This window comes from Polyodon spathula, chromosome 23 (genome assembly GCF_017654505.1).
Source record: "Polyodon spathula isolate WHYD16114869_AA chromosome 23, ASM1765450v1, whole genome shotgun sequence".
Lineage (NCBI taxonomy): Eukaryota > Metazoa > Chordata > Actinopteri > Acipenseriformes > Polyodontidae > Polyodon > Polyodon spathula.
Window position 1 is genome coordinate 14,515,931 of NC_054556.1, and position 144,179 is coordinate 14,660,109.

A 144,179-nucleotide genomic window follows, 5' to 3' on the forward strand; every position below is an offset into this window, starting at 1 on the left:
AACTGAGATGGCTTTACCAGTGAGCAGGAGGATGAGGGGAAATGTAGTTCTGAGAGGTCCATGCAGGTACATGGGAAGCCATCTTGAAGCAGGGAATGCAATTTAAAAGATTAAAAAAGTGGTCAAAATGTAAAAAAAAAAAAAAATTAATTAAACAATACACACACCTTATGTAAACAGTTGTAGCAACACATGGGAACATGTAGCACAATAAAATAAAAAGGTCCTTATGCGCCCTTTAAACATGTCCTGTACAACATAGAATACAATGCAGTGCCGGGCGCAGTCCTATTACCTGCAACTCAGGACATTTTTAGGGTTTTCATAGAAATAGTGGGGTCTTTATCAGTCAAAGCAAAAATATAGTCAGCATAATAAAGCGATCAACATCAAACCAATAATTCAACATAGTAAAATAAACATTGTGAATTCAATGAATGTCTCTTACCTTTCCAATTTCCATGTTTTACCTTAATTGTTTTTCCCATTCCCTCCTAAGTGGCACAGTTTATATTTTACAGAGATATTTTTTGAAGTTCCTGCTATTGACCCCACTCGTTCCCTCCTCGGCCATCGTTTTTTAGCAAGATGATATTAAAAGCGCATGTGTTTGACTTGTAAGGTTTGACTTGCACTGCTTTCTGTGCTTTCTGATTTCAATGTTATGCATTAGCTGAAGTACTTTTTAAATGCAACTAATAGTAACTACGCAATTTTTTCCATATAAAATGTAATACATTACCAAGTTTCATTACCGCTCTGTAAAAGGAAGCACTGCAGTTACAAGTTACTGAAAAATGTAATTAGAGTAATGTGAAATGTAATATGTTGCTTCTCAATGCTGGGCCAATTCAATGTGTTTTTCCAATACTTACACTTAGAGACTTTGTTTTCAACAGGCCAGTAGCAGAAGCCTCGTTTGGCTCTGTCGTGGAACTCGTTGTGGTATTGAGGTTGTAGACTTACTGAAATACCTGGTGGATGATTCAAATTATCAAGGGAAACATGGTTTCAAGTCTGAATATGGGACAAGCTTATTAGTATATTAATTGAGAACTGTACTAGAATATAATTGTAAAGAGAAAAAATAGCGCCCCTCAAAAAAAATTTAATGAATGTATTTATCATCAAGCTGATTGTAAGGCCTGGTTGGGTGAACAGGTTGGAAGAGGCTGTATATCAAGGAAGGTTATGCTAAGATTATACAATGCCCATCACCTTGCTACAACAAAGACAGTATTGCACTGGAGAAGTGCAGAGAAGGGCAAATAGGCTGATCCCAGGAGTCAGTGGCATGAGATATGAGGAAAGGTTAAAATAATTTAAAATTTGCAGATTAGAAAAACAGATGGGAAAGTGGGGATGTGATTGAAAATGCTAAATGGTATAGATGAACTCAGGTCACTACAAGCTGAGTAAGAGTTGTGGTAGCTTCATTCTGCTTGGTTATATCTGTGTGTTTTGTATTTAAAACCATGATGTATTTGTATTGTTATATAGTGTATGGTTTGAAACCTGAAATTTGCTGTAAATTAGTTTAAAGTATGGTATAAAATCCACTGTACTCTACCATATTATTAAATTAATTTTAAAACTGAAATGGTTCAGATATTTCTTACAATATTTTCTTTACTGAGTGGGAAGGAAGCACTATTTGTCGTATTTTTATGTTAGATGTATTTGATGGCAACCCATTAAAACCTCTCAAAGAGAATAAAAAAAGTAAGCATTTTATTCTTGCTGGTGTTTTACCTGGTATTCGTCTGCCAGGTTTGTTTAACAGGACGTCTGACATCTCTGAAATCTGAACAGGATGCAGTCTTCCAGTGGAGTCATAACTGCAACGTGCTACAGTTTCCATGCAACCACTAGCACAGCCTACAAATGGATTGGAATTCAGGAAAGCTATACAATATTAAACACTGGTTGCTGTCTACAATCACATGGGCAAAACATTTCTGGTTCTCTTAACAATACCTTTTGGGGTATTATACACATTTTATAGATTGATTTGATATGAATATATATATATATATATATATATATATATATATAATATATATATATATATATATATATATATATATATAATATAATATATATACACACACGGTGTGAAACCCTGGGAAATCAGATGAAAAATGTAAACTTCTACCAATCATGTGCAAAAAAACACATAAGATAACATAAGCAGTGGGTTTGGGTTGGGAAAGACTGTGACACTGGCTATTGACAGCTGTCGAACTCAATAATTTAATTTACAGTAAACAGTGTAAAATGTATAGCTCAGGTAAGTCGAATGCTTCCATATGCAATTCTGTTGGGAGTGTTTTGTTTTAAAAAAAAAGCAGACGATATGTTCTGAATTCAAATTTGTTTAAAAAAAACCTCAAAAAACTATTTCTTCTTATGTTTTGCCACTACACTCCTGAACACTAGCCTATGGGATGAAAAAAAAAAAAAAACACCATGTAATTATACATATCGCAAACACAATGGGCTATAATTACCTTTTCCCAGAACAGCAGCTGCAGGCATAGAGACTGTAAAGGTGGGTACCTGAAAAGATCAAACCACAAGAAGAATAAAACAGAATTAGTGGTACCTAGCTGTGCTTATTATTAGATAATAGATAATACAAAATAACAATGTATTACTTTGTTTTTCATTTTACTCCAATGGTCGGTTTTGACGTGAGGAAAAAGGACTGGATCGCTCCTGGACCAAAATGTCATGCTGAAAAAGAGGATAATATATTAAAAAAAAAAAAAAAACATGCAAAATAAGCCATTTCTAATAAGAGAGGTATACCAATTGAAAGTCATTACCTTGGTTGTCTGTAAGGATTAGAACTCTCCATAATCCGGTTCATGATCCTCGCTTGCATTGGTCTCTGAGTCTGTATCTGAAATGAGCTCATGTTTCAAGGTCTCCTAGTAACAAGCATTCTTCCACTTTGTTGGCCCGTCCTGGCTGTGCGTAATATGTAAATCAATCATAATGATAAAAGGCATAGTTTATTTATGAAGCATGAGTAATTTGCAACCCTCTGTTTTCATTGCAGTGCCCTTTGTATATTTGTTGTGCCCTTGTAGAATGTTTGTTCCCATCACATTCATGACGAAAACCTCAAACTAAAGTGTTTTCCTTGTTTGGAGTATTTGAGTCAATCGATTTTACTTATTTGGGAGTACCATTACTGGAATACAAACCCCAGTAAGATTTTATTGGTTCTTGTTTGGTAATATCTGATGCTACACTTGTGTACATACTGGTTCGTAACTTTTTGGTGTTTGTGCACAATATTTGAAAACAGCTTGGATGTTTTCAATTGAAGCGTGTGATTAGTCAGCTACAAGTTTCTGAGGTCGACTGTCCCTTTGTTATGATCTAGATTAGAAAATGAACACAGCGTTGTCAGCACTCATACTGTGCACATTTATACATTTATATATTTAACAACATAACCTTGCACAATGTGTCAGATATCATTGCAATGCAATGGTCCACTGCATAGTACATGTATATCATTAATATGCATTACATAGCTAGGAAACTCTGCATTCATCACAGTCAGAGTAGTTCAAATGCTGTAACAGGGTGAATGTGTAAAACTACTGTAATTGGCTAGCTGAGGGCTATGCTTAACCCTATTTTGGTTTAGTCTACTGAATATAAGCTACAGTATCCAGGAGAAAATAGTGACATATATAGTGGTGGTATGAAGTATGTCCTGTCTATGAATCTTTTCAAATAAAATAATGTAGCGTTTATTTGAATGTTAGAATGTAACCCAGTGGAACTCAACTCTGGCCCTTGAGATCCAATCCAGTCCAGCTTTTTACTCTAAACAGGTTCTAATGTAATTAATTGAAGCTGCTAAGAGGCAATTAACTAATTTAGGACTTCATTGGAATAAAGACCAGTACTGGAATTGATCTCGAGGGCTAGAGTTGAATACCACTGACTAACCTATCCGTGAGATACAGCAGTAGGGGATATGTGAAGTGCAGGGTGATCAAGACACAAAGACTTCACTTAACACAAGGGGTGGTGGCGGTGGTACTGTCACAATGGTAAGGCTCTTGCATTACCACAACACCAAGCAGGGTTTTCACTGTCAGCCTGGGTGCATCAAGGCAGTCAAAGCACCACACACAAGACTCTCATTGAACAAAACCATGTTCCCCAAGCATTTATAAAAGGCAATAAATGCCCTGACGCTGACACTGCCCCAGTTTCTGCTCACTGGTCAGGCCACTCCTTATTTCACTTCAGTCCTTAACTCTTGTTTGTGGTAAGGAGGAAATTAAGTTACAACTTAATAATATAGTAATCTCATATATATATATATATATATATATATATATATATATATACATTAAATCTATATATATATATATATATATATATATATATATATATATATATATATGTTTACATTTTAGATGGCATTTCTGCCATTATACATTTCTCACATACTGTATTCACTGAAACAAGAATACCTAAATAAATACAATACAAATAAAACATACAACAAATATTTAAACACCTCCCTGTTGGATTAATCAGACTGGAATTTCTTAAAATGAGCTTTATGTTTTCAACAGCAAACAGAAGAGATAAAACAAGCTCAGGAGCAGGTAACAACCATCAAACTGTATGCATGGTCATTCATGACAGATTGCAAATGAAGAATGTGCTGGGGCTTCAGTTTACTATCAAGCAGGGCCTCTTTACAACACAATGAACACAACTCATGGCTAGTTCCCATGTGATAAAAAATCTTGATCTATGACTTCTAAACAATCACTGTATTTGTACTAATTTGCCCTGTTTTATTGCTATGACTGAAGCGAGGCTCTTCCAAAACCTGATAGGTCGTTTCCTCTTATGGGAACTACACTTTTGAATTCTGCAGAAATGAAATAAACTAAACAGCTCATCAAAACTTCCTAATTCAAACTATTGAAATAGTACACTATGTGGTATTTTACCCACTTTGGTTCTTTTTTTAAATAAACAGATAGAATACAAGCTATACAGAAAAAGGTATGCTTCTTTCATGTGCGTTGACATCAGCAACACCACTGAAAGGAAGGTCCTACAGGAAAGGTAAAGTTTAGATAGCACTGTATTTGAATAAACCTATAAATAAAGTACAGAGAGCAAGTTTAAAAGACCTTTAATGATGGACGATGAAACATTTTTAAAGTCTTCATCTATACAGTGTGTGTGTGTATATATATATATATATATATATATATATATATATATATATATATATATATATATATATATATATATATATATATATATACACACACACACTGAGTGTACAAAACATTAGGAACAGCTGCTCTTTCCATGAAATAGACTGACAAGGTGAATCCAGGTGAAAGCTATGATCCCTTATCGATGTAACCTGTTAAATCCAATTCAATCAGTGTAGATGAAGCGGAGACAGGCTAAAGAAGGATTTTTAAGCCTTGACACAATTGAGACATGGATTGTGTCTATGTGCCATTCAGAGGGTAAATGGGCAAGACAAAAGATTTAAGTGCCTTTGAACGGGGTATGGTAGTAGGTGTCAGGCGCGCCGGTTGGAGTGTGTCAAGAACTGCAGCGCTGCAGGTTTTTCACCCTCAACAGTTTCCTGTGTGTATCAAGGATGGTCCACCACCCAAAGGACATCCAGCCAATGGCAGGCCAGTGGTCAAAAATGGCTCATTGATGAAAGAGGCCAAAGGAGGCTGACACGAATTGTGCAGAGCAACAGATGGGCCACAGTTAGTCAACTGACAGTCCAGTACAACGTTGGTGCTGAAAGACCCATAAAAGAATGCACAACTCATCATACCTTGACACAAATAGGGTATGGCAGCCGACGACCTAACAGAGTTCCACTTCTTTCAGCAAAACACAAGAAACTACGGTTGCAGTGGGCTAAGGAACGAAAACACTGGACACTGGAGGATTGGAAAAACTTTGCCTGGTTTGATGAATCCTGGTTCCTGCTGTTTCACACTGATGGTAGGACTAGGGTATGGAGAAAACCACATGAGAACATGCATCCATCATGCCGTGTGTCAACATTGCAGGCTGGTGGTGGTGGTGTGATGGTGTGGGGTGTGTTTTCATAGCACACATTGGGCCCCTTGATAAAAGTGGAGCAACATTTGAATGCCACAGGATACCTGAACATCATTGCCAATCAGGTGCATCCCTTCATGGCAGCAGCGTACCCATCTGCTAATGGATTTTTTCAGTAGGATAATGCCTCATGCCACAAGGCTAGGATTGTCCAGGAATGGTTCCACAAACATGGCAGTGAATTCAGCTTACTGCAGTGGCCTGCCCAGTCACCAGATCTCAATCCAATTGAGCACCTGTGGGATGAGATGGAACGAGCTATTCAGAGTAGAGATCCACTACCAGCCAACTTGACACAACTGTGGGAAACATTGGAGTCAACATAGGCCAGCATCCCTGTGGAACGCTTTCGACACCTTGTAGAGTCCATGCCCCGACGAATTGATGCTGTTCTGAGGGCAAAAGGAGGTGCAACTCAATATTAGGAAGGAAACTACTACTGTATTTGTAAACTGGTAAATAACTTTCTACAAACCCTTGGTGTTATTTATTTTTTTTCTTAAGTATTTAGTAAAGTTTTTACTATGCCTCTGTGGAATGTAACTGAGTACTGTGGAATGTAACTGAGTAATACTAAAGCACAGAGGGAGGGATCACAGCTCACACAATATCTGTGCTTTCCATATTGACAGGAGCCATTCCCATTTTACAATCAGCGTTCTCCTTACCTGTCCTTTCGCTAACAATAAAACTGGGCACATGGTGCGGGGCAGTAATCTCGTATCTTGCAAAGCGCTTTGTGATGGTAGGTCACTATGAAAGGCACTATATAGAAATATATATATATATATATATATATATATATATATATATATATATATATATTATTATTGTTATTATTAATTTGCAGGTATATTCATTTACAACATATTTATTTATTTCGTGAGTGCACAAAGCCAATGGGTTTTAAGTTAGAAAACATAACTGAAGGTATACTGTGTTCCTTCTCCCTTCAGACCGTACTCCCTGCACTGACTTCAGTCAGAACAGTGTCTAATAATAACACAGCTTCACTATGTATTTACTGCAACAGAGGCACTGCAGTTGCAAAAAGGGTAAAACAAAAACCTGTATCTATCTCTTTAATAAGTCCCTCACTCACTGCAGTTTTACATATCTTCAGAGATACAGCTAAACTGGTCTCCACATAAAGAAGTGGAAACTGCTGGAAATACATACATTTAAATATAATATTTCACTGGGCAGACCTGGTCAAAATCAGTTTACTAACGCTACACTGCTACATTCATATACAACGCCGATTTATAAATTACGACAGATTTTTTTTTTTTTTTTTTTTTTTTTTAACTTAACTGGGTATAGTAAACGTGTTTTCCCACAAGGTTTTAATATCGGTCCTTTTGATTAAATTCGATAATTTAAAAAAGTCGTTTAATGAAAGAAGGAAAAAAAAAAGGTTCATGCTGAGTTTGTCGTGCGTTATCGTATGAGCATCTCTAGCTCTGAAGAAGAAACTCTGATGAAAAACCCACCAGAGCCTCCGACAATAATATAACAGTACAGTTACAAACAGCTAAATCCTCATATCCATGTCAATACATATTTATTTAGCCAAAAAGCCTATATTTTAGACGGTCTGGTTTTTTCTGTAACAGGTGATTTGGCTTTAGTTTTAAGAATTTTTTTCTCCTTCAGTTGTGGTATTTTGGTAGAGATTACAATTTCCTGAAGACGCAGCACGGAAGGGCCATCCCCTAACCAATCTCCTCGCGTTATTGGATGATCACGTGTCAGTTACTGTAACCGTGACATCGCCGTTTAAAACGAAGGACTACAACTCCCAGAATACCTTGCAAGACACCCGTCTTATGTCACAGGAAGCTAGAATTAAGTCGTGTTGCAAACAAGGGACGTTTAAAAACCTTTTAATTTGATAGTTCGGTGCAGGTTGGTATGTAATGTTAATCTCATTTTATTTAAAATATAAACTATAGATATATTAACGGAAAAGAGTATATTAACTTGTCCAACAGTAAAAATGCAAGTGCTAGATGTTCTGCAAGGTGACAGTGCCATGTGTTATATACTAATTTTGTTCCACTCAGTGACATTGCTATATATATTAAATATAAATATTTAATATATAAAATTAATTTATATAATATTTATATATATATATATATTATATATTATAATATCCTTATATATATTATATATATTTGCCGGTAATATATACAAACATGTTTTATAGATTGTATGTTTTATGTGAGTTTTTATCATTATATTTTCAGCATACACCTTGTCGTATTTATATATTCCGGTAAAACTAGTAATAGTTTTCGTGGTCAGCAGTTAATGAAGATTGTTGCTAGGCAAAACAAAATATTCTGATGTTACCAAACTGGACTCGAAAATAGTATTCAGAACAAAAGAGCTTGCAGACATCTTCTAAGAAAATACATAAAACACGATGGTTGGGTAGTAGGCATTTACCTTACGTATCAGTAATTTAATAAAGAAAGGTACTAACTGCAAGAGTTTAACTTTGACATCAGTGCTTAAACAATTCAATGAGAGTAACAGGCACACACTTTGCAAACTGTTTAAATTAAGGAAACAACAAAAAGACCTGCCTGAAGCAACTAGTTGTTATTCCCGTACACTGCAGTTCTATACTGTTTTGTGGCTGTTTGGTGAATGCAGAGGATTAGTAGCATATTATATGGCAAGCAAAATGCTGCATGGCCCCTTGTTCTAATAGAACCCTGTTTATAATATGGAACCTGTGTGACAGCCTCTGTTTCTAACTTGGGGTGGGTTTGTCCTTTTCCTCAGATGTGGAGGAGTGTGTTTCTGAGACCAGATGTGGTTAGTGGAATTCACCTCTTGTGGAAAACCAGAAGCTTGTTCACAATGCAGCTGAAGACCAAGGAGTTCCAGTCCCTCTTTACTGATGGGCTGAAGGGTATAGCAGGTACAGTCACCCTGATACATCTGTATGTTATGATTCCATTGAGACAAAAGTCTTAATCTTTGGTGGACCATTTTAGTACCTTTGTGTAGTACTTTCTGATCAGATGAATGGCTCTGTATCTTCCAGAGCTATTTGAGAAGCACAGATTTGAGCTGAGGATCGCTGGAGGTGCTGTGAGAGATCTCTTGAATGGAAAGCAGCCTCAGGATGTGGACTTTGCCACCACAGCTACCCCTGAGGAGATGAAAACCATGTTCCAGGCAGCTGGTATTCGAATGATCAACAACAAAGGAGAGCAACATGGGACCATAACAGCAAGGGTCAGTGTTTAATGTTCAGAAGCTTTTGTAATTGGTCAAATAGTTTGAGAGTACACCATTGAGTACATAGTAAATAGTACATCAAGACAATCATTGCAAAATCCCTCCAGTACAGTTTAAACAGTTCATCATGTTGCATGTGTTATAGAAAATATATTCAGATTTGTCAAACCCCTGAAATGTCACACTAACTAGGATAGGTTGTGTAAATTTGGTCTGAGCAAGGTCAGATTTGATCTGGGTCATAAATCAACTGAGGAATACTTTTCCAAGATTTACTCTGGAGCGTTCACTAGGAGAAAGAGAATTTCTCTTTTAAACACTGTAGTGTATCCAGATCATGCTCCCTCCTGCAAAAATTCTGGTTTTGTGTTCCACAATACACCTTTCATTTCATTCAGAGCACAGGCACTGTGGGAGACTGATGCGTTACTTCTGTTTTTACATATATATATATATATATATATATATATATATATATATATATATATATATATATATATATATATGAAAGGTCAAAGCTTGTAAAGTCACCTAGTAAGCAGGTGAGGCAGGGATGAACCAATCTCTGAATCTTCCAGATCTACCCAAGCTGGGGAAGTGCCATCTTGGGGATCCAGCCACTTGGCTAAATTTTGAAGTTGGAGAACAGTAATCTATTTAAAGTCAAGAGTTGCTAAACCACCTTTGTATTTGGAACTTTGAAGTGTAGATATCTGAATCCTGGGTTTCTTATGTTTCCATTTTTCTGAAGTAATGAGATCCGTTTTTCAACTTAAATTCATGCTCTGCTTTGCTTATTTAACTAATGCTAAAGTAAATGTGCCCTGAACTTTTCAAAGCAGAGAGAATTACACAACACAAGCTTCTAAGCTTTGCAGATAAGCAGTCCTTCCATGCACAGGACATTACATCTTGTTGTGTGTTGTAGCTTCATGAGCAGAACTTTGAGGTGACGACACTGCGAGTGGACGTTGTGACTGATGGAAGGCATGCTGAAGTGGAGTTCACCACAGACTGGGAGAAGGATGCAGAGCGACGGGATCTTACCATCAACTCAATGTTTCTAGGTAAACCGTGCATTAGCCATAAAGCTTTTCATTGAAAGAGTCTCTTCTGTGTAATTTATAAAGAGGTGCACTGCAGCTGCACTGCTCTGAGTTTCTCGTATGACTGGCTCTCTTAAAGACCCATTTCCTCAATCACGGTACCGGTCACAATTATAATTATTAAATATAAAAAAAAGACCTCCAGAAATACAGTCTCAGTTTCTCAGAAGCTTCAATTGAGCAGCAAGATTTGACAACCTTCACAATGACAAACTTTTCTTGAGTTTCACAACCACTCATACGTACATCAGCCACCAGGGGGAACCCGTCACACTGTTGTAGATTTCCAGTACATCTACATACCCTCATTCATATTCCTTGCACGCATTCATTCGTTATTTTCATTCATGTATTTACTGTGTTTTTGTCTCTAACAAGGAAAACAATAGCAACCAGCTGAACTTTTTTATTTTAAGTAACTTCTCATGTGGAATGTCCTTAGTTGGGTGATTCAGTAGTTTGCATTAATAATACATTTGGGATCTTTTGTTTGTGTTCAGCATGCTTGAAACTACTACAAATGACATCACATTTCTACTACATATAAAATGCATACCTAGAAAACTTGGCGAGGAAAACTGCTGTATTGTAGGAAGAGTTGAGGTCACGTGTGTGGGGGTTTGTGATGTGGACAAAGGTCTAACGGGGGTTATTTTGAGATCTACGTATTTTTGTACACCTTTGTCTGGCTTAATCAAGTCAAGTTTTTTTTTTTGTAGCTCTGTAGTTATCCCCCACTGAGAATAAAATAATATAGTGGAGACAGTCTGTACATACACACACACACACACACACACACACACATATGTCCACTAATCTGTATGTCACACTTCCATTTGTTCATATATGTGCTTATCCAATTGCCACAAGAATTAAAATGCACATTATTTAGCATACTTTACTGGGAGTATCAGATTCCTGGGATATATAGAGGTGTCTGTCTATCCCTAAACCCACCTGTCTGGATCTCATACCTAAATATTTACATTTATCCTGAAAACAGCTTATCACATTGGCATTAAACATTTCATTGCCCATTCATATTCTGTAATGCTCTTGACATATGTCATGGTCAGGAAGGTATGTCCCAAGTCCAAATCGTTTCCAGTACTGTAATGTGACTGTGCAGTACTGCTGTTCACACTGGTCCTGCTGGTCTCTGATAGGGTTGGATGGCACTCTGTATGATTACTTCAATGGCTTTGAAGACCTGCAGAACAGAAAGATAAGATTTGTCGGAAGTGCAGCCGAGAGGATCCAGGAAGATTATTTAAGGATCCTGCGATATTTCAGGTATTGAAAAATCATAATGGTCTTTGCACGTATCATGAGATGTACAAAAACGACAAAAATATGCATGAATGTGGTAATTCAATAAATGATGGCTTTTGGAGTTCATTAATGCTGTGCAGTTGGTGATTCATGTGAGCTGAATGGTTAACAATAGTAGTACAAGGATGGGTAAGGCAGGGTTAGGTAACTATTATAATAAACCAATGTAGGGGCAACAGAACTCGGGAGGATTGCAAACACTCAAAACTGTAAGGCGAGTGTTAAAAAAACAAAATTACAATTGCATTTGAAGTTTCGTGCTTTTTAGTAACAGTAAAGCTAGTGCAAACAGCTTTTCAAAGGGTCACAGGTAACAAAGCAGCCAGGTACAGGGAACCTGAGCTCCTGGGATAATTGTGAGACAATGGAACAGCCAGAAGCAAAAATAAGATAATATTGCGATTTATATAATAAGATTTTTTAGCTTTTCATTCTTATTATTCCTCACCGGGGATGCATATCATTAATGGCGATATAGTGGAGCCATACATACAATAAAAACAAACACACAAAACTTATCTAGAGAATTGGTTCTCAAAAAAGGCTTTAAGGAAAGAACACGACAGAGCAATATGTATGTATTCATTACATGTATGTATGTATTATGGTTATAAACCCTTTTTACAAATTTAAAACTTTTGGACCTTTTCCAAGAGAATGTCACATATTTAATAATTCTTTTGCATTATTTAAATTCAGGTTTTACGGCAGGATAGCAGAAGAGCCAGGTGATCACGAGTCTGAGACTTTAGAAGCAATAAAGGAACACTCCAAGGGACTGGCTGCGATCTCCGGAGAGAGAATCTGGATGGAACTGAAGAAGACTCTGACTGGAAACCATGCAGCTCACCTAGTCAACCTCATGTACGACCTGGACGTTGCTCAGTATATCGGTAAGTCATCATCAGTTCCCATGTGTGCTAATGCACTAACCCTTTAGACCAGGCCTTCTCAAACTCGGTCCTGGGGACCCCTTGTGGCTGCTGGTTTTCATTCCAACCAAGCTCTCAATTACTTAATTAGACCATTAATTGAACAGATAATTTGCTTAATTAGACCTTTTTACTTGTTTTCAGCTCTGAACAGTTGCAGATTTCAAGTTAGCTGTAACATTTTATAAGTAACTTGAACTGCAACTGTTTAAGAGCTGCAAGCAAGTAAAAAGGTCTAATTAAACAAATTATCAATTCAATTAAGGGTCTAATTAAGTAATTGAGAGCTTGGTTGGAATGAAAACCAGCAGCCACAAGGGGTCCCCAGGACTGAGTTTGAGAAACCTTTCTTTAGACCCTTATTACAGTTTATTGTGGTCACTAGTGCTGTCTAAAAATTTTAATGACACTAACCTGTGAAACATATCTCCATTGAAAGCATCCTGGTTTCCATCCCCTTAAGCCTTTTAATGGACACTGCTGAAAACAAGTAGTTACAACTCCAGATGTTATTCTGACTAAAAATAATAAAAAATTTAACTGAATAAACCATTAACATAATAATCTACTACATGGCTGTTTGGGCAAATAGCAAAAATAACAACTGTCAAAATTACATGATTTTTTTTATATTGTGTCTTTGGTATACACTAGATTTGAAACACATTTGGCCATATTCACAAAGCATTTACCACTGTGCTAATAAAGAACCAGTCGTTTTCCATAAAGAAGGCAAAACACTGACGTTAAAAAGCTTAAGGGATGTAATAGTTTAATCATTTAAACTATAACTTTTTCTTAAATGTTTAATATATTTAATTAGTTTAAACTAGAGGGAAAAAAAACGACATAAATACGTCTTTCATACATCCATAAAATGTGACGTAAATACTAGTTTACGTGCTGAGTAGTGACAGGGAAAAGAGCTCTGGTTGATTGCATCAGCGGGGGCGAGAAGGAGAGTCCAGCTACTAGCTAACATTTGACATGTCTGAAAAGGAGCAAAGGCTGAGAAATGAACTGAGCTTTTGTGTACCATGGTAGCTGAAGACACGCTGCCAATAAGTTCTGTTAAAGGTGCAGGATTTCTCATGTTTATGGCTTTTGTGGAGCCGGAATACTGTGTGCCTTTGAGGCAAACTATAACCACGTGCATGGAGAAACACTATGAAGCGTGTAAGCACGTTTCATCTGTGCCCTCGGAACATCTTTTTTACTGCTGCTGGACTTGCAGTTAATTGTTTACTCACAAGACGGACGGAGCGTGTCGAGATGATATATTTTTTTTAAAACCAAAAACAACTGAAAGCATGTAACTAAAGTAGAGTGGCGCAGTTAAACTAACATTAAAATGTAACTTTATTATTAGTATTATTATTTTTGTTTTTTTTAAATACGGGTTTCTGAATAAAGCAGAACCTTTTTGGCAACTTCTGAAAAACCGCCAAATGTTTTGCATATTTCTGGGTTTGTGTTTTGGAGCTTTTTGTTCAACTGAATCTTCTTAAACTAAACAACTGAGGTTGGATGACAATTAAAATGATTCAAGGAAGTTACTGTAAACTAAGATTAAAATTGAACTTTTTTTTTTTTTTTTTAACTTGAAATTAATGTTTTCAATATTCCTGGTTTGTGATCTTCAAATTGATTTTTGTTCTGGAGCTCTGGTTCCACTGCTGCTGTTTACTGTTCTGACTAACTTCAGCAATGGATAAATGATTCTTGATAAGTACAATAACATAAGCAACATATTGATTGTGTACGGAATAGATGTATATGCTAGTGTCACTTTTTGTAATCGTTTAAACTACCAAAATAAGAGGAGCATAATCAAATACCTTATTAAATGATATTTACATCCCAACATCCTTGGCATTAACAGTTAACACGGTGGTAAATGCTTTATGAATGTGGGCCTTTGTCCTTCATGGACGAGTGTTCTTGTTGTCAGGGTTACCTGTAAACGGGAGTCTGGAGGAACTAAATCGTGTGTGGAAGAACGCACAGCACCGGAACCCTAAGCCCATGACCGTCCTGTCCGCTCTGTTCCGAGGGCAGGACGATGTGAACAAGCTGGATTTGAGGCTGAAAATCTCCAGAGAAGAGAAGAACCTCGGCCTGTTCTTGGTGAAGCACAGAAGAGATCTACGCAAGGCAGACTATGAGACAGACAGCTTGAAGCCCTTCAGAGACTATATCATAGACGTCAGTAATATCTCTGTTTTTTTCTAATGTTAAAGAATTGTGTCAAATATAAAATTTTGGTATTTATTTGGGGATATGCATTTGTGATAAAACTTGCAAAGGATATTCTTTAGCACAAGTTAGTCTGGTCTGTCTTTCAGGCTTTCTGTCTGCAAGACACACATATATAAATCATTTTGTCTAATTGTGACGAAACATGTCTCGCCCATAAGTTATTGAATATATAAGTATCAGAAAAGATATGGAGGCATTTGACTTTTTTAAATTGGCGGATGTCGGTTGCGATTTCCTTTAATAGTGATATTGATAGCTCTAATTCTGTATTGAAAGGAAGTTAGTATCCCTAACTTTTTTTTTTGTTTGTTTTGTTACTTCAGTCAAGGGAGCCAGATGTCCAAAGCAGAATCTGTGAATTGCTGAAATACCAGGGGGAGGAACAGCTGTTAGCAGAAATGGAGAAGTGGTCCATCCCACGTTTCCCAGTCAGCGGGCATGACCTGAGAAAAATGGGGATCACCTCTGGGAAAGAGATCGGCGCAATACTGCAGACTCTGAGGGACCTCTGGAAAAAGAGTGGATATCAAATGGACAAAGATGAACTTCTGAAGGATGTCAAAAATCTATAGGAAAAGAGAATCCTTTTCCGCTATGAAATATTGGCCTCAACTGATGGAAATAAGACTCCCATGGCATAGCAGTGTAAGCCAATTCAGATTTGACTGTGGTAGGAGATACACCTCCACTTGTTACATTGTTACATGGCGGGTAATTAAAGGGTTTATAGTTTGTGATAAAATTCCATGAATCATACCAGTCGAGAACTTTCATTCACTCTGTCGCTGTCATATGCAGTACTGGAATGTTTTTATTTTTTTAAGTTAAGCAATGTTCTTTAATATTGAATTACAGTAGAACATGTCATGTCCAATATCATTGGTTCCAGGGGTCCTTTTGGATATGTATGAATTCCGCATCTTAGTTGGAGTCATTATACCACTTTGTAGTTGCTTTAATAACATCAGGGCATTATAAATTAACAATGCCATGAACATCAGTGTCTCTGAAACAACAAAGTACAGTGCTGCACGAATACTGTCCAAATGTAATCGGTGAATATTATTGCAAAACAAAGGGCTGCAATACAATAATTGACAGCATTTCAAAAACAGTTCTTACCATGCTTTCTCAGTAAATGCCAAAGTAATCCGACAAACGTGCACACAAACTGGTCAAAAATCTTAATCCCTTGTTTTCTTTTAGTGAACATTACTGGGAGTTTAGCAATGCTAGTTTTTGCTTTGTTGTTCCTTAATGTAAAATTTAGTACATAGTGTATTGCATTAGGTGTATTTTTCATGTACAGTTTGACTCAAAACTCCATCTCTGAGTGTGTTCTGCCAAACTAAAAAAAAAAAGACAGTAATGAGCAGTCACATAGTGTTCCCTCATTAGGCTCCTGTATTACTGGTGGGAGTTTATGGACAGATAAATAACCTAGGATTTCAAAGGAGTCATGACAGAACATGTGTTCTGTAGTCGGAGCACTTTTAGGTTCAGTGCAGAACCATGGAGGGTGGTCAATTATCTGTAATTTACAGTTAGTCAATCCCAGCTACAAATAGCATCATGGAACTGGATAGCATAGAGGCGGTCAGGAGACAAACAACTGACTGAACAAAAGAGCAGAAAAACTGGACAAAGATTTAATACAAAGAGAATGAAAAAAGGCTGAATGCTTTCCAGAACCAGAGAATCAAGACTTTCCTTCAATTGCTCTCAGCAGGGACATAAGACACACAACTGCACACCTACAAACATCAAGAAAACAAAACATAATAAAAATAATAATCAATATGGGGAAGGAAACTGGCATGGATATGAAAATACACAGCTTTCAGCAAAACAAAATAGTTTGGTTAAAGAGGAAAGCCTTTAAAATTTAAAGGACTAATACTAAAAAGTTATAATTCACATAGATGGTGGTGCCACTAATATTTATATCGGGAAGTTTGTTGGACTTTCAAATCTACAATTGCATCTGTTAGAAAGCAAATAAGAAATTAAATAAAAACAGGTCTTCACTGCACTGATGCCACTTCTGTGTTAATGCAATGCGTATTTGTCTTGCCACCATCCCTAACTTTTTTTTTTAACGTTACATGAACAACGTGCTGTATTTATTTATTTATTTATTTATTTATTTATTATAACATTGCCATCCAAGAAGGCTGTATTTGGGCCTAGTCTGTCCCAAAAACACAGTGGTTGAGGTTGAGCACCAGATTTGGTGCTCAGATGATTAAACTAGCTGATGGTCTTCCAGAGAATGTATACATATGATGAATGATTTACTAATTAGAGAGTACCAGGAGCAAATGAGTTTATTTGTTGTGCCACTAGGGACTTTGGACGTACTTGTCATGACTGGCTGGCCATGATGTAGAGTTAATTGGAGAACCAATGTGATATCGTTTACAGTTTAGCAATGAACTGTTTCCATTTTTTTTTTATTTCTCAGATACAGTAACAATAAAGAACTCAGCTCTAACAGAAGTTTTTCACAGTTTGATGGAACTCTTGGAGGTTAGAGATATGTTTCTTCCAGAACTCCCTTCCGCGCAGCCTGCACAAAGGACAGTTGAGCATGTAGTGGTACAGAAAAGACAGTTGATCATGCAGTTGGAACCTGCAGTAACTCCTGTGTCTTGGCTGCTGTATCGCCTTTCAATCAACCAATCAATCAATCAAATTTTAATTTTCAACGAGGACCTGAAAAGAGTTCCACAATGCCATTGCAAACAACATAAAACACAACAAATAATTAGACTATGGCTATAAGCAGCCTCAGGTATGAACCATTCTAATTTTAACTTTTGTTGAAACTCATTCCAGTCATTGAAATGAATGACAACAAGACCTGTTGCTATCTCTTCCATGAGCTGGAAGAGTGGAAGGGACGCAAATCCTCATTTGCAGCCCCAATCTTTTTTGTCAATGAGAATGTACACGGACCACAGGTCTTGAAATACAGTTACCAAAAATAAATATCTTCTGCCTCGTATTGATTAATGTATTGATGATTTGAAGGGGGTGAAGATATTTTCTAAACTAGATTTAAAGTCAGGGTACCATCAAATCAGTATTAAAGATATTGACAGAACAGCTTTTCGAACACTGCATGGTCTATATAAATTTCCTGTTCCTCCATTTGGATTGACAAATTCCCCTGTAACATGACTTTAATGACTGAAGTATTTAGGATTTACTGGATGCCTGTGCTATTGTGTATCTGGACAATATTTTAGTGTACAGACTATGAAGGAACATGGATGTTTCTATGTTCCTTCATAGTCTGTACACTAAAAAAATCAACTATATGCAAAGCTTGAAAATTTGTATTCAGAGTTCGGAGTTTACAGTTTCTGGGATTTATTTTATTGAATAAAGAACCGTCTATGGATCCCCCAAAAGAGGTGCTGAAGAACTGGCTCTGGCAGTCAACATTTTTATGAGCTTGGCCAATTACTATCGGAAGTGTGTTTTGTATTTGTCCATACTGCAGCCCCTCTGGCAAAGAAGAAGATGCATTTGGTCTCCTTTAAAATATGTTAAATAAAGTACCAACCTTAAAATTACCCAGACCTTGCATAAAGTATCAAACACTGCAATGGCTGCACTGAATCAATCAGACCATGCATTGCCTTGGTAGTATAAAATAAAGCAGCTGACACAGCTTCCAGATCACTTGAAATAAACGCTATTTTGGTTATCCAACAGCATGATGAGATTGGTAAATAACTGTGATGAATACTTGAGACATTTGGAATGCTCTTCACAAATTAGCCATGTCTACTACATGCCGAAACAGCAGACAGAACGAATCAATAGAACTTGTGGAGAGCATTTGTTAATTATCAGCAAGGGGACTGTTGCATACCAAGTGCTGAAATAGCAACAATGCTGATCAAGCACCAGTTGGCTGCACACCTCTTTACTGCTACCTGTTTATTTCTGTTACTTGTGATTTCATATTTTGATATATGTGCATCACATCAATAAAACATGTATTTTTAAGAGATGTAACTTGTAATAACACATTTCGTTACCTGACTGAAAAAGGAATCATTACAGTTACAAGTTAATGAACAATGTAATCAGATTACGCTACTAGGTACTGAAAATTGAATACTGCAGGCTGCTATTCCAATTGTTTTTGGTTTCAAACGAAAATTGGAACCTAAAAATGATGCAAGAAATTGTACTTTTTAACCGTTTGTATAAAGCTATAACACAAATAAATAAATACAAATCATATGGCCATCTAATGATTTCTACTTACTCTGTACTAAGCTGCTTTCTACCTGTACAACCATGCTGTCATCTTTGAATCAAACGTTGACATAAGTCTGTGCGCTTTTAGATACAGTAAGTCATCTCGTAGGCAGGACTTTACCGGTTAACATTTGTTCAGACAATGTGTGTGTCCATATTAAACCTATATGGGCAGTTGATACTGAAAAAACAAAATAGGACTTCATATATTTATAGTCTGTACACCGAAAGATCAATATACCTTGCATTTTGAGCAAGACGCAAAGAGGCAGAACGCTGGCATGTTTCACCTCAAAGAGACGGCACGCTGCTTACCGTGGTGCTAAAGGATAGCTCCTCCCTTCTGGAAGGTTTCTCAGATATAAACCAGCAGGTTACACGCGCTGTGCTTAAAGTAATCCGGTGCTCAAGCGCACTCTCGCCAGTGATACATTACAGTTTAAATCGGAACAATTTCTGTTGGATTCTACAGCTCTCAAAAAAGAAGAGAATCGTACATGTAAGTGTTTACAATCAGCTCAGCTACACTTTCTATAATGGCATTATCTTTTCAAAACATCAGCAACTTTAGCCTTGAAATGGAGAAGCAGCAAGACCTGGAGAGAAACGAGAGCCTTGCCAACATTGAAGTCGCCCTTCTGTGCGTAATATTCCTGTGCGCTTTGGGCTTAAATTCGGGGATCCTCGTTATCCTCTGGAAGAGACGAAAGCAGGTTTCCAGAATGCGCGTTTTTGTGCTCCACCTTTGCTTGGCAGATCTCGTGGTGGCTTTTTTTCAAGTTTTCCCACAACTTTTTTGGGACATAACGGACAGATTCGTTGGCCCCGACGTGGTTTGCAGGCTGGTAAAGTATTTGCAGATTGTAGGCATGTTTGCTTCGACATACATGATTGTGGTGATGACCCTGGACCGCTACCAGGCGATATGTAAACCCATGGTGACTTTCCAAAGAAAGAGAGCTCGCTGGAACGTCCCGGTTTGCGTGGCTTGGGGCATCTCTTTGGTCGGAAGCCTCCCTCAGATGTTCATATTTTCCAAGGTTGAAGTTTCACCGGGAGTGTTTGACTGTTGGGCTCAGTTTATAGAGCCGTGGGGACTGAAAGCGTATGTGACGTGGATAACACTGGTGATTTTCATTTGTCCGATCCTTACCGTGATAGTCTGCCAGGTGCGAATCTGTCGAGCTATCCAGATAAACCTGTACACCAAGACGCATCAGCACAAAGAGAACGCTGCTAAGATACCCCTTCCTTCAAGGGCTAGCAGCATCACAGGAGTGTCTAAAGCTAGAACCAAGACTGTGAAAATGACAGTGGTGATTGTAATGGCATACATCTTCTGCTGGGCGCCGTTCTTCATCGTACAGCTGTGGTCTGTCTGGGATGAGAATGCCCCCACAGAAAGTAAGAACCGTGTTCAGTGCTCTTTTCAGAATTCGTTCTGTTTGGACAGTATTTGGTATAGATTAATTTTAGCCATTCATTATGTATACCACAACATCAGAATTTCGAAAAATACATAGAAAGTTACAAAAATATAGACAGGAACAGAATTTCTATTTAAGATTTAAAAAAAATAGTTATCCCCCAGAGTTTATTCTTTAAATACATATAAAATGCTAACATTAATGCACTTTCGTTTCCAGCTGCTACATTTACTATCTTAATGCTGCTGGCAAACCTGAACAGCTGCGCAAACCCCTGCGTCTACCTGCTCTTCAGCGGCTCGCTGCCGAAGAGACTAGCCACTCTGCTCTGCACAGGACGTCCCAGTCTGAAGGAGTCGGTACCGGAAGAAACCACAGTCATCAGCACCGTCTACCTGAGTCTAAGGAGCCTCTCCGACTGAAGATAGATGACCTTTTCTTTAAGGGCAGCTGTATATAGTATCATTGTTTGAGTTGCAAACGACTTAATTCAAATATAAATATAGTTGTTGTTTCTGAAATACAACACGCATATAAGAGATATGGCTGCTGCAGGTTGTTTTAAGTGTTATGTTTTAAGTGATGTATATGTTTACAGTGTGGAGATTAGTGCATGCCTGTTAGACTGAACATACAAGATACCGTCACACGTTGAGTGTAACAATTTGTAAAGGATCTGCAAAACTAGTCAATGTGCCTTCTTAATTGACGAGGAATAATCATCCAATTGATAAATGCTGACATGGTCCCTTGCTGTGAATACAGAAACGGACCGGCACTGCATAGTGACTGTTCTTCACTCAACATTGACAATTAGCCTCAAGCAAGGTCAACGAAATAACGTTTAGTTGTATAAATTTAGTGAGTGGCGTCTCGTTTATGAGCTTTGAAAATACAAAATTGTTTAGCCTAAGTGCTTAGCCGCCATTATTGAGGAAATGTTACCCTTGAGAAAACTTGGATTGTAAAATAAACACAGTGTTACATTTAATTTGTAGCCCGTTTCAGCTGTGTCGCTTTACTTTGCAGATTAAGAATAGATAAATTTGACAAAATAGCACTGCTGTCCCTACCAGTCAAACAGAAACGTTTAAGAATTAAACATAACTCTTATGTAACAGATTTTAAACACACCTTTGTGTTAATTTTAACTATTTGAGAATATACTTTAGAAGCACAAAGACACAAGTGTAACCAAACTAAAAGTATATAAAGGTATTTTACAATGCGGTTTTACCGCCATGCACTGGTCAGACAATACCTTAACCTTCCAGAAATAACAAAGCGGCTTTGTAATAATAATTTAGACGTTACGCGCTGAGCTAAATATCAAACATATTTATTTCTGAGTAGACACCTATAGCAGTAGACAGACTTTTTTTCTTAAATCAATCTATCTATCTATCTATCTATCTATCTATCTATCTATATATATATATATATATATATATATATATATATATATATATATATATATATATATATATATATATATATATAGTGAATGTTTTAGCTACAAAAACTGAAGAAACGAGTGGAATAGTGGTAGCTACGTGTTCATGCTTGTTAAACGTACTTTAATGTATGCCGTTTTCTATTTTTTCATTGTGTTTTGTGAATTTACTGAACTAAAATGTCGAGTCAATATAAATATATGTTAACAATGTTTATGTAGGCCTGTTATCACATTGTTAACATTACAGCTAAAACTGTAACGATTCCATACTTTACAACGTGGGTTTTGCAACAGAAAAAAACCCTAAAAAACACACACTCACACTCAAATCAAACCAGACCAGATGGAAATTACGTTCTTTTTTAATTTTTTTTTTTTATTATTATTATTTTTTTTTAAAGTGTTCAATACAACACAAACGTAATCCTCTTTTGTAGGCTATCCTTAGGAGAAAATGATTCAGTGTACAGCAGTTGTAACTTCTACAGCAGCTGAGCCCAGTCCAGACATGATATTGAAGGGTGTGTGGTATTTCCTGAAATGTTTAATGTAAAACAAATTAAAATATAATAGATTATTTGTTGTTTGGAGTGATTCCTGGTTAGTAATATAACATTAAAATGTTTTATTACTTTCAGAAAGAGAGTAATTCAAGTGTATGTGTCTCTCATTACAGCTTGTGCCATTCTTACAATTGTATTTAAAGTCTTTGATGTTGAAACACAGTGGGTGGTGCACAGCTGGACTGAATGAAGTAATGTGGAGGCGACAGCACCTTTCACCGCCCATGTCTCTTACAAGAACAATACGGAAAGCTAGAGAAATGAATGAGCAGTGACTGTATCAAAGATACAAGTTAATACAGCTAACGGACAAATTGGACGAAAACTAGATTGGACCACCCATGCAATTGGAGGGAAGTCGGAACACTGTTGTATGGCAGACGATTGCCGTAATGAATAATAATAATAATAATAATAATAATAATAATAATAATAATAATAATAATAATAATAATCAAAATAAATGTTGAACAAACGTTTGCAAAGGATTTGATTATTAATACACAATGTGCATTTTGTCAAGTCAGTTCAGTCAAGGGATAAATCCCTATTATATATATATATATATATATATCCATATATAATATATGTATATATATATATATATATATATATATATATATATTACACCAAACTGTTTGATACTGTAGTACACTATTTAGATTATTTTAAATGGGTAAAATAAACAAGGTGTTCTCAATAAACAAACAAAAAGCAATTAAAGCAAAAAAAAAAAAAAAAAAAAAAATAATAATTCCTCATCCTAGATACACTCCAGTAGAGAAGGAGGCAGGGTGGTGCTGTACAGCTCAATGGTAAAATAATAACATCTGTTGAAACACAGAACCAATGTGAGTCAATCTGGGTCAAACTGACACTAGAAGTGTGTTTACACTTAAAACTCCATCCTGAGCTGGAGTAAATTGGATGAAAAGATTCTTGGAGTCATGCGTTTACACTTGAGCAGCGCTGTAAGCCAGGTCTGAGCCTATACACTCACGCATAGCCTCTGAACTAGTGTGTGACCTCTGACCCCAGATCTCGCTATACACAAGACAAGAAGTTAATACAGTCATGCATTGACATTTTTATTGAATGACTGTAGATGTTATTTACTTCATACTTATATTGGACTCAGCATTCCCCAAGATATGAAGCGATAGTAGTGGTGGAGACCCAACAAGATGTTCATTGCAAGATCTGCACACATTGAAGATATGAGCCTTTCCTACATTCCTACCATCCTTACCTCCATAGCAGCTCAAATCATGGGCTCCATCCTAATGAGTAACCTTGAGAATACTCTATATATAATAACAACACTATAAAGGATAGCCAACATGGAGTCTGAAAAGGATAGTGCAGTATGACTAATTTTTCTTTGAAGAAAGTACTATGAGGATGCATAGTAGGATATACTGCCTTCCTTAAAAATGCAGACCAATAAGTAGAGGCAGTCCAAATCTGCAGGTAACAGATTTCCTCTGAATTTGCAGTCTTTCACAGATTCACCATTTTCTGCAGCTGAACTGTTCTCAGCTGACCACAGAGACAGTATGAATCAATAAATAAATATTTATTACTTGTCCTATCATGTTGTTCTATATTAACAATCCTCTAGTTTAACCTGATGATTATCGTGGTCTCTGTATAAAGTTCCCATCTGTAGAAAGTATTTTTTCCAAAGTAAAGAAATCATCTGTATAGCAAGCAAACATCTGCATGATATAGTTTTAGTAAACAAAATAATTCAACAACATTTTAAAGAAAGCAACATTTCTTCAAAGTTTGACAAGTGATTTTGAAAATACGGTGTTCAATTACAGACAAGGCATTGGATATATTTTAATGAATGTAAAATTAAAACCATTCTGTACCACTGTGATTAAATGGATTATACTTTGTAAAGTCTTCATTAGATTATGTATCTCTATGAATGGCTCTGGTTTTGGGGCAATTTAAGGTAGAATCTTTTCAATTGCACTTTGTTAGCTGTTTAAGATGAATTTCCCTGCCCCGCTCCCATGGTTACCGTTAGCTTTTTATCATTTGGGAAAACTATTCTTCCAACTTTTACTAGCAAGGGCTAACACTTTCAGATATAAACCCAGTGACATTGTTAAAATCAATGTCATACGCCTTTTCAATATTTTACAATTCTTTACCATGTGTAAGGTAACACTAATTTGCAAAATGTACACCAAACATGTATTCATTTCTATTATAACAAATCCCAATGGAGTCTTTGAAGTTAAAATTTAAATGATAAAATGTTCATTTAGCATACAAAATCTCCATGTTTAACAAAAGTTGTCACACTTCTTTATAGTTAGATGAATACTTTTATGGACATACTATCTCTGGCTTGTTTATAAAAAGCCTTGGTTATGTAAATGGTAGCCATGCAAACAGTCATGACAATTAAGATTGTGACAGGACTCTTACAAATATTCAAACAGCAGCATGTTCTTTAACATCATGTAATAAGTGACACAAATTATCCCAAAACCATTCCTCCCTTGTGCATGGTACTCTCTTGTGCAAGTGGCAGGTTATATGCTGCAGAGATGTAGGGGCCTTTGATCAAGCCAGCTTTATTTCTTGGGGGGTTCCTCACTGGTGATGGAAATGCGAATGTGAAGATAAGAGCCTGGCTACCAAGGTTCAAGTGTTCTGCTGTTAGTGTCACCCACATCTGCGATGTAAGAAAATGGACCCCCGGGCCTGTGATTGCTTTTACCGATCCAATGAGAGCGGAAACCTGGAGCAGATTTCCAGACGTGCTGGGAGCAAGCTGATATTTGGAGAATGTCACTGTAAAATTTGTAACAATGAATATTGTAATCTGTACAGTGTTTTAAAGGTTAAGGCTAGCAGAAGTAGTATTTCAGAAATTCATGTTGAGCATACCCTGAGAAAGAAACTGAACAAAACTGACCTAATGTGAACGCTGTGGGATGAACCTTAGTAATCAGAAGGTGCTTAAAACCTAGACATGGGCCTCTCCTTATCTGACGGTTACTGGTGCAATAGTTTACCTTGGAGAAAGTCTATATAGCAAAATTATCATCTAGTTCAGTTAACTTCAAAATGTCTGGCAGCCTAGTCTCTTATCAGTAAAAAGTAACTCTAGGGACTGCTAGGAAAAGGATTTTAGCCTGAAAGGTCAAATTCATTGAGAAGGGTAGCTACTTTAAATTAAAAGACAAGTTTGCTGTTTTTTTATTTAAAGAGAAGGGAATATATTTTAATCCAAAGAAGTACTAATAGACAGAGCAGGTGGTGTATATCAAAAAACACCTGTCTTTATAAACTCTGAAACAAGTAATAAGAGTGACAAATTCGTAATACAAGGAAATATAGTTTTAGCAATAACCCACATACTTAGGGATTAGAGAAATGGGGATCATGAGTATGAGTATCATGATAATTTTATAGGCGTAAACGGACAAGTATAAAATATATTATTAATTTTAACGATGAGGACTGTCTAAAAAGCCAGATGTTTTAAGTTTAATTAAGCCTTATGATGCACATAGCAGGGTAAAATTACTACAAATGTAAGAGCAGAGTTACAGTTTAGTTAAGCTGCAAACCGGTCCATCCTTGGTAGAGCTCCTCTGAGAAACTGACTGAGGCAACTGAAACTTGGAAACCTGAAGTTAATCTGGGGGTAAGCAAGGTATTTGCTTTTGCGTGTCATGTACTGAAGAGTGTGATAAGGATAGGATTTTGTTATTATATTTAGTTATAGAGAGTTGGCATATTGGCTGCTATTGGACCTATGAACTCAAACCATATTTGTAACTGTTTTGCTATATGAAATTGATGCTGTTAGTTTGTAAAGACACTAGTGCCCACTATCTATGAGCTAGGATCTGACATTGTCTGTAGCCACCCGATCCATTATGGTTTAATAAACCGAAGGAGTGTGTGTGTGTGTATGTGTAAGTATATATATATATATATATATATATATATATATATATATATATATATATATATATATATATATATATATATATATATATATATATATATATATATTAGTACACATATATATACAGGAGGATGTGTGGTCCAGTGGTTAAAGAAACAGGCTTGTAACCAAGAGGTCCCAAATCCCAGCTCAGCCACTGACTCACTGTGCAACCTTGAGCAAGTCACCTTGTGCTCTGTCTTTCAGGTGAGATGTTGTTATATGTGACTCTGCAGCTGATGCATAGTTCACACACCTTAGTCTTGTATCTTTTAAAGCGATTTGTGATGGTGGTCCACTATGAAAGGTGCTATATAAGGATTATTATTATTGTTATATACACACATACAATCTGATTTGTTAAGCATTGAGTAAACAGAGTCTGTGTGATTATTCTTGATTGATTAACACTATGTTAATATTTGTGAGCCAGTACACAAACTATCCACTTATAGGAGCTTAAAACACCTTTATGTCCCTCCTAAACGTCTCCCCTGAGTTCAGGAGTGTGTTAGAGAACAAAAAAGAAGTCTCCCTTTTGAGAGAGGATATATTCACATGTTTGAATGACCCCTAGAGCCAATCAATCAATCAATCAATCAATCAGTCTTTATAGTTCATAGTGGACCACCATCATAAAAGCACTTTATAAGATGCAATAACAACAAGAAAATCCATAATACTTTAAATACAAAGAAATGCATAATACATGACTGTGACAGGGTGGCTTTTTTATTTAATTTGGTACCAAGGTATTTTTGTTGACTCCAAGAACCTTTCCTACTTCCCTTCATTTATGAATGTGTGTATGCCTATGATATGGATGAGGAATGAATTCTTACATCTCACTTTCCAAAATCACTTCAGTGTATCCTCATTCTTGGAGGACAACATAAGCAAAGAGAAAATACAATTAAAAAAACAAAGCTTGTACTGTTTATACCTGTGTGCAAAAATCCTTGTTGCTGATAGTAGCCGGTCAGCATTGTATAAAAGATGGCCACCCGTGATACCTCATCATATAAAGATGACTGATAGTGCCACATCAGCAGAAACAAAATGGTTTCTGACCTTGGAGGTTAAAGGTCGAAAAGTGCACTTTTCTTTAATGTTGTTATATTATATATGTGTATGGTTAACCTTATGTGTGTGAGTCTGGCCAAAATATTTTTTTGATGATGCTAATGAAGCATTTTTGTATCTGTATTTATTTAAAAAAAAAAAAAAAGAGAGAGCTGTGTCTTTAAATGAGAGTTGCTTTATGGGAAATTTATGCTATGTATATAAGGTCCTGAGAATGCTCAGATGGGGGGTGGAGCACTAACCTTGAAGGCGGATGCTGGAGAGACACATGGCATATTTCTTTTCTAGTTTTTTTTTTAGTTTCCTATAAATTGTTTTTTTTGCAATTTAATTCAGGTGTATTTATCATCCTTTTTTGACAAGCCAAACCCAGTCACTCAGCCCGGTGACAATAACATACAACAAATTAAAAAAAAGTGCATAATACATTAAATACAGTGGAAAGTGCAGAATACATGATGGCAGCATAATACATGAAATAGCAGCAGCAACAAAATAGCTAATAGCAGATCTCAGGCTTAAAGAGCATGGAAAGCAAGAGAGAACAGTTGGGTCTTGAGAGTTGATGTAAAGCGAGCGATGGTGGGAGCATCACACACCAAAGCTGGGAGAGTTCCAAAGAGTTGGAGCCATGAAGCTACACATATTTAACTGCATTTCAAATATGATTTGAATTCATTATGTAGAGTAGTTGGCTGTTTATTTGGAATAGACTGCTAATACGAATATATTGTCCTGTTTGCACATACTATTATTTGTAAATCAACTTTCCTCTAAGAGTCTGAGACATTGATAAAAGCACAAAAACTGCTTTACACACATACAGATGTAGATGTTTCAAACTGAAATTACTGTACTGTTTTTTTTTTTTTTTCTTTGTATCACGTTTAGTCTCAAATGTAATAACTCTTTAATACCACTACAGCTGCTCACAGACGTTCACGATTCATTAAATCTTTGTCAGTAATGGTCATTCAGAACAATGATATGTGTTACTGGTACTCACTGCTGTTAAAAATGACTTTTTTACACCTTAGTCTTTTATTTTTTTACATTTAAGCAGTCTCCTCAGTCACAAGCCAACACCAGCAAGCAAACTTACTTTGTTTTCTGTAGCTACAGTGAAGAGCATCCACAGAGGATCCCAATCCATCAACAACCCCACCCCAGAGCCATGGGAAACACTGTGCTACATTATGCAGTGTATAATAGCTTAAATCAGATTTATTTTCTTTGTCTGCCATTAAGAGAAACAAAAATACATGATTTATTTTCATAATTTTTTTGCACAAAAAAAAAAAAATTGCAATCTTTGATAGTAATTGAAACTGCTTGTAACTCTAGCCAGTTCAAAACTGTTTGTATTGGCGTTGGAGGTAAACCTAGTACTGACACCATAGCAACTGTTAAACCTTAGTACTTCTAGTGTTTACAATGATTTAATTTGTATCTGAGGGTGTTTTTATTGTTTAAAACCGAAAATCAGAAGCCCTAATAATATACCCCACCAGGAACTTCCCAGTAAATAGACTGTGAATAACAAAAACAATTTCACTTTCAAAATTGCTTTTATTTTTAAGTGTTTCTTTCTCCAACCTCCTGATTGATATAGCTTTGTTGAAAACTACCTAAAGGCTTTACTTTTTCTGCTGTTTTCTGATTGCTTAAGCCTGCTGGCATTTCCCAGGCTTTATTGCCAGATTTAATATTTCCTGTGCGGGCAGAACAATGCCAGTTCAGCCTGTTCATTTCTCATTTTGTAATTACAGCTTTAAGTGCTGAGTGATTGAGTGAACTTTTATTTTTTCAGATAAATTGGGCCTTTCCCATAACTTTATTTTTTGCCTAGACATATCTAATAACCTGTCCCTTAGAGTTAGCTTTAAATATCAAAACAATAAAATAATAAAGGTTAAGTGAATAGCCAAAGGGACATCAGGGGAATCATTAGAAGTTTTAACCACTGAGGTATCTGATTATAAATAATCAACATACTATGCTACTGCAGCTAGTGTAAATAAAACTGTTTCTAGGCTGCTATCAGATATTCAAGACAAATAATTAAACACAGTAGTGTCCCACCTGACTGACAGTCTGCAAATCTGGTTCCGATATTTCATTCAGAACAGTGACGGCACAGCAATATTTCTGAATCTTTATAGCTTGCACTCTGTAATAACACCGTAAACTTAATCACAAGGAACAATTTTCGGAAAGGAAGTCACTGGCCTGTGTCCCATGAAGTGTAGTCATTTTGGATATGGCACACACCTATGGTTCTTGATTTTGCTCTCATTTTATATTCCACGTGTAATGACCATGGCACACGTTGAAGGCGTTTCTGCACCTTTTCAATTTATTTCATCTGTAGTGTGTGGTTGGTTAGCCCTACAAGCATTGATGGGCCTAATGGTGCCTTCTTTCTTATGAGAATAGCATTTTGTTGCCTGTGAGTTTCTGATGGTGGATAACAGTAATCCAAGCTTTTCAGAGAGGAGATCATGTTAGTCGCTTTCAGACACTTCCCCAGAGCACAGTTCTCTTCAAAACGAACTCAAGTCTGTTGAACTTTTCATTGTTGTCAGAAGTTTAAAGCAGGGTCTCCTCTTTGAAGTCTCCTGCAATGGCCAAATCTAAAATTGGACATTCAAAATTGGGGAAAAAAATTGGGCACACTAAATAAAAAAATAAAAAAGCAAATCATAAATACTTCTGCTATAGATTGTCCTGCCCAGTACAAAGGGAAATTTCACATGTCTGTTATTTTTTTACATTTATTTGTTTTTCTTTTGTTTGATGTTCACTGATGGTTAAACTAGAATGTGTTTAAAAGGTGGCCATAAAAAAAAAAAAACAATGTTAAATAAAAGATCTAAATTATGTTCATGTAGTTGTTTAATCAATTAATTCTAGGTGATGCAAAACTACGATGTACAGCGATGGTCAAAATTTTATATTACATAATTTCTTAAAAATGTCTTCAATTAAAAATACATCAGCTATAAAGATATATATATATATATATATATATATATATATATATATATATATATATATATATATGGTATTTCATGGGTTAGAGAGGCAAAACTGTCACGGACTGTTGCTCCTCATCCTGCTACAGCACACCCTGCTGGCAATTTGCCCAGTGAGCTGAAAGAGCAGCCACCTACAAGGCTGTATGAACATTTTAGATATTTTATTTATCATGTAATCAAGAAACTACAAAATAATATCACGTAAGTCTACCAGGAAGCCATAATAGTAGTACAGTTAGATTTCAAATTTCAATTTGTTGTCAGTTTTTTGTTAGATGTCATTTCATTCAATATGTTAACGTAACATTATTCAACAGTTTCAGGCAACTTTATGAAGCAAAATGTGTTAATTCTATATGTATAGATATGCATCCCCTCAATCCTCTCTAGACAAATACAACAGAGCTAGTTTTATGGTGGTCCTGGTTCTCGTGGGCATATCTGCATTGATCACCCACTCAGAGATAAGACCAAACAGCTGAAGTATCACACCATATCTGGTTCTAACTGAAACAAGCAAGTCAGTAACATGACAGCAAGGACTGGGGCTGCTGGGTAAGATTATAGAAGGGGTTTTATAGCCTTGTCTTCTCAAGACTTTTTTTTAAAGGGATTGATTTTTGTTACCCAGACAAGATATTGCAGTGTGTGATGACAGTTACGCAGTTTGAACAATCTGCCTGGTTGAAGCCAAATCCTCACTTATTTCAAAACAAAACCCTTTATTTTAAAAAGTCATGTAGCATATGACGACCTCAGATCAACACATAAGAACTGATGTGAATGCATGATGCATCTTGCCAATAAATGAACCTCTGCAGAGACAGGAACAACATGTAACAGATACTGAAACAAATTGAAAAAAATACGGGCAGATACAACAAACGCTCTAGAAATGATTGAAATAGGAGCCTCCCTGTCATTTTCCTTTTCTGTACACTAATTGACTGACACACATTCCTGGTATTTCACATTCATAATGGTACACAAAGAGCAGTATTTTAACCATCAAACAGCGACAGTATTTAAATCTGGCATTGCCTAAAATCAACTAAATCACTCAGAACGTAATACCTGTACCGGGAACATGAATTAGAATACCTGTTCTGCATTGGATCATTTTTTACTATTACCTATTTAGGTATACCACTATATTTAGTAAGCAACAGTCTGGATTTGGTTGTATTTATTCATCTATATCCAAACTGTGTATGCATTGATGTATATTACAACAACTATTCTTCAGTTTAAGTGCTTGAAGATGCTTTCAATTAAGTTAAAATGTCTTTCACTTATTCACTTAAGTCAAATAAAACATTGATTTTACTCTAAATGCCATTTGTTCTCTTCAGTGGACCAATTAAATTCAATGGGTATGTTAAAAATGTCTCTGCAGAGAAGAGGCTATTGACACCAGGATTTGCAATGTTCGTCAGTGACAATTTTAATCTTTATTCCTAAATTTGTCCAAACAAACCCTCAACAGCCAAGCTGCTAAATGTTATAATTGCTAACCAGTATGGCTGCGGATACATGGCATTTTACAGTGTGCTTTTTGTGTATATTTGCAAATTACAGAGGATGAAGAAAGTGAAGATAAGAGCGGCTGGAAAGAAACTCGGAGGAAAAGAAGCTGCAGTTTAAGCGTTAACGAGCACTTAAATAAACACAAATAACACCAAACAAACATTCGCTGTCTCTGAACAAAAACAAAATAACAACACAGATCTACAAAATTCATCAACTGCTCTCCCTAAATGGAGCCCTGGGCTCTGCTTTTATGTGACGTGGATGCTCTCAATTAGCACCAGTTCTTCTATCAAGGAGCAGCCACATTCTCACATGCTTTTGGCAGGGACAGGAATTAACCCCATCCCTGCCAACCACCACCAAAACACAAACAAAACACCACAATATTTACAGGCAGAGCTCTTGCTCTACCCGCCTTTCGCCTCAAAACAATACATTAATATATTCAACTACAACTGATTAACCAGGTTACATTTTGTGCAAAATTTCCACAAAGAGATCACAGTGGGCTACAGATCAGCCTTTCTCATAGGTGGTCCCACAGTTTTCCGCTAATTATAACTGCAGTGTATTTTGCTAGCAAGACACCCACAGCTTTGAATAATACCTGTAATACAAATATTATGACCCCTGGTTAGATTCAGAATCAGATAAAAGCAATTTTAATTAGCAGCCAAATCAATGCATTTATTCGGAGGTCATTTTATCTTGACACCTGTCCCCTATATTTGTTATTTTTATATTCTGATAGGCTTAGGCATTAATGATCGATGCTGAGGTCATAACCTACTCGATAATTGATCACAGCAATACTTCGGTGTCCTGAGCCTTAACAAAAGTCAAGGAGGATATTTCCTGTTACAAATAGAAAAACACGTTTTTGCATTGTAGACATTTTAAAAATGTGTTTTAGGTTATATTGTGGACTGGCTCACTTCGGCTACTCAAAGTTTTTTGCCGCTTTTAATTTTTTAAAGTTTGGGCTTTCATTTTTTCTTTAGTTTTTAGCAGTTTTCTCCTTCTTTGGTAAATACATTAAAAGCAAAATGCTTTAAGATGCAGTAATGTGAATATTGCTTTGCAGAGGACACATGTGAAAGATGAATGATGGTTCAGAACAGCCTCCTACCCCTTTTTCACATAGAAAGTGGAGGGTGTTTGGAATGGGTTGCCAAGCAATGTTGTTGCTGCAGATTCATTGGGATCCTGCTGTAAAACTGTGCAATATTCTTGGAAAGCACCGTAGAGGGTAGATTAATTTACATTGTAATATACGTCTCACATTCTTCACACCATTGGCTAATAACGTATAATATGCTTTGCTCACAGCAAGCCTCAATATTTTCCAGAGTGGGTATAGTGTTACCCATCTTTTATGGTTGATTCTCTGAATTGTCTTAGGGTCTGACTTGACTTGGACTGTAACTGTATGGTTTTTCTGATATGTACTCATAGAAGGTATTGGTTCATAAAAATGATGGTCAGAACCCCCATGGAACGAGACCTTGATCTCAGTGAGAAATTATACCAGGCTGACTTCCTAAAAAAGTTTACACATTACTAAAAAAAACTCCAATAGTGTTCCTATAATAATGTATGACAAATGAGAAGCTAAATGAAAAAAAAACAGCCTCAGGCTTTCAATTTATATTCATTAGCACATCATTTTTTTCCAACATTTTTAATCAAACAACTGTAAAGCAGAAGTAATGACTTGCATCCAATTCTTTAAATCAGAGTACATTAAGAAAAAAAAAGAACATATTTTGTTAGTATTGAGCTACTCTCTAGCTTGTCTGAAAATGAAAGTTAATTATTTGTAAAACATGCTTTTGTTGTTGTCAAAGGCAGCTTCAAAACAACTTCTGAAAAGAGCAATTATAAAAGGTAAATTAGCTTTGAAAACACCCGGTCTCTGAACAGCACGGTAAACTATAATGTGGAACCAAACAGCATCAGTTGGTGGAGTGCTAGCTAGTGGAAATTAACCACACAACTCTGTCTCTGGCTCAGGAAATGACGAATTCTGGAACTCTGCTTTGCAAGTTTGCGTTTAATGGAAAGCTCTTTGTCTTGTTTGGTTTTTAAAATGCTTTGTTCAAATAGTAATATGTTGTGGCAAAGTGGCTGGTGAAGGGGAACAGGTGCAGCAGTGATGCGGTGCAGGAGTGACAGGCAGACAACTGTAAACCAGTGAAGAAGTGCTTTATTTGTATTCCAGGTTTGGTGACCATCAAATAATAAATCCCCGGCAATACACAACAATGTTTAAGGCACGGGGATATCAAACAGGGCACAGTCCTGAACAAAAACGAACACACAGTCACCAGTCCTGGGTGAGTGCATTCGTGCTGGTGCTGAGTACAAACCAGAACTCTTTCTATCACATATGTACACAAAATAACAATCTTCAATACAGAAATCCAAAGGATCCCTGGGTCTGACTCCAGGCACTGAGCTCAGTACAACTTTTCATTCACATTACCCAGGGTTAAATAGCACTAGCTCCCTCCTAGTCCCTGTAGCAAGTAACCTACAGAAAGTAAGGCATCAAAACTCTTAGATTGGTCAAAATCCTACAGAGCTTGGCTCCCCTCAGTCTGCGCTCATGATGTGACTAGATGGTTGTCAAAAGTAGTGTGTGTGACTAATGGTTTTGCGTTCTTACATTCAATCTTATTGTACATAATTAGAACAAACTACCATTCAATAGTATCTGATTACAACATCATACAGTACATAAAAACTAGCATTCAAATGTGTTAAAGGATTACAGATAATACAGCATGTATTTGCATTTTAATGCAGTGTTTTACTGATTATTATCAAGTGTGTAATTCCTGCAATGTAGTAATAATAAAACGTGGCTACTTTGCTTACAAATGGTGACCCAAAATATTTTCTTTTTTCTAGGAAAGCACTAAAACTGGGGATGAGGATTTTGTTGTTGGATAACCTCTATCGGACTACTTGCTGACTAGATGCAGTATCTTGGTGTTCCTCAAAGGAGTATTGTCTCCGCTTTAAAAATATGCTAAGAATTTTAATGAGCAATCCGTCTCACAATTCCAGTTGTACCCTAAATAGAATCCATTCAATACCAATGCTGAATGACTAAGTGGATCATTTGTTCTCTATTTCCCTAAAACATTTTTTTTTTTTGTGCTAAGTCATGACTGCAAAGACTGCATTCTACTTGCGAGGTGGCTTGCACTTTAAAATATTATGCCTATTTTATCTATACAGAGGTACAGAGAAGTAAGTGGTCGAGTGAGGAAATCATTTGTTCTTTCTATTGTTTGTCAGAGTTACGGGTCAAGTGAACAAAGTGAAGCCTAAGTTGTTTTTTCAAGCTCAGCCCAGAGGCCAGCACTAGTGGACACAGTTGAAAATGGAGTGAGAGAAACCATTACTGTGTCACTGAGATCATTTAAAGGTCACCAATTATGCAACATTTCACTCATCACAAACTGAATGTTAATGTTGCATTATGACTCACAGATGGCTCTCCACTGGGACTGCAGAGACAGACAAAGGCAGGAGCTAAGAATAGCAGTATTCTGCTACTAATCTTCTCTGAGTGGCGTTATGACCTACACATTTGTGATAGGTGGTGTGGGTAATCTGGTGAAAGACATCAAGTTTTCATTAGGCAACACATACTCAGGGTCCATAAGATGTTACCAGCAATGGTAGGGCACAGGCAGATTATACAAACAAAATACAAAAAGTGCAAAAACAGAGCAGAGCATATGTCATTTGTTTGTATTTTGCAACAGTGTTAGTCAATACATTTTTTAAAAGTCAGTACATGTCGGGGGTGTGCAGAAACTCATTACCTTCAAGATGTATTTAAAATTGACAGGTATTCAATAAATGCATTCATTTAATGTGTTTATTTCAAAACAAGAAAAACCGTCCTTCCCTCACCTTTACAATTCACGACCAATCCATTTAATATATTCCATGAAGCTGAATTATCAGGAAATTTAAAGTGCATAACATGAAAAACAAAACCGAATAAAGTAACTGTAATTTTTATTTTCATTGTTAGCATCCTGACAACTTTTTACACTTACAAATTTAAAGTTTGTTTAAAAATGAAAAGATAAATTACAGGTGCATTATTTAAACAGTTGTAGTAACACATAGGGATGTATAACGCTATATTTTTTAATAGCTCGCTGCTTACTCTTTAAGGCTGCATGTTGCCGTTCATATTGACTAAGCGAAATCCATTATGTTAGGTTATATTTATTTTAGGGTTTAAAGTCAGGTATAATGATGTTTAACTGTGAATTTTTGATGTTTCAGAAATGCGATTAAAAGAGAAAGAAACATAGCTCATTTGTTTATTTGAGTAAATGTGTTTATTATTGCTCTGTAAACTGAAAAGGACAACATAACCACCATGATTAGTTCTAATTGACTACAAAAATACTTCCTACAGCAGCACTTAATGTTCTTTCAAACAAATTAGACCCAATTCAAAAACTGGAGCAGTAAAGGAGAAACAAATAATAATTACACAATTCTACTTTATTAAATATGGCTTTGACCTGCTTTATGATATTTTGATATTACATAATATATTTGAAGATGTTCATATCAGCAAAATAATAAACTGTTCTGCAGCTTTTCATCTCAAAGTGCTTGATCTGCAGGTCAAATTGATTTCCTTTTTACTGCTGAAGTTCCTGAAATACCCCTTGTTTGAAAGCTATCTCATTTCTGTCTTATTTCGATTCTCCAACAGTGGTTTTAAGAGAATGTGGCAAAGTGGTTTGCTGTGCGCAGGTGTAGAGGTGATGAAATGTTCAATACAACAACAAACAACAAAGTACTGGTGAAATTATGATTTCCATTTCATGAGAGTAGATGTTGAACTTCATGCTGATTTGAACTCGGCTCTCGCCTAGATAAACACCAACTAAGACGTAGCTATGCAGTAAACTAATGTGATCCATCTGCATCTCCATCCATTTGCGTTGCTTTCCATCTGATGATGTAGATATCCTTCTGTCTGGTGTTGATTGCTGAAGTGTAATGCTGGCTCCAGGGTTCAGCTCATTTTGCCTCCCCAGCGCATCAGCGCACACAACGGCTGCGATGCTGGTTCTGGGAATCAACCCATTGCGGTCTCCCCAGGGCATCAGCATGACAACCGTCTGGATTGAGCTAAGTAGGGTACATCTTCGGGGGGTTTTCAAGTGGGAACCTTCCATCCTCTGTGTTTCGTTGACTAGCCCACAACACCTCAAGAGGGCTCAACAGTGATTCTGACATCCCAGCATCACCCCACTCCATCCCCTACTCAGCTCAGCCCAGCTTACTTACCTGTACATCAGCGTTGCTTTGTTTCTATTGTGCTTGAGATCCCCATCCAGAATCTTTCAGTCTCAACCACAGCCAGTTGCTGCTCCTTTCTGCTGCTTCAGATAAGTTCTTCACTGCGACACAACTTTTGGCCACTGAACCAGACGTCTCTGAGAAACCGGGTTGTAGAGTGTTCCACAAATATTTGACAACCAACCTCCACTGGGTAAACTCGAACTCTCCAACCTCGCCGTTCGGCTTCAGCAGATAGTTGAGCATACCAAAGTTTTTTCATCTAACACGCCTCATCCACAGCATCTTCCCATGGCACTGTTAACTCTACCAGATGAACAAGGCATGCTGATCCAAACCGCAAGACAATGCCTGGTTGAAGGTTAGTGGTGGCAATTTCAGGTGGAAAAATAAGCCGTTAACTAACATCTGCCAGCATCTTCCAGTCTCTAGCAGCTTCCAGTTGTCCTGTGCGAGGCTTGGTTTTAACTCCTTTTCTTGGTGGTTGCCCCATCTGAATGGAGGAATATTGTCTTTTGTGTGTAATGCTTTGATGGAACTGGTGGCAACTTATTGGTCAGGTTACGCTTGTCTTCCAATGCTAAGGCCAAACATCTCAGCACCTGGTCATGGCACCAAGTAAACCGTCCTTGGCTAAGACCCACCTTACATCCTGTCAAAATGTGTTTTAATGTTGCAGGTGATGAACACAAAGGACATAAGGGAGCCTCACCCACCCAGAAGTTTAGGTTCTGTGGTGATGGGAGAACATTATATGCTGATCTGATGAGGAAACTGATCCTGCTCTGTTCCATTGTCCACAGGTCTTGCCAGCCGATCTGGCTTTGTTCCACACTTTCCCATCTCATCCATTCTCCCTGCTTGGCCTGAGAAATGGCCTTTACAGACTTGATCCTCTCCTCCTGCTTTTGCACCTCATTGACTACCACTTCCTCCGTTGAGCCGGGGTTGCCTTGTGCCATGTAGAAAGGAGCTGAACTGAGACCAAAACCTCCTTTTCCATGTTGAACTTGCCCCAGTATCTTCCACAGCTTCCTTTGCCATCCATTTTCTTCCAGTTTTCAACACAGGTGTTGCCTCCCTTACGCATTTTATTTATAATCCAAAAGTCACTTGACAACCTCAAGAATAAAATAGTACTGCTCAGTGAAATAACTGCAGGGTTCGGTCCCGAAATAATAAACACGGTATAAACACACGTAGAACACAAACACGATCAGAATCACAATTCCAGAGTGAGTGCTGAAGTACAAGTGGTGCAATGCAATTTATTAGTGAACACGAGTGCAGTGAAGTCCAGGTTGGGTGCTGGCCTTAAACGACAGCTTCCGGAATGTGTTAGCCGTCTATCAAGAACAAATAGAAACAGTTAAACTGACAAACAAACATAACAGGATAACACTCATGATACAATAACAATTTTGTTTCCATTATGGGTCCATTCAGTAACCAAAACCAAGGAACAGATCACTGGGCCACTTCCCCTCAATACTCTGTCACGCCCTCTTTCGGTGGCACGGCCAATCATGTAGCCTTCAATCTGTGACTGAAACATAGCCTACCACATTAAGACAATGACTGCTGGTATTGTGGCCCCGCCCCTTAATATATTTGCTTTGCTCCACCTTAGTTTATCCCCCCCCCCCCGTACATTAAATTGTACAACAACATCAGGACTTCTCCCAAGTTTCGAGGGTTCAAAGCAGTGTAGTGGAGCATATGTCATTTGTTTTTATTTTGGATACTTTTTTTTTTTTTTTTTTTTTTTTCATGTCAGTACATGTGTGCAGAAACTCGTACTTTTACTCTAAATTACCTTTAAGATGTATTTAAAATTGGCAGGTATTCAATAAATCCATTCCTTAATGTGTTGATTTCAAAACAAGAAAAATGGTCCTTCCCTCACCTTTACAATTCACTACCAATCAATGTCAATTAACTTCCACACAGATAAATGCATCCGCTAATAATAATAATAATAATAATAATAATAATAATAATAATAATAATAATGATGATGATGTCTTACTTCAGTACAGAGACTGTAAACCAACATTTCATTTTTTTATAATAACTAAGATATAGAAACCGAGGCAGATGCATCTTTCCAGCAGGCAGGAATACCCTGTGTTCCAGGTGATGTTTGAGTTTGTTTTTGTGTTTAGAGAGATTAAATACAGGTCTGATTGCATCCTTGCAGTTATATTGACAATCTGAATCTTTTTGCTTTTTTCTGTTGTAGATTTGGGGGTTGAAGCACTCAAACATTCAATGCTGGATTTATTAAATGAATTTGAATGGACAAATAACCTTGAGGGAAGATATGTTTTGTACAGTTAATATGATTTAAAAGGTGTTGCACTCTTTATCCTGCATTCTACAGTGGAAGAACAGCCAACAATGTCTGAGACAAGCCCACTGGCAGCAAAATTGATCAAATAAAACATGTTGGGCAAGCTTATGCATGGAGTCGAGGTCAGGTGAAGTGGCTATAATCATCATCATGGATTTGTCAATATTCCAGTTGATATTATCCCGTGCGGAGAGCAAATCCAAAGTTAAAAAACAACGACACTTTGTTTAATTAAGCAATAGAACCCAATGAAGGCTTTATTATCTGGTAAGGCCTGCCTTGTGCCATTAAATTCAAGACAATTTAATGTCCTTACATGAGAGATGTATTGGTTTTCAATACATTTTTTATTTTTTTGGTTTCTGAAGCTGAGGGAACACAAAGTCATTTTTTTCAGGAACAGTGGCTTGAAACCTGGTTCCAGGAGACCCAGTTTGAGGCAACTTTCTAGTATCAAATCCAAAGTCTCCTCTGATGTTCTGCAGTGGACTAAAACCAAGGTCTAAGCCACAAAGTGGCTTTGTGTTCCCTCAGCTTAATAGTTTAATTTAAACTAAAGTTGACCTTTAGTTTTCTTACCACACTAGTACACTGGCCTCTATAATGCCAGCCATTTAAAAGATTAGGATGAAGACAAAATTGGAACGCACTGGAAAAACTCCAAGGCACTCCAAGGGCTGTGGCTTGGTGCGTTGATGCAGATTGGTTAGCGCTGGTCAATCCATGAAGCAGATAGAAAGGGGGAGTAAACCAAGAACAACCACACATGCAGATGTAGATATATATGTATTATTTCTTTGAATAAATACAATTCATGCTTTATAATTACTAGATGTAATTTATTCTGAAGTGTTTAAATTCTGAATTAGCAATTATTTTTCTGAGATCCTTTTGAACGTCTCTGGATATAAGTGTCAAGAGATCTTTCAATGCCATTAAAACACACAAGATTCAAAATTCTGTTTTTATGTCCTATAAAAAAACCTTACCACAGGTATAGAGACAATATAGCTGTGTCTCTAACCAGCGCACACGCTTAAATAAACACAATATAACACCTCAAAGCACTGGCATGGAATTAGTAAGCAGTAGCGTAATGTTTCCCAATGTTTGAGTATGTTTAACATACCTTTGTTGAGGGAAAGTGTGATTGAAAACAAACAGTGGAGGTACTTATGGGCTTCTGATGCCATGGCAACTACAGTTACTTATTTATATTCCAATCCTTTGAAATGCTAGTGTAGTACTGTGCACAAATCCATGCACTGCTTGAAAATCAATTCTTGGCCCATGCAGGCTCTTAATTAATGTGCAACATATTCATAACACAATTCTTGTATTCTCTCAACAACAAAAAGTAATTATGAAGCACTTCCGTTCACTTCATGTACAGCACTTACAAAGATAATTGCAGAAAAAAATACACTAGAACCTTAATTAACCAGTCAACAAAAGGACTGAGCATTTGTGACTGTGCAGGTGGTTGATTGTTCTTCTGCTTGTATTGTTAAGACTGCATGCATATTACAGATGGCTGTCAGTCCAGTTTTTACAGTCCAAGTGGAGCCAGCACAGGTATAACTGAGGATAAGTCTCAACTCATTAATTGTCTTTCCATGGTCTTTGCGTTTGATGAGATTTCTGAAACAAAATCAATAACAATAACAAAGAGACTTTCAAAGACATAAATAAGTCTCTTCTCATATATTCAGTTGCTGGTATGACTTGACTTGTAACTGATTTGCAGACAGTGTTGGAGATTAATGCATTACATATAACCACTGTAATCTGATAACATTTTTCTATAATTTCAGACAGGTAACTAAATGTGGTTACACATTACATTTTATAGCAGTTACTTTTAGTTACATAAAAGGACAACGGCTAGTTTATAACATAGGAATCCGAAAGCACTTCAACAGTGCAAGTCGTTAATGAATATTCCCAGCTGCAGCCTGACCAAACCAAAAACAAAATAATTTCTGCAAAACTTGGACCTTTGTAACTGTAAGTAATAAGTTTCTGTACATAGTTACAATGCAACTGCAATTGATTACTTTTTAAAAGTAACTTCCCCAGCACTGATGGTATGTATAGTTGAGAATTAGATAGCTGTAATGCCAGTTTAACAAGCTTACTAAAATAAATAAATCTCTTAAGTCTGGAATGGACTATCTTTCCTGAGCACAGAGCTATGATTGACCTCTTCAGATACTACTGCCACTCAAACAAAATGCAGGCAAATTAAGAGGGACATCTTCCTGCAGTGAGAAGAAACTCTGAAACACTCCCTTTCTACAATAACTGGCAGGACTCTATAGCACAACACAGGCAAAAAAAAAGGGCACCGCCCTGTTCATCATCCTCGGCTGTGAATTGGTTGCAAGCAACAACCATCAAATAGAAGTCATGTCATTGAATCCCAGACTAATCTGATAAAGCAGGGTTGACCTGGGTGACAGACGCATGTACACAATGCGCGTATCGATGCCCCGGAAGCAGCTTGTTACTGGCGCTTCCATCCAAGCTTCTCTGGATTGAACCATAGGCCCAAATGTTTCTTAATCCATGCTGCAATCTGGCTCATGGTGTATCTCAAGCAACAAAAATATGTCTAAACAGAATAAACAGTAACATTCCTTGTGGAAGTGAAACCTTCATGCAGGCGTGGCTGTTTGTTATTTCATCGGCTGTCATGCATTTTGTCTCGCTCAACCCGGGTCAAAGCACGTCGTCCGACATCCTGAGGTGGGTCGCTGAGATCAGGGTCAACACAAGTATGACCCAGGTACAAGTACAAGTATGGCTCAGGTACACTACATGGGATTGTGACCCCGGGGGGAGTGCCAGTGTGAAAGGAACTTACAATGGCTGCAATTGTGATAAGCCCTCCTTGTCCGGTAAAAATAATAATATACATATTGAGGCTAATTTCAAGCTTCTTGGAACACAACATATTGTCACGGAATCCTAAGCGATCTTGGAAAACTACGCAGGACTGATTTTAACGGCAGGACGCGGGAAGAATGATGTTTGTGGTAAGCAGAAGTGATCACTTTGCAGCACCACTGGTACTGCAGTATAGTTAGTATTGAAAAGTAAAACATGCAATACAAGGCAATATCAGCAAATTGAATATAGTAATTGCTTATTTTTACAGCCAACAAAAAAATAATATATATATTTTTTTAAATGACATTACTTACCTAATGGGCGGGGAGAGCTTGCATAAATGAAAGGAAATCCTTTAATTAGGGACATAAGAAGTTTACCGAAACAATCATTGCTGGTACATTTGTTGTCGTATGATTTATTAAAATATATAGGAAATAAGCACAGAAAATAAACTGATTTTTAAGTTTCTATCTGCAAAAAAAACAATTAAATCTGAAATGGAGCCCCTGTTAATACCCTAGTCACATTGCAAGATCATCATGTTGTGGTGTCATTGTGAATATAGCTATAGTTCAGATAGTGTTGTTAGTAGAGATATAACTAATTTGACAGTCAAACAGGGGTATACATAGTCAAATAGGTTAGTTGCCACTTTAAAACAAACAAACATTGAAAGCTGTGTTAGATTGGTCTGAATTTATGGAGGTTTTATGACACTTTAAGGTTTGCGCACCGTCTTTTTAAAACTCTTTTAACTATTTATTCATATTTTGAAATATCATTTTTGTGTTAATGGATTGCAACAGCACTTTACAATCACTGGCAAAAAGCTGACTACCATTTTCTGAGGTCGACTGTCACTGCTCTGTTCCAGTCGTCCAGTATTTAGTGCTGCCCCTAGTGGAGTACTCGGATACAGCAGTGTGCAAATGTATTAGAACACCTCAAAATTTTTAATTTATATCCTTTATATACCTACCTGCATGTAAACCTCTGGGTGGAGAATTTCAATTTTCACCTAGTAATCATCAATATAGAAAAAATAGGCACTTGTGTGAAAACGTCAGACCACTTTGTGCTTTAATTACGTCTTAAACAACTTCTGCGTTTGATCATTTCCGGCTATGCGTTTCTTTACTCTGGCCTATTAAAGTAATTAATTAAATTAGACAATCACACGGTTTTCAGTTACAGCGGTCTGATTTCTTATGCACAACAAATCAAAACAGAATCAATGGGGTCTTCTAATACATTTGCACACTACTGTATTAACTAACCACTAAGGGATGAATGTCACTATTCCCATCGGACTACAAATGCTAATGTGCTATTTTCTGATCTTTTGTAGCTCACCAAGAGAAGCACTGCTAACTGTTTTAATGTCAGTTCCTTTATTAAGGTAAAGGTTAATTCACATTTTGCCCTTTCTTCATCCGCTGAGCTTTTCGGTACATATCTGGGAGTGACTCATCTTTATTACAGGCATCAATAATGCACTTAAAACTTGATAGCAGACATTGTCATTGTTTTATGTGCTATGGGTGTAACCTGAGATGTTAAAATTTGCCTCGTTTGCAGTCATTAGTCTATATCCTTGTCAATTATCTCTTCATTATATTGTCAAGTTGAGAGCTCTGGCAATTGTCAGTTGTACTTTGATAGTCACTATATTTGACAATTATAACTGTCAATATTAGTAGTGCTTCATTTAAGAAAGCTCTTAGTATATTTTATGCTTTATGTTGCTTTGTGGCGTGGAAGACGAGATGTCTTTTAAAAAACACACAAAAGGAACACGCTTTATAGTTCAATAGTTTAGATAAAAAGGGATTGTTTGACGAACCATACTGAAAATTAAGTATATCTTTTAGTATCAAATGTTTGCTGTCTTGCAAAAAGAAAATAGTGCTATGTTTTGCATGTTAAAGTACACACAATAATTCCAGTAAATCATATCTAACATGACTTATCATCACGTTGCAGAGCTTGCATTTTCCTGCTTTTCCTGTGAATGTCAACTTACCTCCTCTATGTGAGCTCTTGAATTTGACGGGAAATGTAACATTGAACTATTTCCATAGCATTCCATACATTTTCTTCACTAACAGATTTATAACTTCCCAATAAAAAAAAAATGGAATTCACCTTTACCGTAATATGTGTAGTTTTAATAAAGGAGACTTACAAAACGTTGACATTATATATTAGGTAAGAGGTACTGTATGCACTTTGAATAGTACGTTTTAAACATGGAACAAACACACATGAAGTTAAAAAGAAGTCACACATGCCAACATGTGATTCCTTTAATTTCTTAGAATACGATAGAGTAGTTATTGGAACACAAACATATCTGTGTAATAAAGTACTATTCTGACTAAATTAGCTGAATTAAAGGAAAAACTGACACTTCCAGGAAGAGTATTATGGATTCAGGAATAAACACTGTTTAAACCATTCTTAAATGCACAGCAGGTTTTGAATGTTAAAATTCCTAGCAGGTGCCATTTCGCTTTTCTCTGCATTAGCAAGTCAAAGTACCATGCCTGCTGTTATGACTCACAAAGCAACGAAAGAAGGAAGACATGCTAATTTCCATTAAAAAATGTGTTTAAAAGACTTAAGTGTTTTAATGTATGCTTGTTTGGTCTCCCATATGTCATTTGGAGTAGTTGGAGTCAGACATAGGTAAAGCAGTTTCATAAGACCTTAACATTATTAGGTATTAAAAGCCATTTATGTCCAAATTACAAAGTGCACTTTTAATGAGAACTTGTTACTATAATGCACTGTCTGGGTTCTCTTTACTGCCAATGGCAACAGCTAAGGGTTTTACTTTTTTTTCAGGGCTAAATAGATTCAGTTCTTTCAGTCTATCTTCACACCTCATCCATTTAAGTCTGGTTGCTCTTTTTTGGACTCTCTCTGGGGCCATGGTGTCCTTTTTGGTGCCGTGGCGACCTGAACTGGGCACAGTACTCGATGTGCCATCTCACCAGTTCATTTTACAACCTTATCAGAACTTTCTTTCATGACTCAACCAATACCTTTTGACAAGATGGCTGCTGTGTATAGATGTACAGATTTACTCTGTGTTAAGGTGCCTTTGAATGTATCTCTAGTCTATCGTATCTAAATCCTGGCTGATTGCCAACCAAAAGGTCTTCATATTAGTAAGGAACAGCACAGCTATGTATTGCCAGCAATAGAAAAGGAAACTTGATCCAAAGTAGGTGATCACTAGATGGCGCTGACTTTTACTTATATTAAGATATATGCCTATGGGAGGCAACAAGAACCACAGAGCAGTTTTTGAACTCGGGTGAAAGCACTGCCCTAAAAGACTAAAAGGTCTCTAATAGAAATAGTACCAGGGAAGATAATAGCCGTGCACAGCTATTTTACATTTTAGCTGCATTAAAAAAGAAAAAAAAAAAAAAAAAAACGCCAAATACAATTCTAAAACAAATTGAATTATTTAATAGTTTTTTCCTTACTGAAATAATTATAACAATGTTGATTTGTAGAAAAGGGCTTTGAGAACCTTGCCCTTATCCACTGTCTTATTGTCACTTTGCAAATTCAGCTGCTGTTCTCACATTGGGGCTTTCAGCTTTTGCCTGCCCCAGGCACATGATGTACACACACTCATTGCAGTTGAAAGCTTTTACTTTCAGCCTTTTTTCCAGTAAATATAGATTTTCTTCTTATTACTTTTAGAGTGCACAACTATTTTACAACTGTTTTTCTTCCCAATTTAAAATGTCCAATTCCATTCCATCACTGCAGCCATTCCCTCCAGCAGCTCAGCAGAACTGAAAGTCAGTTCTCTGATCCCATGACCTAGCCAATTGCATGTTTTACACCCTGAATGTCAACAGGATATATTGGTGAGTTGCTGGGTACTATGCATGCAACCAACAATACATCAAGGGAGTACAAAATATGCTGAAATAAATTATGTTCCTTGGTCACAATACTGAACGCAATAGTTAAAAACACTGACAGGAACAAAGATATATATATATATATATATATATATATATATATATATATATATATATATATATATATATATATATATATATAAAATTCCAGTTAGTGTTAGTCCAATAGAGTAATAGTGTATTAATTAATTATGTTTAAAAGGGTGTGAGTGTGTGTGTTTCAGTGTGGGCGATAGTAGGAGTTGGATGTTATTGCGAATAGTGTGAAACGGGAAATCAAACTATTGGAAAAGGTATTTGGATTACTATTTGGTTTTGGTGACGAGGTAACAGGCTTAGCCTGCCTTGTTATTACTTAGAGAAACATTTGTGTAGATAGGGTCCGTGATCGGGTTAGGTTTTGTTTTGTTTATTTTCTTTGTGTTGTACATAATAAACAGCGCTTCCTGGCATTCTGTGTCAAAGTGTTTACTTGGAGAAGAAAAAAACATGTTACCAGAGGGCAATCCGTCACTATTTATATATACACACTACATCTTTCAACAGCAATAAAATACATACATTCTAATATTTTTACACATACAAATAATTTATTTATTGATGGTCTTTGTAAACCAAACCACAACACTAGCCTGGCTATTGGCAGAACCATTGCTGCTGAAATGTCTGTGCCGGGATAAGGTAGAATCAGTCCTAGAACTAGAGACATGTGTTACGGGTCTGTGGCTCATAAGAGAATCCATTTTTGATGGTACTGTATGTGAAATCGAAAATGGGAGGACACCACTTTCCCCAGAGCACTGACATGTTCATTCAGAAAAGCTTGTTTCTCTACATCGCTCCCCGGGAATTGACCACAAGGATACATTGCTTGGATTCTATCGCTGCATAAGATACAGTAAATCGCTAATGGTTATTTATTTAAAAATAACTTTTTACCCTGGTTTTCTCCCCAATCTTAAGTTCCCAATTATTACACTGTGTAACAATTTTTTTTTTGTTGTTCCTGGGTAGTAAGTGTTATTTCCTAATTGCTTATGCCTCAAAAGTATAGAAAATGGCTATTATTCCCCACAAACTTTGCTTTTGTGACCAGGACAGTGATATTTCAAAATATCACTATTTCCAATGGGAAAACGGGCAAATGTGTGTCTTTTCGTTCACATAAAGTCAGAAAAAAACAACATATGAATCCAAATTAACATGTATTTATACTAAAGTAATACAAAGATGACTGCAAAAGATTTAGAAGTGAGTAGTTTTTCGAGATTTATGATTATACTGTATTCACCCTGAATGACTCAGGAAACGGCGGCTGGAACATGCGTCCTCCGTAACGTGCTCCTGCCAATCTGTCATTTTTTGCACTGTGGATCCACAGAGAGGCCAGACTTATGGTGCCAGAAGACAACACAGAACTGCAGGTGCCCTATCAACCACAGGGATCACTGGTGCGGTGAACCGTGGATTCATCTGCCGACCTAAGCTCTTTCTACCCAGACAGAGCTCAACCAATTGTGCCCCCTAGGAATCCCCGCTCATGGTTGGCAGTGACATAGCCTGGATTTGACCTTCGTTCCCCAGCCTGTAGGGAGAATCCTACACTCCACATGGAGCACCTTTACTAGATGTGCCACTCGGGATGCCCATTCCAAATTTCTAATAAAATCAATGATCCAAGTTCTGAATTCCCGATACCTGAATCTAATTTCCATGTGCTGGTTCGGTTGCAGCTTATGCTTTTGGATCTGATCACAGTGTGTAAAAATATAGTAAAGCAACAGGAAGGGAGTGGCCTTTTTACTTCAGCTTTGATGGTTTCTTATGCACATTCTTTACATTTAATTCAAATAAGATAAAGTACACAGACAAGGCTGACGGCCAATTACTATTTAAAAGAAAACACAAAGAACATAAACATAAGAGGACACTCTCAACAATTAATTACAGTATTTATTTTGTAAAAGAACTGAAAACAATGAAGACATGCAGAATAATTCTAATTACACATTAACCATCATTTCGGATCCATCTGGATCAGGGTTTTGTTTCATACCCAGAAGGATTTCTTTCTTTTTTTTTTTTTTTTTTAGCAACACAGCCGTGTCTGAAGAAGCTGCTTCAACTTGAAATCTCAATTCCTTGAATTGTTAAATTATGAACACATTCACTATAGTCTTTCCAGAACACTTTTTGCCTCACAAAAACTGCAATACATTTCATTAACTTCACTATCCTCCAGATTGGAATCTAATATAAATATGTAGTGACAAGGAAATCCGCCATCCACTTTCAATGGAATCCAAACCCTGTTATCTTGTGACAGACACAGTACAGTTTGGATAAACAAACAGGTCAATAGAGACACCCGAGCTGAAAGGCTGACTAAGCTGAAGATAACTGCATTTTTTTATTCAAAACCAGAAAATTGAAAAAGAAAAGATGAAAACACTTCTTGCAATATAATGCACTGGTGAGACCGCACTTAGAGTATGGTGCCCAGTACTGGGCACCACAGTACCAAAAGGACATTGTAGCCCTGGAAAAAGTTAAACAAAAAGCAGCAAGACTAATCTCAGGAATAAACCATGAAGTTAAAGAGGGTGAACAAAGATGAATTAAGCAAGCTACATCCAAAAAAAGAGTAATGCAGTGGGAACTCAACATAAATAACAACCCTATTCCCCAGATCATTTCAATCATTTCAGTACAGAGAACACAAGCAACAAGATTCATCCCACTTTGTGACTGCTTATCTCTCCTGTTATATCCACAGATATTAACATACTGTTTTGTATGGGTTGTATAGCAATAGACAACTGTCAGCAACAATCAAACATGTGTTTAAATGTACATAAGACTGTACATCTGTTAATCTTTAAACACTGGATAAACTGTACCAAACAGAAAACAAAACCAACCTCTTCCTTAAAAAACCTGAATTGCGATCACTGCACCCATTAAATACAGCTGTGGAGATGCTCAATTGCCTAATCAAGTTCCATTTATAAACCAATGAGGGAAAAACAAAACAATCCCCTTCCCAGTTTATTGTAACCTTAAACACCTACAGAACAATGACACACACACCGTGAATAGTACTGATGTCTTTCAAAGTTCATAAACCAAACAGTCAATTAAGGCACTACCTGGCCAGGAAGTTATTTAAATTTTACTACATATGTATCAATGATAAAGGGTTCTCTTAAAATGCAACTTTTGGTTTACTTCAAAAAACAGAATATTTAATGTTCTCTAAAAACATCAGAATTTTACTTCAAGCTGATTTTTTTTTTTAATGGATGCGAAAGCATTGGAATATGATAAGATAACTTCAATTGTCTTGTTAAGCTTGGCTGGGTATAGAGTGAAAAGGAGTCAACTCAGCAGATAGGTTTCTTAATTAACAAGTCATACTGCCTGGGGAGTGAAAGGTTCTTATAACGTCCGCTGTGTTAGAAGAGTGTGCCATTCGATTATTGGAGGCAGGACTTTGCAGTTTAAGCACATCTATGTGCACTTTTATTATTAACAATTCAATTAAAAATAAATAAATGAATAAATAAAATCACCCAAGTTATTTTGTTGAGTGGGATCCAGTGCACCTTTAATGAATGAAACCTTTTCCATGGAAGTGAAGATTGGGCGGGTACTTGACAGCCACCTACTGCACCTAGCACTTTCCGTTGGACACATAATTCATAAAAGTCATTTCACGCCGTCCTCCTTTCACTTTCTGTAGGAAATGTTATGTATTGTGCAATGCGGTCACACAAAGCACTAGACACTTTCAAGATGTATCATGACATGGTGGCTTTACTTATGCCATGACAGTTGCCCAGCACTTCCTGAAAACTGCCACTAGCATGAAACCTTAATGTAGTTAGCACTTGTAATGAAGCAGTGAGTGACACATGTCGTGCCTTCTTTTTTGCTGAAGTAAATCACATACATTTGTAATTTTCAATCTAAACTTTGCTATTAATTTGGAAATCAATATAAAGATCAGGAGTGTTTGATCAATCCCTAAGCACCCTTTCCCTTCTACTATGTACCGTACTGACAACGAACAAGTAAAATCAATGCCATTGCACATATCTCGGGTTCCTCTATGCTAACTCTAGATTCGCAATGAAAAAGGGCACTTGCGGTTGCTTCCAGGCATTCACAGATTTTAATATCGCAGACCCTGAAAAATCTGCGATCCCTTCATGAAACAGAAAATATTACTTGCGATCTCACTGTGACGGCGATTCCTCGCAGGTTGCTTTCATGAAACGGACCCCAGGTCATCTCGGATGCCAACATGTATATGGTGGACGCTGTTATTTGGTACCCAGGCAGCCCACATGACGGCGTCATCTGGGTGAACTCCAACATTTCAGAATGATTTGCCAGTGGGGAAATAAGCGGTGCATGGCTCTTGTGAGACAGTGGGTTGCTTTTATTTTATTTCATTCACCAATTAGAGCATACATGGATAACATGACAATCATGACTACAATAGTAGCCTGCACTAATCGGTTATTGGGCAAACTAATATCCTCACACCACATAGTTTGTTCTTTTTGTGTGTATTATTATTATTATTATTATTATTATTATTATTATTATTACCATATTTTTAAAACAGTTATCCCAAAAGACAACAATGTATCAGTTAATCATACAATTAATCATACATAAGCATTAGTTTTAGCACCATTTTAGTGACAACCAAAATAATTTTTTGCAAAAATTAGAAGTGAAAATAATAAAAAGCAAATGAGCAGAAAACTATAAAACCATCATATAATACACTTAAATACTTTTTACTTAATATTTTGCCCATTATATCTCCATGTTTGTGCTTAAAGTACAATAGCAGCATGTTTACTTAGCGGGCTGGTAAGTTCCGGGAGTTGACGATGTTGTATCTTCTGTCCTGTAGCTGCTTGCATCCAGTCCCCCTGAAGATCTTCAACAGCCTCTTCTCCTATAACCTCCACAACCATGTTTTCTTCTTCAGTCAGTTCTTTTGGCTACCCTCGACCTCCTTTCTTTCTCATCTCACTCAGTTTTGTCTGGCTAGCGAGGTCTGTCCATTTCTTCCTCACATCACCAGCAGTTCTCTGTTGTTCTCCAACAGCATTGATCCTGTCCATGATCGACTGCCATAGTTTTTTTTTTCTTATCTTTGTTTGTTAAGTTAGTGGTAAGTTGACCAATTAAGGCTAATTTGTTTTGTCTTACCATTTGAATTCAAACTTCTATCTTGTCCTCGAAAAGTTGCTCTTTCTGGTTACAGCGGCCATGTTTGCTATCACACTTTCTAGCCAATCACAATTCTTTAAAAGCACTTTACAAGAGATGGCAGACAGAGCAGTCACAATTGACCTCGTTGCGATGTGCTTGATGAAATACAAGCATTGTAGTCCTGTGTGATCATAGTCACACAATGCTGATGAAAACCTGGAGTCGAACTATATCATATATATATATATATATATATATATCTATATAAATATATTATTATATATATATATATATATATATATATATATATATATATATAATATATATATATATATATGTGTGTGTGTATATATATATATATATATATATATATATATATATATATATATATATATATATTATATATATATATATATATATATATATATATATGCAGGGTGTCTGCCTAGGGTCTGTTAAAAATGTTAATCAAAACAGAATAGGGACTAATTTAAGAGGCTAACTTGACTGGAGGCACTTCCAAGATAATAAATTTATAAAATAACCATGGTGCAGAAAGTTAAACACAATCTGAATTATTCAACACATAATCACAGTTATTGAACAAGTAATCCATAAGTGTCTTTATTTTATTTTTGTATTATATCAACTTTCTGAACACACTGCTACAAAAAACGTGACTACAAAGTTATGTCTTCCTATCCAATGTGTTTATGTTAAACGTAATTGATTAATGTCATCAAGGCTTTTATTTGGCTGGCTTGTAAACTCCATGTTAATTGATCATTGACAACATACCCTATACCTGGTTAGGTTTTATGAGGTTCCCCTTCACACTGAAAGCAGGATAAAGCATAGTGAAAGTATAGTAAAGCATAGGTAAGCATTGTAGCCAAGAGAGGTATGGTGGAGCACATTAAAAAAAAAAACCAACAAAACAAACAAACAAAAAAAAAAACACAAAAAACCAAATCCATGGGAAAAGAATGGTAAAACTGAAGGATGACATTTACAATTTTCCAAAAATTCAAATCAGATGGTTTCATAACTGACTTTGATCAAGGAAAGAAGATGCTTTGAAGCTTTCCTTTACAGGATAATTTTCAAAGAACATTGATGAAGAAGATAGTGTCTTTAATTCAGCTGTGGGTACATTGAGTGGGAAGTTGATTAATCTTTCAGCACTATCCTGCATTGGCGCTGGGTAGCACGTAGATATGGATACTCTATGGAGATTAATTTTTAATGAAGTAGAAGGAAAGCATGTTATAGTTTTGAGGCATTAATTTAAGTGACCTGTGATGATTAAAAGCTGGCAGATTTCAATCACAATTATTAAGAACAAATGAAGAGGCATAACATGCACAAAAAACAAATGGCTAATTTCTTCACCATTCTTGTATACAAAAATGCTATTACAGCTAAAACAAAACAAAAAATAAATAAAACTGAAGAAAAAGTGTTTTTAAAAAAATAAATAAATAATTTCATGTCCGGAACTAAAAAGAAAGCACGATTCTGTACCATTGTCTTAAAACCATTTTTACAGACTGGGACACATCTAGATTACTTGTACGATGAACAGCTTCTTTTTTTTTTTTCAGATCACCAAAATGATTCAAGTCCTGACATTATTTAGTTTCTGAGATCTGACTGAAGCTATATGATTGAATGGTAGTAATGTAATCAAATCACACTATTCTATGCACAAGAAGAGCTTCTCAGTCCTTTATGACATGAACATGATCCATTAAATCAGGGCCACAGCAGGAAACCCTGTGAACAGCTAAATATTTTCCCTTTATTCTGCATTGGCAGTAAACAGTGGAGACGGATTTCTCATTCATATCTTGTTCTTATCTCTGAAGACTAGAAATGACCAACCAGCGAGAAACACCATGGTAACAGACACTATAGTAACATCACTGACAGCAGCCAAACAGTGTTGGAAAGCAATAAAAAAAAAGGCAAACAGAATCATTGGAACACTGTATAAATCCGGTTATGAAAAGATTGTAGAGGTTATGATGAGACTGCACCTAGAATGTGTGATTCAATTCTGGAAACCACATTACATTGTGGCCTTGGAGAGAGTCCTACAAAGAACAAATTGGGCTAATCCCAACATTTGATCTACAAAGAAAGGAATGAGCTGTGATGAAAGGGTTAGGGAACTGGATTTATTTAACCTAGAGAAAAGCAACAATAGGGGTGAACTTGATTGAAGTTTTCAAAATCTTAAAAGGAGTGGACAAAATTAGCCATCAACAAAACACTGTGTAGCACAGAAACTAGGAACAGAGGACACTGTTGGAAATAAAGTGGAGATGGACTTTGAACAGACAGTGGTAAGAGTATGGAATGGTTTACCTAGCCAGCTAATATGAACCAGACAAGCACTGATGTTTGCTAAACCTATTTTGTTAGCTACAATCCCTTTAAAAAATGCAATTTCTCAACAGAAGCAATTCATTTAAGGAACAAACCTGTAAAAAGTATTTAGCTGATGTGTGCTTGAAAACAATATTACATCTGTATAATATCAAATCCACCTAATGCTTATTCCAAGAGAATGCACCAACATGGCTAATATGAGTGAGGGTGTATAAGGGAAATGTGAGTGTCATGACTGAGGGTGTATGATGGAGATGTGAGTGTCATGACTGAGGGTGTATTGGGGAGATGTGAGTGTCATGACTGAGGGTGTATGATGGAGATGTGAGTGTCATGACTGAGGGTGTATGAGGGAGATGTGAGTGTCATGACTGAGGGTGTATGAGGGAGATGTGAGTGTCATGACTGAGGGTGTATGAGGGAGATGTGAGTGTCATGACTGAGGGTGTATAAGGGAGATGTGAGTGTCATGACTGAGGGTGTATGATGGAGATGTGAGTGTCATGACTGAGGGTGTATGAGGGAGATGTGAGTGTCATGACTGAGGGTGTATAAGGGAGATGTGAGTGTCATGACTGAGAGTATATAGGTGAGATATGAGTGTCATGACTGAGGGTGTATAAGGTTTTCATGATTGTTTTCAGAAAGGCGAGAGAACAATATGTTGCTTGCACATTACCGCCCAAATTTGAAGATGCGACATTTTGTTATGGTGTAGTATTGGTAATCTATACTTAAAACTGTTAAAAAATAAAGGAGGTCTACGAAATTGGGATTCATCCTGTCCTTCTCTGTGCCTGTAATTTTGGCCAGAAACTGTATTCTCACAAGGGCATTGTTCCCAAGGGGAACTCCCATCTTCAGATGAATGCACCTCCATGAAAACTGGGCTTATGTCAAGGACAGAGCTTTTATTTGAATAGAAACCATGGATGCTGCAACTAGAGTTTTGCACAGACTGACTAGATGTCAAACTGTTCAGTTACTTATTATTTTTTTATTTCCCAGCTAATTTCTCACCATATATGTGAAAAAAAAAAATACCAAAGCAATTCGGAATATATTAAAAAGTATATTACAGGAATTCTACAACTAGTAAAGCATCTGTAAACCTGACAACTCGAGACTATATTGGACTATATGGCACCCAATTGTACCAGTACTTGCATCAGCTTGTTCTTGCACTGAACTGCTCCATACCTTGCTGTATATTCTACTACTGCTCTTAATTATAACTACTTCCTGTATCTTGTATTTGACTTTACTCGTATACAGTGCCTAAAGGAAGTATTCACTCACCTTGGACATTTTTTCAGTTTGTTGTGTTACAACCTGAAATCTTGATGCATTTAAATGCAATTTTTTCCCTTTGATTTACACTTCCTACTCAACACTTTCAGAGATGTACTACCATGAAGACCAAGGAGCTTTCAAAACAACTCTGGGATAAAGTTGTGGAAAGGCACAGATCAAGGAAGGGGTATAAAAAGATTTAAAAGGCATTGACTATCCCTTGGAGCTCAGTCAAGTCGATCATTAAGAAGTGGAAAGTATTCGGCACCATCCAGAATCTGCTTAGACCAGGCTGTCCTCCCAAACTGAGCAGCCGGGTAAGAAGGGCATTGGTCAGAGAAGCCACCAAGAGGGCAATGACAACTCTGAAATACCTACAGCGTCCATGTGTCAACAATAGCTGAGGTACTACATAAATCTGGCATGTAAGGAAGAGTAGCAAGAAGGAAGCCATTTCTGAAAAAAGCCCACATAAAATCCTACTTGGAATTTGCAAAAAGGCTTGTGGGAGACTGAAAAGCGATGCGTTATGTCTGGTGCAAACCCAACACAGCACATCACCCAAGTAACACCATCCCTACTGTGAAGCATGGTGGTGGCAGTATCATGCTATGGGGATGCTTTTCATCAGCAAGGACTGGGTAGCTTGTCAGGGTAGAGGGCAAAATGGATGGAGCTAAATATAGGCAAATCCTTGAGGAAAACCTGCTTCAGTCTGCAAAAGACCTAAAACTGGGACAAAGATTCACTTTCAGTAGGACAATGACCCCATGCACACAGCCAAAGTGACACTGGAGTGGCTTAAAAACAAGAAAGTGAATGTTCTAGAGTGGTCCAGTCAAAGCCCAGACTTGAATATGATTGAGAATCTGTGGCAAGACTTGAAGATTGCTGTCCACCAACGATCCCCATCCAATTTGACAGAGCTTGAACAATTTTGCGAAGAAGAATGGGCAAATATTGCATGATCCAGATGTGCAGACCTGGTAGAGGCTTACCCCAAAAGACTCACAGCTGTAATTGCTGCCAAAGGTGGTTCTACCAAGTATTGACTCAGAGGGGTGAATACTTATATAACCAAGACATTTCAGTTTTTTGTTTTTGGTTTTTTTTCATTAACTTGTTTCACAATAAAAATTATTTTGCCTCTCTAAAGTGTTGAGTAGGTTGTGTAAATCAAACAAAAAAAAAATCCCATTTAAATGCATCAAGATTTCAGGTTGTAACACAACAAACTGAAAACGTCCAAGGGGGTGAATACTTACTAGAGGCACTGTAGGTCTCTGCATTCACGTTTTTTGCAGTCGTTTGAAATCATTCTCGTCCATTTATCATACTTACTATGTGCTCTTACCGGACTTCACTCATATAAGCAAATATTTTTACTATAAGTTGGCTGCTTTTAGTTGAACTTGCTGTTAAAGGTAATTATTTACTGCAAGCTTTATTTTGCTCTTATTTGATTTTTGCTACAGATTTCATTGTACTTTACAACTGCTCTTATCTGTAATATGATACCCTGTAATGTGATATTTTGTAACTGTGTCTGCTAAGAAATAAATAATAAAGTTTTTTTTGTCCTGTTCAATTATTCAAGTCTACACTCTTTTTATGTAGCTTTTCTTGTAAAGCAAAGTACAAAATGCAATCCCAATCCCAATAGATTGCAAGCATTGTCCTTTGTAAAATAAGCACTTGATAATACAAATGACCTATAATACACATTGCATATTCTAACAGCTATAGTAAGCCTTTTTAAATGTGTGCTCATGGTATTCAATGTGATTTTATACAGCTCTGATTATGTGTGCTCGGGGGTATTCAGGGTGATTTTATACAGCTCTGATTACAGTGCCTTTAGAAAGTCTACACCCCCTTTCAATTTTTCCCCCCTTTGTTGCCTTATAGCCTGGATTTAAAATGGATTAAAAGTTTTTTTCATTTATCTACACATCCTGCCCCACAACTTCCAGGTGAAACAAATATTCTAGAAAACTGAAATAGCTTGGTTGGATATATGTGTCCACTCCCCCGCCTCCCGCATCAAGGCTGTGTTCACACAGGGTCCGTCTAAAGGGTTTGGTCCACACCCGGTACGGTTGGGTACGTTTGCTATGATGTGGGAATAGCAAAGTCCACTTGGGAAACTGACCGTACTGAGTCCAACCAAAAGAGGTGGTCTTGGTCCGTTTGGCAAAAACACTGAGTCTGGTTTATTTGCTAAACCTCAATGTGAACAACTACTGGACTCTGTACCTTTTGCACATAGGAAATGAACTATAAGGTAGCTCATATGCTCAGGAAACAAGCAGAGCAAAAACCTTAATTTTTTGTCCAGCAGTAAGATTGTTATATCGTTCTTGTTTTGCGATTGTATCACTTTTATTTATTTTTAAGTACAAAACAGCATTGGTGTGCTCAGCAAGATAATAGCAGAGTCTTTTATTAGGTTGTGTAGTGCCAATAAAAAAATAAAATAAACTTATAATTATAATGTAATAATCTTATAATGGATTATTTGTTTAATCATTCTGATTATGTGTTTATCACTATTTTCTTTTAATCTGGACTTTTGTAGATTTAACATGTTTTGAGATGACAATATAAAGCAATGAGTTGTTATCATCTACAATTAATACACCCCATGTTTAATTTTCAAACAATTATTGTGTTATTATTACATCACATTACTTCACAATTTTTCTCTGCAAATCTGGTAACCCTAATTGGACACAACTGGACAAAACTCACAAAAACAGTAAATAAATGCCAGTAGGAGAACAATGCAGTGCTTCCTCCTAACTGAATACTGCACTATTCTCCTACTGCACGTCATTCAACACATGTATTAATTCAATTAGTGAAGTGATCCCCCCGGTTCGCCTACTTTCTTCCACAGCAATATGTAAGAATCTAAAACATGCTGTTAAAACTGTAGCAATACTTCAATAGCTGCCATCTTTCAAGATACCTTTCAGGATAACGTAAACACCCAGTTCATAGACCATATAAAACAAGCCGAGTGCACTTGCAAACTACATTGTGAACACAAACGAACTCGGTCCTGAAAAGAAATGGAAAAGGACAAAACAAAAAAAAAAAAGACTTTATTTCGCAGCCAAATGAACTCGATCCCTTTGCTCACAGATAAGTGTGCACAGCAAGCGCAGTGATACATTGTTTCAAACTAAACATACTAGACAGAGTCTGTTTGAAACAGCGTGAATGCAGCTTAATAATACAGCAAACATTGTACATTTTTTTCTGGATAAATCAAAGGATAGCTGAATTCTCCCTTAATCTAGTTAACTTGGTAACCTGCACTTTTCCAATAGAAAACAAATGCTGTGCACCTGGTTAACTGTATTGAAAAGAGATCAGAGATCTGCAGGGATCTATACTCGGATCAGTCTTGTTTCCACTTTGCATCAACAATTAGTTTTGAACATTTTAAATTACATTTTTATGCAGATGCTACTGTATTGTATTCTAATGGCTCCTCCATTCAGCAGATTAATACAAATTTGCAGGAAGCTTGCAACATGATTCAGCAAAATGTGTTGGATTTAAAGAGTATCAAACTCTGAAAAAGTAAAAGCAATTGTCATTACACCATTTCTGTTTACCACTAGAGGGTGTGTGCAAAGGCGGTGCTGTGATCAGATAAACTCATTAAGGTTACATTAAAAAAAAAAAAAAAAATCTTTATAATCAACACTGTTGTGTTATGCACATCATTACAAATTCATTCATATTCATGATCATGTTTCTTTCTTGACATTTTAGCTCACTACTTTATTCCAAAATATAATTTAAAATTACCTTAAGATTTATGGCACAGAAGCAAAGACTGAGTAGTAGAATATATTGCAAGTATTCTGTACGTCAGCTGGAACATTGGAACCAAATCCGAGGCATGCAATCCCTTAGCAAATATACACGTCATCCCACGCTTTAAATTCACAAACCATCAAGTGATGTCTTTAAACAACCCTGTATTCGACTGAAATGTTGGTAACTTTTTTGCAGAAGGGATGCACTCCATTAGCATCTACTGTATCTCTCATCTACACTTGATGCTATCTTGCAGATGCTGAAAAGAGCAGAGAGTAATAGGAAGCATAAGTGCTTGAATTTGTTAATTATTCCACGTGTTACTTTTTCTGGAACATGTTTTTAGTTTTTTAAGGGGCTGTAATTATGAGTATATAAAAAGGTAGCTATTGAAAGAGCCCATTAAATTATCTTTCTAAAATAAGCTAATCTGGCAGAACTAGAAATAAAGCTTAGCTCCTAAAGTTCAGCAGTGGAACAAATTAATGATGTACTATTTCAATATCGAAAAGAGCTTGGCAGAAAATAAAAATAAAATGGCTCAGTTTGATGGGGTTTGAGGAAGGTTGTTGCAAAATCTCGAACCAACTTGAAGTAATTATAGGTCTATTACAATATTACCAGGCACCATGTCTCAAACCACTGTGTATTTACATAGTAAATACATGTGTACGTTCCCATAATTACAATGTTAATGCTGAACTACAATGTACTTAATGAGCACATCTTTGTGCAAATGTAAGTACATAGTTGTATTAGAATGGTGTTAAGTACACTGTAACTATACATACCAATGTGGATATATAAAAAGCATATAAAGTGCTCAGAATTGGGGTACACAGAACCACACCATCTCTTCAGTAGCATCAGAGTGCAAGGTGGATACTTTGCATATAATTTAGTTTTTCCTTGATTAAACATGCCAGCAAAGTGAGTACAATTTGATTTCGGGTCTTTTTCTTGCCGAAATACTCTGCGTAATTGAAATTGTGCCAAAAGCTTGCCTAACAAGGTCAATTATAAATGTTTCTTTACTCATACACAGTAATTAGAGACACGCCGTGTAAAGAGTTACCAAGGTTACACTGCAGCCTCACGTGGCTTGTCATCCTGTTCACTTGAAATGTAATGAATCAAGTAGAAGAATGAGAAGAAGTGTCAGGTTGCAATAAGAACAGGACAAGCTTGCTTTCAGTCTGCCAAAGTACTGTGTGCAGTCTATTTTCATGTTGATTCCCAGAATAACCTGCCATTAACCTCACAGGGATAGTTCATACATACATATTAATAATGACTTGTCATTTCTTACCTGTTTCACATTCTGTCAGGCCTGCTTTGTGCCATTTATTTTCCAAACGTACAAAGCAACCTGTTCAAACCTAGGGACTGCTTCTGAAAGCTAACAGATTTCTGACCAATAGGGCTGTGCAGCTGTAGTTTCTGTCTCCCTCTGTATTATTAAGTATAGAGTTATTGTAATGTAGTATTATTTATACATTTTTCAACTGTTATCAAAATGGATGACTGTTTAAAATGTGTTTAAATATTCAATCCTGAACTTTTACCCCAGTAGAGAGATTTATTAAATTTACTAACTCAGTTATACAGGGGGCAGAATACAGCTGCACATGAGTGGTCATTATGGATTTTGTTTCTTGTGGTTGAAATTTGCCTAGTAAACAAACTAAGCAAACACAACAATACACAATTGTATGAAACACACACAATAGTAAATGAAATTAGGAAGAAATAAATACCTCGCTATTAAAGCCAATCCAGGACCAATAAATGTGGCCTTAATATGACAGTGGCCTTGCTTCTGAAGGCACGTAGTCGAAACATTCTACAAAGATACTATTTATTTTCTCCTTTGCTTCTAATTTACTGTTTTAGTTTCTAACTGTAAATCTGAATTGCAAAAAAAAAAAAAAAAAACATTAAATGAAATGTTAAAATTATGTTGCATCCAAATTTTCATCGGGTTGGGTAGTGTTCCAGAATATACAGTAAGTCTTATTGGAGTGAGAGTTTAAGAGGCTTAACATGTTTGGGACTGTAGAGGTGGCTTCAATAATAAAAGTGACTTTGCTGAATCATGGCTGTAAAAAAGTGGCCTTAACTGCATGGTCTTTATATTGAGCCTTATATATATATATATATATATATATATATATATATATATGGCAGAATAATCTGAACCCCCCCCCCCACTACCCCCCCCGGTTAATAAATTATTTCATTGTCCCAATTATTTCATGTCACAATAGTTTGGGTGACAAACAGCTGGTTTAGGACAGAATAACAAACAGTAGCCTTAATTCTTAAAACTTTTAATTACAAGTACTTGGATGCACAGAATTAAAAGTATTTGGCAATCTCTTTGGAAACAGTGCTTTCTATTCATCAAAGTTAGTATAAATAATACAAAATAGTGTGCCGCATAATTGCGTGACATTTAAAATAAATAAATCCACAAATCCTGGCCAACGAACTCGGTAGTACTCTCTTTAGATGCACAACAGTCTTAGCTAAAGAAATTGGGATCCTTCGCATTCAAACGACCCACGACCGCCATTTGCCGATCCCTACCCCGATGGTGTTTTTATAATGGGATTTGCCATAGGGAGGGGGTGGTCTCTTATCGTACCTCATATCTCCACGACCCCTGGAGCAAGGAACTAGGAAGCACTCTCTTCATGTGCACATGACTCTCAGCTAAAGAAAATCACTGGCCACAGGTTCGTACGCCATCCCACCGCCAGATGATGGGGGTTCCCCCAAAGGTATTTTGTAATGGGATTTCCCATAGACATTTTTCAGGGTGCTATATCTCAGGTTTCGGGGGTCCCCGGACTTGAAAATCGGTGCAGGGGTCCACCTCGGGGCCCCTGTCGATCTCTCCAAGTATCCCCAGCAGGAAAGGACCTGGAGCTCAAAAGCTACTGGAAATGTGAAAAATTGTTGAAAATGTAGCATTTGAAAACGGGTGGCTCCCTGTGGAAGACGGGCCCCAGACATGACTCTAGGAAGTTCAATCCGGGTTCTATCATTGAGAAATTTTTGGACATTTTTGACGGGCGTACCTTGGGTTCTGTGAAGGTTAGGTTAGGCTTGGGTTCTAGGTGCCAGGACGGCTCGATGAAGTTAATTGTTTCATCACGACTCAAGTATTTGGGTGAACCAGTTGTAGGAGGTGGTTTAAGAGACTTTCAATGGTGATTCTACATGCTCGGGTTCGAGAGATATGCATGAAAATGTGTTTTTCAACTCTGCCATAGACATGAATGAGGCTGAACACCCTGAAAATATTTTTTATAAAGAATTGCTACAAATTCCCGAGTCTAGAACCATTTGAATGGTGGTTCTAGGTGCTTCTGTTCCAGAAATATGCATTAAAAGTGATGGCTAGGTGTGTGTGCGTGCAGGGGTTGCTTAGTGGTGTGAGTGTGCAGGGGTTGCATGGTGGTGTGTGCGTGCAGGGGTTGCATGGTAGGTGTACGCGTGCAAGGGTTGCGCGTGATGTGTGCAGATTTGGCACAAAAGAGGGGGCGAGAGGAGAGGGCAGAAAAGAGGGTGCAGGGAAAAGACTGGGAAGGGTAGGGTAAAACAGAACTACTATAATAATTTATTTTCTCTTTCGACTCCCAGTCCCCTGGCTACACTATATTGATGGACATTACATAAGCAAATGAATCACAAATTCCTTTTTTTGGAATATCATGTTCCTTCTCAAAAATGTGTTTTAATATTATCCTTAAGTAAAGGTAAATGACTGTTTTAATTAATTTGCATGTATCTATTTCAGTGCAATGTAGTTTCTTCATTGGAATAAGAAATACGTTTTTTTTTTTAACATTTACATTTTATCTCAGTTTTTTCATAAAGAAAATAATGTTTTCTGGGGCGAGTAAAAAATACATTAACTTTGATTCATGTACTAAGGGTTACTCTTAAATTAATTCACAATCCAGTTTATGGTAAACTGTGCTGCATGACATAGAAACTCAGCTCAGTTCCCAAACCTGGGCTGAATTCGAAAATTGTCTAAAAACCAAAGCGGCCCAGATTTTGGGACATAAATGAAAACAGGAGCAGTCTACATTTAAAACTGTGATTACATTTGAGATAAACTAATGAATCCTGTAACAAAACCGCAATAGTGTATATATTTGATATTAAAATACATCACGCAAACTATTATATATAAATGCTGTTTGAAAGAAAAAAGCACAAAATTACAGAAAAAAACAATTCTTACATTCGTGCATAACATGATAATTCATATAAAGTAATAACCCATAGTTTGTTATGTTAGTATAGCAAAATGCCACGTTATATTTTAAAGCAGATCTCTTGCTCTTTCTCTGATCGCAATGTTAAAAATGCCTGCAAGCTTTTCTACTCATGTGACGACATATTCATGTGACAGACATGGACCAATCAAAACGCGAGACTGTTATGTGGTTCCATCACAAAAACCGGGGCTGTGTCATACCTCATTAAAGGAATCCATATGCATGTAGTAAACACCTTTATGTGCTGTGTTTGCTCCTACATCAATCAGTCATAAATCACAAACCTTGAATCAAAAAAATAAATTAATCCCTCAGGCAGTATCAACCTAAACATTACAAAACATGAACAACTATTTCCATTTACAACGTCATTATCAGCATATTGTTATTATTGAAATGTGATATTATTATTATTATTATTATTATTACTGCAATGTTTTATCAGAAAACAGCCTCCTGGTCTGAACAGCATTTTCTCATGTATTCTTGAATGAAAGCTGTGCCTAAAAGATATGTTAGACGTACAAATGCTTTTAAATTTTATCATCTTTTATTTGAATCCCAACACAATATGCCCTTTGGCACTGCCTGCCAACCTTGAAAGCGAACACCCACAGTAACTCAATAACTAGTTACAGATCAGAGTGTCGGGTTACTTGTCCTTTCACAAGGAGAACACAACCAGACAAAGGTCACAGGCTGTAGATACGGCTAGCGAATGGGGTCTCTTTCTCTAGGTGACTAACAATACCAAGTTCTTATTGAACTACCTGCTTGAATCTGTTGCATTATCTCAAGGAAATGAGAAACTGAGACAAAAAAAAAAATTGATTCAACACAAAAAATAGAATGACCAAGAGAATAACGAAATAAAAGGCATATGAAAAAAAATACAGCCAACACCATTTCTATAAAGTCCCGCTTCTTTACAGCATTACTTAAAGCTTTCAATAATACGAAATGATACAGCACAGGTGGCATGACCTGGCTGGGATATGACAGTAACACAGCTTGCTGAGGAAGATGCACTTCCGAAGACTAAACATTCTGCAACTTCCTGCACAGAAGAACTTGGCACATTTCAAGACGCACATAACCAGTAGTAAAGGCCATATGGCTCAAATCTGACAACTGTAAAACTTAACTGCAGGTTGAGTGGAAAGCTGGATATTATTTTTCAGAAGTTGCACTGCCCCCAGCAGATTCAGGCTAAGACATGCACTGAGTTTGCTGAACGTTTGTTCGTTTTAGTTTTTCTCTATTCACGCAGCACCTAGTTACAGGCGCAAAAGCCTCGAGGCCTCCTGTCCCTCCTCCTCCTCGTCTGTCTTGGGGATTGTTGGCAGCAGAGCAGTGCGTGCTACTCCCCAGAACTTGTGAGGAGTCAAGTCCTTGTTAGTAGCTGTGAACTTCCAGCCCAGGTGTGAGCCACAGGTTCGGCGCTGGGCAATGGTCCAAGCGTATCTACGAAACAGGATTAAAACAATTGTGTAGGGACACAAGGTAAATTAACAAATCTTATACATGGAAATACGGTATGTCAGCTCAGGGAAACAATAGGTGACCACTATACTGGGAAGACTATAGAATGTGTATTATGTACACAACTATGCTACACAAGTACAGGCAATAGGAGACTCGCATTGCTTCAAGGAAAGCAGCATGTTTGCAGTGACATGTCCAAGATGATTCAGCCCAACTGAAATTGCAGCGTTCAATAGGCCTTAACCCCTGTGGCATCATGCGTTGACCTGTCCCTCGCAATGCCACAAGGTTATTACTAACTTGTAAAATAAATTCAAAATTTACAGTAGGGCCATGGCAGCCACAACAGGTTTCTTCAATTTATATGCACATGGAAGGAAAACAACTATGTATAGGGTGGATCATATAGATATCCATTTTACACAACACCTCCATCAAATCCACTTAACTGCCTTCACCTTTAATTAGAACATAAGAATATGAGAACATAAGAAAATTCACGTATCTAAGTACGTCAAAGTCGAGTCTTAAAAGATGCAAGTGATTCTGCCTCAACAACATGACTAGTTAACCACTCCATACCCTCATCACTCTCTGTGTGAAGAAGTGTCTCCATTTGTCCTTAGTCTTCACTTAATTTCCAACTGTGTCCTCTGGTCCTGGTTTCTGTAATGTGCTTAAAGTAATGGTTAGGGTTAACCATGTCAACTCATTTTAAGATTGTGAAGACTTCAATCATGTCACCCCCATTAATTCTTCCTTGCTGTAGGCTGAACAGATTCCATTCTTTCAGCCTATCCTCATAAATCATTCCTTTAAACCCTGGGATTAGCCTGGTTGCTCTTTGTTGGACTATCTCCAGGGCTACAACGTCCCTTTGGTGCGGTGATGACCAGAATTGGAAACACAACATCTCCATGAAATCCACTGTCTTCACCTTAATTAACTGTACTATTACCACTGCAAGATGGAGTTGACTGATAGTGGTTTTTATTGGAGACCATTGCTAATGAACAGCCAGACAAGACTTCAAAGCAAAGGAAATCTTTTTTTACTTTTTTTTTTTTTTTTTTAACAGACTAGATGCAAAAATGCAGCTGCGACATACACTGGTGGTTAAAATTATAGTGTCGCCAGCCTTGAAATGGAATGACTATGCAGGACAGCTGTTCTGTGCAAGTTGGTGACACCATAATTTTGACTGCCATCCATGGACCCTGTTTACAGATGACGATAATCTCAATAATCTGTGCTAAAGAAGGTCCTAACCAAGTATCACCACATTTGGACAAGACTCATCTTCACTAACATCCATTCCGGCTTTGGAAAATATATAAATGTTCACTTGACAGTTCAGATAAAGTTCTACAAGCACTACTTTGTCTTCACAGCTTAGATATTAATGCCATAAAGTACTTGGATTCCACCTGAAAAAGTTTTTCAGGTCCAATGCACAATCGTAGCAACGCAATTGCGGTAAAATGCCATTTTGAGCTACAGTCAATTAGATATACACTAACATTAGTTTCTGCTGGATCCAAAACAATAAAAGGCATTGTGAAATAAAGGTCAGGGTATACGGATTTGAATGAATGGGACCCACAGTTGTATCCTCATCTACTCAGTTTTTTGATCAAGATACATGACATGTTAATGAGTCTGTCAAGACCACTTTTTCTTCCCCACATTATGTATGTTATGATGATATATTTCCATTGATGTTGCATAGTCATTGAAGCTTGTCAAACAACAAAGTCAGCTTTAAACAAATGACCTCCTCTGGGGTACAGTTCAACGATAGATCTCTCCAGACTAAATCCCCAAGCTAATTACAGACATCAGAGTAAATCATCAAGATATAGCTCAGTTTCTTTATAAAATACATCACCCAATCTCCTAATGAGATGAAAGAAGATTTCACAGTGTTTCTGAAATTAGGAAAAGAAGTAGCAATGGGGTTTATTTTAAAGTGAAATATTTCGTTCCAAATTAATTGGCCAAAGTATCACACTCGTGAGCAGAAGCCAGAAATCGTTTTTACTAGATGTCTGTTAGCAAAAACACACTGTGGCTATAGAGAGTCCAGCAAAGGGCAACCATACTGATATCAAGGCAGAAAGGAATGATCTATGAAGATAGGTTGAAGGAACTGAAATTATTTAGCCAAGAACAAAAATAAATGGCGTACTTAATTAGAGTCTTTAAAATCTGAAAAGGAGCTACAAAGTTAGCCCATACTTTAAGTACATGACAGAAACCAGGACCAGAGGACACAGTGGATAAGGTCGTAGGACTAAGTGGATATAGATACAAGACAGAAGGAAGGAGACATGTCTTCACACAGAGAATCGGGAAGGGTATGCAATGGGCTACATAACATTACAGTTGATGCTGAATAACTAGGATCCAACTTGACAAAACTGAGATCAATCAGATACTAGGAACCGGACGATCTTAGATGATACACATTGTTTGTTATTTTAAATTCCTATTAAATCCTATTACATTCAAAGCTATTAGATATTTTAAATTGTGCTTGGTCAGTTTTTGTGGGATTTATCAAGTGCTTGCTGTTATATATTCTAATTCAATTGAACACAGTCAACTATAGTCAACTCTTAATTGAAAGACCTTGGAATGCATGCAAATTGTTAGTTACCCTGGAAACCAGCTGTGCTGCGTTGATGGGCGACCCATCAGGTTGAGACTGTTGGCCTTGTACACAGTCAGGGTCTCACGGACGTACCCATGGGGATTCACAAACGCAGCCATGGGTCCATACAAAGACAAGCTGTCCATACAAAAACAAGTTGATCAGCATTGCAAATAGATGGATAAGTGCATTTGAGAATGACTTCAGTAACCCCATTCAGTGACCTCATGTTTGCTTGTGATTTATTAATGGAAGATGATAACCAATCCTTCAAAGTTTATAATCCTGACATTGGTATTCATGAAGTGAAGAGACAATGACAGGTATGTGTTAGGGGGGGGCACCAAATCAACTTTCTGTAAAGCAAGCATGTTGAAAGAAAATCGGCTTGTGCATTGAATTATTTAAGCTCAGAAAGCAGTCGCTTAGGACAAATCTGGATGTTGTTGTACAAAATTCATGGGTATTAAGTCTCTTGCGTAGATTTCGAGATGACTTTTAACCCTGTTCTCTAAGAGAGACAGAAAGCTGTGCATGCTGTCTAATGGATCAACAAAGCAACAGACAAACAAAGTGCCCTTCGCTATGGATATCTTCTGTTAGTGGAGACAGGAGTTAATTTGGGCTAAACGCTTCATCTAAAAACTTCCCCCAATAAGAAATGCCCTCTTAGTGAAGTGAGAGACAGCAGGAAATGCAAAACCAAAGAACATCAACAGCAGCTAAGGAACAAACCATCTCGCCAGCAATTTAACAAAGGAACACACTTCATCCATCATTTTTTAATTTCCTGTTCTTTTTCTATTTCTTGACAATGATCTTGATGTCGTTTTTCTTGGATGTACAGTTATTATCAGCTTGTCTGTTATTATGAAAGCCATCTAAATTAGTTTATGACTGCCAAATGTTTATTTTGTTCTACTGGGACGGATATAGGATATTATTTCAAACTCTTTCTCAGCTCTTTTACGCTCCAATCAAATTTCTACCATGTTTTAGCCTCACTATCCTGGCTAAAGTGACAGAGTAGATCAGCGGTTGGGACCTTTTGGAATGGAGATGCAGATTTCAATTAATTAAAATATTGTCTAGACAATAAAGAACTAAACTGCAACCGCAGCAGCAGAAGAGGTGGTGGACCTGGGCTCCAACTCGTTTTGGACCCCTGGACTGGACAGCCAAGCAGGAAGAATGGAGGGCTGAAGGGGCCCCCATGTGCGGAGCCCGTGGTGAGTTTGGGCACGTTCTGGAGGACTGCTTCTGTGGCGACCCCCAATATGAGGAGGCCTAGAACCAGGGCCTGGTTGGGGATGCGGTAGAGTGGATCTGGGTGAGAGACCAGACTCAGCCAATGCCCAAGAGTGGTGATCCCGAACAGCCACAGCCTAAGCCTGCCCTAGCGGAGGAGGAGTACCGGCTGGTCCCACCACAGCCACTGGAGAAGAGCAGCTGGGAAGCCTTCCTCCACACCATAGGGGTGACACACGAGTGCTAGCTCTGTGGAGAGTGAATACCTGCTGGTTCCACCTCCACCGCCATGGGAGGACTGCTTGTCAATCCCACCACCACCAGCAGAGGGAAAAGTGCAGAGGCAGGGTGCTGCCTGGTGCTTATTTCTCTCTTTTTTCCCCGCAGGGTTGCTGAGGGTCCCGCTTCGCCTGGGGTCGCCGAGGGTCACGCTTCGCCTGGTGTCACCGAGTGTCACGTTTCGCCTGGGGTCACCAAGGTTCTTTGCTTCGCCTTGGGTTCGCTGAGGGATCTGCTTCGCCTGGAGTCAACGAGGGCTCTGCTTCGCCTGGGGTCGCTGCCTGGCTTGCGCCGCCTGGGGCCGTTACTAGTCCTGCAGGACCACAGGAAGCACCGTGGCCGGCGCCTCAGAAATTGGGGCTGCCGGCTACAAAGAAGTGGGGGGAGGTCAGGAGAACAGCTCCCCCAGCCGCACTTTCACGGTAGGAGAAACAGTGGCCGAAGCCCCGAAAGCTGCCAGCCATGAAGGAAAGGGGAGAGAAGGACCTCCCACCATGGCCGTCCCCATTGACACCTTGCTCCCCCTCTTCCGGGACATTGAGACTGAGGGGGGAGGTGGCCGTTGAGGCTATGTGTGCTTTGCACAAGGAGGAGGGGGGGGGGGGGGGGGGGGGTATATGTAACAGGGCGAGCAGCCCTGTTCAGTATTTATTTTAGAACAGGGTTTCCCCCTCTGCCCCTGTATTGTATTTTGTGTTTGTATTATGATTTATTTATTTGTGTGTGTATATATATATATATATATATATATAGATGACGGCGAACCGCCATGTGTTTTCTTTATTGTTTTATATTTGTATATATGACGGCATGGCCATGCGTTTTGTTTTGTAGTGTTTTGCAGCGTGGATGGGAAGCTTCATCCACATTAAAAACCCATGCAGAAGATCACCTGCATAAATACCTGCAGCTCTCTGCACTCCGGGTGTGGTGTTCGGAAGTGGAGAACGGGAGAGCGAGAGGAGAGATTAATTTAAAAACAAAGATATAGGAACAGCGAAGGCAATTGCCCAGCCTGACCTATACTTGTATTTTGTGTTTGAGATTGTTTTGTTTAAACCTTTTATTTTACTGCTCTGTGAGCAAGTGTTTATTTTTGTTCAAATATTTCATTTATTTTTGTTGTTTCTGTCCGATAGTGCTTCTGTCAGGATACACTGCTGCATATTAAGCACAATTCCAGTCTCTATAGTGATGATTTTTTCAGAACACACAATGTTACAAAACTGATATATTCCTTTAGGTGTGGTGGAAACCAGATAAAAAAGAAAGCAATTTTCTTAGGCTAGTAAATGATTCTGTAAGCATGAAGTATTAAAGAAATACACGTGATAGAAGAAAATGTTGATGGGTATGACTTATGTTTTTTTGTTTTTTTTCTTGGAACTGTGAACAGTAGCATAGCAGAAAAGTGTCATGAATATCAAACATTATTTTATTCATAAAAACAGACATTGAAAAAGATTAGTTATGATTTAAAACACTGTGAACGAAGGCCAGTATCAAACGTTTGTCTCTCTAGTTTGAGAACCCCTGATCGAGACCACAGGAGGACTGTTGGACAGTCATACATTTTTGTACTTCTATACTTGGAAGTCTTGTTTGTATTTAACACAACAAACTCACCTAAAGATTTCATTTTTGGTTGTCATTTCTGTATCTTGACAGTGCTTACAACAAAGAGATGAACACTGTGGAAAAGAAAGAAAGAAAAAATAAAAACAGTATTATAACAGAAATTCTGTTTCCTCTAGCTTATCATGTACCATTAATTTAGCAAACACATTTTTAATTGATACTCTTTACAACACAGTGGATCAATACAATCGTAAGTGAATGAGAGCAAAAGTTAGACGTATGCTTTTTACCAATTTCTGGAGGAACAAAACAACCAGTGTGTCTTGGACAAAAAACATAACTATGTATTTCCATGCATTTTATTTGACTTCTACTACAGTAGTTCAGTATCTGTAATTCCACATAAAAGCCCGTCCCAGAAAGTGGTTTGTTTAAATAGATTATCCATAAAATGTACACTGTGCTTTTTGGTCATTCCAAAGAACTACTTAGAAGCTTCATATTATTTGGAACTTGTCAAGTGAATTGTTGAGACGAAAAACCACCATTTTTTAAATTTGAATACATTTACGGTGCCCAATTATTTTACCCACAACTCTCTTCCCATTTAGAATGTCCAATTAAGTTCCCTTACCGCAGCAATTACTTGCACAGCTCAGGAAAAAAGAACTTCACCTATAAAAACACACAGACTATGCGCTTCACTTCATAATGAGAAGGGCCTGGTTGATATAAAAATAAAGACTTAACTTAAAAGCTCTTACATTTACTTTTAAATATGGATTTTTTTTTTTTTTTTTTTTTTTTAAACCCCATGTCCTAAAAATATTTAAAAGCAAACATTAAAGTGAAAAGAAATATATGCCCTTCAATTAATTTCATAGGTCTGAAAGAAGCAATTTTTATAGAAACACATGCATAGAATGTAATTCCATCCCAGTTTAGGGTAAAGCAAATTCTCAGTTTGCATGCCTTGCCTTCCAGGAAGCCTGTTACTGTTTTTTCACCACATTGTCTTCTGGGTCAAAGCATGTTGTTAATAGTGGAAGCATTGAAGTTGAAATGAGCCAGGAACTGCAAGACAATTTAAAAGCATAGCTTGCCAATTGAGATTTATTTAACATAGTGTAGGACCAGATATGATGCGCATTTCACACCTATATAATGAAAGGGTTTATATGGATGTATGTATAGCTTCAAAACTTTTAATGTAACAGTTTTCACAAAGCATGCCAATATTTACTCTGTCCATTATATCTAATTAGAGCGCAGTCGCTGGATAGCACTGCCGATTTTCAGCAGCTGTATACGCAGTGCGTCATCAATGGGCAGGCAAGCTGCAACTCTATGAAAAATCTGTATGAAAAAGAAATACAAATCGAAGCCCAGTGAGAAACAGACACCGTAAAAAGAATTCAGCAGCCCAACAGGACTCTGGGAGTTTTCTTAATCTATATTTCTTAGTTATGGTCCTTTCAACTCAAGTGAGGTAACAAGTGTATAAAATAACTCACGAAGAATGGAATAATCTCTCTAGCCATCAGCTTTTAAGATACTAATCTTGAAACTGTGGTGGAACTCTGATTACTGCAATGAGTCTGGCTTAATAATGATTTTTAACTGCAAACACGCTTGTTTGTTTTGATCACTATACTGGTGATTGGGGGATATTCTGAATGTCAGTTTACTGTGTAGGAGTTTATACCGTCCATTGTTTACTGTGGGTGAATCACGTTAACACAAACGCTCCCGTTCTAAACAGTGGCAACTGTAATATTCATTCTTGTATATTTTCATCCTTGTATATTTTTATATATATATCCTTATATAGTATATATATATATATATATATATATAAACAACCAATGCACTGAAGGTATTCTCTCTGAGTGTACATTATCACTAATATGCAGCTACATAATAGATGTACACAATCATTTTTAACAGAGGGTAATTTGTGTTTTCTCCAGTAAATACATGTTTACTTATTACAGGGTATGGCAGGGCGAGAGCCCTAAATGTCAAAAGTGTGTGGGTGTTGGGAATATAGGTTTGGCAGAGATGGGGTTAATGTGTATCTCCGCCAGCAATCACAGGTGTGGCCGTTCTCCAGTTAGTATTAAATGTGGCTAACTGGGGAGTGGCCACTCTTTTCCCATATCCAGCCAGTTTAGTTTAGTTTTTGTTGCATTCCAGGAAGATTTTTACTGCTGTACTTCTTTGGTCGTTTCACCCCAGCGGTAGCTGCAAAGCATGTCAACTGTTAGGCAAAGCAGCTGGTTGGTCATTGACAGGAAAGAAGCTAATGAAGGGGTGGGGATAATGTAACCCTTCAAGTGGAAATAAAAAGATTTCTTTTACCTAATGTACATATCAGACCTACAGCTCTGGAAAAAAATAAGAGACCACTGCAAATTTTTCTTAAATCAGCATCCCTACATGTATGGCAGCCATCAAGTAACCTACAAAAAGAATGGCAAATGGCAGCTGTGGTGAAGTGCACAGCGAGGACGGTTCAAAACAGGCTCCTAGGGGCAGTGCTGAAGTCGTGCAAAGCTAGAAAAAAGCCTTTCATCAATGAGAAGCAAAGAAGAGCCAGGCTGAGGTTTGCAAAAGACCATAAGGATTGGACCGTAGAGGACTGGAGTAAGGTCATCTTCTCTGATGAGTCCAATTTTCAGCTTTGCCCAACACCTGGTTGTCTAATGGTTAGACGGAGACCTAGAGAGGCCTACAAGCCACAGTGTCTCGCACCCACTGTGAAATGTGGAGGAGGATCGGTGATGATCTGGGGGTGCTTCAGCAAAGCTGGAATCAGGCAAATTTGTCTTTGTGAAGGACGCATGAATCAAGCCAAGTACAAGGTTGTCCTGGAAGAAAACTTGCTTCCTTCTGCTCTGACAATGTTCCCCAGCTCTGAGGATTGGTTTTTCCAGCAGGACAATGCTCCATGCCACACAGCCAGGTCAATCAAGGTGTGGATGGAGGATCACCAGATCAAGACCCTGTCATGGCCAGCCCAATCTCCAGACCTGAACCCGATTGAAAACCTCTGGAATGTGATCAAGAGGAAGAATTGAATTGTTGAATTTTTGCGCCAGGAGTGGTATAAAGTCACCCAACATCAATGTGAAAGACTGGTGGAGAGCATGCCAAGACGCATGAAAGCTGTGATTGAAAATCAGGGTTATTCCACCAAATATTGATTTCTGAACTCTTCCTAAGTTAAAACATTAGTATTGTGTTGTTTAAAAATGAATATGAACTTATTTTCTTTGCATTATTCGAGGTCTGACAACACTGCATCTTTTTTGTTATTTTGACCAGTTGTCATTTAATGCAAATAAATGCTCTAAATGACTATATTTTTATTTGGAATTTGGGAGAAATGTTGTCAGTAGTTTATAGAATAAAACAAAAATGTTCATTTTACCCAAATACCAGAGAAACTGATAATTTTGCAGTGGTCTCTTAATTTTTTCCAGAGCTATATATATATATATATATATATATATATATATATATATATATATATATATATATATATATATATATATATATACATACACACACAGTGGCTTGCGAAAGTATTGACCCCCCTTGGCATTTTTCCTATTTAGTTGCCTTACAACCTGGAATTAAAATGGATTTTTATTTGGATTTCATGTAATGGACATACACAAAATAGTCCAAATTGGTGAAGTGAAATGAAAAAAATAACTTGTTTCAAAAAATTCTAAAAAATAAATAACGGAAAAGTGGTGCGTGCATATGTATACACCCCCTTTGCTATTAAGCCTCTAAATAAGATCTGGTGCAACCAATTACCTTCAGAAGTCACATAATTAGTGATCTCAGTATATATATACACCTGTTCTGAAAGGCCCCAGAGTCTGCAACACCACTAAGCAAGGGGCACCACCAAGCAAGCGGCACCATGAAGACCAAGGAGCTCTCCAAACAGGTCAGGGACAAAGTTGAGGAGAAGTACAGATCAGGGTTGGGTTATAAAAAAATATCAGAAACTTTGAACATCCCACGGTGCACCATTAAAGCCGTTATTAAAAAATGGAAAGAATATGGCACCACAACAAACCTGGCAAGAGAGGGCCACCCACCAAAACTCCCGGACCAGGCAAGGAGGGCATTAATCAGAGAGGCAACAAAGAGACCAAAGATAACCCTGAAGGAGCTGCAAAGCTCCACAGCAGAGATTGGAGTATCTGTCCATAGGACCACTTTAAGCCGTACACTCCACAGAGCTGGGCTTTCGGAAGAGTGGCCAGAAAAAAGCCATTTCTTAAAGAAAAAAATAAGCAAACACGTTTGGTGTTCACCAAAAGGCATGTGGGAGACTCCCCAAACATATGGAAGAAGGTACTCTGGTCAGATGAGACTAAAATTGAGCTTTTTGGCCATCAAGGAAAACGCTATGTCTGGCGCAAAACCAACACCATTCATCACCGCGAGAACAACATCCCCAAAGTGAAGCATGGTGGTGGCAGCATCACGCTGTGGGGATGTTTTTCATCGGCAGGGACTGGGAGACTGGTCAGAATTGAAGGAATGATGGATGGCACTAAATACAGGGAAATTCTTGAGGGAAACCTGTTTCAGTCTTCCAGAGATTTGAGACTGGGACGGAGGTTCACCTTCCAGCAGGACAATGACCCTAAGTATACTGCTAAAGCAACACTCGAGTGGTTTAAGGGGAAACATTTAAATGTCTTGGAATGGCCTAGTCAAAGCCCAGACCTCAATCCAATTGAGAATCTGTGGTATGACTTAAAGATTGCTCTACGCCAGTGGAACCCATCCAACTTGAAGGAGCTGGAGCAGTTTTGCCTTGAAGAATGGGCAAAAATCCCAGTGGGTAGATGTGCCAAGCTTATAGATACATACCCCAAGAGACTTGCAGCTGTAATTGCTGCAAAAGGTGTCTCTACAAAGTATTGCCTTTGGGGGGGTGAATATTTATGCACGCTCAAGTTTTCTGTTTTTTTGTCTTATTTCTTGTTTGTTTCAAAATAAAAAATCTTTTGCATCTTCAAAGTGGTAGGCATGTTGTGTAAATCAAATGATACAAACCCCCAAAAAATCCATTTTAATTCCTGGTTGTAAGGCAATAAAATAGGAAAAATGCCAAGGGGGGGGGGGGGGGGGGGGGGGGGGTGGGGGGGGGTCAATACTTTCGCAAGCCACTGTATGGAAACAAAGAGAATTGAGAACAACAGCACTCCGTTGCAGGTCACTATTCTGAAACACTAACAACCAATAATATCCCAGGTGACACTAAAAGAATGAAATTCACAACCTGATACATGTGTTTCCTTGGCAGACTGCAGTCCCTAAAGTAGAAATCTACAAGGAAATAAGCTAATTAATAGTACATTTCACTCTGACAAATTGTTCCAGTGGAAAGGTTGCTAGTGGCAACCCAGCATCCCTGGTTTATATACTTGGCCTTCTGAGACTTGAGGACTTAATTTATGCGTTAGGAACCACACTTTAATGTTCAGATAGAAACCCACATTAGTGATCTATTGAAATCCATCTTAAAAGTATTATTGGCTCCCCACACTAGGTGCCGAAAGAATGTAATTATTTTTTCTTAAAAGAACTAGTTTGTGTTCACGTTAAAAAAACAAGAAACCAACATTAATATACCATTTACCATGGTAGTATTCAACAATTCTACCTTTGTACTATAACATTTGCACAGCTTAAGAAACAATACTACTTGTGTAGCACATATACAGTAGATGACACTTATTAACAACCTCTTTGTTCCCAGCAAAAAGATGTCATTAACTGAAAGTTTCCAATAAGCAAAAAGCCCCCACTTTCAAGTGCACTTATATGGAACAACTATACATACTGTAGTTGTACAAATCTGGCACTGAAATATGCGTGCTTTAAATGTTGCAGTGTTAAAAAATGACCATGAGGAACACTAAATACCCAAACATAGAACTGTTTACTTCATGCATGTGTAAAACAAAAAAAAAAGGGGGACGTAGGCTTAAATAGTACTACGCAATGACGTACTACAATTGTCCTTACAATGAGTAAAGCAAACATAAAAATATGTGTTGTACTTACAATTAATTTTAAAGAACACACTTTTAAAATGAGAAATTGTCCAAAGTTGTCTGCTTTTTACAAAGTACTACCTCCCGCTGTAAATCCATTTCAATTTTGCGTGCAGCTTCATATTCAGTTTGAAAGCCACGATTCTGCCTCAGTCCACCAGAAATACGGAGTTGTGAAGTCAGTGTGTTATAAAAGCTGCATGATGTATGTGCATAAATCATGCAAGTGAGCTCTGCAGCACTGGCAACTAGTAATAACGTCAATAAGCGGCACGCAGTTGCTAATATCAGAATTCCATTAACATTAAAGTCTAGGGGACGGGATTGGTTCCTGGGAAAATGTTGTTACTAACCGAAAGTTGTCTTTATCAGGGTTAAACTTTCTTCCTATAAACTTTAAACTTTCATCCTATAGAAAGTCTACACCCCCTTTCAAAATCCCCCCCCGTAACAGCAATCCTAAATTAGCTCAGGTGTAACCAATCACCTTCAAAATCACACACCAAGTTAAGTGGCCTCCATCTGTGTTAAATTGTAGTGATTCACATGATTTCAGGATAAATTCAGCAGTTCCTGTAGGTTCCCTCTGCTGGGTATGGAAAGTGTATGGAACCACCAACACCCTGCCTAGATCCAAACTGGATGACCTAGCAAGAAGGAGACTGATCAGAGAGGCTACCAAGAGGCCAATGGCAACTCTGCAAGAGCTACAGGCTTTTATGGCCAAGACTGGTCAAAGTGTGCGTGAGACAACAATATCCCAAGCACTCCACAAATCTGGCCTGTATGGTAGGATGGCAAGAAGGAAGCCATTACTCAAGAAAGCCCACCTTGAATCCCGTTTAAAGTATGCTAAAAAACACTCAGAAGATTCTGTTGCCATGTGGCAAAAAGTTTTGTGGTCTGACAAAACAAAAATTGAACTTTTTGGCCTAAATGCAAAGCATTATGTTTGGCGCAAACCCAACACAGCGCATCAACCAAAGAATACCATCCCTACTGTGAAGCATGGTGGTGGCAGCATCATGTTATGGGGATGTTTCTCATCGGCAAGGACTGGGGCACTTGTCCGGAATAGAAGGGAAAATAAATTGAGAAAAGTACAGAGAAGTCCTTGAGGAAAACCTGCTACCCTCTGCAAGAAAGGTGAAACTCGGACGGAAGTTCACCTTTCAGCATGACAACGATCCAAAGCACACAGCCAAAGCTATACTGGAGTAGCTAAGTAACAAAAAGGTAAATGTCCTTGAGTGGCCCAGTCAGAGCCCCGACCGAAATCCAATCGAAAATGTGTGGCATGACACGAAGATTGTTGTCCATCAACGCTCCTCAAGGAACTTGACAGAGCTTGAACAGTTTTGCCAGAAAAATAGTCAAATATTGCCAAATCTAGGAGTGCAAAGTAGACCTATCCCAACAGACTCACAGCTGTAATTGCTGCCAAAGGTGCTTCCACCAAGTATTAACTCAGGGGTGGAGACTTACCCAATTATGATCTTTCAGTTTTGTATATTTAAATGCATTAAACTCTGAGGCACTGACACAACAAAATGTGAAAAAAGTTCAAGGGGGTGTAGACTTTCTATAGGCACTGTATGTGTGTGTGTGTGTGTGTGTATATATATATATATATATATATATATATATATATATATATATAAGATAGCAGGGATAGGGTTAGTGGCCTCCCTGCCTAAAAAAAAATGTGCAAATGCACATTGGTTTAATTTAATTAGATTTCTGTTAATTGTTTTATTAATTATTCCCTGCACCTGGTGATCACTGTAAATTATAGCCACGTGCAGGGTATTTAAAGAAAGCAGCCAGTGTGCTCAGGGCTGCTCCTGTGTGGAGAGCCCAGTTAATGGTTCTTTCAACCGTAAAGAGGGAAAAAAAGAAAAAAAAGGTCCTGTGTGTTCTTTTTTTGTGTTCACAGGTAAACGGCTTAGCTGTCCTGATGCATAGTTTAGTTTCCAGTTGTGGTTAGCTAGTGCTCAAAACAGAGCTAGGTGTTTGTTTTGTTTTTATTTATTTTTGCAATTAAAAAGTGTGCATCAGCGTGGTTTCTTTTGAATCCTGTGTGTGGAGTCGTGTTTAAAGAAGGGAAAAGAACCCAAGCGAGCCTGTGTGGCGAGTCTCGAGTTTTCTCTCTCTCTCTCTCTCTCTCTCTCTCTCTCTCTCTCTCTCTCTCTCTCTCTCTCTCTCTCTCTCTCTCTCTCTCTCTCTCTCTCTATATATATATATATATATATAATGTATGTTATGGTTCCTTTATAAAATAGGTAAATCTATAGATTAAACAGTAAATGTGTAGATGTACCAGCTCAGTGGTCAAGCTACAAAAGAACCTTATAGAGTAGATTTACCAGCTCAGCTCTTTAACCTAGCATAGTACAAGATGTAATACTTTTTTAAATGTTGGCTAAAAGCATGTGTTTCTTCCAAAATTGTACATTTGAGATATTGTGTCAGACAGCTATCCTGTAAAGTAAGTATAGATAACAAAACAACTGTTACAGCAAAGACGTATTTTCATTTAAAAAAATAATATATGTTACTACTTTAGGTTAAAGTGAGTTTCAATTTTCAAATACGTTATTCTCGTACTACCTGGGTCATTTCACCTCAGCAGTGCCTTCTGGGTCGAAGCATGCTATAGGAAGCAACTACTGTAGTTGGTGACAAAGCAGGTGCAACACAAAATGAAAGCATGGCTTGCATCATAAATCATGTTTTTAAATGAAAGTGTTTACTATAGCGAGCTTCTTTCAAAACTGATACCTATATAATGAATAGGGGTGCACAACAGGTTGGATACATGGAATTATTTTTAATTACAATCAGCTGAACAACATTTGAAATGAAGTGATTTTGTTAGCCTCGACTGAATAACCTCTCACTTTGTGCTGTACAGTGTAAACGCCATCCTCCAATAAGTACTGGGACATCTTACCTACCTTCTGATATTTTTGCCACCACCCCTGGCCCTGCCTGCGGTGCTTGGATGGGGGTTGAGTGGATGTGTGCATCTGAAGTCTGGACTGTGAACTCAGCTGGACTGAAGACAAGGTGGAAGGCACGATTCCTTTCTGGATCTGGACTTTAGCCAGTCGAATTCTGAAAAGTGAAGTAGAATCAGCAGTGAGAACAGACCAGTGCCTACATTACAGTGTATTAATCCATGAATCAGCCAGGGTTCACATTTGTATTAACTGCTTTTCCTATGTTTTCATGCTTTTTATGCATTTTGAATTCTTTGTGGCAGTCACTATTTATTTCCAGTTGAAGTAAAGTAATGTGATTTTATTATCAAAACGTGACAGATTTATATCCCCATGGCGAGAGGATCAAAAATAACCTGACAATATGTACTAAAAAGGTTGCTTTGGATATTAAACAAATGTGTAGATGGTGTTGTAATGTGCCACTATTTGTTTTACAGGTTATATTTTAATAAAATATCCACATCTGCAGCGTTAACAATCTGTAAAACTTTCAATTCCTTCCAATATCTTTACAGTGGTTGTAGCTCTCAAAATATTTCCAGAAATCTTACCTGCCATGCAATTTCATTCAATATACAGGTCTGAAATGTGTAGTTTTGAAAGAAACACATATTACAGCAATTGTGCATTTCATTTTAAAACATGCCTAGTGTAGTACCACATATCATCATGGTTTAAAACCACGTTTGCTAAATACGTGTTTCTGTCCAAACTGCATATTTGAGACCTTTACTTTTGTTTTTCTAGGACCCTCTTCTAAATGAGGCCTCTGTCTCAAGGGGTAAATCTCCTAGTTAAATAAATAAATAAATACAGTGAATGGATGTGGAAGGGGAAAATGCATGGCCATAAACAGTCACTGTGTGAGAAGTGCGAGCGCTTTCAATACATTCCTGCACTTGAAGAGCTGCAAAAAAAAAGGCTTTTCATTAAGGACTATGATGTGGTAAAATGAACACAGCATTTGTTAAAGGTACGTGTAATGACTTGTGTTCAGTTTTCAGGTAAGCTAAAATGACATGTAAATGTGTGAAGAGACCACGAATGAACAGCATTTAAGTAACAATCATTTCCATCCAATTCTTGAAAGTAAAAAGGGGTATTTTGTGAATGTGCATCACTGCACATTTAAATAAAATAGGTTATAAACGGATGTGTTTTCTTATTCTAGTAAAATTGTTATTTTATTTGATTAATTATTGGCCTGAATTACGTGAAGCCTCAAAGAAATGATAAATACTTCGTACTACAGTACAGTAATATTTCAGAAGAATTGGGGTTGCAGATCACAAGCCACCTTAAGAATACACTCCGTTTAAGTGTGTATACATATGCATGAAAAAGAACTCTTTAATAAGGGCCCAGTTAACTGATAACTGTAAAAAAAAAAAAAAACAGAAGGTTTCTGCTGTGTTATGCAGCTGCTGTATTTGTAAACAACCCTTCCTTTGCACCAGAATCGACCCACAGTTTGGTTTCAAAGGGTGACGGACTAATATCATTAATTAAGATGGATGACTCACTGCGTTGCAGTTCTGAAAGCAACGACACAGGGCTCTGTTGGGAAACATTTAAGTATTGACAAGAGATTGACAATACCTGGAACTAGCTCTGTCTGTTTTTCCTTTTTAAAATCTGAATTTCTCAAAAACAGACTTCCGGTTAGAAGAAATTAAATTTAGCTTAATGTGCTGACCAGACAGTACACGTGTTCTACCAGTCTAGAGCTCCTGAACGGACAAGTCTCTGTACATACTGTACATTGGGACCACACAATAGGGTGATCTTAAAAAGAAGGATACAATTCGAACTTGCATGGAAATTCACTTTGCAACATGATCGGGCAGAAGCCCACAACTATTTACTTATTTATTTATTTTTAAATCAATGCAACTTTAGCAGTACATAAACAATCCTGACTCCCTGTGTTATATATATATATATAGTGCTGGAAATGCCCCCTAGTAGAGAATTTTAAAGCTACTTTCCTCAAAACTTTGTTCTACAAATGCACTTAATGGAAGTTTGCAGCACCCCCTGCTATTTTTCAAATGCATTTTCAATTTCCATCTGCCACCTCCTGGTGGCAGGAATAATAAAGTACAACTGATTAAAAGCTGGTCATAACCGCTACTGCATCGCCATACTGTACCAGGCTTGTGGTGGGTGAATAGCTGGCCATCGCTGTATCTTCAGATTCTGGAAGATCAAGATTTTACACTTTATTTAAATATATGTGACCAGCAATTACAAATTTGGAAATGTCGATACCGCGAGCACAGCTTGGCAGCCATTTGAAACAGGTAGTCAATGACAATCAATAAATTCCCAATGGTTATATGTTTGCAAAACAAAAAAAAAAAAAAATGAAGAAATGAAAGCAATTAATTTTGCAGTCAACATAGAAACTCAGTAACACTGTGTAACAATTATTATTATTTTTTTTTTGTTCCTGGGTAGTAAGTGTTATTTCCTAATTGCTTATGCTTCAAAAGTATAGAAAATGGCTATTATTCCCCACAAACTTTGCTTTTGTGACCAGGACAGTGAGATTTCAAAATATCACTATTTCCAATGGGAAAACGGGCAAATGTGTGCCTTTTCGTTCACATAAAGTCAGAAAAAAACAACATATGAATCCAAATTAACATGTATTTATACTAAAGTAATACAAAAATAACTACAAAAGATTTAGAAGTGAGCAGTTTTTCGAAATTTATGATTATACTGTAAATACAGTAAATAAAGTTTGTGGGGAATAATAGCCATTTTCTATACTTTTGAGGCATAAGCAATTAGGAAATAACACTTACTACCCAGGAACAAAAATTGTGTTACAGAGCGTAATTTACTGGAACTGGATTATCCAGCTAAAATGTCTTATTTTTCCGTTCTTTTCAAATTGTGGTAATGGAATAAGGGGATGCTTTGTTTTTGCTCCCTTTCTAGTTGATGTGTTTTCATGTGTCAGATAATATTGTATTGAATTATTTTCTAAGTGAACAGTAGATGCTCACTTATCAGCATGAGGAAGCAGGTGTATTGATTTTGACTTCTAAATGAAGGGCTTCATCATCTTTTATCATTTATTCTTTCAGAATCTATCAACATTCACCTTTACAGCCAGACTGCTCCTTATAGCATTCTCTCTGATATTCTTCAATGTCTTTAGGAGCATTCAAGCTTTCAGAAGGATGCACCTTGAGAGGATAATATATAGGGTTCCTCTGGGTAGATCTGAATGGACCACACAACTATTAGAAAAAGAGTAAAAAACAAAACAAAAAAATCTTGAAGTATTTTATCTATGGAACTGTTTTGTGGCATCTACTTTATGTAGTAAAATATAACAGCAGCGTTCCAACTGTTAAAACGCTGTCTGAAAGCAAGTGGTCTGTATCATTAAGACAGCCAGAGGCTAAAATAATGTGGCTCCGTTACTTCTCAACTAGACTACAAAGGCAACAACACAAATCAAAGAATTCAGACAAGAATACAGCCATAGAAATAAACAATGCAGGGTATGAAACCTAGTTAGCAGTTTAAAAAGTCATGCGACAATAACCGTACTTATCTATGTGTCACACAAGAAAAGACCAACTGACACAAGAAAAGATCTGTGAACAAAAAAATATAATATTTCACAGCCATTTAGTGTTGGGTTTTTAAGAGACGAGACTCATACCAGCAAGGGAACATGCTGTTCTTAACAAGCAAATTAAGAAGCCAAGAAACTTAACACGTGCCAAGCTGTCAGTGTGAATGTGTCACGGATAGCTTGGTGGTGGTGTCAGACCAGGAAGAGACAGACTTTACTACAGGGTAGGAGGTGCCAATTTAATAATAAATAAACAGTTTAAATAGAACACAAACACTCTGCAAAAGAAAACGGCACGATGGCCAAAATAAACAACCCTGAGTGAGCGATCCGCGCCAATTTTATGCATCTGTGCCTGGGCTCTATTTCTTACTAAATCATTAAATCAGGATCAGTCTGCATGTGAACTGCTTTGTCAGGGAATGCAATCAGTCCTTCCCTGCCGACCTAAAACACCTGTGCACAAATACATCCATACATTTTAAATATTAATAAAACCACACCCGAGCACCAATACATCCATAAACAAATCATAAAACAACAATAGACAATACAAAATAAACAACACACACATAAGGGCAGGGTGTACCCCTTCTAAGCATGTCAAAAAGCTGTGGGTTTAGGGTTTTCAAATTGGAAACGTTGAGGTGCTAAAAGCACAATACATGTCAGACTGGGGATGCTTCAAGTTGTCTTTCGATAATAAAGTGAACTGTAACAGGATCACTTGCACTTGTTACACCAAAGAATTAGGAGAACCACAAATTTCTAGCTTAACAACCTTTCTTTTGTGAAACATCTGACAAGTTAAGGTAAATATTTACAGGTATCCTAATACTCAGACAAACTTTGTTTGACATGTATTCAAAAGGCAAAAAACCATGTCAGTGATCGGCGGAAGTAACATAATTCACAGAAATTAAAAACACAACAGGTTCACCTTTTACTGATTTTCCACCTTGCCACAATTTGCACGACAGTTTCAGAGCAAGATTTTTTCCCACATTTATTTACTCAAGTTCATTTTGAGTTTCCATTTGCTTGTTCAATTAGCTCCAACATCACGTTATACTTTATGCAAATGTGTCTTAGGCTTCTTTGTTTATTGCGAACAAACGTCAAAGAAAGGAATTAAAAAAAAAAAAAAAATTGTTTAACTTAAACTGCTACATGGCATCCTTTCTTTTGTAGTTAATTCAGTGGGTAACATAAGAACCTTTCAAACCTATTCTTACTTGTGAGATATGTTTCTACCCCAATACAGTGTTACATACAATGGCTTTGATTACGTCTTGCACATTAACAAATATTCTTATCTGAATATCCGAACATATATATCCAATATGTTTTTCAAAAAGTCAGAATATAAAAAAGTCAAAGTATACTCAGTAACTCTAATAATAATTAGATATGTGGAGATCTAGAGTGTGTACAATTCTAAAGCGTCACGAGAAGCCTTCACTGCATCCCTGCTAACAGCAGGGGGTAATAAATGAAAGATATTTCATTCAAAAAAGGTACCGTTCATTTAAGACCATAGACAAGAACGAAGTGTTCATAAAATCCCTCTCACCTCTCCAACAGTATCACGGATTAGCACTTGTAGAACAATCAGGTTAATACAGTAAATAGCAGAGTTTTTTGGTAATGAAAACAGATTTTAGAATTTATAATCGTTTTACATTATTAATTTGTACTTCATTAACAAATGGCATTTTACTGTTTGCAGCATTAACAGATCTGGTTTTGGTTAATGTTACTGGGTAGGTATGTTTTGGGATATAAGACAGTTTCCAGTTGTTTGCAATATAAAATAAAAGTAGGCTAAATGCAATCCTGCAGGATATGAATGGACCATTCAATTGAATCGCAATAATATTATTACTGGCCTCTTCAGGAGCACTGCAGACAGTCCTGGCTTTCTGAACTACTCTTAATTAAGTATATTAAATAATCAGGAGCCAGGAGTCTGATGTAAAATAGTAGCAGACAAAAGTATTGGCACCCTACACTTAATATAAGATCATTCAACAAAGCATGTTAAATACGAACATTTAGTGAGCATTAGCCACTAATTAATATGACAAAAAATACACAATTTTGGTCATTTAACAAACAATCTTTATGTAAAATACAAAAGCATTGGCACTTTTAGCATTAAAAGTCTGTAAAAATAGAAAATAACTAAATCTACTCAGATTGAAAATCATTACACAGTAACTATGTTGAATTATAAAGTCAATAGCCAGAAAAATAGGTAACTATTGAAGATGTTGAAGGTGATAATTAAAACAAAGGAGTTGTAATTACGTTTGAGAAAAGGACATAGCAAACTACAACAAAAGAAATAGCTAAAGAACAGAATCAAAGAAATAGGTAATACCAAAATCCGTTGAGCAATTAGCAAAAAGTACCACAGAACAAATTCAACTGAAATGACTGAAAGAGGTGGACATCCAAAAAAAAAAAAAAAAAAAAAAAAAAGAGATGGACCATGTAGGAGAATCGTCTGCGCAGCTAAAAAGAAATGCTTTGGACAAAAACTCTGCAGCCAATCACTGTGTACCCAATCTGTTTGAGCTGAACTAAAATACATGCAAGCCAGAATGGGCCCAGATTTCACCAACAAGACGTAACATACTGGTTAAACATTATCATACATTTCTAAAAGCTGTAATAGAAGCAAAAAGAGGTCACAGAGCAGGAGGTAACCTCTCAATTCTAACAAGAGGGTGATTTAAGGAGCTAACTGGCCAAGTATCCATGGTAATATGGATCTGAGGCCCTGTATGATGCGTATGCAGGTATGTGTCACTGTTCTATTTGGCCTGTCAACTAGTGTGTACACCTAGCAGATTTAGCTTTAAATGTTTAATTGTAAAATGTTATCAGTATAAAAAAAATGTATACAGTGGGAAAAAAAATAAAAAATTTTGGCTAACAAATGAAAACTGTCTGTGATGCGTTTGATCCATGCTATTCAAAATGTTCACACTCTCTGACTGAAAGAAATACAGTAATTATGCAAAGGTTCATTTTCACAGGGCCCACAACGTGCGGTTCTTGTGTGCTCTTCCACTGGGTACACACAGTAAAAACACCCTCTTCACTCACTCGCTTGGGCTTCTTTGTGTCCTTATCATTTAGATTGCAAGTGACAGCAGAAGAGTGTTTTGCAGTTCTTTATAGAAAGACACTGTAATGATTTGAATTGCAGCTGGCTCTGAAAGGATGAAACCATCTCTCATTCCTGAATCAATCTGCCTTAGAGTCCAGGAGCTGATCTTCAGTTCTAGCTGCCTGCTAGCCTAAGTGTATTTATATTAGTAAGTGCTAGCACCATCTACTGCAATAAGGGTGTAACGATAGACTGATGTGATATGTACAACAATACATCCTGGTGGGCTACGTGAATGATGTATAATAAGATTGAAGGTTCATTTAATGATGAACTATTTTGTTAAAAGACCAACCTTAAATGAAATGGGACCATTTGGTGAACTACAATGAGCTATGTTGTGCCTTTGGTCTTGTATCATGATACAAAGGATGCATACCTCTATTACATTACACTATCTCATGTAAAGTATCATGATTTATCAATACACGATTAATAATAACATTGCTAGATAATTAATAATTATTGGACTGCTGAGGATCTTTCAGCCAATCAGAGCGCATGTTTTGCCTGCTGTATTCCACAACACAGCATGGAGTAACCCAGGAAACAGCAGAATCTTCTTTGTCAAGGTATATATAAAATAGATTAAATAAATACATTATTGGCAAATTGACCTTTGAGGTTAACCCAGCTTGTTCTGATGAAACACTATTTACTGCCATGCCAACAGTAAAGTCTGCACAAAGATAAGTTTAAAAGTGCATTAGTCCAAAGGCATCTTATTTTTGCAAATTAATGCAGTGCCCTATTTACTTTTTTTTTTTTACATTTTTTAATTTATTTTACAGATAAAAAAAGTTATCCAAACTCAGAGGCAACAACTTTGATTGATTAGATTTAATACCAGTGATTTTAAAATGTACTGTACTAAACATATTGACTGGATCATTTTTATATCATTACCTGAAGTGCTGGATTTTAGCACGTCAGGTATGTAGACTACCATAAAGATCAGAATTGCTGAAGCTACAGTCCTGCAGGAAAACTTGTGTATGTATGCCATATATATATATATATATATATATATATATATATATATATATATATATATATATATATATATATATATATAATAAATAAATAAGAAACGCAAGGGAAACAAATGAAAAACCCAGACATTATATATATATATATATATATATATATATATATATATATATATATATATATATATATAATGTCTGGGTTTTTCATTTGTTTCCCTTGCGTTTCTTATTTATTTATGTTTGGTGGCCAAGAGAGGCAGGCTGCATGTGTGGTTCTTGTAAACCCAGTTTAAGAAAGCTGCATGAAATCAGTAGTTGCACAAGGCCAAATTGGAAAGCAGACAGAAGCATTTAAATACACCCTCTGGTATTTTAATATTAACTGGGTCATTTGCAATTTGGAAGTAGAATGTCTTTCCCAATAAGAAAATGATAATCAAATGACCTGAAAGGTACGACCAACAAAGCGTGACAGAAAGGTGGGATCATGTGGACTTAATGCAGGCTTCCACATCTATAACTATTTAAAAGTAACTTCCTTTTTTTTTCCTTTTTCTGAAGGCAAAGGAAAGTGGAATTAAAGTGAGCATTTGAAACCTGGAAGAGCTCAATTACAGTAGCCCCTTTGAAATGTAGCATTAGCGAAATAGTGCCACCTACTGGTAAACTGCTGCCATCTCTTCAGCAAACAAATTACTGTAGTCAAAGGTTTCAGCTGTTTTAGGAGTAGATTTCATTCTGAAAATGTATATATAAAAAATTTAATAATATCTGTGGGCCATTAGGGTAACGTTATTTTTTAAACAAATATAAACACACATCACAGGATGTGTTTCTCTCACAGTACTCATAACAGTACTCATGACATTTATATCACTCAAGAAGTGAGTGCAAACCTAAGGTTTTAAAATCCATTTTTTTCCTCTTAATAACACCATGTAACAATTTTTTTTTTTTTTTTGTTCCTGGGTAGTAAGTGTTATTTCCTAATTGCTTATGCCTCAAAAGTATAGGAAATGGCTATTATTATTCCCCACAAACTTTGCTTTTGTGGCCAGGACAGTGATATTTCAAAATATAACTATTTCCAATGGGAAAACGGGCAAATGTGTGTCTTTTCGTTCACAAAAAGTCCGAAAAAAACAACATATGAATCCAAATTAACATGTATTTATACTAAAGTAATACAAAAATGACTACAAAAGATTTAGAAGTGAGTAGTTTTTCAGATAAATAACTGCTATAAATGGACCCAATACGATAGATACAAATAATTTCGTTATGGCGTATATTTCATCCCATATATGCGTAAACATGCATATTTCTCTAAACATGCAGTCTCAATATTTCAAACCCTTTAGTTACCCGGTAAAAGCTGCAATTGATTCCCCATGTTATTGTTGATATTCTGATCTCCTCCTCCCTCTTCTTCAGCCATAGTGTTTGTTTACTCCGAGCTGCACTCTGGGAGACGAACAGCCGGCTAGTATTTGCAAGACAGCAGCTCAAATATTATCATGCATAATTTACAAGAGAGACTTCTAGTGGAAATAAAGTGGAAGGGTGCGTTTAAACTTAAGTCAAGCAGATTTTACAGATCCTCAGAGCCCACTCAGAGCTGGACGGTAATAATAACACAAAGCATTAGTCATACGGCAAGAGAAACTGACTTTTCTACCATTTCTAATTATGTAAGTGAATTTAAGAACCAATCTATGATAGTGACCGTTGAAGCTGCTTTTGTAATTCTGTCATGTGATGGCCTATGTCTTTCTTGATTTTTTTTTTTTAACATCTTTATGCTGTGTCTAATAGACCTCATGTTTGCAAGTGCTATAATCACAGTCTTTATCGAGAAGAATCACAACTTTATGCAGTGTGTGTGTGTGTGTGTGTGTGTGTGTTTTCTCCTTATTTCTGTGTATTTGTATTTTTGAAAGTTAATGCTTTTGTGTTTTTGTATTAATCTGTCTAACTGGGGTCCATCTATAGCAGTTATTTATCTGTAAAAATAATTTACCCGATACAGCTGTCCACACCCCTCGGTGTTACAGCACTTACCTGTGCAGAGGGGATGACACTATTCCACGCAGTCAGCTTCCCAAGATGCACTTAAAGTTATAAGGGTTTCCAATACTCTAGAATCACACTACTTATAACCTTGTTTTACGATCTTCTTCTAGGGCACAGGTAGTGTGTTCGCTGCATTTCAGTTGAGAACACCTTAAAACCTGCCTGCAAACTATCTCGAGGAGCTAGATTTGTTGGCATTGAAACGATCCTGCAGTCAGTATAGTACAGCACTGCCCTCGGTACTGACCACAGGTATCCCCAGTTAGTACGCGACTGTTAGTTCATTGCAATTGACCAAAGGAGTCTAGTTCTAAGTGACTCCTGAGATAGACTAATGCAACCGAGCTGCCTGGAAATACACACATGAAACCCATCAAATAATTCATTTTTAACGTATAACAATGTAGAAATAATTTGTTCACTCTCCAATGTGCACGCCGAAACCGCTGCACGTCCTTTTATTCACAGACTGCAGTGGAAAGTATTTGCTTTTTTCTTTCGGATACGCCGAGTCAATCCGCCTGAGCTAGCAAAAAGCAACACTCAGGTAAGCCCAGACTCCTGCATCTTTCTCCTCATTAAGACGAATTGTTACCGATTCTGGAAAACACACCCTTTTAACTTTTGAAAATTGTAACTGTATGAAAACTCTAATGGTTAACGATACTAATTTGCAAATGACATATGTTCCGTTACATGATATAAACCGTGAGTGTTTCCGTAGTGGAACACAAAATAAAGTAGGCCTATGATGTGTTTGTTTACATTCGAAATGAAGGACTATCCATTTAAATACTAAAAAAAATGACACCGACGACTTTTTAACTATGAAAGGTGAGTCGATTTGAATAGTCCTGTTTTGTTTTTGTTTTTTTTTCTTTTTTTTTTAAAAACCTATCTCAGATCACACGAATTTGACTGGGTATTCACGAGACACGGCTAAAGGAATACCATTGACTGTTTGTCTTTACATTCAATGTAATAGCTAGTTGATTATAGTAGCTGTTTTTTTTTTATTATTATTATTATTATTATTATTATTATTATTATTATTATTATTATTTGTTTGTTTATTTGTTTTTTTAATAGAGGAATGGGCACTGTTTTGAGATTTCGGCTGGTCACAGTGCTCAGCTTGATAATGCTAGTGGAATTGATTGTGACCACACGGGATTACTACGACGTTCTGGGAGTTTCACCGTCTGCTACCGACAGACAGATCAGAAAGGCTTTCCACAGACTTGCTATGAAGTACCATCCCGATAAAAACAAGAGCTCAGAAGCCGAGATTCAATTCAGAGAAATTGCTGAAGGTAGGGTGCTTCTGATTTATTTGTTTTTAATTGTTTACAATAAACGCAAAACATAATAATACACTAAATGCATGAAACATCAACACACATAGCGCAGCGCTTAGTAAAATTAATGGCTGCTTTTGTTTATTTCTAATTTATGCTAAAAGTTGATTAAGTAGACCACTAGGGTATTTTATGAAAACAGTGGGTACATTTGAGATGTTAAATCCCATCATGACCGTACTAATGCAAATACATTGATTTTCATAAAGCTGTAATGCCTTGCTAAAAAAAAAAAAAAAAAAAACTGCACTACAACCCAGAATGACCGTGACACACCAATATGTAATGATTCAACACGTGGTTTTCCAGATCTATGCAAAACTGTAATCGTGACATACAGAATCTAACACTCTCAATAACTTATACTAAATAAAGTTAATATCTTGTTTCACCAGTATTGGATATGCACTTTCCAGATACATGTATGACTGCCTTCACTATAGCCCATCCTCTGGGATAATAACTACAAATACAGCTTTGGTAAATGTGGTCTTGCTTGCTGTTTTTACTGGTGGCCTTTGATTTTTGAACATAATTATAACTCATGGGGACCTTCAAGATAATACTGACAACAGTGACGAATATGTGTACTTCACTGATTTAAATCATTTGATTATTACACCTTATTTTTAAAGACGGAAATGAACTTGAGACAGGCGAGCACTGTTGGGTGTTTGATTTTCATAATTTTTGACAGCAGTGGAGGTTTTTGGATCAATTGAATATATAACATTTCAATGTAAAAACAGCATGAAACACGCATGCCGGTACGCAATAATACATTTTGTTTTCAATGAAGGACAAACAGTCAAAAGATCTTTTAGTCATTCCCTTTGCGCTCATAGGACGTGTGTAGAAATGACAAGTTGCTATCTCAAAAGTTCAAATCCTAGTTTGGCAACTGAATTTCAGCTGAAAGTGGTACTAAAACTTTTATTTGAAAGGGGGATGCATAGTTTTGAATTTGGTTAAGGGACTACAATTTTTACTTGTATGCTTGTGGGTGTGTGTTACTGACATATAGTTTAGCTGACTAGATTACGTGGCAGATCGAAATATGTACTTGTTTTTAGAAGTTGTTTATCTGGTTATAGTAAAATAGGAACCATTTTAAGTTTTAAAATGTTGTTCTTCAATTCAGTACTCTGCCCTTCCACACTGGCATGCTCTACCCATGACACTTGCGGATGTGAAACCTTCACGCAGGCGTGGCCGCTTATGACCGCCCATCATGCATTTTGTCTCGCTCGACCCGGGTCAAAGCGTACATGGTTTCACTCCATGTGATTGTGACCCGGGCGGCCAGAACCCAGGTCGGGATCTGGGTAGGAGCGCCAGTGTGAAATGGGCTTTAGATACACTGTTAAATATTTGCATAGTGACATGCTAACTTGTACCTCTTATTTCTAGCATATGAAGTGCTCTCTAATGAAGAAAAAAGAAGAGAATATGACCAATTAGGGCAACAGGCTTTTGATGAGGAGGGGAATGACTTTGCCCAACCCTTTTTCACCTTTAGTTTTGATGACTTCTTTCAGGATTTTGAGATAGACACTGACAACATGTTCTGGGATAGCGCAGACACGAATGAGGAATTCCAGAACCATCACTTTCAGGAGCATGGCTATGACAGACATGACTTTTTTGATGGGGACAGTTTTTTTGGGGGGAATGAGTTTGAAGAGTCGGATATGGAACTAGGAGAGGGCAGCTTTAAAAGCAGTGTTGAAGGGGGGAGGTTTTGCAGGAGAGTTACACAAATTGATGAGGGTATAGTTAAAACCTTTACAGAATGTGATGATTATTAGGAAATTGATTGAAGACTGAGGATTTATATAGCTATTTTTCAATGCATTGAAAACATAATAAATTATATTTATTTCTAAATATGGACTCCTTTATCACTCCATGTGGAACTTTTTGTTTACATTTGATATTTCATCTAGTACTTTTTACCATATTTGTAACAAATGATTCAGTACCTTTTTAATTAGCAGTACCACATGAAATCTCTTGTCGCCATGGAAATGCAGTAATTAACTAGCTTCACTGCAGCATAGCACTGAAACTCCCTACTTTTAAATAGTAATGTCTGTGTGCTGTTCATGTTCTGCCTCTGTGGTATTTTAAAGATATTTGTAAAAAATAAAATGAAGAAAAAAGTTATTTTCCAACTTCCTGCTATCAACTTGCCCAACACTTATTTGGTGAAGTGTTCTTAATGAGAAGTTTGGGCAGTTTGTTTGATTGACTACTGGGGGGTAGGTACCATCCTTAATTTTAATTCACCCCATCTCTGTACATTTTGTAAAGTTACCTTTGAGTTGAGCGAAGTTAAGCTAATTGACTTGGAGGTCAGTTAGGGGGAACTTCGCCCAAAAAAGATTGTGATCGACTTGCACCCTAACACCCCCCCACATACATGTATATTTAAATGTATGATTCTTAAAAACGCACAGGCAAGCTGCTTTTTTATTTTTATTGTTTATACCTATATAGACAATATGTTACCAGGCCATTTGTTATTGACTGGCCTCCGTTTTACACAGTAAGGTCACAGTATGATTTGTATGAAGACATGCATATCAAATTATTAGTGATGATAGACAATGATCCTGTTCACACTACTGAGCTGCCCTATATTTAGGTCTGCAACCCTGTTCACACTTGCATTTTTAAGTCGCCTTTATGCATTCACATATGTGACTGAAAAGTTATCGGTAGATTTTTTTTGTAATGCAGCACAGAAGCAATTTTATGGCATGTATTAAAAAAAAAAAAAAAAAAAATATTGACTATTTTGACTTACTGTTATGGTGTGTAACAGGGTGACGGTCTGAGCTTACCTCCACTCGCAATAAAATTATTCTCTAATGAACACTGAGGTATTTCAAACACGGAAAACAGCTTACTAGTGTTGACAGGTGTACATATTTATTATTGTGATGAATAGTTCACTCAGATCGCAAATAACTACCAGGTTGTAGACAGTGACTGACATTCACAAGACAAACTCACAACTGACCACCTAATAGTACTACTGCTCCCTGCTAAGGAAAGACACTGCATTGAATACTGTCAAATATATGGCACATGTTTCCTCTCATGTATATGTATCTGTTTAACCTGCATGAATACCATCTTTGCTTTGTTTACAAACACGATCGTTAAACTATGCTATCGTTTACTCATTATTATTATCATTGTTATTATTATTCTCTAGTCCCTAACCATTACCAGTAAAGACTGAACATTAGCATTATCCCTTCTGTTGGAAGACTACCGAACATTTGGCTATAGAATAACATTAACAATAATAATCACAATAACAGGCATTGAAATATAACAAATATTACAGTGACATTTTTTTTTTTTTTTTTTTTACAATTTAAAATAAGCAAGTTACAAGCTTACCAGTGCAACTGATCAATAATTACTTCAAATATTACAAACAGTTCCGTGTTGTATAAAAAAATATTCATGTTCGTTCAACTCCCAAGTCTTTGACAGCCGGGTGGCTGTTGTAAAATAGAGCTGCAGTATTCTCCAGCCACATTGCCTGGGATGCGCTGGTGTTGAGCACAGAAAAGGATTCCATGTTTGCTGCTGTTTTACATTTCCTTTTATTCATTTTATGTTTAGCCCTTACTGTTACACAATCTACAGCATTGCTGCATGAGGTAAAGAACAGCACATTACGATCGACGCATTGATCCGATTAGGGATGATTGTTATTGTTTTCGGCATTTTTTTTAACAGCTCTGGATTTCTGACTGAAGTTAACTGAAGCCTCGTTCAACACTGAACTTGCATACCGGAAGCAGTTTTGTCAGACAGGTATGTTTACGGAAATCTAAAGCAAAGTTGCCTGTGTTAATGTTTATGTATTGTTCTTGTATTGATTTGGTTATCATCAAACAATCAAAACATTTTTTTGCAAGTTTTTTGCCCCACCCCAAATGTAAAACGATAAAAGCTCTGACATCATAGAAAATCTGCATTTTTTTGCATGTTATCATAGAAAATCAAATTGGTAATGCTATACGAAAAGGCCGGCCCTAGTCTGCTTTGTGTTCATACGTGTGTAAAGGCCGGCCCTGGTCCTGATCCCTGAAGCAGCCCATGGCCGCCTTAAATCACAAGTGTGAATAGGGTCTATTTTGTTAAAAGGTGAAATTCAACTTGAAAGCACAAAGGTCTAGAGAGGGGAAATTTGCCTACTTGTGACATCCAAAAATGAAATCTTTACTATGGAAGTTGTTTCACCATCTCTTAATGCTACACAACATACTGAAGATGTTTAAAAATGGTGCTATTTGTAATAATAGGCAATTTCCTGTTTGATAGACAAGCTAATTGAACAAAGCAGGTGATGTTAATTCAGTGACGATTAGAATCCCTGTTAAAGGTGCTCTATATAGCCTGTGTTTAGTTACAGTGTAACACATTGTTTTCACATTCCAGGCCTGTCTGATTTCATTAAGCTGGCACTTTGAACTGTCACAGGGAACTTTTATGTACTTTGACCAAGCTCATTCCAGAACCATCCCTGATAACACTAAACAGAACAGAGTTGTGCTCTGTGCAACCATCTGTAGCAACCTGTACTTAATACTTTAGATAATCAAAAGAAAGATATTCTGTATCACTCTGAAGATTGCGTCTTGATTACACTGAAGATTGAAACAAGAAAGCCAACCAGGAAATATGATGGTTAGAAACCTTTTTTTCAACAGCGATTACAATACTGGATTAATCACCTGATATCTAAGGGAGAAAAAAATGGGTGTGCTTCAAATTAAAATACACGTTTATAAAACTACACAAGTGGAATAAATGTTAATATGGTGTTAAACATAATTTATAAAGCACAAGTTAGCACATCTTTAAAGTGCATTATCTGGAAAAGCTTTGTATGCAAATTGTTTGTTTACTGTAGTCCATGGAAGTGTGGCAAATAAGGATTACAAAGGATTTTGACTATAATTTAAACTGTGTGTCTGTGTGTGTGTGTCTTTGAGCTAATATATATTATTGTTTTGGCAGTGGGCATAATTGTAAATTAGAGCAAGCTGCCCACACTTGTTACTATGGGGCATGTAAGCCTCACAGTTTGTTAATTCAAGGCTGCTGAGTAGAAAGACGCAGGAAGGTGTGTGCCCTGCTGCTGAGCTGTCACAAGAGAGGTACTGGGTATACTCCTGTGTATTTTGTTAAACTCTGTGTTTTGTTTTTGTGTTGGGTCAGTCTTTAAAAGGGGCACTGTATGTAAAGAAATAGAGAGATTCTGGAAAAAAAAAAGCTGATGTCTTATAATACAATACCTGTGGAACTTTACTTTCGAAAGTGTTACTTAACCTTGTGTCGCTTCAGTCTGCTGTCACCAATGCAGGAATCTGTGAGGCAGAAACACGGTCTTTAGGAAACTATGTCTGTGGGCCTATTTAACACTGGCAGCAAAGGCACACTTTCTGAAAGGAATACAGCAGTTTATTTTTGTTTTGTACCATAAAATAAAAAAAAGTCTTTCCCTACACATGTTAAACTTAGTTCACTTTCACGCAAGAAATTTGGGGCAATCTGAATTTCTACATCTTGAGTTTTGTCCGTCTTATTGAAATGACTAAGGGTGATGTCAATGTGATACTTCCGAACCTTTTGTAATATGATCCAATCTTCCAGTGGCACATACAAGTGATTGTGAATTCATTATAAGTGCCAGCACCAGTGATTACAGTAATGCTATTTCTGTCATGCTTTATATTAAATAGGAATGATTAAAAAAAAAAGCAATTTGGAAGCAATTCATGTGGTAATTACCAGTTACTTTCTCTTTCATAATTCATACCAAATGATTGATATGCTTAGTGGCTAATTGTTGGGTTTAGGTAGAATTTGAGCTGGCAGGATATAGGAAGTCAAATATTAAATTGCAGCATTACTTGATACTGTACTGATACCTCTTGAACAGTCTGCATGGATACTACCCTCTTTAGTGGCAATAGAACAGCATCAAATGTATTAATCACGTACTATGCAACTGTGAAAGAAACACTTGTATTGGCAAGCATGTCATTGAAAATGGTACTACTCTATGTTTTAAAAAAAATCAAAAAAAACTTTAAAGCCTTGCTTTCATATAGTATTGCACTTCCTGGGTCATTTCACCTGGAGGGTGAAATAATCTCCATCCCTTCACTAGCTTCTTTCCTGTCAATAACCAATCAGCAGCTCCCCCTGTTGACTGACATGCTTTCAGCCAGTAACATGCTTTGACCCAGACAGTAAAGAAAGTAATCAGTAACAGATTTCCTGGAAGGCAGGCAAACTGAAGACTTGATGTAGTAACAGGCATTGTATTTAAAAAATGAAAATACATGTTTGCTAAACACGTTTCTTGAAAAACTGCACTCTTGAAACCTATGCAGCTGATAGAAGTGCAAAATTTGATTTATGGATGAATTTAGTTTGCTTCAGTTATTATAAACAAGTCATAAGTGGGGCAAACTTTTATATTCATGTTGCTATTAGTTCCTACTGCAATAAAAAAAGGCCAAGTTTGTCCCAGTTGTGTCCCCATTTATTAGATACCTGGAGATATGGCGGGTGTGTATGGTACATGTTTTTGCAGAAGGTATGGCACGGAAATCTATTTCAATCTTGTGTGAAACCTGGTGTTTGCAACCCTTTGTTTATAGGACTCAGGGATTGAAGCCAATTCAAATCACGACTCCTCTGGCTATGATGTCCGTGTAACTGATGCTGCAAAGAATGGGGACACATTTGTGTATGTGATCAAATCCCAACAGGTAAGGCTTTGGACATAATGAGAGGCTTGCCAAAGTTCTAGAGGTAATTCCTCCATTTCTTTATATTGCTTTTTCCCATTTCACATACTATTTTATGGTGTTAGATATCTCTCTGATTGGTTCTGTTACTCCAGGATTCATTTATAATGTTTATAGTTTTCTCTAAATCTGCCTTTACCGGGCTTGGAGCTTGCATTGAGCTGTTCCAAAGAATCCTAACCACAGGGTCTGAACAACCTTCCTTATTCCCTTCAAATCATGTGACAATGTGAACTTTCAACTTCCAGCCCCTACACCTGTTGAAAGGCCAAACTGTCGCATAATTTGAATGCATTTAGGGTTATCCAGAGAAACTGAAAGCCAGAAAAAAGCAGATTTAGAGAAAAAAAAAATTATAATAACACCATACAATAATACATATTCCATGTATGAGGAATATATTAATGCATTTTAGTTGTTGTTTAGTTTTTTAGGACTAATATTATTTTCCTTTTATGAAAAAATATAATTTACTAACAGAATAGTATTTTATTCTGTTGGTCAAACAGCCGCTCAGTCATGTTCCAGCATTGGTGTAAAACATGTGTGCTATTCAAGCAGTAGACAGTATGTATGGTCAAGATATTTCTATCTGTGGGCTTACTCGCCTTCAGTGGGGTTAACATCAGCTTGTATCTTACATGCATCCTTCATTTTTATAATATTGTATATAGTTAAATAAGACTAGCGTAATTAAAAAGCATAGCTCGCACCATTTCAATCTGATACAACTGTATCTGATGCAAAGAGATGTCAGATGGCTGCACTGTCAATATCAAGATCTACTATGTATTATACAGGGATTTTCAGTAGACTATGTGTAATAATGAGTTCTTTTCCAGATATCAAGTGATACAGAGTATCGGGTTGAGCGAGAGTTTGAAGACTTTGAGTGGCTACACCATTGTCTCTTGACCCAAGAAGGGGTGACTGGTCTTCATGGGATTATTGTTAGTATACTTATATGTTTTTTTTTTTTCTTTTCCATCTTATTTTACATGACAAGTGGCATTCCTGATGATCCAGCAGAAGGCAATAAAATCATACTGTAATGCATGTAATGTTATATAGAACGACCATTGGCTAAGAAGATGTAGTTGAGAGTGGACTGGTTTACAGCTCAGTTGTGCTAACTAAAGATATATACACTACCTGGCCACTTTATTAGGACCTGTACCTAATATCAGGTCATGCCACTGTTTGCCCTGAAGGTGTTGGAAGGGAAGTCATTGTTTTCACACAATTGGTAAGGTGGGCAGAGGATGATCAATGGGTTGTTCAAACATACTCAATTAAGTTAGAGAATTGTTGAGTTGATCTGATCCGCAACAATGCTTAATAAACTACAACATCCATTCAGGCTTCCAGAGTATTCAAGGGACCCAGGGTGTACCAGAGGAAGATGCCAAACACAAGAGTCAATCACGTACATAGGTCAGAATACAATGAGTATAGTGTATTGTATAGCAAATGGATGGAGAATTTTACAACAAATTTATTTTAAATGGCTATTTTTCCTAAATTGTTACCAGTGTATTTTATATGATTGTGTTTACTTGTTTTTTTTAGTTTCCACCACTACCAGTCAAGCCAGGGACATATATGTCTAACTCGGAGGCAAAGACCAAAAAGAAAATTGGTATGTAAAATGGTCACCTAATGGTCACATTGAGGTTTGCCCACCACCCATGTAAAAATGGTTACAGACACAGAACAGACTGTATAGGTCAGGAGAGGTCTGTCGGTGTACAATACACCCAGTGTGAACCAACTGGGGAGATATGGGAGAACCAGTGTATGGAAAACTAGACACCAAACTTCAAATACCAAAACAGAGCTGTATCCAGGGACCAAACAGCACATGTTTTTACTTAAAGCGTGCCAGCGAGTGATCTGTGTCATAGCCTGCCACTCAATAGCTGTTACCCCAGGCCTCCCCCACTTCTATCGTCATGGCAGTGGCAGGATTGTAACTCCCCAGAAATTATACAAAATGATGTGCCATTTGGTCCCTTGACAGATTTAGGTATCTAGAGTCGAAGTCCCAAATGCACCATGTAATGGAGTACATGTTTTCCATTAACGCATCACGGTCCGCTTTAACTGTTTTGAACAGCACTTTGAATAAAAAACATCTCATTGTGTGTAGGCCAAAACAAATTACATTGTACGTCTTCAAGAGAAATCGTGTGAATACATGTGTTTCATTAATTGGTTGCTGAACAAAATCTCTGTAAAATGAGAACTCATGTGTGAACCTGGGACCTTACTGTAAATTGGCCAGCAAAAGAAGAAATGTCACAAGACAAATAGATTTTTTTTTTAAATCTACAAGCCATGAAAAGAAACTGATCAAATTCCATCTACAGGATACGAAAATCAATTATTTTGCTTTAATAATCAAAATGGTGACAAGTCCATGTTTCAGTGGTCATAATTCATACAGTGTGTTTTGGGTATCGTATAATTCATTTTGAGAGAAAAAAATAAAAAAATAAAAAAAGGAACTGAATAGGTTGTAGACTAAGCTATAAATCTGTCTTGGGTTTACTCATATTGAAACTCTTACCTATTGCAAACTACAATGTAACCAAGTGACCAAAACAAAACTAGGAAAGCCGTTTTCATGTCACAGAGTCGCTGATTATGGTCGACGACTGGCAGATGTACTGCCGAGCTCTGGAGGAATACCTGCATCTTGTTACTGCACACCCTGTCCTCATCAAAAACCCTGCAGTGCACAGCTTCCTAAAACACAGAAAGGTACGGAAAAAACTAAAGGCAACCCATAATTACTTTTATAAATTGTTGTGTAACCCCAAATCTTTAAACCTATACCATAATCCTGCCAAAAGCCTGTAGTTAAAATATTGTACTGCAAGAAAACTGATTCTGATTTTAAATGAGGTACATGTTTTCTTTAATTATTTTTAAAAGGGATACACCAAACAAATATGTTTGAAAACCTCTGGTGAAAGATACAGTTGCTTCCTGCTATGTAGTATGTATTTCTGAATTAACATAAATTGCAAGTGTTTTGGTATTTTTTATCCTGCATCAATATATCAGAGTGGAAATAAATCCAAACAGCTAGTGGCAGGGTTTTTCTCCAGATATCGCATCAGCTGTTTGATTTGTTTATTTAGTTTTGATATACAGGATATTCTTTTTAACAAACAAATGCACTCTAGCAGTTTACATTCAATGTGTTAAATTACTGTGTATTTACATAGTTACTAAATACATGTCTGCATACACAATTACAATGTTATTATCCATAGGTACAATGTACTTAATGTGTACATTTTTTGCATGCTATAACCCTAACTCTAGCCCCAACCCCACTAACCCCACTAAACCTAATTCTAAACCCACCCCAACTAACCCTGTCTCTAAACCTAACCTTAACCCCAACTCTAAACCTAACCTCACTAACACTATCTCTAACCCTAACCCCACTAACCCTATCTCTAAACCTAACATTAACCCGAAATGTAAACCTAACCCTAACTCTAACCCCACTAAACCTATCTCTAACCCTAACCCCACTAACACTATATCTAACCCTATCTCTAAACCTAACCCTAACTCTAAACCTAACCTCAATAACACTATCTCTAGCCCTAACCCCACTATCAACCTAACCCTAACCCTATCTCTAACCTTTTTCTGATACAAGTGTGTACTTGCATATAGTGTGCAAAAGATTTCCATATTAAGTACGTTGTAACAATGCATAATAACATTGTAATTATGTGTAAATACATACAGTATGTATTTACTTTATTTACTGTGTATTTACAATAGGAGTTACAGAGACACAATATAAAGCATTACCAAATGCACTTAATACTAATGGTTGAAATCACAACAGAACCTGTTTGTTTTGGTTACTTTTTTTTATAGCCATTGACTAAAACTAAAGTGAAGAAAGGAATATTCAACAAGCTCACCCAGGCCATGGATGAACTGAGGAAAGAGCATCACAAGGTACAGCAGACAGCTACTGGAGTGGGAGTTGGGAGGGTCACATGCCCTGCTTCACAAGGCTGGCCCAAGTGCCCTTACAGTATCTTCCAGAGTAAGCAAGGGTTTCTAAATGCAACAGTGTTGTTCTGTAATGACGTGACAGGTATCTGATTGAATGTTTGGTAATTAAGTGTCTCTAATTACTGTCTATTTATATATTAGTTGCTTGGTAAATATATATGTACTTGCACATAATTACAATGTTATTATGCATAGTCACCCTTTTCTGATACAATCATATATATCATGCAAAAAGATTTACATATTAAGTGCATTGTAACTATGCATAATAACATTGTAATTGTGTAAGTGTACATGTATTTAAGTAACTACGGTAGTATGTAAATGTACAGCAAAATGTTTTACAGTTGTCACTTGCCCTTATCAAAGTCTATCACAGTAAAAGCACAGCAAAGTGTAATAAAGCACAGCGAAAGCATGGTAAAGCGTAGGTAAGCAATGTAACGACACAGAGTGTTGTAGTAAAGCATATTTAAAAATCATGGCAAACCATGGTAACCTATATGGCAAATGCATTTGTGAATGGGATGATGTCACTAGAAAACTAAAATAATACAAACCGGCACAAGGGCCAAACATACCGTTTAAACAAAACAGAATATATATTTAAAAATACAGCAGTTTCACACACACAATACACAACTTCACAGAAACTCCCCTAAACACCAGCGATATTTCTTATATACACCCTGTTATATATTTAAACCCCATAGCACACAAACCCTCATGTATTGAACATGTATTCAATTGACTGGTCCTGCCACATTTCCATGTGTGTTTGCACGGATGATTTGAACTCCATCCCTGCCACATTCCCACGTGTGTTTGCAGGGATGATTTGAACTCCCTCCCTGCCACCCAATACTCCCCACACAACACGCACCTATGCTTTGGCTGGTCTTTCATCCTGCTATGCTGCCACACACCTACACTGATAATAACATACAATCCATTTAAATAATAACACTAATAATACAAATTAAACACAGGGGTGGGATGCGCCCTGTCATGGCAGAGTATAATCATGGGCAAAGCATGGGGAAATTACAAAGTTACTGCACAAGCATACCATGGTAAACCTATATAGAGGTACCATTGCTCTTGGAAGATGGATTTACTCATTAGACCTTTTGCTTACTATGCTAATTATTTAAAGTGGGAACTTGCTGCATCCTGATTTTTACATCAGTGTGCCGCCTGGCTACATGGATGTCTAAAGGCATACCAATGGTGATTCTGGTATGTACAGAGTACACTTCTAATATAAAAAGGTGGCGACTGCAATATCTTGCTTAGAAACTTTATTTTTATAAACCTAATCTCGGCAACCTGTTTGCTGTACTTGAATCACTTTAGTGGCTCAGATAGGAAATTAGTTTGGAGTGATAATACTTTGTTCATTTGGAAATGTTTCAGGATATTGACGAGTTCTTTCAGAATGGGAGAGACAATAACGTTACACTAACAGCTTTTACTAAGGCTGCAGCAGAGGTAAGCAATTCCTTTCACGTTCCATTTGTTTACATGCTTTTACATTTAAGAATATTTTCTAAATACTTCCATTTTCATTTTGTGTTCCACAGAAATTCCTTGATATTGTGTTAACTGAACAAAGTAAGTGTATTATATGATTAGATTTTGAAGTGGGGTTGAGGTACGGTGTTCTCTGTGCAATTTGTAGGGCTATATGTGGGAAATTTTCCCAGAATAAAAAGAAAAAAATGACAACTTAACAAAAATAGAAATATTTTTTAAGTTTATGCTGGTAGTGAACCAGTATTTTAATTATATTGAGCTGTTTGAATTGAAACAAAGTAATTGTGAAGCGCATGCTTTCAGATGGACGGAAGTGTCATTCTGGTTGCACCTGTTAACACAGACAAGAGGCATTTCAGAATATTGATAAATATTTTTAGAAAATGCCAAGTGGTTTTACAGAACCAAACGTTATCAAAGACACTTCCCTGTTGCTCTGTGCTCCTCTACAGAGATAGCAATAGCGTGCGGTCACTTCTCCACAGCGCTCCACCTGGGGATCGGACAGGACGATGACCCCGCAGACTATGCTTTTGCAAAGTAAGATTACTCCACTTTTCTGTGTTGATCTGAGAACTGCTTTTACTTATGGCTCATGGGTAAATGCTAAATGCAGAAGCCAGAAATGTATTTGTGATCAAAATCATACAAGCATAATTGTTTAGTAAATACTATTTATATATATATATATATATATATATATATATATATATATATATATATATATATATATATATATATATTTGTAACAAATGTTGGGCACGAACCCGTCTTGTCCTAACACAACTTTCTGTATATTTTGTTATTTTTATTCTTCAAACTTTAACACATGTTGAAACTTCCCATGCCCTATGGAAAATAAGCAATTGCCAAAACAATCCTCATTCATCCAATATACATTCTGTACACCAGTATGCCATTAGCAGGTTTGCAGTACCCACTGGGAATCCCCATCAGGTAAAGTATTGATTTAGCATCTTTTGATTTGGACACTCCTTACTTAACTTTCTCTATAATAGTTTTCACTTCGGAGAAAACAATCACAGCCAACCGTCCAATATAATTTGGGCTGACAGAGTGGCACGTTGTTGACTTGTGCAGAGCCAAATTCTCCAGGAACATCCCTATTCCAGCAGCCGACTGGAATATCTCTTTACAACAGATGCTCTTCTACGTGCGGTTGTTCAAAGTGACAGACGTGGGGTTGTCTTCTGTTTCAATAATCGAAGGTTCAGGTGAAATAAGTCATTTTGCAAAGTGGATGCAGGAGTTTAATTTAGCATGCTTGTGCTGCTAAGAAAACATCTTCCCATTCACCATTTTTATTTTTCGTTTCTTGCAGGATGTGCCTCAAGCTGTCTGAAGTGATAAATACAGTAAAGGTAAAAAAATAAAAATCAGCTGCATTAAGCAATAAATAGCCAAACATTGTCATGTCAAAACAGTTTTGCCTAGTCTTAGCTTGATATATTATCTGTTCTGCTGTGCAGCTTTCTGTAAACTGCAGTATAAGACAGTTACATTGTCATAGTGAATATTCCCAGTGTACTATGACTTGACAATGCAGGCCTGAACAAAGTCTTTGTTTTGCTTGTACCAGGTATGTTGAAGACTAAGTGGATGAAAAATTAATTCATGGTAAAATCATACAACATGATTGCCTAATAATGAATGATCAATTGCTTTTATAGTACCTGAGATGCAATAATGTCAGGGTGCTGCAGTCATAACATAACACAGGTGGATAACACCATGAAACCAATTCCTTTATTGGACTTTTAGATGGGGACTTTCTATTTTTAGGTCGTACTTTTTTAAAGAGCATTCTACATTTAATAAATTGCAGGGGGATATTCTTTTTTTTATTCCTAAAGAGATGCATATCCCCAGCAACAAGTTAGTCATTGCGTCTCTAAGCTCAGCTAAAAGAAAGCAACCAGACGAATCCTGGGGCTTAGAATGAGCTATGAAGATAGGTTAAGGGAGCTGAATCAATTAAGCCTTGGACAAAGACAAACTTGGGTGGACTTGAGTGAAGTCTTTAAAATCATTGAAGGAGTTCATAAAGTTATACTTTGCCAATACTTTTAGCTTAGCACGGAAACCAGGACCAAAGGATACATTTAGAAATAAAGTGGAGACTGATTTAAGTATATTATATACCTCTTTACATAACAAGAGGTAATGTTTTAGAGTGGGGTTACCTAGCCAAGGTGTTGGTAATGAATCACTGAGAGCCTTTAAAACCCAACTTGAAGTTTTTAGATCAACTAGCTACTGGGAACCCAACAATAGATCAACTAGCTACTGGGAACCAGACAATCTTTGGTAGGCCAAATGTATGTATGTATCTTTGTAAAACCATTGTCTAGATTGTGTTTATTGCTGCTCTGTTAAGTGCATGAATAAATATTCTTTGACTATTAGATTCTAGGTCTTGGAAAATCTACTTATGCATATATCGTGGGCAATGATTGATTGAGCTAATAAGGGCTACATTTTTTATCCAAAGATAAATAATCATATTCATGAGAAAATAATTGTCACTGACCCATTTACTAGCTTGAAAAGCATGTTATTTATCTGATCTTGTAAATACTGGAGGGACTGTGGACTAATTACAAATCACATATTAGTGAGTTATGATAATGATGCCTCATTAGCATGTCTGAATGAGGTTCATTACAAACTTTAATTGGATTTCAAACCTAACTGAACTCAAACAGTATGAAGGAAAGTTTATAACAAGATTGGAATGTTGCTTATTGTCAAATACAGAACCTGGACTTTAACCCAAATGTACACTAGGGAGTTATAGACGCCATATAATGTAATTTTACAGTAATGTGCTGTACTCTAATTTTATATACCATATTCCTTCTAATTTAAGACAGATTTTTTGCTTCTTAAAAATAGCCTGTGTCTTAAATTCGAGTACACTATAGTGATGCGTTATTTAAATCGCAAACAAAAGGCGTGACTACCTCCTGAATACACAAACAGCAACTTGACTGACTACCGAGAAAAGACGAACTAAAATGTTACTGCCCAATCTCGAATCATCCATGACCTGCAGGCAGCCATTTTCAAAGAAGTATCATTAGCTTACTGAGGAATTCAAATAAGCTTTTACAATTTCAGCGTTTCTAACAAACAGTACCAACTTGGACAGATCAAAAATGCAGATCAGACCCCTGTATTTTTTGACATACCAAACCATACCACAGTTCACAAATTGGGAGAAAAACAGGGGCTCCTTATGTTCTGTTGTGTAAGTTGGTATTGTGCATACCGTTCTTAATGTTGTGTTTCCAATGTGATCAATGCTGTTATGGTTGATGAGTTAGATGTTGTCTGATGTCGTGTCGTGCTTGTTGTTGCCAGGATGCATGATGCCGTAAGTGAGTGAGGGGAGTGTGTACGACAGAGACCATGTTAAGTGCTATTGTACGCAGCACAACACACAAGCTCCGTGGTTAATCTACAACAACACTATTTCTTGTCAGTTTTGTACGATACAATAGCGTAATTGATTGCTAAGGACATTTTAATACTTATTGAGAGCAAAATCTGATATCTGGAGGCGCCGTGTGTGTCAGTCTGTCCTTGTATGACATTTGTATTATTCAAATGGAATTTGGACATTATCACAAGTTATTGAGAGTATTAGAATGTGGTTGTACATTGAGGCATTTACCAATCTGCCTGTATGTAGAATTTACATTTTTACATGTACAAATGGTGGAAGTACATTGTGACGGTTTTCTCTAATTACAAAATCATGTCACTTGTTTTCATGTCTTGACTGAGCCTGTTTCTGTTTTTTATTTCAAACAAATGTGGCACATTGTGTTAATTGCTCACCACTGAGCCTATGCATTCATTCTTGCAGTCGCCTAGTTTTATCATTGTCTTCTTGCTATTTTCATTGATAGCAAGTCCATCATTTTAAAATCTCCTTGATTTTGTAACAAAGAAAAACTGGTTATGCAGCATGTATGAGCTTAGGGGTGCTGTCAGAGCTTCTCCACATGGATTGAAAATGAGCTTTTACATTCCTGTCCACTTCATTAACTACATTGTGCAGAGGCATGTTTTTAAATAATAATGATCAAGTGCTGCTCGGGTGGCAAAGCCTTTATCTAGAGAATTCTGTAGTCATTCTTTCAGAGGATAAACCAGGAAATGATTACACCCAGCTCTTAAGTGATTTAGTTTCCTTATTTCAAAATGGCATGTGACTGGATGATCTTTCAACATAATACACATTAGAAATCTTTGACAAGGAATCAGCCAGTGATTTTTTTAGTCACTGTTACAGTGTTGTCAAAATTCCTGTACATCTTATCTTGTTTACAAAGAAATGAGGACTTTATTCCAAGGTTAAAAAAACAACATTTGTTATGTTTAATATCTGTTTCTGCGCACAGGTTTTGTTTCTGTTGATACATCATGTGTAGATTGTCTCTTCTAGTAAGTATAGTATAGTAACAAACCCCAAGAGAAACTCCTGCTTACATTGTATTCATTAAAATATTGTGTATGGCAGATGAAAAAAGTTGAAAGGTCAGGCATCACATGACATATTGGATTGAGGAAAATATGGTTGGCCACTTAGCCGTTCAGCCAACAGTACAGTTAGCTGAAAGGTAGAGACATCTATAGGGACCAAGTACAAATCCCACCTGATACCAAATTAGCATGTCAGAATGAGATTCATTGGAATATCAAACCTAACTAAACTTGAACAGTATTTAGGAAAATGTGCAACAGGATTTTAATTTTGCTAATTTGCAACTGCAGAATCTCGACTTTAACCCCAATGCACAATATGAACTTACAGACTTCCCCATAGCTTCCCCAAGATAGTTCTGCTTCGAAACCGCAAGGAAGAGGCAACAAGAAAAAAAAAAAAAAGACTACACTAAAGCAATTAAAATGGCTTTTGAATCTATTTACTCTAAGGCTAATTTTTTATTTATGGAGTTTTTGCTGACTAGAAGACATCTTTATTGGCTTGCTGTCTTCCAAACAGAAATGGTTTGGATGGAATCCGAATGACTTGTTTTAGAAGTACCTTTGGCACGTGCTCAAAGAAAGACTGCTGTCTCATCTGCTGTAATAAACTTGTGAGGGAATATTCTAATAGAGATTGTGAAGATGTTTGTTGTGAGACAATCAAATAAATGGTCCTTAAAGAAATAAAAATACGCTTGGAGAAGCACCGGGGTCCAGAAAGAGAAATTACATTTAAACCTGCAAAGAACTGTGGTAACCACAGAAGCCTGGGAAGTCATACTGAACCATTCTTCCATTACTACTCAATTACTACTGGAAAGCTGTACTTGATATGGTATAGAGATAATGACACTGAAATAATGTTACAGACCCTAAACACATACATATAGAATACTGCATTAAACAGTACCCAAGGTGTTATGGATAAGGCACTTATTTCCATCCCTTTAATGTAGTAATGTTTGAAGCAGGGGTTTTAGGGAATGATAAAGAAATACATTTTGGGTTAAACAAATGTTCTAACTTTTTTAATTATTCTCTCTTCTTAGAAAAACTTTGAAAATGTTGCAGAAAATGGCATAAACACACTAGGGTTTAATCTGGAATTGCAGTCCCGCTTTCAGGATGCTGAAAAGGTATGCATTACTGTTCTGAAATAAATAAAACACTACAGGAAAAGATGTTTTGGGTATGCTTTGTGAGTGTAAGTTATAGCCTTCAGCTTTTGAATTGTAACTCATTATGGTGACAAATAGGCTAGTTTGTTCAAGTTTTTACCTTTTTAACCAATATTTTAAGGGCCACTTTTGTATGATACACATTATTTTAAACGTATTGTAGTGATGGCACACAGTAGTGTGCAAATGTGTTCAAACACCCCATTGCTTCTATAATTTCAATTTATTGTGCTTATGAAATCAAATCACTATAACTGAAAATTTTGAAAAAATTGTCCAGATAGGTAAATTAGCGAATGTCGAATTGAATTGATGACTTTAATAGGTCACACGTGCAATTAATTTAAAATAGTAAGAGAAAATGAACACATAGCCACCATTGGTAAAATGCTTGAGACTTTTAAGAAGTTGTTTAAGATGCCTAAATAAAGTATAAAGTTGTCTAACTTTTTAACATGAGTGCCCATTGTTTCTATATCCCTGATTACTGAACGGAAATTGAAATTCTCACACCCAGTGTTTTTTGTGTAGGCAGTATACAGGATGTAAATGACACCTTTTGAGGTGTTCAGATACATTTGCACACTCCAAGCCCTTTTAACGTGAATTTGTGTTGATTACCACCTCTTTAACGTTTTCCATTTCCCTATGCTTTTTCAATTGTAATAATCCCAATTTCAATACCAAACAGGAAATGTTGTTCAGAAGAACCTGTAAACTGGTTGACGTAGAAACGGCAAATAGAAACCTGGGCCAGGCAAAGCCCCACAAGAAAGCAGCTGTGAGTGTCTGTCTATCCTTCCTACTGCAGTATACTGAAATGATTAACATTCAACTTGTTTCATAAAGTGTTTAATGTGTAGCCATGCACTTCATTACTTAATGTGTCTGTTAATGGTTTTAAAGATGTCCCTTAGCATTTACTCTATGCTTGCCATTACAGACTAGTTGCAGTGCAGAGCTTAGGGTTATTGTTATGTTACTGTTACCTGATTGAATTATGTTTGTTTAAATTGCACAGGGATTCTCAAACTGGAAACCTTGTGGGTCCACAGAGGTTACAGTGGGTGTTGACACATGATGAATGTTCATATCTGTACATTATGTTCATACAGTATAATATTCTGCGACAGTATTCTGCAGTTGGAGGATATTTCATTAATAGTCTTCCAGTAGATGGCAACATATCCCTCCAGAATAAGAAGCAGAGCAGTTTTATATATCGCAGGTTAAAACTATATTCCAAGAAAGATTTCAAGAGAAACATTTTTGTCATCATTTAAAAAGCTCTCGGTATGGCAGCTATGATGCTAAATTAGGTTTTGATGATGGATTTTATCGTGTTAGCCAGAGAATGCTCTTTTTTATTGTTAAACTACAGAGATACTACTCAGGGTTTTCTGTCTTTCAGGAAAAGCAATATTAACTTGGAAAGTGTAGGGCTCCCAAGTGGCGCATCCAGTAAAGGTGCTTCGCGTGGAGTGCAGTGACGTTGCCGGTTCGAGTTCAGGCTATTCCTTTGCAGACCGAGGACAGGAGCTCCCAGGGGGCAGTGCTCAATTGGCCGAGTGCCAACCAGGGGGAGGGAGGGCTAGGTCTGCCAGGGTGTTCTCGGCTCATTTTCACTATGCTTTGTTACACTTTGCTATACTTTTACTAGGTATTTTTATTAGGTGTTTTGGGCTTATGCGGTTATTTTCACTTGTGCGTTTTTTGAAAGAAGCACATGTTAAAGCAAACATATCATTACATTATATATATATATATATATATATATATATATATATATATATATATATATATATATATATATATATATATATATATATAACACACAACTTGTTTCTTTTTTTGTCACCCCTTATGACTTGCATAAAGTTGCATGTATTGTAATGATTACAATTAACTATTTGCTATGTCCAGTAAATTAAGAGTTGTTTGTTATTCTACAGAAATGTTAAAACTTGTTTGACACATCTAATAATTGAATTACCAGACGTATCTGCAATGTTTCATAATACAGTTATTAAAGTATACCATATTTTGATCAAGCTTTTAGATTAAAAAAATAAATAAATAAATAATGCTTTTTCTTTTCTTAGATGGAAGACATTAAAAAGGCAGCTGACAGAGAATTTGATGAGATTTCTGGAATGGCCAAAATGGAGGTAGGTGTTCATTAACAAGAAGGTACAACTTCTACTTCCACTCCTGGTCTTTGTTCCAACCCTGTTGTAAATTGTTTCATTGGACCAATTAAAACTCCAGCCAGACCCTGAAGTAGTTAATTACACCAATTTACCTGTTGGAGTGGAGTGGAGTGGAGTGGAGTGGAGTGGCCCTCCAGGGTCATGATTGGACACCCCTGTTCTAAAATATAGTGTACTGAAATAACAACATGTGACAGCAAGGTAGCAACAATTATGATATGCTAAAACCGATCAAATCCATCCCGATATCTGCCTTAACATGTCTCAAGAAATTATAATTGTTTTTTAGAAGTTTGCTAAATTTTAATACGTACTTAAAATTTGGCTTTTATGGCTGCTGTGTAATTTATTTCCTCATTAATGCTATGTTTCTTTAACATAATTCTAGCTAACAAAATAGATGAATACATTTTCTTTGCCATGCACGTCCATTCGTTATATAGGTCTCAAATGTGCACTTTTGAAAGAAACGCACCTTATAACATATTTTCATTTTAAAATCTGATATCTGGTACTACTCTAGGTTAATGAATTTTCTATTTGCAAGCTAAGCTTTTACACTGTCTTGCACTTTCTGTGGCAGCTGGGTGGTGAAATTATCCCCATCCCTTCACTGGCTTCATTCCTGTCAATAGCCAATCTTCTGATAGCCCTGTTGACTGACATGCTTTCAGCCAGTAAAACGCCTGGACCCAGAAGGCACTGCTGGATGAAATGAGCAAACAAGTAAAGCAGTAACATCCCTGGAAGGCAAGGCAAGCAAACTGATAACTTAGTGTAGTACCAGATGTCTGTTTTAAAATGAAAATACATGTTTGCGATTTTATGTTTAGCTACAATTACTTAATTTATTTGCAGTTTATGAATAGCTCCACTAGTGGCTACGTGTTGTAAGGTCAAGGAATATGGTCAGAAAAGTAGCCTCAGATCTGTAATTAGTCCAGGTAATTTAATGAAGAGCTAGCTTTACTCTAATGGTTGTACTTCTCTGTCTTGTAATTACTAGATTCAACGCTATCACAGAGAGCGGGTGCGTGCCTTCCAGAAAGCCTTGATTGAGCTGAGTGACAGCCAGCTGCAGACAGCAAGGGAGTGCTGTGTTGTGCTCAACCAGCAGCTGACTGAATTTAAACAGCTTTTTTAAGAATAACTACATCCAGAGCTGCACTGTATGGAATTAATAAAGGTTTCTGCAGTATTTCTATAGGCTGTGAGAACTGAAAGTGATCCTTTGCACATTTTAAGTAGTATGCAATGTGACTTATATTAAAGAGGATTGGTGTGTTACCCTTCTGTTTTGTAGTATGAGATCTAAGCTACATAGTAAGCATTTCACTTATTTTCGATGGTTTTTTTAAAAATTTTATTAACAGTAACTGCCCACTGTAAAACATTTAATAACACTACTTTCTCTACTTACTGTGTATTTACAAAGTAGTTACTTGGTAAACACATGTGCACTTACACGTGGTTACAGTGTTATTAAGTATAGTTACGATATATTTAATGTGGCATTTTTTTGATGATATAATCCTAACCCTAACCCTAACCCTACACCAAAGTATTTTCTGATACAACTGTGTCCTTACATATATAGAATCCTGAATATATAGAAAAAGATCCTGGTCCCTGTAGTTGAAACAGGTAATTAAATGTTCTATGCACTATAACCTGTAGCGTGTATGCTAGCTTGCAAGACATATGATTCTCTCAATGGTCGAGGTGATGGTCGAGGTGATGACCTATATGTTGAAACTCCCTGAGGCTGGGTTACTGAACACACACTTGTGTTTATACTCAAGGGCAAGCTTTTATTAAGCAGAGGGAGAATATAATGGATCACCTCCTGATGAGTTAGCAACACTGACATCAGCAGAAGACACACACTGTATTTGCCTCTCAGCTAGAGCTTGCTGGTTTGTCTGCATCCAGCCCTTGCCTCTCCATTCACTTCAATGGGCTGACATGCGAAGCCATACAAACCATATGGTCACGATGTCTGAGCCCAGGACATACGTTTTTGAAATCTTGAAACCATGTTATTCTGCTTTAAACTGAATTAGCTGATTTACTTTTCCAAGAATTATTCGGAGTCATCGATAATATCAGAAAACAGCTTACTACTGGAATGAGGTGCCAACACAGTGTTAATAACAACCATAGACTTTAACCTGTGTAGCCTGAGACGAACAACTTGCATGGGCTAATGAAAGGTTTAGCTGTCTAGATGGTTTGGTACAGCGATGTTCTTTTCCTAATTCTAAAAAAGCTATGTCATTATCTGTGCTATCGGTTGCTATTTCTTTTTTCGTTCTCAGATTGATTTTTTGGAGCAGGTACAGGCTGCCATGTGTTATGTAAAACTGTGGTTAGACTGGGTAAATGTAACATTTGGAATGTGCTCAGCGGGGCACCGAATGCATTCCCTCCAACTGTACCAATGTTCCGGCACAATACCTTTTTTTTTCCCCCCTGCACAGCCCCTCCAGGCCACTAGAGGCATGTGGGTGCTAGCGTCACATCCTCACGGTACTACCTACTACACAGATAGTCACTAGACAGCAAAAATATTAGTAGAGACAGTCCATTCAAAGATATTCTGCTATATAATTTGTTTGGTTCATTTCCGAGTAGGAGCAGCAGCAGTACTCAGAACCACGTTCATGGCTTGTTCCATTCAGAAGAATATGTAAGGAAAGAATTGTTAACATTATTACATGCAGTGCTGGAGATTAAAAACTGATGAGATTTTAAGAAGAAAAATATTTTCAGGGTGTTTTTGTGAGGCATTGAAACGTCTAGATTTTTTAGTCTTAACCTATCTCATGCATCCCTTATCCCTAAAGGAATACAGGATTGTAATAATACTCATTTAATTTGCAGGAACTTGCATATTTTAAAGTTAACATTTCAGAAATTCTCTTGAGAGGGGCATGTCCCAGACCCCCGAGGAAGCAGGTCGCTCACTACCACACTGTGCGCCGCTTGCTCTCTTAATGCCACACAAGCATACCTATTTTCATCTCTCAGATGTTGGAGGGTATGTGTATGCTCTAGGAAAATGAAGAGTGTAGCTAACGCCAGTGCTTCATGTTCCATTGGCTCAGACAGTTTACTCTAAATCATAAACATCAAATCATATTGCAGCAGTAGTGATGAAACAATATGCTTCTCTAAAATGGCTAGATATGACTTATATCAATAAATAGATCTGGTCTTGTGAACACAATCCCTGCCAGCCAGTGCAGTACAGGAGGGTCAGCAGAAAAAAAACGAAAAAAAAAGCACAGGCAATATACCTCTGGGTAGACAAAATGACTTTGATAATTGGTCATTATCAAAAGATTAGCAAAACTCAGAGGTAGACAAAGCTCAAGCTGTCTTTTAACGAAACACCTCGGAACATTCCAAAGACAAACACAAGTGAACCATTATCTCCTAAAACTCATCATCATTATAATCAGCAATTTATGTCTGATGGTCAAAAGCCATTGCAGCTTCATGCCAGATCAATCTTTTAGCCTCGAAGTGCTGTTTGTCATCTGCCTGTGAATTCCTCTATCTCATCTCTCAGATTTGTTTGCTGTATTTTTCAGTCCACCTTTTTGATTGCCGTTCTGTGATTAAAAACTCGTTAACACCCCTGCAAGTTAATGTCTCAAAGATTGTGATTCTCATATTAATGATAGTTCCCTTAGGCTATTAAAATAATGAACCCTTAACACAAGTCTAGGAAAGATAGCTCAAAACAGCAAATCAGTAAACTAATTTAATGTCCTATGTAAATATATGCCCATTTTATGTTTAATATTCTAGATTAGACACTGAATCTGTGTGATTATTGCTGTATCCGGGGGCAGTATAGTGCTGAAAGAACATTGAAACCTCATGAAACCTGTTAATTGAGGCCTTGCTTCTTACTGTGCTATCAGAGCACAGATTGAATAGAGCTCACACAGCAACCAAGAAGGGCTTTCAGTAAGGGAACCATGGCTAATTTGCTTACAGTGAATTGGAAAACCTGTAGGGTACACTGCAATAACAAACCTTTGACTTGCCCCTCCTGTAACTGGCCTTTCCCTTAAAAAAAAAAAAAAAAAAAAACCTTCACCCAGTACAGTAAGAGTACCAGTACAAAATGTAGTGTTGCTATCTCAAAGGCTATATGTTCCAGAAACCAAAAATGTCAAATGACAACACAATTAGGTCAACGTCAAGGCCACCCACAATGGTTTATACGTCCTGCAAACGGGACATTTTTTTGAGACACTGTACGCATTTAAATAATCCTCCAAAGAGACAAGTTACAGTGTATGTGATGAAAGAGTGAATAAAAACATCCTCTAAAAATACAAAAACCCAAACTGAAAGATACTGTAAATGTAAATGATTCCAATAAAGATGAATCAGGCTAATCCCTTTTTAATGACTCACACTTAATTCATACCTCAGGCTTCAGATATCAACATAATACTAACGAAATACCCACTAATAGGAAAACTAGCTACATACGATTAAACTTCACCTTCTATAGTACTTACTACTGGTCTCTCAGAATCTTTGACAGTGAGCATCAGTGGCTTTCTCATCATGATCTAATATTTCCATAAGCCTCGCACAGTTTTCCAATATCTTTTTAAACGTTTTCAGTAAGCTTTAATGTTTAACCCTCATCAGAAACTTTAAGAAGTTCCCACATTTCAGGCTTTTAGGGGGGCACCATATCATACTGATTAAAGCATTACTTCTGCCCGTTTTTATAATAGCAACTGCATTCTGGATTACTGTTTAAAAAAAAAAAAAAAAAACAGCAAATATGTCATTAAAAATAACACTTACTAAGAATTACTTAAAAATCAACAACAAATTGCTTAAATATTGTATAAAAACTGGTCCAAAGGGCTTGAGATGCATGAGTGAAATGGAGCATTTTGCCTTACATAGTGCCGCCCGTGTATTCCTTTAATAGTGACAAACGTAAAGTAAAATACAGCCATGGAAACTGTGCAAATACTCATATACAGCTTCATATTTTAAATACTTCATGGCGGGCGATAGTTTCTACAGATACTGTTCATGTTTCTCTTTAAGACAGTTGTCTGGTTTTCTAAGGATTGTCAAATCGTAATAACCCAGCAAACCACCAGTATGTAAAACAGTCCTGTCAGGGTGGAGATCTAAGCTGTTAATACAGTCACAGTGGCCTCTGACAGAAAGGAAATGTCTCATAAATACAAGGCCAATAAAAGAAAAAGACTACTGTGAATTGAGATGGCACCATTTGCATTTACTGTTTCATTTGACAACGGGCACAGCTTTGTCTATCCAGTACTTAAAGCTGCATAAAATATCAAAGTTATTTGGTGCAGTGGTGTTGACTTCATAATAAACACTGTTACGGGTGCACAATCACATGTGAAAGAATCCAAGGGAGGCAATATCTAGAGGCCTTTCCATATTGGAACTACAAAAAACAACATGTACTGCACTTGTCTTAAAGATTGTTAAGCTAATAAAAAATACAATCTCTAAAATTTGTTTGAGCAGTGGGAGGTGGATGCAGTTTATTAATAGCTTTCTGAGGTTTAGATGGTGTGCGCCAGACATTCTCCCAGTAACATGATTACCAGTACTGCCACCCTTGCTTTTAAATGACTTTAAGGCACACAGGAACCCACGACCAAACCTCTTGCTTCTTAACACCCAGCTCGACATATGTTGGCTGCTGCCACCTGGAGGTCAAAGGCTGTTGTTGTGTGGTGAGTTCACTCAATTCCTTCAGATTTTTTGCCACCCTAACCCAGTGCTTTTCAACCTGCGTACTGTACTGGTACGTGACGTTAGTTCTTTCTGATGATCTGATTCCTCAACCACAATACTCCCTCAATCGCACTATCGTAATGTATCAATCTGTGCACCACTGAATCACAGTTGCTGTTACTGATGGGGATCCAAAGCAGGCTGTCTGTGCTGATTGTGCTGAACTCTTGTAATTGGATGATGCCATCACATTTTCAGTTGGACAAGCGGTTGTAATGGGTTAGGTCTCGGTTTTACAACAGCAGTTTAAGATTGCACATAGTTACTGGTACACCTGGTACTTGAGATGAAAAGGTTGAAAAACACAGCTCTAACCTTATACTCTTGGATATCTGGTTGATTGCATGAAAGAATTGGGCTATACATGAAATTATTTAATTTTGTAGTGGTTCTTAGGCTTTCTGCATAAAGCCATACATTATGTGATTAAAATAATTGCTGGTGTGTTGAAATCTAGTAAATAAACCAGACTGTGGGTGTCTAAAACTAAATGGTATTTTCTTATGACTCAGCCATTCAAAGAGACTGCTAGTAGACAGGTGCACAATAACAAACAGATTGGAGCAGATTGGAGAACAGTGTATGCTATTGTCTGGCCATAGCAATAATGACATATTTGCTGGTCGTAAATCCAGGCAGTCACACACTATATGCATGCCAGTGTTGATTGGTTAATAATAGGTTCCATTAGATTGATTTGATACTGGGACAGGGTTTTTTTACTTGTACATATGGTGCGACAATAAGTTGTTCAAATTATATTTTATTATACAATGGCAGGAACAATTCTTGAGTTCTGATTGGTCAGCCTTGCATTAGACCCATGATATTATCCCAGCATAACATCACGGATCTAGTACCGGCAACCTCCTCACTGAAAACCTAGACAGACATATCAATCCGCCACAGCTGTAAATAACACAGAATTAATTACTTAAACAACATAACTGTGGAAACATCGTTTGGCAAAGAGCCTTCAAAAATAAAGGAGCCAGGAGACCAGACAGTACCTCTCAATGAGAGAAAAAAAAAAACTTAATAATAAAAAGACACCTGGAGATCGACTCTGAGGGATTAGACAAAATAGAATCTGACAGAAATGAAGCATCCACGAAACAACAAACCAATTGGGCAGTCAAAGATTTTTATAACTGGGTGAGTGAGAGTAACACAAATATAGACTTGAAAACTGTCATGATAGAACAACTTAATAATTCAGTTCTAAGACAATGTTATGCCTTTGTCAGAAATAGCTCAGGAGAGCCGTAAGAAATAAGCAGTTGGGGGGCTCAGAGCAGGCTTAAACACACACTTAAATTAACCGCCCCTGAGCCATAACATGAACTCTGCATCTGACAGTATGTTAAACTCTGCCAACAATGTGTTCACGGCATACATACAAAACTTGAGAAGTCCTATTGTTATTAACTCACTTTCAACAGAAATAACACTTTCTATTAGAACGCCATAGTTAGTACTTTTAATACAGTTGTAAATGGAAAACAGGAACCATTTTATTTGGTGGAATGTTATTTCCACATTTGCCTAATTTAATATCACTTTTAAAAATATGAAATGAGTCTTATTTGCTATTTTTACAGTCTGAGCTATTGTATAGTAGAATATGCACTTGAAGTTGTGTGTTGTGCTAGGGTAACATCAACAGATCGTGCCCACCCACCCATCCCAGCACAACACACCCCCTGTCGTGTATTATTCCTATAGTAAATCATCCAGCACAGAGGAACTGCTTAATTGATGTTGCAGTAAATAACATGAATAAGGAATTCACATTGCGACACAAACACTAAAGATCATTGAATTTCAAAGATACATTTTATTTAATATCAGTGTTTATGAAAACGGCTAGATTATGATTTACTTGACTAGGAAATACAAGGTAACTCATAATTACTGGATTTTCAACATTGCAACAAACTATTGATTTGGAACAGGGGTGGGAGTTCAGGATGGGTTTGATATGAATCAAATGGGAAAATGCTTGTTTATGCAGATACTGTAATGGTGCCAACATAATTATGTGTGTATCTTAATTTTATTAAAATCCAGAAAAAAAATGTTCTTTTACATTTGATGTACAAATATATTTATATGTTAACGGTGATCTGTTCTGCGACTTACAGTTTTGAAACTGCTGATCTGCATGACTTCTTTAGGAGATTGGCAATTCTGCTTATTCATCTGTATTCCTCATGCGACTTATGTTTTATGAAACACTTGTAAAGTATATATTTAGCCATTTATTAAACGAAACGATGAGGCTGACATTTAGATTAGTATTACTGGAAAACACAGTTTAAAATATAATATTAATAACACAGGAATAAGTAGTGATATTTATATGTTGTAAAAAGTTCGTGTGTGTGCGTGCCTGTGCTTCCTGCTCCCATCGTAATCCCACATATGAAGACTACGTAGTTTGTAATCCCTGATCTAAATTTGCTAAACCTTTCAACCCAGCTGTCTGGCTTCTTGAAGTCAGTGACTACCAGTTTCAAATCTCTGACAGATGCATAGAGACACTGTCAACTCCATTTCTTCCACGCAAGCTTTGTGCGGGAAAATAAAATCCCAACTATCTATAAAGCTGGACTTGAAAGAGATAAGAAGTAAATGTAACAAACTGCTGCAAATCAAAATATTGGCCGGCATAGACTGATAGGCCTTTATAAGTGTAATCTTTTTCTATATATATATATATGTGTATATATATATGTGTATATATATATATATATATATATATATATATATATATATATATATATATATATATATATATAATATATATGATTTGGTTTAAATTCACGTTACAGCAGCCGCATACGCATTGTCTTAACAAGATTATCTGGCAACCAAAATGCAGAAAATGAAAGAGTAAATGTCCAATGAAGCCATTCATGGAATTTTATAACTATTTGACCAGGATAGCTATATGCCATGTGTATTTACTTTTCAATTCAAGTAGATTGGAGATGTAAGTAGTTGGTCCTTAGTTTAAAAAAAAAAAAAAATTTACTAAACCAGTTTTATTAGAACAAGCTACTTATCCTCTCCAGATTTATTCATGAGCATTTTGAACTGTAGATACAAGTCACTAGAGTTGCTCATTTGAATACTACAGCATATTTTAAATAATGTATCCCAAAAGGCTTCCCGTGTAGGCTTCTTATGGTAATATCACTTATAATTATCTCAACTTACCTGTAGTTTATATTCTTTATTATCATCAGAGGGGACATTATAACATCTCATGTGATTCATGAAAGTATTCAGGGGACATGAATGCTTCACAGTTAATATCATAGGCACAAAGGTTTCATGTATCATATATATTAATTGTCTCTATATTTTGCATACATAAATGCATAAGCTTTACTGGCTGTGTGGCTGATTAGTGCAGATATTTTCTTTTGTTTTACGCCAATGTTGCACAATGTCGTCTCTACAGGAGGAAAGAGTATAACAAGCAACAAGCTACATTTTAAACATCTGAAGCTCAGGATCAAGTACAATCCCTTGCTGACTCTCAATTTGAGAAAATTAAGATAGCCCTTATGTCCCATTTTGTGGTTTTATTGGTCCAGCAATACTGAGATTGCAGTGTTATTCATGGTACCTCTGTTTTCTAGTGATAAACAATACACATACAGTAATCATAAATGGACGGTTGCAAAAAAAAGCACTTAATTGGATAATGAAGGGTTAACCCTTTGTCAATGTTGAACGTCACTGACTTTATCCCAGCAAAATAATGTATTTAAAAATACAAGCATTTTCAAACGTCATAGAATTAAAAATGTATTTGTTATTGAACTGACTGTTCTATTACCTCAAAAAGGTCAATTACAATTCTCCCCCCCCCCCCCCCCCCCCTTTTTTTTTTTTTTTTTTTTTTTAAACCAATGGTATCCAAATGGTATGAAGTTAAAGGGGGGTGTGTGTGCAGGAGGCTGTGTGGTCCAGTGGTTAAAGAAACTGACTTGTAAGCAGGAGGTACCAAGTTCAAATCCTAGCTCAGCCACTGACTCATTGTGGGACCCTGAGCAAGTCACTTTACCTCCTTGTGCTTTTGGGTAAGATGCTCTTGTAAGTGACTCTGCAGCTGTTGCATAGATCACACACCCTAGTTTCATGTCTTGTAAAGCAGTTTGTGATGGTGGTCCACTATGAAAGGTGCTATATAAAGATTACTCTTATAAAGATTGCACTAAGGTTTCTTCAGAAGACAAACTGTACAATGGTATGTAGGTAAGGTATGTATTTCCATTTTCTTTCAGGTCAGCAATCCCAATCTCTATCATACAATATGAAGCAAAAACAAACAAATTACAATAGCAGGATGGCACTTTGCAAGCGATACTGCAATCATTCACACAATAAATACTCAAGGGTTAAATTGTTTAGTAAATAAGGGAATCAGTCATACTTCAAAGGTAATGTTCCTGTACTCCAGTGGAAATATCATGCCATGTTTGTGCTGCTAAGCATGGATACATAGCTAATCTGGATAAAGAGTTTTCTGCTGAGCACTGAGGCATGGGAATTAAAACTCATTGCTTCTATGGTATCATTGGTGTACTCATTAAGGTATTTAAAATAACTTCAATCCCTGTATCTCTTATTTTTCATTTCGTGCAGATATGCTGCCAGCCTGGGAATATGAAGTCACCCACAATGCGGATATTTGTATTTGAAATCTGTTAAAGGAAACTCCCCAAGTACTTCATTTTCAATGTGCAATTCCCCCTCATCATTGTTTCATTTCATAGGAAAATGTAATGCATAAATCAGAAAATTCCAAACATGCTTATCATCTGCTTCTTATTTGTATTTACTGTATGCCTTAATTACAATGGTACAGTGACCAGCAATCAATGTTTTTATATAACTCTGCAATGGACACATCAAGGTAATTATTCCCACAAAAGGTCTTTCTTAATGGTTATAAAAATTGCTCAGAGCCCCATTATGAAGATAGTGCAAAGCCAAATATTCAAATAATTATAACGGTATGAAATAAATTAAACAGATCCTGCAACTACTGTGTTTGTTAATTTGTATTCCTCTGAGAAAAATGTGTCTTTGTGTTTTATTCAAATATGACCCAATGCCCAATATACCCAAAGTGTGTTTCTAGGACCTGACCCTCTGTAACTACCCTAGAGTACTCCACACTGAAATGAACAGATAAATAATTATATTATGTGCGCTACATGAGTGACACTCATGGGAACACGGGACCCATGGGTATCAAAGTGTCTGTAGGCTTGGTCTCTGCAGATCAATTGAAAATGGTTGGTATTAAAGTCTCAGTATTGAGTTTGGGCTCCTCTGGTATTGATGCCATCTCTACATTGAGGGGGGATGTGTCTAATCAGGCAACATATAATGCTTTGAGGAATCCTGTCCCATTCTTTACTACCTGCTTTTAAGGAGAGCAATCAGTACAAAATGCATCTGAACAGCTGTCACAAAAATGTTGAATATCATGGAAAAGGTGTATCTGGCGGATGCCTTAACACATTTTGTGACAATGGCTATTTTTCCATTAAAAGATTTAAAGAGATTTGATAAATCTATGAGCTTAAAAAAAACTAGAAACCAGTTGAATCTGCGGCTGTGTGTCTAAACTACTTTAAGCCATAGCCAGTATTTTAAAAATAATATTCATGAAAGAACATTGATCCTTAACAATAAAAAGGTAGTACTTAACTCTTTTTAATGTAGCTTTTATAGCCCTCATGGTTTCTTACTTTTATTTTGCTTTTGAATTGGTCATGTCAGCTTCATCAAATAAAACAGACAACCCATAAAAGAAAGGTTACAGTTTATACAGTGCCTAAAGATTATACTGCATATATATATATATATATATATATATATATATATATATATATATATATATATATATATGCGCAAACAGGGCGAGAAGCCCTCTATAATGTTAATTTTTAGAAAGGGGTCTCCCTCTGTTTTTTTTTGTTTGTTTATTTATATATATATATATATATATATATATAATATATATCTATATATATATTATATATAATTTCGGCGAACACCAGTGGGTGGAGTGTGGTTTGTTTATTATGATTTAGTTATTGTATATATATGACGGCGGAATGCCGTGTGTTTTGTTATTGTTTTGCCCTGTTTTGTTTTGTTATTTTGTTTTCATGTTCTGGCAGAGGTAAGGGAGTAACTCGCCCTCTGCCAGGATTGATTAACCGTGTGCAGAAGGTGGCCGTCTCCCAAATTAATGAAGTTATTCATTTGTTGCTAATCGGGAGATGATCATCTGCATAAATACCCGCAGCTCTCTGCACTCGAGGTGGGTGCTCAGTGGAGAACGGGAGAGCGTGAGGAGAGAGAAATAAATTAAAAGAACTTAAAGGATCTGTGAAGGCTACTGCCCAGCCGGACCTTTAAGTCTGTTTTGTGTTCGTGATTTATTTTTGTTTAAATATTTTGTTTCACTCAGTGAGCATTGTTTGTTTTGTTTAAATATTTTATTTATTTTTGTATTTAATAAACAGTTTTTGTATTTATCCAAAAAGGTTTGGATTAATCAATAACTATTCAGAGCAGAACTGGATGCACAGTATAAATGTAAGGTATTCTGAAAACACGATTTCCCCTGGCATAAACAGTGAAACTGTAATTGGCAGTCTGCACACAAAGAAATACAAGTAATGATCAGATTGATCTTGACAAAAAGTCGATTGCAAGCCTGATCCCCTTACCTTTTAATGCAGGGAATAGGAACTCATTAGTAAAACTTAATTTCATGCTTGTTTGCACTTGCGATCTAGTTTGGCATGTCCAAGGGACTGTTTAAATTAACATCTGATTCACTGTATACGACTACATTCCATTTAGTCTGCACTGGTTCTGGGACTTACAGTTTTCATATTGTTTTGGAAATGTCTTTTTAAGCTATACAAAATAAATAAATACATACATACAAATATAAAACTAATGGTGTATATACAAGAAGACACTCATGTTTTAACTAATCACTCTTGTCATTAAAGGCTATTTATACTATAAGTGTTAGTGGTGCACAAAAAGCTTTACATATGCCTGCTGTTTGTCATAAAACACTTATGGGTATGCAGTTAAAAGACACTTCTGATCTTATGCACATCAAAACTTTTCTAAAATTTGTTTTCTTTTTGAAAAAAAAAAAAGTTCTAACAGAAAGGTATTGAGATCGACAGCTTCCCAGAGCAAGCCAACCCTGTTAGAACTAAGTGTAGCCAGGATGTGGCTAATTTAAGATGGTATGGAGCAGCACACTGTACTTTACCTGCTATTAATGTGAAGAAAAACTGAATGCATTTGGCATGACAAGCTTTGCTGATATAAAACAAGCTAGGATAGTGGATTTTAAAGGACTTGTTTGCAGTCCTTGTAGTCTAGCATTGCTTATACACAGCTTTTTTTCATTATATATTTCTATTTACTTTTATCACTTTTTTGTTAAATTAGTTGTTATTCATTGTGTGTTTAGCTAGGTGTTCTTGCAACCCAATAATGAAGTTGTTAGTTGCAAACCATTTGTGCTTGCTGTGTATTTGTTTGTGTCACTAAAATCTGTTTTCAGCATTCAAAATAACATTATGGCAGCACAAGAGCCATTACTCTGTTTCTTAATCTTTTATAAAGGCATAATAAAACTTATTTTTTCATATCTGAGATTTAGCTATGAGGATAAATAAGGATACAATCTATTTCAGTTGAATTGTTACAGAAATTACACTATAAAAATACACATGTAAATTTACTACGGTATACAAATGAAACAAACGCAGACTGCAGTGTTTTATGAAGTACATTTTTATTCAGTTTGTTGGTTCTTGTTGTTTGTTTATTTACGTTGGCCTGCGATGAGTTGTACCCCATCCCATATTTTGTTTGTACAGGCTGGACTGACTGTGTCATCCCTCTCTCCACCTTTCCAAATGTTAATAGTGTGTTTTAAAATCAGTCATCCCTAGCTGGCATAGCTTAGCTCGGCACACTGTTAATTCCCATATGCAGTGTTGATTGAACAGCTCTGAGTATTAATGTGTTGATTGGACAGCTCTGAGTATCAATCATTAACCATTCAATAATTTATCTGAAGATTATAAAGGCCAGGGCTGTAGATTAGTTACTGACCACCAAGCGGTTGAACTGGGGTTGGAGGCTCCACTCAGACACCATGTATGTGTACTTTGATAACACCCAGTGCTTTTTGGTCTTGGTCAACTCCTTTTTGCTTTGGCCAGTGACTGCAAATATCGCTCTGGTATTCATGTCTGAAACAGTGTAGATGTTGCTTAATGAAGATTACCGTTCATTTTATACTTGAAAGGTTTACAAGCCTGCAGAAGATAAGCTTTGAAAAGTTGAAGTTGACAGAAACTGAACTTACAGACATCTCTTTAAGTTATGGAGGGGTTTGACTTTAATTTCTGTAAGTTGCAGAAAGTATTTGTTCTTGTGGACATTTATGTAACATGTGTGCCTCTTATGTTCATTTACCTATGATCATTATTCTGGTTTTATGGTGAAGATTTCAACTGATAATTCTTACCAAATGCAATGTGAATATAAAGTATAACCAAAACCAAACCTGCAATACTCTGACACTGCAGTACAAATTGTATCATGCCTTCATTACCTAATTCGTTTGCTTTTTCAAAACATTTCTATTCAAGGTAACACTTTGGATGTAAATTTTTCATGCAGGAAGCTTAATATTGTGCAGTCTTTGAGTTATTATCATCTGCAGTAGCAAACTTTGGATTTGTGATACTGCTATCATTAATAATAGTAGCTTTCATTCAACATATTACATCATGAATATATTACCATGGTTTATCTGTTTTCACATGCAGAATTACTGAATCTGTAATAACAGGGAAGGTAATAACCATACTGTTCTCTTTACAAAGTGCTTGGGGAGGTTCTTAAAAGTTAAACTGCATTCTCTGCAAAAAAAGTACTCCGAGGAACTTCTATTTGAGCACTTTAAGCATTAAGGCAAGACACTTACTGTGATGCAATCACATCACTACAGGCTTCTAAAGGTATCATGCTAAGCCCCTTATGGGATGATTACTCTCAAGGTAACCCTTTTTTAAATATATAAAGAGATTTAATGGATTAAGGATACATGCTGGTTTACTGCACTGTTTAAAAATTAGGAAATACTATATGTGCGATAAAAAATTATTCAACTTTGTTCAATACAATTAGAAATAAATAAATAGTTATATTAAAGTAAACGAGTACATTGGATTTATCTCTCTTTTCTAAAAACAGCATTCTGTTCTCATTTGTATTGCTGTATCCAAATGTATTCAGGGGTCCAGTCTCTAGGTTCTAGGTGATGTAAAGTGGTATACAGGGTCCGGTCCTGTGCCTTTCATTACAGGTGTAGGATTAATTTACTAAGAGCTTCAGAACTCTAAACAAAGGGTTTGAGAGGTTAATCTGATTAGACATATTCAAAAATGAAAATGTATTCGTGCTAAACTGAAATGAAAGTGATCGGGCGTAGATACTCATGTTGACACAGGTAGCACGTGTAACAAATACCAACGTGGAAAGAAATCACTGCAGTAACTGAATAACCAACCACAGGATTATTTTTTTCTTATAAAACTACAGCAAGATGTTGTAAAATTTAAAATGTCACTTTTTTTTTTGTTATTTAATGTACATGACATCATCGTTATCATCCATGCACTCTCCATTGTTTGATGTAAAATTTGTATCAGAATATAAGAGTCAGTGAGCTTTGGAAATGGTATCTTCTCATTTGCTGGAACCGCAGAAAAACCTCACCCGCATGTGTTGTTCTTTGGTGTGGTGATTATGACCAACGACAGCTTGAACTTCAACCTTACAAACTTTGGAGACAACTTGTGGCTGCTGCTGCTGCAATGTAATAAGATGGAGTGTCTGCTATATTTACAGCGTCTCTCAAAAGCATTCACCCCCCTTGGACTTTTCCACATTTTATTGTGATACAACATGGAATCCAAATGGATTCAATTAGGAGTTTTGCCACTGATCAACACAAAAAAAGTCCATAATGTCGAATTGAAAAATAAAATCTACAAATTGTTCTAAATTAGTTACAAATACAAAACAGAAAATAATTGATTGCATAAGTATTCACCCCCTTTGCTATGACACACCTAAATAAGCTCTGGTGCAACCAATTGTCTTTAGAAGTCACGTAATTAGTTGAATGGAGTCCACCTGTATGCAGTTAATTTGTTTCACATGATTTCAGGTTAAATACACCTGTCTCTGGGAGGTCCCACAGTTGGTTAATACATTTCCTAACAAAAACTACATCATGAAGATGAAGGAACATTCTAAGCAAATCCGGAACAAGGTTCTTCAAAAGCACCAATCAGGGGTAGGATATAAGAACATTTCCAAGGCATTGAATATCCCCCGGAGCACAGTAAAGTCCATTATTAAGAAATGGAGAGAATATGGCACAACCGTGAATCTGTCTACAACAGGCCGTCCTCAAATACTGAGTATCAGGATGAGAAGGGCTCTAGTAAGGGAGCCCACCCAGAGGCCTATGGCAACTCTAAAGGAGTTACAATCTTCCATGGCTGAGCTGGAAGACACTGTGCATATGGCAACAATAGCCTGTGTGCCTCACAAAACTGACTTTTATGGGAGAGTGGCAAAAAGAAAGCCATTGTTGAAAAACTCACATCAAATCTTGGCTAGTTTGCCAGAAGGTATGTGGAAGACTCTGAGACCAAGTGGAAGAAGATTCTATGGTCTGATGAGACCAAAATAGAGCTTTTTGGCCTCAACGCTAAGTGCTATGTTTGGCGTAAGCATAACACCGGACATCATCCTGAGAACACCATCCCTACCATGAAGCATGGTGGTGGCAGCATCATGCTATGGGGATGCTTCTCTGTGTCAGGGCCTAGAAAGCCTGTGAAGATAGAGGGCAAAATAGATCCAGCAAAGTACAGAGAAATCCTGGAGGAAAACCTGCTGAAGTCTGCAAGAGACCTGGGACTTGGAAGAAGATTCATCTTCCAGCAGGACAATGATCCCAAACATACAGCCAAAGCCACACTGGAGTGGCTTAAAAACAAAAAGGTCAATGTCCTGGAGTGTCCCAGTCAAAGCCTGGACGTCAATCCAATTGAGAATATGCGGAAAGAGTTGAAAATTGCTATTTACCAAAGGTCCCCATCCAACTTGACAGAGCTTGAGCAATTTTGCAAAAAAGAATGGGCAAAAATTGTAGTGTCTAGATGTGCAAAGCTGGTAGAGTCTTGTATTGTTTCGTACCGGTACTTGTTTTGTAACATTAACAGACAGTTTGTTTTTAGTTTTAGAAAGAAAAAAAATACAGTGCAAGCACAGGAGCTTTATAAGTATTATATGTCCCAGTTTCAATTTAAATGGGTTTAAATGTAAAACAACAATAAAACCCAGTGTTTGTGAGTCAAGTTGCATTATGGGGGAAATGGAAGTCACAGCCTTACCGGGTTATAACAGATTACACACTATATCGCGTCATAACAGGGTAGAAATGTACCATTCACCCCTGCTCAGTTGGTAGAGGTTTACTCACATACTGGCGACAGGCAGAAAAGTACAATTGACCCCTTTTTATTAAAACTCAGATGCATTTCGTCAACTGGTGTCTTTGCCATGAAAAAAACAAAACTGCATGAGAAGCAGCAGTAGGATTTTTAATGAACATGAACCTTGTTGTGAACGCCAGCAGTGTCCCTGCAGATGCTTAGGGCTACTGACTGATTTATGGATTTTGCACTGTTGGAGAGCTACACATTTTCCATTAGAAATAAATGACTGCATTTATAACAGTTGCATGCCCATATAGGTGTATATACAGTATATTCGTAGAGGTTTATATTATGAAATACTCAGCTGGGGGCAGCTGGCAAATCTGTCATAATTATCTGCCCACGCAAAATATAAAGAGTTAGGATAAGTTTACTTTTATCTGAATATGTCAAGAAGTTAATAACCTGCAGAAGGGACAATGCACTGCAGTTTCTAGAGGGAAACTCAAATATTTTATTGATATTGGAGATTAATTTTACTGAAAAGAAAGTTGCCGAAACTTTACAAAACAGCAACTGCCTTCGTCTTTCTGACAATGTCATAATAGCAGAGATTTTAATTGGCATTTTACAGAGTATGATTTCCCCTGAAGCTGACATTCAGGCTCGGCAGGTGGTCAGGAAAAGAAGCCTACACATCAATGGCACCACAGCACAGCGACCCAAGCCTTTCATCCTGCTTCGAGCTAGACTGCAGAACAGCACACAGATTACTCCATTGCCTGCCTGCATACATACAGTTCCTATAGAAAGTCTACACCCCCTTGAACTTATTTTGTGTCAGTGCCTCAGAGTTTCATGCATTTAAATGAGGATTTTTTTCCACTTATCTACACACCATACTCTACACTGTTAAGGGGAAAAAAGTTTTTATTGAGAAAAAAAATATTAAAAAATACAAAACTGACAATTGGATAAGTCTCCACCCCCCTGAGTTAATATTTAGTGGAAGCACCTTTGGCAGCAATTACAGCCATGAGTCTGTTGGGATAGGTCTCTACCAACTTTGCACACCTAGATTTGGCAATATTTGACCATTCTTCTTTACAAAATTGTTCAAGCTTTGTCAAGTTCCTTGGGGAGCGTTGATGGACAGCAATCTTCAAGTCATGCCACAAATTATCAATTGGGTTAAGGTTGGGACTCTTACTGGGCCACTCCAGTGTAGCTTTGGCTGTGTGTTTTGGGTCATTTGTCATGCTGAAAGGTGAACTTCCGTCCCAGTTTCAGCTTTCTAGCAGAGGGCAGTAGGTTTTCCTCAAGGACTTCTCTGTACATTGCTCCACTAATTTTCCCTTCTACCCTGACAGTGCTCCAGTCCCTACCAAAGAGAAATATCCCCATAACATGATGCTGCCACCACTGTGCTTCACAGTAGGGATGGTGTTCTTTGAGTGATGTGCTGTGTTGGGTTTGTGCCAAACATAACTCTTTGAATTTAGGCCAAAAGGTTCAATTTCAGTTTTGTCAGACCACAAAACTTTTTTGCCACATGGTTACAGAATGTTTTTTTGCATACTTCAAAAGGTATTCAAGGTGGGCTTTCTTGAGTAATTGCTTCCTTCTTGCCATCCTACTATACAGTCCAGATTTGAGGAGTGCTTGGGATATTGTTGTCACATGCACACTTTGACCAGTCTTGGCCATAAAATTATGTAGCTCTTGCAAAGTTGCCATTGGCCTCTTAGTGGCCTCTCTGTTCAGTCTCCTTCTAGCCTCTCTGATCAGTTTGGAGGGACGGCCTGATCCGATTCTTGGTGGTGCCATACACCTTCCACTTCTTAATAATCGTCTTGACTGTGCTCCAAGGGATATTCAAGGCTTTTGATATTTTTTATACCCATCCCCTGATCTGTGCCTTTCAGCAACTTTGTGCCAGAGTTCTTTTGAAAGCACCTTGGTGCTCATGGTTGAGTTTTTGCTTTGAAATGCACTACCCAGCAGGAGGAACCTACAGTTAATTTTCTACAAATTTCTAGAATATTTTTTTCACTTGGAAGTTGTGTATAAATGAAAAAAAAAAAAAAAAATGCATTTTAAATCCAGGCTATAAGGTAACAAAAGGGAATTTGAAGGATGTAGACTTTCTATAGGCACTGTATATATCTTCAGGGAGCTGTTAATCAAATTAATGGTGGGTTGTGGTCACCTGCAGAATCCAACACTCTTGATATGATAGTGGTAGACACATGTGTTGTATCAGACATCCACTGAAAAACAGGTCCTTGGTTTCCTCTCCTCTCTCTGTCCAGTTCAGTGGTAGATGAGGAAGCATAACAAAACACATTATTCTGTAGTAAGTAGATAGCTATTAAACTGTAATGTAAGTATTAGTCTAGAACAAATTCTGGCATAACACACTAACAGTGTTTTGTGCTACTGGTGAATCCTAAGGGAACAATTTAACAAATCATTACAAATCCATTAATCTGTGAAAATTAAGATGCCAAGAAGGACATTTCAATTACTTATGTTGTAAATGCAGGTGGCCACAATTAGGTAAATACAATACTGTGTTAAAATCTTACAAAGTTGTTGTAAACGTCCTTTTTGAAGTGATTCACATTTTATTTATAGCACGGTTCCTCGAAAGCGTGACATCCATAATAGCTGAACAGCTCCCCGAAATGACTATATACTAACAACCACTGGCACACCACTTAGAAGTTTGCTGTAAACCTCTGTCAAAATAAAAAAGAAGAGTCAAGGCTTAATCCGTGTGTGAAACCTCTACAATGTAGCCATTGACAACTTTGCACTCATTAAAGCAGAGTTTTCTTTTACATGGAAATCCCTTTTCTCTTCACAATTCACTTTTCCTCACAACATCTAGTAGTAGCAGTCACAGTAGTGTATCTGTTTGGTCTCACTCAATTGTTGCCTTTGCCTTGCTCACAGAGGAATCTTCATTTTCATGGAGGCCTAATGCTTTCTAATCTGATAAACCGTGTTTTGAAAACAAGGCCATGTCCCAATCGTACACAGTCTGTAGCTGTGATCGATTTTGCAACTGTCAAACCTGTCAGTTACAGAACACTTGCTTGTACCAGGACATACTGTATTCACATTTGTTCAAAACTCTGTACAGTAGAATTAGCCCAACTCCTGCATTTTTACATTGGCGGCCAGAAAGCAGAGAATTCATTTTAAAACCTTGCTTTGAACATTCTAAAAAAAGACCTATGGATTATCTCTGATGTTGCAACTTATTCCTTCCTAGCTCTTTCTCTGTTATTGTCTAATGCCCACATGCTGACAGTTCCTGCTGTTCAACTAGTATCAGTGGGTGGCAGAGCTTTCCAACATTATGCTGCTGGAATCTATCTGTCAGACTCTTTTGCTTACTCTTACGTTTCAATATCATTTGTTAGAGGAAATATAGCATTGAATATTATTAAAACCATGAAACATGTATTTGGGGAAAGGAATACGCCATACCATTTCCAATAATATCACTTTCTGGGCTTTCTCTTCTAACAGTACATTTCCCTATCAATTAACTTTATATTACATAACATAAAGTACAGGCAGCATCTGCTGTTAAGAGTTATCTGAACACACAGAAGAGAGCCTGCCTGTAGCATATGGCACCTACAAAGTGAGAGTTATACAGTATGCCCTGGAACAAGCAATTGTGTAACAGTATAGCTGTTGAATATTACTAGTGTGCTCTTCCAAGGGACATGCAATAGTATCAAGTAGTGATTCTTTTTCATTAAAATTTTTATCAAGAACATTTAGAAGATACTAGTTTGTCAGCATTTATGAAAATCATATATACACAATTTGATTTCTGGTAGCTAAAGGAGAAAATGCATGCCTTTATAAGCTTTGCCCTTTGCCGAACATTGTACCTTGTTTTAAGCCTCTGTTGTGTGTTACTGCTTTAATAATCCATTCCAATTTATGCTGAATTCTTAAGCAAAAAAACTAAAAATTAAGAGACCAACAATAAATACAATTGCTCACCTGCTTACATTTGGTTTATAACAAAGACAACATGTAAGATGCCTGACTAAATGAATAAGTACAATGAAGAAAAAAGTTGAACACTATAGTGTGGTTCATACTGTGAACAGATTGTATATGCTGTCACGATACTGTTGTCATTATTTTCTTTGTAAGGACTAAGACCGTGCCGAGCAATGAGTACAAATGCATATTCGTAACGAGTGTCGCCAGGGACCCTTGCTCTCGCACTTATTACAACATAAATATTCAAGGGACAAAGATGCAATATGGATCGAAAAAGTATATGTATACTATATGAAGGATTTATGGCACAGTTTACAAACTACAGCTACCATCCTTTTTTTAAGGGATCTATCAAACTTCAGCTAAGTGCAAGTGGGTGCACAAGGAGAGCGCAACTGGAGGGAGCTTTATAGTTTAGTAATTTTTTACCAATATTGTACAGTTCTGGAGAGTCAAGAAATGCACTGTGTAATATTTTAAAGGTGGTTAAAGAAAATACCAGTAATTTTGCAGACATGAGCTTTAAATCTCAAATACGAGTCAAATATTTTATTGAAAGGTAAAACTATAAGAAACCCACATCTCTTAGTTTCTTTACCTTAGAATTGTGTTTGAGCATTTCAAGTTCAGTCAGGAAAACTCATGTGATAGAAAGAACAATATTTATTAACCCCTAGACAAGACAACACTACATTATACGTTATGCATGGCTACCCCCCCCCCCCCCCACACTTAGACCAAGTCGTAAAGCAGGTGGACGCTGGGGAGGATTGGCAAACTCTGACACACAACATGGATGAAAGGTTTGAGGTTAGATATAAAGTCCTTTCTAGCTGATCATTGGACGTATTGCTAATCGAGACTGACGAATCTCTGGTAATGGAGGTGCCTAATATGCTTGATGTTTTCGATTCAAATCTAGTTTAAAAGTGAGTTCCCTGTCTGATTCATCACTTTGCTGAATTTACATCCACAGCTGTGTGTTTGATATGTTATCGGGGGCATCACTTGCAAAAGGAAAATCTTAGAATCAAAAACTGACATACAACAAGTTTGTGTTTGCAACAGGTGGCACTGATGTCTTGTACAGGTTATCTAAGAAGTTCCATGTGGCTGCCCCCATCTTCCACAACCACCTATAGTCAATCAACAACATATAAAACATACGGTGGTGTATTTTTTGGGACAAGTGGCCTTTTTCAATTGAATTCTTCAGGTAATAGAAGAATCAATTAATGAAGGTGTATTATAATGACCTCCACATTCAGAGAATTGCTTTTCGAAATTAATGAAAAGAAAGGGAAATTAGCAAACTGGGATGACGGCAGCCTTTGCAATTATCATCGCTTCATGGTGAAGGTTAAGCAGTGTGATGCCACCTATTATTTCAGAGTAATGGAGTGGAGAATTAGGTATAAAAAAAGTGTCATAAATATTCTGTGAAACTTTAACAAAGATTTAAAGCCCACAAGCATGATTAAAAAGTGAGCTTCTTAGCCCCTAGTGTGAATTTTATGAGGTATGGGAATGCAGTACATGGTCACTGTTTGTCCTATCAAGTGCATCAAGGAGAGTATATTTCCACTCCACCACTCCACTTATGCAGCCGTCTGTCCCTGGAATGACACTTACATTTATATAGCGGCCTTTTTCCACACAACTGTGCAACTAAGTTAATCAGCCTTCACACTGGGATGTGGAAGAGGTTTGGTAGCACTTTACATTGTGTCTCTATTGTGTATTTATATAGTTACTTACACATAATTACAATGTACTTAATGTGTACATTTTTTGCATGATATATCCCTAACCCTAACCCTAAACCTAATCCTAATCCCACTAACCCTAACCCTTTTTGATACAATTGTCTATTTCCAGATAGCATGCACAAAGATGTACACATTAAGTACATATTAACTATACATAATAACATTGTAATTATGTGTATGTACACATGTATTTACTAAGTAACTACTGTGTAATTACACAGCAACTAGAGACCCTAACGTAAAGGGTTACCAGAGATTCCAGTTTATTAGGGTTTTTTTAATGTTAGGGGCGGAAATTCAACAACTACAGCCCAAGACATGCTTAAACATTAAAATATGAATTTATTTTATTAATTTTCCTATTCAGCTTTAAACTGTGGGGTTGTCAAAGAGAACAATGGCTTTGTGAAAATTCAGTGTAGTCAGCTGATCATTTTCTTATCTAATGTTAATGTTGACATGGTTTAATTGCTAAGGAGAAGTGGGTTATCATTGGCTATGTTTCCATTCAAATGTTGAAGCAAATTAGCCGTTGTATGCCTCTCAAAACTTTAGTAATGGTTATTATCATCATCAGAAAGAAAACATGTTTCCATTAAAATCCATTTCTAACTAAAGAATAAACTGTCCAACATGCTGATTTCACCCATGAGAAAAAGAGCCAGAGGCTGTGGTGACCTGTGACAGGATGGACGTGAGTGGTGATGTCAGGCCAGATGCAGGAAGCAAAACAAATGGGCTGTACTGCAGTTCAAAGGTGCATGGTACACCGTTTATTTAAACACAAAAACAAACAAAATATTTAAACAAACAAAAACACTCGGCTCACAGAGCAAATGAAAGGTTTACACAAAATAATCATGACCACTAAAAGAAAATAATAACTCCAGGTCAGGCTGGGCAAATTGCCTTTCACTTTTCCTAGATTGTTTTGGGTTTTTAATTTCGTTAATCTTTCTCCTCTCTTGCTCCCGTTCCTCCACTCGAACACCCCACCCTGAGTGCGGAGAGCTGCAGGCTTTTATACAGGTGACCATCTCCCTATTAGCAACAAATCAATCACCTAATTAATTCGGGCTTCCCATCCACGCTGCAACATAAATACAAAAACAAAACTACAGCTACTCCGTCAAAACAAGAACACGGCTCTCGCTGTCATTTTTACACATAACAATAAATAAATCATAATACATAAATACAAAATAACACAGGGGCAGAGGGGGGAGATAATAAATACAAACAGTATAAAAACATTTTATATCAGGGCTTTGCCCCACCACCTTTTTAATAATATGCAGGGCTCTCTACCCCCCTGCTACATGGCTTGATCAGAATTGTGTAATTAATTTCATGAATACAAGTAATTATTTTGTGAAACACATTAAATTAAGGGTATCTGATTACTTTGTATTTACAAAGTAGTTACTTAGTAAATACATGTGTACTTACACATAATTACGGTGTTATGATGCATAGTTACAGTGTACTTAATGTGTATCATATGATCCTAACCCTAACCCTATCCCTAACCCTAACCCTTTTCTGATAAAATTGTGTACTTGCATATATCCTGCAAATAGATTTACACGTTAAGTACATTTTAATTGTTTTATTTGATGGAGCTGGTATGAAAAATTTAAAAAAACATAAACGCTACATTAAAAAAGCATCCTACTATTTTTTTTTTTTTTTTTGCAGATAATGTTCGATTCTCTTTTAATATTATAAAAATATATATATTGTATATGTCTCAATGCAGTTGCCTCATCAGTAGTTGACTTTGCATTGCACTTCCATGGAACACAAACTAGAAATCAGAACATGTGTGGCAGGTCGCACCAGTCCAACCCTAGTACACTTGCTTTTCATGTGAACATACAGGACCGGTTTCCACTGATTTTATGTCCATTAAGGTACACTGATTAACATAAAATAGCAAATTGAAGTTTCCAAAACACGTTAAGGTTAAACTTATTTTGGATATTCAAATTCAAGCTACATTTATGTGAATGCAGTCTGTTTCCATGGGGCTTGTCACACTTTTTTTTTTTTTTTTTTGGTTTAACGCATAGATACGCATAGAGTTACTCAATAGAGTCATTACAGAAAAAACCCACTTATTGGGTGAATATCAGTCGGACTGCTGGCTTACTCCCAACATGATTACTTAATGATTTTACCAACTCAACACTCTAAAATTCAGGTTGTGAGATTTAAAGGTATGCCAACATGTTACACACACATCTTGATGTGTTGGTCAATAAAAAAGTGGGCCAAAAAAACAAAAGACATTTTTTGGGCCGTGGGCTGTCAGAGAGAAGACGGCTGGGTTCTTTGTGGTCTGTTCAGCTTTCTGTCAGTGGGCAGAGTGAAATCACATAACCACTCATATAAAAGTTTACCACAATTCATTTCTGTGGCAAATTTACCAGTTTCCCCATGGTTATACAATAAATATACAATAAATCTACACCAGTTCACCCTGGTTTGCCATGTTTTCTTTTTTTTTTTAATATACTTTACCATATGTCTCTGTGCTTAACAATGCCTACATGTGTTTTATCATGCTTACACTATACATTATTGCACTTTGCTAAGCTTGTACTATAAGAAACTTGTGGTCAGTCTGGGATCCAAACAACCTGGGGGGTATAGAAGAGAAGGTTATTATACAAAATACATTTACCTGTAAAGTCACGCAAACGTAACACCTGACACTTGTTAAGGGCAAATTATTGGGAAAATAATAAAAACCAAACAGGTCTTCTAAAGAAAATATAAATAGATTTAAGTTTCCTCAGGATCCCTTCTCTTTACACTGTCTTGAACTTTTTTATTTGAGTTTGGTTATCCATCGTATTGCAGAGACTATATTAGCTGCAATTGCAATTGTTACATTTCTGGTACTTCCGTTAATGTTGAGGTTAACAGTTAAATAGTATAGTGAACAAGAAAAAAGTGACATAAAATAATATCATTATGGTGTCACTATACATATCAATGACTAAACAACAGAATACAAAAACATGTTACACACACACAAGCTTATGGAGCAGTAATCTATTGGTAGGCTAAGGGCTTTAATACTGTAGTCATAATGGAAATGATAATAAAAACAATGGAAATAAACCTCATTTATAGCCAGTTGTCAGTACAAGCAAGTCTTCATTTCACAAGCAAGTCTTCATTTCATAAGTAGGCTAATATTTATGGAAGGAGCATGAGTGATGATTCAAACTTGTTCCTTGATTGGCAGACACTAACATCCATTTTATACCAAACTGCTGTCCAATCAGCAACGAGATGATTTAGTTATTAACCAATAGAACATGTATTCACAGCATGGACACATGAAGGCATACCCAATGATAGTTTTCTATTCTTACAATATACTTAGGGTCCTGCGTTTTACGCAACCTGTTTTTTTCAATGGTAATTCAACTGCTATCCCTTAGATGTCCCTGCAGCCACTCCAGTTATAGTAATCAAATTCACAATTAAGAAATTAACACATTATGCTTTGACTAATTAGAAAAATAAAAGCTAATTATGATGAGTGTAAATGGTAATTAAATAAATTGATGCATTAAAAGAAAAATCAAGAGACCTAAACATGGAGTCAAAGACTACATGACCACCTTGTGGTGGGAGGATTGAAGTGCAGAATAAGAAAGCAGGTCTTGTAAAATACAGGGCCCTAATATACTACATATAGCATGCCATTCCTATGAAGAAAAAACCCACTATGAGTCATGTGGAAGCCCCTGGTCAATATTAAATTCCATATACTGGAGTGTCACTGCTTTACATTTAATCCCACTCTTGGTCTTTGTGACAACACTGCAGTTCATTAGAATTTCACCCACAACCTAGTTTCATAGAAATATTAATGCCCCCGCCTTTCTATCCTATGACAAATATGTGTTTTCTGTGGTACTGTAGTGTAACTCCACACACTGCGTTACCATAGCACCCATGATCAAAGGGACCCAGTATAGCTAAGGGATTGGTCAGCATGTCCACATATGTGTATAACAAACAATGGGGAGTTTTTTTTTGTCTTTTTCACAAAATTAAAAAGTGTTAATAACAAAATAAGCCTGTAAAACAAAAAACAATTTATTATAAATCACAAAAGGCTATGTAAGAAGTCACAGGGCAATATAAGTTTGTTAGCTAATTGAAAATGCTTATGTACTATCAAAAAAGAGAGAAAGAAAGAAAAAAGCAATTTGGTGTAAAATATTTCCATATATCTCTTAAATGTTTATCAGTGTAAGACACTTCAAATATAAACCTGTGCAAACATTTGAAGATATAAATACCTACTAATAAGCTACCTCACCTGTCACTCTACACCACTTGTCCTTGGCTCATTAGCAATGTAATTTATTCCACCCATACAACTACTGTAAGGAGTTACACCTGTAGCTCTTTAGCATGTTAAGTTTTTAAGATTGTCATGTGCATGGCCTAATTAAATGCACAATTGTGGGCAGTTAAGTGCCTAGTATATAAGGGCAGGTACTACAACAACAGATACTGAAACCTGTCCTTTCATCCATACAGTTCCAGGGCACACAGAATAAAGCAATGACATATGATCTGCTGGCTTGCCAGTTCATATTCCACTCTCGGTTATTATTAGTATTAGTATTAGTATTATTACATTAGCATTGGAATGTTTGCTATTGTTATTGTTACTGAATTGTTATTGAACTATTATTAGCAGTAACAAATCCATCCCTGTGCAATATTCAATAATAATAATAATAATAATGATAATGATAATGATAATGATAATAATAATAATAATACCATGTACGGTTTTCAGCTCCACAACTGTGAAATATATAATAATATTAATATGATTATCGATTCACGGTGCAAAAAAAAAAAACAGAGTAACATTCCAGTGCCAATATGATATGTTTTTTTAATAAAAGTAATACAGCCGAGAGGGGGGTGTGAACTAGCAATTCACCAGTGCAGTGTTATCGCCACTGATGCATGCAAGATGGTGTTGATGATTTGAACACCTGTTTTTTTTGTTTTTGTTTTTGTTTTTAATAGTAGCTCCAGGCTAGTCTGCTTTCAACAAGGGAGAACTGAGACAGGGGCTTATCATTTAAAGGTCTCTTCCGCAGTTATAGAATACAGCATAGGGCTTTGCCTTTAATTATTATATCTGTATCCCGAAACGGAAATTAATAAACATTATATATATATTGATATATCTATATATTCTATATATATATATATATATATATATTATAAATTGGGTATGACTTACAAAAAAATGGGATGAGACATTGAAATTGGTATTAATAACCTGACAATTCTTTTAATTGAAAACAATGAAATAGACTTTTGGGCGTGAGGCTGGCATTGAAGCCTGAAACCTGACACAGAGCAGCTGCAGTACACTTTGTAACCTTCATTCAAAGTAAATTTTCTCCAATTGCCATATTCTTTCATTTATTTATTCAATATGAACTGCTTCAAAACAAATCTGTGGGTAAAATGTATATTTATTCACTGATATAACTCCAGCCGCAGTCAGCTACCACACGGCAGAGGCTTCATCGAAGGGCACGATCGCTTAAGCAGAAACTATGGGACAAACCTGTAGATAAAAATACTGACAAGCAAGATTCATTACCTAGACTTTCAATCAAGTAGAAGCGGGTGATCTGTAGGCAGGCAGTTTGATTTCCACAGTTGTCACTCAACCTGATGTTTTGAGGGTCCCTGAAAAACAAGCCTTGGCATCATGAATACACAAACCACAGATTGCAATTGTGTGTGTGTGTGTGTGTGTGTGTGTGTGTGTGTGTGTGTGTGTCTTGAGGGAATTGGCATTTATTGCAGATTCTGTTATTATATAATACACATTTTACTGGTAGCAGTACAGTAAATTAACTTTTGGGTGTAGATTTTGTATTGTTTCTTTTACTGATTCAGAATAAAAAATTAAGATAATGTTATATAAAAATGGATAATATGGGTATTGAACATTCATTCATTTTTAAACAAAAGAAAACACTGAAACACGGTCTCCTTTAAATTAAATGACTGAGCAACAAAACATGCATATATCCCTGTGGTTTAGAAGAAGCACATGCAACACAAGTGTTAGATATTTAACCCTTGACATTCTGCTGAAATGATTAAAACAGAACATAATACAAAAGAGGGTTTCCCAGAGTAGCTCACCAGGTAAAGTCGACCAGGTGGTGTACAGCTTAAGTCATAGTCAGGGGAGACGATCTTCAACTAGGAGTGTTGCTAATGAATGGCAGTTATTACAACCACTCTTTATTCCATATATAACTACACTGTAATGCACATTCACTTACATACATATATACTGTCTCCAGTTAGACTACAGATTAACACGTTACATGAAGTGTCTCCAATTACTGTGTTATTACACAATATTTTCATAGTTAATACACATGTACTTACATATACTTACTATAATGTAAATACACAGCAATTAGAAATAATTAAAGTGTAACTGACTACACATATACATGTTCTATTACACAGCTATTCCAATATAAATGATTCCAACAATTTAAATTGTTACCTTTCATTGTTGAAATGAAAAAGAAGACCTTTTAACCCGGTTTGAATATCCACAGAACAGTTAATGCTGATACAGCATTACTAAAATCCTCACACACACACACATACCATCTAACATGCATTGATATTTTGACAACATTTTTAAATGAACACATTAAAAACATATTTTGCTGTGTCACTGTGATGAATTACTGTACTGTGAATACTATTAGGGGAATGACATCTTTCATATCTGCTGCCATGGCAACAATGTAGGCAATCTATTATTTTGATATTTGGTGTGATTTTGATGAGATATGAAACGTTTAAAAGCGTTTGTGGTTTGTGTTCCCGTAATGTAATAAACAGCTTGCAAAACTTACAGATGTCTGCCAGGTATTACTCAGCGGGCTTATTTTATTCCAAGACATGTCGGTCATTTCTGAAGTTTATCAAAAATGCCTCAGCTAATTTAACCTTGAGCACAGCATTTCCTTTACAAAATACAGTACAGCCTTGTATCATTCAGTAGCCCCTTACATTAGATGTCTCAAATGGCACTGTAATTGCATATTGGGTTACATTGTATTACATTACAATGCAGTGCAGTTACAAAAGATGCAAGCAACTGATTGCATTGTAACTACACGTTGCATGGTAGCTGCACAAAAATATGTGTAATTGCTCGCATAACATCTTTAGTAGTTAATATTTTCCTACAAGATAAATTGTTTTCTCTGACAATAGTGCTCTTCTATACCCTTCTGCCAACTAGATCAACTTGAGACTCGCGTGACTGAGACTAGAAGTCTTCGAGGTACCTGGGACAGAAATGAAAAAGCAAATCTCTGAGCACTCTTCCAAAAGAAATAGCCCTACTGTGATGTGTTGAATGGTCCCCTAGGCTGGTGGTGGCATTGATGGCTCTCCTGCACATAAGCAGGTTGACAGGAGCTACACTATACAGGGTCAACCTTTATAGGAATTCATTTTTGTTTTAGTATGGAACAACTCTGGAAGATGTTTCCTAGGAGTTTGTACAACACAAGGTTGGGCATTGCTGCATTGTGTGTAAATGTTTCTTTAATATATCAAACACTATAGCCTAGTTGTTTTGCACACATGGCGTGTTTAAATGAAATGGCTGGTTATTGCACATGCATATTCTAAGCATTTGAAGACTTGTGTCTTCACAGATACATCAACTTTTAAAGACTGTGCACAAAACAGACAAAGGCAGAAGAATGAGAATTGTAATAGGGCCGTATTTAGGGTTCTGTCTCAAATTGGTACGTAACGAATACAAAACAGTTAAAAGTATGATAAATAGGGATACACTAAATACCATGGGCTCGGCAATTATACAATCATGCATGGTGTTAAGGTTAGGCCACTTTATTACCAACAATTCATATTAAACATAGTATTGCAGCAACATATAAAACACATCACTCTATAGTTAATAGCCTAGCACAGAACGAAGGTCATATTACAGAGTGTCCCAGGAGCTCCACTGCCAACCATTCCTGTTCTTATCTAGGTGCCCAGCACAATTGTTAACCTTTATAAACACATATGGTTGCAAACAGGTTACAAAACTGCAAAGTGTAGAAGTGTGCATTCAAACACATACTGTTATACAATATAGTGTTATTATTAAAATACAATTAGGCTTGCTACTTTTCGATATTAATCGTTAAAGTTTGTTAAACGTCGAATTCCCAAAAAATTCGACCGAAATAAATTAAAATAGGATAAACGTCGGGAAAAAACACTGGCTATTTTTTGTTTTCGTACAAAAAATAACAGTTCAGAAATCATCTCTAGTTTCTTTAGTTTTTATATCTGAATGGCTAGGGGTCACTGTCAATCTTCTCAGTGATCTGTCAATGATCTGGTCTCATAGTTCCACTGTCACTGTCATTTAACCAGTTCTGACAGATCTCGTTGACTGAAGCAGTGCCAGAATGCTCTCATTCGTTTAAATGACTATCAATCATCAAGACCTGTACTGACTGTGCACTTTTATTTGCCAGCTCAAGTGTCATTCAAGGTGCCTACTTTTGAAATTAGCGGGTTAAGGTGTAGGTAGGCTTTTGCTAGATATATGGTGACAGTTACTAGTTTGATTTGAAAATGGAGCGCAAGAGGAAAACACTTAATGAATACTGTGCACAATCCCCTGACCGACGTCTCCGGGGCAGGACGAAGAAGGCCCGTCTGCCTTACCTTCCAGTGACTCCAGCTGTGCTGAAGAATAAGTGTAAGAGTTCTGTTCAACTAACTAATGTTTTGTTCTGTGCATATTATTTTTACTCGCAAATTTATGCTATAAAGGTACGGTTTATTTGAGACAATTTTTTAAATTTGTGTAGGATCTTTATCTTCACAAGGTATAGCTCTGCTGTGACCAAACGTTATTTCAATTAGTATGTTGGTAACCCTGGTTGTGTTGCATGTTGAATATGATAAAGGGGCTTCACTAAATGAGACGTTTTTCAATGGCATAAAACGTCTGCTTTTTTT

The 144,179-nt window shown here is 36.8% G+C and overlaps 5 protein-coding genes across 9 annotated transcripts; 4 read left to right on the top strand and 1 right to left on the bottom strand.

The window, feature by feature from the left end:
* Positions 1–7,977: 7,977 nt before the first annotated feature.
* On the top strand, positions 7,978–18,274 carry LOC121298336 (CCA tRNA nucleotidyltransferase 1, mitochondrial-like). 2 transcript variants are annotated; one of them, XM_041225427.1, is made up of 8 exons: positions 7,978–8,065; positions 8,950–9,088; positions 9,215–9,408; positions 10,340–10,478; positions 11,684–11,810; positions 12,549–12,742; positions 14,733–14,986; positions 15,364–18,274. In XM_041225427.1, exons 2-8 carry the CDS (start codon positions 8,950–8,952, stop codon positions 15,610–15,612), a joined length of 1,296 nt encoding a protein of 431 aa, XP_041081361.1. In that variant the 5' UTR covers positions 7,978–8,065; the 3' UTR covers positions 15,613–18,274. The 2 variants fall into 2 exon arrangements, with proteins under 2 accessions (XP_041081361.1, XP_041081362.1); XM_041225428.1 differs by having other exon boundaries at positions 7,980–8,061.
* A 1,508-nt stretch (positions 18,275–19,782) lies between these two features.
* si:dkey-178o16.4 (oxytocin receptor) lies at positions 19,783–22,105 on the top strand. Its single transcript, XM_041225430.1, has 2 exons — positions 19,783–20,722; positions 20,965–22,105. The coding sequence occupies exons 1-2, from the start codon at positions 19,855–19,857 to the stop codon at positions 21,165–21,167; spliced, it is 1,071 nt and encodes a 356-aa protein (XP_041081364.1). The 5' UTR covers positions 19,783–19,854; the 3' UTR covers positions 21,168–22,105.
* A 41,845-nt stretch (positions 22,106–63,950) lies between these two features.
* LOC121298419 (protein cereblon-like) lies at positions 63,951–89,532 on the bottom strand. The gene is made up of 6 exons (XM_041225545.1): positions 89,460–89,532; positions 82,477–82,528; positions 80,282–80,441; positions 71,281–71,345; positions 68,134–68,265; positions 63,951–65,453 (listed from the first exon to the last, which is right to left on the bottom strand). The coding sequence occupies exons 1-6, from the start codon at positions 89,530–89,532 to the stop codon at positions 65,267–65,269; spliced, it is 669 nt and encodes a 222-aa protein (XP_041081479.1). The 3' UTR covers positions 63,951–65,266.
* A 170-nt stretch (positions 89,533–89,702) lies between these two features.
* On the top strand, positions 89,703–93,709 carry zgc:152986 (uncharacterized protein LOC101884054 homolog). Of its 3 annotated transcripts, XM_041225223.1 has the most exons (4): positions 89,703–89,785; positions 90,636–90,714; positions 91,257–91,480; positions 92,936–93,709. In XM_041225223.1, the coding sequence occupies exons 3-4, from the start codon at positions 91,261–91,263 to the stop codon at positions 93,331–93,333; spliced, it is 618 nt and encodes a 205-aa protein (XP_041081157.1). In that variant the 5' UTR covers positions 89,703–89,785; positions 90,636–90,714; positions 91,257–91,260; the 3' UTR covers positions 93,334–93,709. The 3 variants fall into 3 exon arrangements, with proteins under 3 accessions (XP_041081157.1, XP_041081158.1, XP_041081159.1); XM_041225224.1 differs by lacking the exon at positions 89,703–89,785 and having other exon boundaries at positions 90,172–90,714; positions 91,259–91,480; XM_041225225.1 differs by lacking the exons at positions 89,703–89,785; positions 90,636–90,714 and adding an exon at positions 90,723–91,001.
* Positions 93,710–96,037: 2,328 nt separating this feature from the next.
* si:dkey-28n18.9 (sorting nexin-5) lies at positions 96,038–117,727 on the top strand. 2 transcript variants are annotated; one of them, XM_041225222.1, is made up of 14 exons: positions 96,038–96,238; positions 98,224–98,334; positions 99,216–99,323; positions 99,943–100,012; positions 101,009–101,136; positions 102,280–102,363; positions 103,840–103,914; positions 104,007–104,037; positions 104,445–104,499; positions 105,302–105,341; positions 109,527–109,613; positions 110,347–110,436; positions 111,758–111,823; positions 112,872–117,727. In XM_041225222.1, the coding sequence occupies exons 1-14, from the start codon at positions 96,233–96,235 to the stop codon at positions 113,007–113,009; spliced, it is 1,089 nt and encodes a 362-aa protein (XP_041081156.1). In that variant the 5' UTR covers positions 96,038–96,232; the 3' UTR covers positions 113,010–117,727. The 2 variants fall into 2 exon arrangements, with proteins under 2 accessions (XP_041081156.1, XP_041081155.1); XM_041225221.1 differs by having other exon boundaries at positions 96,039–96,238; positions 104,412–104,499.
* Positions 117,728–144,179: the final 26,452 nt, after the last annotated feature.

Coding starts and splice junctions, on each gene's coding strand:
- LOC121298336 (XM_041225427.1), top strand. CDS start 8,950: ATGTGGAGGAGTGTGTTTCTGAGACCAGATGTGGTTAGTGGAATTCAC. Junction 9,089..9,214: donor TGGGCTGAAGGGTATAGCAG/GTACAGTCACCC, acceptor TGTATCTTCCAG/AGCTATTTGAGAAGCACAGA. Junction 11,811..12,548: donor AGGATCCTGCGATATTTCAG/GTATTGAAAAAT, acceptor ATTTAAATTCAG/GTTTTACGGCAGGATAGCAG.
- si:dkey-178o16.4 (XM_041225430.1), top strand. CDS start 19,855: ATGGCATTATCTTTTCAAAACATCAGCAACTTTAGCCTTGAAATGGAG. Junction 20,723..20,964: donor TGAGAATGCCCCCACAGAAA/GTAAGAACCGTG, acceptor TTTCGTTTCCAG/CTGCTACATTTACTATCTTA.
- LOC121298419 (XM_041225545.1), bottom strand. CDS start 89,532: ATGGCTGAAGAAGAGGGAGGAGGAGATCAGAATATCAACAATAACATG. Junction 82,529..89,459: donor TCAATTGCAGCTTTTACCGG/GTAACTAAAGGG, acceptor TTGATCTTCCAG/AATCTGAAGATACAGCGATG. Junction 68,266..71,280: donor ACCAAAAATGAAATCTTTAG/GTGAGTTTGTTG, acceptor TTGTATGGACAG/CTTGTCTTTGTATGGACCCA.
- zgc:152986 (XM_041225223.1), top strand. CDS start 91,261: ATGGGCACTGTTTTGAGATTTCGGCTGGTCACAGTGCTCAGCTTGATA. Junction 91,481..92,935: donor ATTCAGAGAAATTGCTGAAG/GTAGGGTGCTTC, acceptor TCTTATTTCTAG/CATATGAAGTGCTCTCTAAT.
- si:dkey-28n18.9 (XM_041225221.1), top strand. Junction 101,137..102,279: donor GCTTCCTAAAACACAGAAAG/GTACGGAAAAAA, acceptor TTTTTTTTATAG/CCATTGACTAAAACTAAAGT. Junction 103,915..104,006: donor TTACTAAGGCTGCAGCAGAG/GTAAGCAATTCC, acceptor TGTGTTCCACAG/AAATTCCTTGATATTGTGTT.